Here is a 141,523-nt window from a genome sequence, read left to right as displayed (position 1 = left end):
TGAAGCCATGAGAGAGGAGCTTGAGGAGTATGACTGGCCATCTTATGTTTTTCTACTTCGTTGTTTTGGTAGGTCCAAACTGTGGAGTTGATAGGGCTTGTCTATTAGAGCACCTCATGTGATTTATTAGGTAAAATCTGTAACTCCACGACAAGCATTCTCATTCTGAAATGATTACTTAGACTCCACACACAGTACAGATTTGTGTGTTTCATGACAATGATAAATTGATCCATATAGTTGGTGTCATAAGCTAGGGTAATCTTGAATGCTAGGTATATAATTAACTATGAAGAACGAATGATTTCAATAGACTGTATAAGGAATTGTCTGTAGAGTTGCACTTTCGGATGTTATTTGTCTATACTTCCCTGACTTATGATAGAAACTTCATGGTTAGTTTCTTAACAATGATCAGCCATGTCATGTCATGCATTTGCATCTCTGGCTAAATTTTCAAACAGAAGCACGTTTTTCCCTTGGGCATGGAAAAATATTAGACCTAAAGCTCTAGAAATAGGAAAAGCTTTGTTAAGTTCTTTACATAGTTGGCCTGATTCTACTTTTGTCCACTCAACGTATCGACAACCGGCACAATACTTAGGATTTCCATTACAAGTGTGTAATATTCAAAATTAATGGAATCTGGTTGAAGAAGTGGGTGGCGAAAACGTGAAAGTACCGGAACTTTATGAGTTAAGGACATTTTATAGAATGCATAACTTGAAATTACTACAAAAGTGCAAGCTAAAGAGAACGAAATTCTGCAAATTGAACTATTGATTTGGAGGCCTGTATGTACTTGTGCAAGAATTTTCCAAAATCCAGATATGCAAAAGAACTTGTAAGTTGTCTAGGTAATTATCACTTGATAGCATGCGAGTGAACTAGAACTTGACCTCGATATTCAATTTTCTTGCTTTTGCTCCATACTACACAGTAGAATGGACTTACTAGATAAACATGTTTCTTGATCGAGTCATAATGCAATGCAGTTTCAAACATGTTCTCGAAACCTTGCTCCAGCAAATTCATCTAAAAGAAATGCCAGCCGCTTGAAGGATCTAAATAATTGCTTAGCTGCATCAAAAGGGCTCCTGAAAGCAGTACTCAAAATCTCGGCACGTGGAGAGATGCCTTCATCGGCTGTGTCCCTTGTGTCAGCTCTTTGTACTCAGCTGAATAAGGCTCTTGTGCATGTGGATCAGCTTATCCGAGAACAACAATCTGATATTAGTGAAGTTAGCTGCACTATGATGCAGCTTTCTGAAGAAAATGAAGCATGGAAAAGTAAAGAGAAGGAAAAGATCAGTAGTGTTGTTCACTCAATCCTGAAGGAGCTTAAAGCAGAAGAAAAGATGAGGAGAAAAGCAGAGAAGCTGAATAAAAAACTTGGCGCGGAGTTAGCCCAGACGACAGCCTCATTACTTGAGGCAACCGAAGAACTTCAGAGTGAGAGAAGATCGAGAGAAATAATTGAAGAGATTTGCAATGAACTCGTAAGAGGGGTTGCCGAGGACAAGGCTCACGTGGAAGAGCTGAGAATGGTGTCTGCTAATGTACAAGAACAACTGGAGGAGGAGAGGGAGATGCTTCAGCTTGCTAATGAGTGGCGTGAGGAAAGAGTTCAGATGAAGCTCTCTGAAGCCAAGGTCCAATTCGAGGAGAATCATGCAGCGATCGATCAACTGAGGAATGAACTTGAAACGTTTCTAACATCAAAAAGAAAAGTATTTCCTCTAAATGAATCAGAGGATGTTGCATGCAACTCCAACGTCAAGAATCAAAAGCAACTACATCCTTGCAAAACAACCAGTGCCTCTGACTTAATTGTTAGAGAATTTGAGAAAGATGAGGATCAGGGTCAAGTAGAGGATGATGAATTTGATTCAGAAGACAGTGACTTGCACTCAATCGAACTTAACATGGATAGCTCCAACAAAAGCTACAGCTGGAGTTATGCAACTGCAGTCGATGAATGCAAAGGTAAATCAATTATAAATGAGAAAAAGATTGTTCGTAGTAGCACAAACTGTGAAAGCATGTTAAGGTGTGAATGCTCTTCAGATGGAGGCACCATAGAAGGAATCGAACAAGATTTCAGCATAACTTCTCAAAAGTTGGGTGGTAAATTAGATGAAGAGAAACTCTACAACAAGAATAATCTCTTACACGATGAAGCAAAGAAGCTGGATCAAAATTTAGAAAGACATGAACAAGTAAAGGAACTCAGAGGCCATTTCTTAGCTGGTTCTAGACATGTTCTACCACAATGTTTGGCAAGTCCAACAAGGCAAAGCAGTAGACTACATGCTTTACAAGACAAGGGTGATTAGTGTTGTGAAGGGTCCAAGGTTTCCGAGATGGTGAAAGTAATTAGGAAGAATGAATCAAAGATGAGATTATGAGGAAGCAGCAATGAATGCAGAGTTAATATTTGTATCAAGTTGAACCATTAAGAGGCTATTTGGTTTCATCTACTTCAAGATGCAACATCTACAGTGTTAAACGATAAATCATTGTAAACAAAGTTTTATATCTCCCCTCTTTTCTTCCCTTTAAAACATTGAGAGAATGCCTTTTGACATTCACTTAATTAAAGTGAACATTAAAGTGAATGTCAAGATGTTGCATTTGAGCTTATTTTAGTTCGGAAATGACATTTCGTAGAATTTATAACATTTTATATATGTAGATACATTTATTTTAAATATATGATGCCAAATGACCCCTAACTATTCTTGTCTTTGAGGTCAAGAATGTATGTAGTCTTTTGGTAAAGTGAAAAGAGAGATATTAGGCTTTATTTGTTTTGAGTTCAGAAATCTCTAACTTGGTTTAGTAATTAAATTTTTTTTTAATTTTTTTAATATCTAACCAAGTTTATTTTTTAAAAAATTAAGACTAAAAACTATGACAAACTAATTAAGTTCGAAACACAGCCTTATTTTAGATATATCTAATACTATGGATAGGCAGAGTATATAGATCATTTATATATAGGGTACTATTATGTTCTTCACTATTTTCTCATGTAATTGATCTCTAAATAACTTTCTTTTACTAAGAATTCAATAAGACATTAGTATTCTTTTACTGCAATGGCGATGTCTAAGCATAAGCTTAGTATAATAATGAAATAGCAACTTATCTCAATAGTAGTTTACTAATACCTACTTCTCTCTTCTCTATTCTTTTATCTATATTTTATACTTGTGAATAAAATATAATAACTATTTTAATTAACTATTATTTCAATTATTCTGTAATCTCTCTCTCTCTCTCCTCTCCTCATCCATTCACCATAAACGAGTCTTTGCCCATTTGCAAAAATATCTCTTAAATTCATTATTTTTTATATCACATCAAATTATATTACAATATAAATTGTTATCTTGAAAAGTGAGTTATTTAGTATTTATTGACGTGGCACTTACGTGGCATTAATTATAATGTTTTAATTTTATTAAAAAACTTTAATAAAAAAAACATTCTTTTTTTTCTGGGAAACGAACCTACCGATCCTAGCTGGCATCCTACGTGGCAAAGGGTGTATTTAAAAAAACCCTACTATGTCCTTGTTTCAGAATTTTAGTTTTGTCCGACGTTTTAAGGGCCAAAGCGCCAATTTGACAATTTTAGTTCGGCCTTTGGATGCCTCGGTAGGTCCGCTGAGCAACTTATTTTAAAAAGGTCCTTCGTCCTTTCACAACCTCGACGAGTCCGCCAACTCGACCCAGTAATTTACAAAAACCACCTCGTCTTTCATATTATTTAGGAAGCTACTTGCTTTTTCTTGTTCTACTTAAGGGCCTGTAGAAGAATAAAGGGGAATTAGAGAGAGGGAAGTGGAAAAGATACCTATCTACTTCTTCCGTGCTCACTCTTCTGACCTACTTTGCCCTCCTCTTCTCCTCCTCCTCCTACTCCTCCTCCTCGACCTACCTCCTCCTCCCTCCTCTCCCCAAAACCCTAACCCTAATGGAGTCGGCGGTGCTATCTCGCATCGGCCTCGCGGGGCTCGCCGTGATGGGGCAGAACCTGGCCCTCAACATCGCGGAGAAGGGCTTCCCGATCTCCGTGTACAACCGCACGACTTCCAAGGTAGACGAGACGGTCTCCCGCGCCTCCGACGAGGGGAGCCTACCCGTATCGGGGCACCACTCTCCGCGCGAGTTCGTCCTCTCCATCCGTCGGCCCCGCTCCATCATCCTCCTCGTCAAGGCTGGCAACCCCGTCGACCAGACCATCTCCGCCCTCCTCCCGTTCCTAGACCCGGGCGATTCCATCATCGACGGCGGCAACGAGTGGTAAGAATATAGATTTGAGATGGCCTCTTCGAGGGGAATGATTTGTTACTGTTATAGAGCATCGATATGTTCATAACTTTATATAGAGTAGATTACGCCCCTTTGTGGAAGGAAATTGTAGTATATCTGTTCTCTGTTTTTTTTTTCTCCTTCTCTTATCTTTCATTTGTCTTGCCGTTGTAAGCTTTTTTGATGAATTTTGTAACACTCTGCTAGTATCGATAAGATCAGATTAGTGTTACATTAGGTATCCTTGCTAAAGAAGAATCACAGTTTTTTGTATATTGAATGAATTAATTATACTGATGAATTTGGATTGGCTTTTTTCCCCTGTTCTGGAATAAACAATACTCATGAGGAAATACCGGAAGTTCCAAACTGAATGTTCCTTATCTTTTGTGGTTTCATGATAGGTATGAGCTCACAGAGCGCCGCCAACGTGAGGCTGCCTCCCATGGCCTCCTCTACCTCGGCATGGGCGTCTCTGGTGGTGAAGATGGTGCCCGCCACGGCCCCTCCCTCATGCCTGGCGGCCACCTCCAGGCCTATAAGAATGTCGAGGAAATCCTTGTTCGTGCCGCTGCCCAGGTTGATGATGGCCCCTGTGTCACCTTTGTTGGTGAGGGTGGAGCTGGAAACTTTGTCAAGATGGTCCATAATGGCATCGAGTATGGTGACATGCAACTCATTGCTGAGGCCTACGACGTGTTGCGCTCGGCAGGGGGGCTCTCCAATTCTGAGATTGCGGCAGTGTTTGAGGAGTGGAATCGTGGTGAGCTTGAGAGCTTCCTTGTCGAGATCACTGCTGATATTTTCTGTGTGCCTGATGAGCACAGTGGGGGTGAACTTGTTGATAAGATTCTTGATAAGACTGGAATGAAAGGCACGGGGAAGTGGACGGTGCAACAGGCAGCTGAGTTATCTATAGCTGCTCCGACGATCGCCGCATCACTTGATAGCAGGTATCTTAGTGGCCTCAAGGATGAGCGGGTAGCTGCTGCAGAGGTGCTCAAACAAGCCGGAATGGAGTCAGGTCTCCTCTCTGGTCGTTCAATCGATAAGAAAAAGCTGATTGATGATGTCAGGCAGGCATTATATGCTTCCAAGATCTGTAGCTATGCACAAGGGATGAACTTGCTCCGTGCTAAGAGTGAGGAGAAGGGGTGGAACCTTAATCTTGGAGAGCTTGCTAGGATCTGGAAGGGTGGTTGCATTATTAGGGCAAGGTTCCTTGACAGGATTAAGAAAGCATACGAGCGCAACCGTGGGCTTGCAAACCTGATAGTTGACCCGGAGTTCGCGAGGGAGATGGTACAAAGGCAGGCGGCATGGAGGAGGGTGGTGGGGCTTGCTGTGGAGGTTGGGATTAGCACCCCTGGGATGTGTGCCAGCCTGGCATATTTTGATACATATCGCCGTGCCAGGCTGCCTGCAAATCTAGTACAGGCTCAGAGGGACTACTTCGGTGCTCACACTTATGAGCGGGTGGACCACCCTGGTTCATTTCACACTGAGTGGTCCAAGATCGCAAGGAAGACCAAGTCTGGTGCAGCTGGAGTCTTCAACTGAGGAAGCAAAACCCTTTGAATGTATTCGTGATTAACGTAGTGATCTTGGACAGGTTATCTTGAATTTCTTGCCATTTTTCAATTCTTGGTGGCGAATTTGTGCTTTTAATAATTGGTGCAACTCCTAAGATTGCATGCCCAGGACAAGTCTTTAGTTGCAATGATTTTATCTTTTCATTGTTACATGGGTTTAGTTTGTCCTCTTAAATTTCTTCTATGTTTTACATGAATTAGCTTTGGTATCTCTGAATGTTATATGTTGGATTCTGTGCTTGTTGCATTTCTTGGATACAGTGCCGTAAGTAGGATCCGGGAAAACAACATTGGTTGGTTGAGTCAGTGTTATGAGATTTCTTTTACTGCAATGCTAAAATATCAATATACATAGTGTTAATGCAGCTGTTTTGAAAAGGTATGATGATACATATTTCACTTATGCAATAACTTTTTTCTAGAAAAGTTTGCTAGTGATGTTCTATTATTTTTCCTTATTCTTCTTTTTTGGCAGTCAAATGCTGGTAGGACTGATTAGTTAGTACTTAGTAGGATGATTGTTATCATGGGTGTAGCATGATCACATAGCATATCAATTTGATTTTACCTTGAAATGTTGGCAAACTGGACTCTTGATTATGGATTTGGGTTATAATACTGAATTCCAAATTTAATTGGATTGTAGGTTAAGAAGTTACCCTATCCTTTATTACTTTAAAATGATCCATTTAGCCCTGTTATATTGAAAGGGTCCTGCATTTGTGTAGTTAGCTGCCACTATACTTATTGATCTTCATGATTGGATTACCTTGTGGTTTATAATTAATTAATCATCTTTGGTGGTGGTTTGATCTTCTAGGAACTCTAGGATCCCCATTTCCAATGCCATACTCGTAGTCATTTTCTTTGTTTTGCTCTCTTGGATGTGACTTTCTATTGAAGAAAGGTTATAAGCATGAATGAATATTCTTTATTTCTTCCTGATAAGAAGAAAAAACGTTGTCTTTCTTTTGTAACCTCTTCATATCTAAGATGCTAGATCTAATAAAGGTTTGATTTCACAGTTTTGTCATGATTTCTTCACTATCCTTTTCTTTCTCCATTTTTCTACGGGCTGAGGGTCAAAATAGTGAAGTGAGAAAATTATTCTCCTCATGCATGGATCTAATTCATATTCCGTCTTGTTTTTTGAAATATATCGTTTCTCGAGGTAACATACTTGCTGTTTGGTTTGAGTATACCTTTGATCTGGATATGGAAGCTAAAAATGAATTTTGTAGATATGAAGTGACACTTTGATGGGTTTCTGGATGAGTCTGATGCCAACATCTGTGTAAAGGAGAGTTATAGGTTTTTCCAAGAGCTTTTTTTTCCCCTCTTCACCATCTAAATAAACATCCAATTATGCATTGCTTGACATATTGTAGTAGGCTAGCAACTTGATAGAATGTATACATAGATCTTTAGCCCGATACACCTTATATTATGGAGTGCAGAGGTTGGTTTGCCCTGCAAGGGACTTTAATTGTTTAATTGACACATTATATTCTTATATTGATATAAGCTAAAGCTTAGATAATTTATCTTGTGATGTTTGATTTATCAGAATTTACATTTGTTGGCCAAATATATTTGGTTAAGGATGTATCTCTTTTTGTGATATGATATCTTCTAAGCCTTATAGAATAATTCTCGTACTAAACTTATTTGGTTTTCCTTTTCTTATAGGTTTACTCATCTGTAATACTCGTAAAGAAGACAAAGGTTGGTTCCTAATGCTTCATTTCATTGAAAGATGGTTGCTTAACTTCTAGATTTTTCTCATGTTATGATCCGACCACAAGAGTCGAGTTAGTTGAGTCAGTCGAGTCAAATTGAGTTAGTTAGCTTTATCTTATTGTTTTGAATTTTAAATAAATTGGATGATCCTTATATGAATTCGATCACCTAGTATTTTACGCCTATAAATAGGAGTGGTCATGTGTTGATTATTATCTTTCGTGGAATGATCATTGAATTAAATTATTTTTATTATTTCGTTTTTATCTTTTATCGTAGCCGTTAGATTGTCCTTATCTTTCTAGAAGTAGATCGTAATTGTAGAAACATTTTAATCTTTTAAACCCTAGCCACCATTTTCCTTCGGCAGCCACCCTACCTTGTGGCCATCCAGTACCATTCTTTGCCGTCCGTCACCTCTCGACGACCGCCGCAATGTCGGATATTTACTATTTTGTCTCGTTCTGACCTTTCTCCACTATTTTATTTATATCTTTTTATCTTGACGTCAGATTCTCGTAAAATCAGAACTATTAGAACCTTAATTCATGAGGCTACCACCATCATAATTTTTTTTACGTCTAGATCTGGTTTGTAACATCTCACCAGCAATACTAGTAATAGAAGATAGAAATTAATTCCTTATGCTTCATTTTACCAAAAGATAGTTCTATTGTTTAAGGATCTGTCATCTGTTATATCTAATACCCTAAAGCAATGGTTTTGATGAGATTCCCAAAGTTTTAATTTTGGGCCTGTCAATTTTTTTGTTCCTTGGAATTGACTGTCAAGTATGTTCAATACTTCAGTCATGTTTTCTGAAATTTTAATAGCAGAGTGGAACAACTTTTAGAGCTTTTAATCAATTCTAAGAATTAAACAGAAAAATATTTGATGCGTTACTATGTTCGGCTGACCTGAATGAGAACCAGTGTGTTTGGCTAGTCATCCTCATATATGCATATAAGAGTTCCAATAGTGCTGGTTGTTTTGTCAAAAAAATTGGTATTATGTTCTCCTGGACAATAGTTTTCTTATTTCACTCTATTGGTTGAAAACCGATAATGATGTATAGTGCAAGCATTGAGCATGGAGGTTTTGGAACCTAGTTTTAGATCTCGGCATCTTGATATAGTGTTTGCTTTTTAGGCGTTCCCTTAATCTATTCTGTTATATTCTGCTTTTCCTATCAGAGTCCACTAACTAAGAGGAAAATTGTCAATTTTAAGCCTGTACTTGACCTTTGAAGAGATCAGAAGGCCTGAAGTGTGTTGGGGGGGGGGGGGGGGGGGGGGGGGTGGCTTTGCCCTTGATACAGCAATGGTGAATAACACTTGACTCAGAGATTAAGAGGTGATACTTATTCTAATTCTTGCATTTATGACCAGCTCTTGTCCAGGTTTGACACATTTGAACATAATACTTTCCAAAACAAGCATTGGAAGTTGATGCCCGATAATCATAGACAAAAGATATCCCTTTTTTCCTTGTTTTTTATTCTCTTCCCTTCAACTTACGGCACCTTCAAATTTCAGTTGAGTTGATCATTCTTACTATGCACCATATGAGCTACATTGGACACCTTCACTGAGATTTTTCACATCCTTGTCTCAAGTGGGGCTACTTTAACTTGCTTATTTCTTGTTTATTCTACAGTAACATGATTGGGATCTTTCTGAACATTCTTTCTTCAAGAAGACCATTTCTGGACATCCATTTCCATTGCTCTCCAACATTTGCTGATGTATAAAGTACATCTTACATATTAATAACATTTCTTTTATTCTAATGGGTGCACAGCACTCATACAAGATGGCATTGGCACTCCTCTTTTTTGTTAAACTATAATGCTCTAATTCTACGTGTCATATCCTCTTCAATCTCCACTTTTTGAATAATCAAAGTGATATGCTGCTCTAGACCTTTTTAAATTTATTAAGTTTATCAAGTCACATTTTGTAAATACAATCTTCAACCTGCTGTAAAACCTTAGATTCTACCTTACCTGGATGTCATCTTTGAGCTTCATAAATTTTCTTCAGTAGAATCTGCCAGCCACAATTTAATTAAGCATTGTGATCCAAAATTAATTTGTTTATTTAAAGTTCGTGATCTAGCTGCATATTTGCATGACATGTTTATCCTGCTCCTTTGAATATACTACAAGTTAGTTAAGTGGTATGGCCAATACTAGTTTTTTAACATTCTTGTTTGGCTGTACTTTTGACACGGAACATTTGTGTGCTCCTTTGCATATATAATTTCTGCACTCTGTATTAGGTGAAAAGATGTAGCTTTGAAGTATACTAGTTGTGTGTATCATACTATCATCATTCTTTGACTAAGATATGCATGTTACAACTATGAAACGTCTGATGATCATACAGCTAACTGGTTCACCTAATGGGGGGCATTCTTATCACTTTCTTGGGCACAATTTCTTTTATCTTGGACAGATGGTGTGATCTTTGGCCTTCAATCTTGGTATTGCTTCTACCACCATAGCTAGCCTACTAAAAGAACCTAAGATATATATAGCCCTTAAGAGGAAAATGATAGCCATTTAAACCTTAGCTGCCTTTTTGTATGGTCCTGACTTTGGTGGAGCTTATTCTTTCCCTTTTCAGTATAACATGTGGAGCATTCGTGATTTAGAAAGCTCCAAATCATTAGTGATCTAAGGTCCCCACAGTTCGATTCTCTTCTGGGAAAATATTCTTCCACATCTTTTGTCAGACAACCCTTTCATTTGATGCAATGCTGGATAAATTTAGCTCTATACTTGGAAAGCACTCCTATGTGTTAACATCTTAAACTATGTTCTGCATATAGTTGTCATGAGAGGTTATCTACTTCTTAACATCATCTGAACCTTTTATTTTGTCGAAGCTCTTTCCTGCAATGATACATCTTTATGTCTATAAGATATCAGTGCATGCTGTTCTTTCTTTAATTAGCATGAGGTGGTGGAGGGATAGTAACCACAATCTTTTGTTTGAGACCTTGCTATTTGTGGTGCAAGTTGGTGTAAGCACATCACTACCTACTCTGAGAACCTTTCTTTCTTTCTTTCGACTGATAGGAAAGATTGTTTAATATATTAATCTGGTGCAAAGAGGAACCACTTTACGTCTTGATTAAGAGAGAGGTCCAATCGACTTCTCCTAATTTGCCCCTCAGTACAATGATGGTCCTGTAAGGGCCTCCTTTTTCTTTTGAAGCCATGATTTGTTGATTAAGCGTGTGTATTCCTATATATTCTTTCCATTAACTCTAATAATTATTTTGTCTATGAAGTGAGCATGTAATGTCCTTTCAGACAATGAAGTCCCACCTTCTGCTTTCTCCTAAAAATAATGATGCACTGCAGATATACTATAGGAGGTGTGTAGTATTAATGGTCCTTTATTTTGGCTTCAAATTGATCATTGGATTGATTCTTGAGTTGTCTATTGGGTTTAATTGGTTTGCATGATTGATGATGATGCTTATTGTTACTATTATTATTAAGATCCATGTGCAACAGGGACTTTGGTGGAGTTCTTGTGGGCTCCTTTTGTGGTGGTAGGGGGAAAGAATGTGTTTAAAAAGTAAGTAGCTGTGCAAATCTAACTCATACTCTTCTTTTAGCCTGGTGGTGGAGAGGAAAGTGGACAGAGAACAAGCTCCATGACCATTCAAAGTGAACAGTAGTGGTTGAGGTTGAAAGGATATTGATTTCTATAACAAATTTCTACTTATTCTTGAGAACAGTTGCTGCTTTGGTCTAGAATAAAGAACATTGGTGCTTATCCCTGATCCCAGTTGATCAGGTCAGTCCAAGAAGAACTCAAGTGTAGAAAAAAAAACATCAAATTTATTCTGTTCTACATTCAAGAGGGGATAATTTTAAACTGTTGGATACTTAATGTGAATATATCGTTTCTATTTGCTTCCAGTGCTTTATTCTGGTAATGATCAGGGTTACAGTTGACATAGAAGATCAATTGAGCTGCAGATTGGAAACAAGTCAGGCAGTCTAAGCTTGAGAGCGAAGTTAGATGATCAACAAGGCCTCTCACTCATCACTGTTAAGTCTCTATATCTGCATTCTTTTGTGGAGCTGGCTTTAATTGTCTCCTGTCGCATTTGTTCGGAAAGCTTCTGAACCTTCTTGTGATGCTTACATTACTTCTACCCAGCCATAGAATCTTTTCTGGAACATTAGATTTAGGAAGATTTTAGCATTTAGTTGTTTTTTCTTAGACTAGTGATGTTGTCAACGTCTAACAGGGATACTAGTGGGTGGGGCACCGAATTGTTGTTACCACACGTTGCAGTGCTGCCATTATGATGGTGATCGATGATGTTGATTACAGGGCATTACAACGGCTAATAACGGTTTAATGGTGTATTAGCTGTTAACACTTCAAAAACTTGTCTGTAATGGCCGACCGGACAAATAGGACGAAGATTAGCGATAATCCAAGATCAGATGCTGTCTGCGGTGGCTGTTAATTGCATGACTGTTGTAGTGGTGAATTGGTGGTAACTCAAGATTGTACAAAAGGTATGTAACATCTATAACTTCTGCTTGCCTTATTGCTTCTTAATAGCAGTACATAACCTATTGTATACCTTAGTATATTATATCAGTCACGAGCAATGTTTTCTAGCATAAATTGATGTAGAGTCCTATCAAATGAAGAAAGAGAATATTGTTATTCTACTTGGTTTCGTCACTTGTTTCGTTAATTAATATCTAACATTGGCATTTATTTTGATGTAGAGTCCTACTCAATGAAGAAAAAGAATATTATTATTCTACTTGGTTTCGTCACTTGTGTCATTAATTAATATCTAACAGTGACATTTATTTGATAGCATTAATTATATATTGATTTTTTTATAAAATTATTGCTCTGTATCACTTTCAGCCCCTAGGTGAAAAAAAAATATTGGACAGATACACCCCTTAAATTATTTAAATATATCACTAGTACTCTTTCATAAATACATTTTAAATTTTTGATTAATTTAATAGACGGATAATAATGGCTCTGTCTTTCTTCTTTACTTCCCTCTTCTTTAGTTGCATTTATGGTAACTTTTCTAAATTAATCAGGTTTTAATATATATATATATATATATATATATATATATATATATATATATATCATCATAGCATTGGAGGGGCGTCATTTATAAGCGTCATTATCTTGTTAAACAAAAGAGGAGCACGAGGAGCGTGACAGACAAAGTCACGTGCCTCACTACACGTGGCGAGATGTGGCACGTAGAGAAAAGTCTTCTCAACGGCTGCTTGAACGCTTACACGTGTCCGTTCCAATCTCCGTATCTATCTATCTATCCATCCATCCATCCATGTAATCTTTGTCAATGTCAAACCTCAACAACTCTCGTTACGAATTCTATTACGAATACTACTCGCAAATTATATACGTCACTCTCTTAGTATTAGATAATGATATCTTAGTATCAATATTTTATATATATATTTTTTATTGACATACTTTTTTTTAGAAGCCTCTGATGTCACACTCCCCTCTTACTGGCTTATAGTGTCCTACATTGCCCTATATATATATATGGACAGTGAGTTTAAATCTATTTCACTTGACTCAGTGGCATATCTTGGAGGACTAACAACTTATAATTAGCCTAAGGATCGTGATTAAAAGAAAAACCATCATTAATGAATTGAAGAATGTACTCTTCATGAGACTATCAACATGCATAGTAAATTAGATGCTCATCATTAAATTTTGGAACAAGGAATTCGTTCGGTTGGGGAGAATTAATAAATTTAGCTCTATGGGTCCAGAAGCTTATGTAAGCTAGTTGGTTCAGTTGTCCAATCTAAATATAAATATATGTTCAATAATTATAAAAAAAAAAAAAAGGACTGATAGTTTTTTCGTCCTCTCCAAGAAGATAGCAGAATAATCTATTATGAGTAAATTATAGAGGATGATGCCTATTATATGTGAGAGTACTACCTACATCCTAAAAAGAAAGGCTTGGTCCCATTAAAATTCTCTATTTGAAATTAATAGTGAATATGTGGCACAATTCCATTTGCTATGAAAAAGTTGGTAAATATATCCAACTCGCATGGGGTTGTTTGATACTGAAGTTTACAAATATCTTATGAGATATATAACAACCCAAGAGCCAAATTAGGTCATGCCACGCCATGTGCATAGGTTGTAGGGAGTTCACAAAACCTTAGATTGTAAAGGATCCGCCGCCTTAATAATAAGAGTTTCTACTTTTGGCTTCAAAGGCAGCCATTTATGCTGCCTTTCCCTCTATAAATATGAGTGAATCCTAAGCCATTAGTATGCAATCTTGTGCAACTTCCTACTAAACTAGAAACTTTGTACATCTCTCTCTTTCTCTCTCTCTCTCCCCTCTTCTTCTCCAATATGAAGACCCAATTGATGGCCACTATCTTCTCACTCCTCTTATGTTTTGCAACTAGTAGTCATGCTTCATCTCTCACTCCTTTTCTTCTCTTTGCTTTCTCTCTCCTACTTCCACTCTTCTTGACTACTTGGCTTGTACCTGGTGGCTTTGCATGGCACAAGTTCTCAGGTAAAAGAAGCCCAACACCCCCTGGCCCAATAGGGTGGCCCCTATTGGGCTGCCTCCCCATAATGGGCCCCCATGCACATCGCAAGCTAGCAGAACTCTCGAGGGCCCACCGGGCCACCCGTCTCATGGCTGTAAGCCTCGGGCCGACCCCGGTGATCGTCAGTAGCCACCCCGACACGGCCCGAGAGATCCTTTGTGGGCCGGCATTCTGCGACCGGCCCATTAAGGTCTCGGCTCGTGGGCTCATGTTCGATCGAGCCATGGGCTTCGCCCCCTCCGGTGAATACTGGCGCCGCCTCCGCCGCACCGCCGCGGTGAACATGTTCTCGCCACGCAGGGTTGCCGCCCTCGAGGGCCTTCGGCGCCAAGTGGCTGATGACATGGTAAGTAGGGTTCAAATAGAGATGGAAAAGGAAGGGAGGGTGGTATTAAGGGGAGTACTACAAAAGGGCTCTTTGGAGAGTGTTTTGGGGAGTGTGTTTGGGAATTCATTGGAAGAAGTGGACAAGCAAGACTTAGTTGAGATGGTTAAAGAAGGTTATGAACTAATAGGGAAGTTTAACCTGGAGGATTACTTTCCATTAGGTGGTCTTTTAGACTTCTATGGAGTAGAAAGGAGGTGCAAGAACTTAGCTTCTAGGGTTAAGGCTCTTGTTTGTAAAATAATACAAGAGAGGAGAAGAGTAGGAGACTACACCATGCAAGATGACTTCCTCAGCTTGATGCTTAGCTTACCAAAGGAAGAGAGCTTGTGTGATTCAGACATCATAGCAGTGCTTTGGGTAAGCCATCTCTCCTTCCCTCTCCCTCTCCCTCTCCCTCTCCCTCTCTCTCTCTCTCTATCTCTCTATCTATCTATAGTTGTTTCATATGGAATATTCTTATGTAACTATTCTAATGAGTACTAAGATTCGGAAGAGGACTAATGAGGAGAGGACAAGAACCCAGATGGATTACAACTTCTTGTAGTGTTGTAGTAGTAGTAGTAGTAGTAGTAGTAGTTGTAGTAGCAGAAGAAGATTGAAATGGCTAGTGTTCATGTTTCTGAGTCACCTAGACAGAGATGCTCCATCTACTGTTGCTAGAAAGAGATTATGTATATTTAGGAGATGTCTATTCTTGCAAAGTAGCTATCTTATGCATGATCTGTTATTAGTTGACCCTTATTGCTATCACTAGGGATGCACATGTGGCACCTAATTAATTATCATCAGGAAGGACCCATTGTTTAATTTATAATGTAGAAAGTGATGTGGTTACAAACTTATAACAGTGAGAGACACTTTCATTTATATATATATATAGGGTGCATATCCTAATCTTGTTGGGATCTCTAAGTGCCAAAAGGAAAATGTTAAGAGGATCAAAGATATTATAATTTAGTTATTCTTTTTCTTTCTCTACTTTTCCTTACACTTTCTTCTCAGCTAAAATTTATATTTAAACAGGAGGAAAAACTTTCTCCATCCAAACTGGGAGTAAGTCGACCCTGTTTTTCTTCTTCTTCTTCTTCTTCCAAATTAGTATATGAAAACACTGTGAATAATATTAAGTAAAGAACATTTCTTTGAGATAGGGTTGGAAATAACAAAATATAATAGATGGGTTGAAATAGAAATTTCTCTAAGTTTTATTGTCAAGCTAAGTCTGGCAAAATAAAAATGGTGATTAAATTTTGAGTAAAAGCGTTACGATCACACTAATTGATGCCTTCTAAAATCTAAAAGGTAACAAAATGAGGCTCAGATTGATTCATATCTAACCAGAGGATTAATCCAGTCGTTTCCTATATACCAAGATTTGATTCAAATGATTCTTTTTTATTTAATATCTATATTCTTCCCCTTGGCCAGGAAATGATAATCCGGGGAGCAGATGTAGTTGCCATACTCTTGGAATGGATCATGGCCAGAATGGCCCTCCACCCAGACATCCAAGCTAAGGCCCAACAAGAACTGGACACCTTCGTCGGCGCCCGACCTGCTCTCGATTCCGACATATCGAACCTTCGATACCTCCGGGCCGTCGTGAAGGAAACCCTACGGATGCACCCGCCCGGTCCACTCCTCTCCTGGGCTCGGCTTGCTGTTCGAGACACCTACATCGGTAAATACTTTGTCCCTGCGGGGACGACGGCGATGGTGAATATGTGGGCCATAGCCCATGATGGATCCATTTGGAAGGACCCGTGGGCCTTTCGGCCGGATAGGTTCCTCGTCGACAATGTGAGCATCCTTGGCTCCGACCTACGGCTAGCACCGTTCGGCTCAGGCCGGAGGGCGTGCCCCGGGAGGGTTTTGGGCTTGGCCACAACCCACCTTTGGCTTGCAAGGCTGCTCCAAGAATACAATTGGGCCCCGGCCCGGCCCGTGAACTTATCGGAGTGCTTGCGCCTTTCAATGGAGATGAAGAAGCCATTGGTTTGCAAAGTGGCTAGGAGAGAGAGAGAGCTAGTATTGAAGTAAAGCATGGTTGCAGAAGACAACGGACGTAGATCTGGATGTTTGATGTATTTTTCTCATCTTGTTCCAATTATTGTATTGAAATGGCTAGGCTACTACAAGTGTAGTATATGAGGAGAAAGATTAAATATGTACATTCTTGTATTAACCTTTCTATTTGAGACTATCGTGTGAGAAATAGCTTCTAATGGAATATGAAAGAAATGATATATACTATTAGCCCTAAATTAGGTTCAGAAAATAATCAAACCAAAGTGGCAAAGAGCCCTATTAGTTTTCAAACGAAATCTAATACAAGTTGATCCTCAGAAGACCCAAATTAACTTTTTGGTTAAAACTCAACATGATCTCAGAAAACTCTGTGCATGTTCCATTTTTTTGGAAGATTCCCAAGATTACTTTGTGTTTGAGGGGAAGAATTATTATGAACTAAAACCCAAGTTTCTTTATCTTATCTCCTGCATTGGGCTTCCATATTGGCCCACATGAGGCCCATACTTAGTTGCTAATTATTTATTATTGGGCCTTACTTGCAAGTGGATAAGAAACGGAGATAATAGTTCGAATTTTATTCGATCTGATCCGACTCCGTATCCGAAAAAGATAAAATCTTATTTAGAATCTTCTATCCCAACCTAGATTCAGATCGAAAACACACATAGAAATCCGAATCCAAATACTTATTCACATAAAGTATAAAAAAGTAAAAAATTCATGCTTGGCACCAAAGTCAGAAGAGAAGACCACCTTTATCCAAAACAATCATTCTACTCTACACACTTGCACTACTTATGATGATAAAACTTTATGCAAGCTTTGGTATCATGAGCCATGGAGTCATTGAGTCATGGGTAGGTCCTGGCCAACCTTCTTCCCATGCACGTAAAGGTGCATGCATGGGTCCCCAACCCTTCTTCAAAAGAAAAAAAGAAAAGGAAAAATACTCTCACATACCCCCATGCAGGAAACAACCAACCCAAATGCGTTAAGCAACATGCATCCTTCCCTTCACCATTCCCTAATGATCCAATTACTTAAAACTAAGTTAATTATCTTTTGATGATTAAGAAAGCTAAGTACGTTTACGTACCTTGCCTCTGAAACTTAGTTACAGGTCGAGATAGATGAATGAGAGAGAGCTTTCACAGTACTGTGGGAGGCTTTCGAGCATATGAGTTTGGCACTGTTAATGTAGTAATATCGCTAGAAAAGTAATCATCTTGGCCTAAGGCCATGGCCGAAAACCTAAGTATAAATGTCACAGGTGTAAAGGCTAATGAGATAGTGCTTTATTATTGCAAAATATTTGGATTTTAATTCTAATAGCATTGATTTAACTAGTGTATTTGCCATGGGATGCGTACAATGGGAATATATATATCTTAGGTAAATACTTCAATGCCCTTTGACAAATTATAATCTTAATCCGACAGTTATAATAGTCTGTTTTTATACCCGATATCGATTTCACATTATCTAAGAAAAAGAGTATATTAGTCAAGAAGATTTAATTGCGTGTGCCTAACTTCCTAATTTTTCCATTATTTCCTTAAAGATTTTAACCATTAGATCTTCTCCTTAAAGATCTTAACTGTTAGTTCTTCATCAAACTGATCGATAAATAATTAACTTTACGATACTAAAGAAGTGCTCCATACATTTTCAAGTCAATTGTAAAAAACATCAATTTCCTTATTTTGATATATATACATTACTCTTAGTTAAGAATATATATGTCTTTTACTTGATAAAATATTAAGATAATATAATTGTCAAAAAATAATGTGCAAGATTATATATCTAAAAAATAATAATTACCTACCGAACATGTAATATCTTTTATTCATATTATACCCTTAAAGATCTTAATCGTTAGATCTTCATCAAACTAATTGATAAAGAATTAACTCTATGGTACAAAAGAAATGCTCTATATCTTGACTTACTAAATAAAACTTAAGCTATATTTTTAAAGATTTAAATTTTAAATGAGTATATCGAATAACTAGTCTTGGGGGCATTGTAGATTTTGATACTACATGATCACCAGTCATTCTCATGGTGAGCTATTCCTTTCAATAATAATTTCCATTAAATTTCCAACAGATATAGATGCATGGAATTGAATCCCTAAATACGAAACCCAAACAAACCATCACAAGTCACCATTAATTCTATCACAGCTAACCTACTATTTGATACAACAGGGATTACAAGTGTCCAATATTGAAGCATTTAACCTCTTTATACGTTTCTAGGTTTCCACAGTATTAATTGACACCCATCGAGATAGGAAATCTTAAAGATAATTGTTATATATTTTCTCAAAAAAAATTATTAGAAAATAATTTCTGTGAATTTATTTGTTGGGATAGAGATAAAGCTTAATGATGTCTCATTAAAACCAATCTTGAGAATGCTCATATAATATAAATTTACATTAATTTTTATTTATTTATTTATTTTTTGTAAATTATTTTAGAATTTGTCGATTATAAGTTAGAGAGCTAGTGTTTCTTAATATACAAGATAATTATATAATACTTTCGATAAATAGATTGGACAATTAAGTTAATCATTCCAAATATAAAATTGGACCACAAAAACGTCAAATCAAGCCGACGATCTTATCTTCACAACTTTTTCGTCTAAAATCTTCTTATAATTCTTATATGTTTACGGGACCATCTAACGAAAATAGTATTTTAATTTTTTTTTAATAATTAAGAGTGTTTATTTAGAAATAAACTGATCGAAGAGAAAAGAAATTTAGTCATTTGCATGACAAATTATTCAATAAGAACTATTTATTCCTCTATCCTGATCGAACGTTTGAGATTAAATAATACTAAGTAAAATTGACCAAAAGTACCGATCACTTTTCTAAATTGTAAGGATAAATTAGTCATATTTTATCTCTCTTTTAGCTATCTATTTTTTTTATATAAGATAAAAATAATAATAAATTAATAGTAGTTGACACTCCTATTATTAAGGATAAGTAATAAGAAAATATTTAAATTCTAATTTTTTTTGTCGGTTAATCTAGTCACATATGTAAAATATCGTATATACCCTTTAATTTATTAATAGATAAAAGTTATTTTTATAATTAATTGGTTAGTAATTTGAAGCGAGTCATGTTAAAAATGGACCAAATTGATTTTAAGTAGAAATACGGAGGGTAAAATGCATAAAAATTGAAGCGATAAAAGGTTTGGTAGGTGGGATAAGACGTACGTCACGTGCGGTCGGTAGTACTCTGCCGACGTGGCGATGTTGGTTACTTTAGAGACAAGCGTGTACAACGGATCCATGCACGTGACGTCGGGGGAAGTGAGGGAAAAATAAGAAGAAAAGAAGAACATCCAACGGCCAGGATTGGTCGATCCAGAGAAGTACGGGGATCTTGTCCTACCGTGTCCCACATCCTTATCCCTACGAATTCGAGGAGTTAATGGGCCGCCGACACGTGGACCTTTGGTTGGATTTCCTTAGCCAGAGCCGTATCTTTCTCCGTCCGCAGTGCGTACGTGGCGCGCGCCCATTAAATGTTGGAGATGGTATGGTGGTCTTTGTCTCAGGTGTCTGTCTGTTTGTCTGTCTTTGTTACTGTGGCTGCAACGCAGGTAGCGTATGAGCTTCAAATGAGAGGGAGGAAAATGTTATATTTTAGTCTTCTTCTTCTTTTTTATTTTTTTATTTTTTTATTTTAAGCTTCATTGTTCTAAAGTTTTTTGGGCAAAAAATTTATTATCCCCATATGCATATTATGATGATAATTTTTTTTATTTTTAATTTTATTATTTATTTTGGTTTCTTGCGCATGATGGTAAAAGTTTAACGGACTAAATCCATTATTTTTTAAATCCATTATTTTTTAACGAAGAAGAAGAAAGAAGATTGGAAAGTATGTTCTATTTGATTTCACTAAATATGAGCTAATTTTTTGGATGATGAAAGAAAAAGAGGCTCGCCAATAATGTTGCAAGATTAGCACATTGGTATTAATGAGTCTCATATAAAAAACGTTATCTTTGTGATATATTGTGTATAATTGTGTTAGGTAGCTAGGCTCGGATAATGATTGAACGTTATGGAATTATTAAGAATTATTGTACTTTGCATCTTCTATACTGGATCTATTATTTCTTGATAATTCTTTTTTTTTATATAGTTGGAGAGTTTTTCATGTAAACATTTTGTATTTTGAGATTTTTTTTCTTTATTGTTTGATTCTCTTTAATTTACGATTTGACTAGGTTTGATCACGCATAGGGAGCAAACACTTTTTCGATAACTAACATTATGTCGTTCATTAATGATCGATCATTATAGGAGTATTGAGAATTATTATCTTTTGCATAAGCATGCTAGATCTATTATTTATAGACAGCTTTTGTTTTTATAGTTGAAGAGTTTTTCATGTAAATATTTTGTGTTCGAGTTTTCTATTATTACAGCAATCACTTTTCCGATGACTAAAATTTGGTCGTACAAAAACAATTGGTGTCGAAGCTAAGGGCTCAAGGATCTAATGATTTACTTCAAAATTATGCACTCAATCTACTACATTTTAGGCTAATCTAGGATAATCCATCAATGGACCCCCAATCCTAATCTAATTGGATATAGGACTAGATTAGGAGCAACATGCCTAACTCAATATAGCACCTACTAATTATGAGGGTTTGTATTTGAATAGGGACCCCACTAATTAATAACATCTGGTAATTATTATATTAATCTCTTTTCCTTTTTCTTCTGGTGCTCTTGGATCCAACCTTTTACCAACCTTATCTACAGGAATGTGAACAAAGATAAGGGAGAGCTCAAAAGCCCTCCACTTGCAAGGTGCAAATGGAGGATAAGAAAGCAAGAGAGAGAGAGATACAACCTTTGGGCTTTGGGGAGCTGTGAAAGAACCACATCCCTCCATCTCTTTTTTTCATTTTTTTTAATCACAATTCCATTCAACCTTTTTGACCACATATTGCTATCAGAAAAAAGGCTATGAATTTTTTTTTTAAAAAAAGGCTATGAAGCAAAGCAAAGATATGGAGTGATCACTCATATATTGTGGAAGATATCATATAGTAAGTAAATGAATATACATACATACATATCTTATATACATCTACCCTAAGTTAATCACAACTAACAAAAAGTATTGATAAAAGAATAGAGCTAATTTAACTTAAACCTCCCTAACTATCGCTCATTTCTACGTATATATTTCTTAAACTTTTTATTTTACATACAACATCTGAACTATTAAAAATATGTTAAGTTTTTCTTCCTTTACACACTCTTATTCTAACATTCCAAAATGCCACTATAAGTAGAGGAAGGTATTTCTATCATTATCATCCTTGAGAATAAAATCTAAGACATAGGGCTTGAATTATAAAATTCTTAGTGAAATATAATACTTTGAAATGTAGAAAAGATCACAAGAAAAAAGAAGTGATGTTAGGAATAATAGGTTGGATTCCTTGTACGCTTGCCCACTACCTTCTGTCTCCTTCACTCATTCACACTACTTTTCCTCTCTCTCTCTCTCTCTCTCTCTCTCTCTCTCTCTCTCACATGCTTAGAGTTTGAATTTAAAAAACAAAATAAATAAATTTAAAACTTGGAGAAAGAGAAAGATAGGAATGGATACTTAACAAGGAGTAGTGCTCTTTATTCCGGCCACGGTTGCAAGCTTAACCCCAACGCAAAGGTGTTTTTAACTTGGTCCACCTCCTGAGTAAAAATTTAATCAAACTAGTTGAATATTTATATCGGTATATATCAATGTGAAAAGGAGTGAAAGAGTTAATATTCACAAGTTCTCTATCCTTCCTTATCCACCTCAGTGGCAAAACTTTTATCCTTCCACACCACTTTTGTGGATATAATTTACTATCAGTTGGATGCTCAACTTATCTTGCAAACTTAGTTATTATTCTTCATTTGTCTTTTTAAAAAAAAATTGGAAGAATTTCTCAAACTCAAATCTATGCTGTATTTATATATGTTAGTGGTGAGCTTTATTAATAAAACTATGTTATGAAAATAGATAATGTAGTATACATAGTTTATTATTATAAAGTTTTGGATAGTTTGATTAAGATACTTATATATTTGTGCATATTAATAGTAAAATGAGCATTTTTCGACCATCATATTTATTCTTTTGAAGATTATATTTACATTCAAATGAAATATTTTAGTTCTTATTCATTTCATGATGAAAACTTAAAAAATAGAGCTCCCAAATTTGAATATCAACATCAGTTTAAAATTAGTTTCACCATTTTTTAGGGTTAACACCGTGAGTTTACTATATTTATATTTAGCCCAATTTTTTTCTCCACATTTTTGCCAAATAGTTATAGAAAAACATATTAAAGATTCAACATAAACAAACTCACTGTTACTAAATACAAATGAGAAAAAGAACCACAAAAAAAAAAAAAAAAAAAACCCAGAAATCCAACCTTGGATTTGCTATCTATCTATCTATCTATCTCTATGTCTATCTCTAACTCCACATCCGAGTCCACAACGCATCTCAATTCATCTCATTATCATTACCATTACCATCACCCATCTCACCTCCTCCCCCATCAATCCACCTCTCCATTGGCGAGCACTCCTCCTTATGAACCATCTTCCAATGTAAAGCTTGGCAAGCACGTGAGCAGTAGTTGACGGCGCCGCAAACGGAGCACCTCCTGAACTCGTGGCGCCGCGTTTCCGGCCTACCGCAACCCACGTGCGAGCAGAGCCTCAGGCCACCCTCTCCGCCACCCATGCTCCCCCACCTCGACTTGAACCACTCCACCATGAACCGGTTCGCAGCGTCCCCCTCCGCCGCCACATGGCACCCGAAGTCGCTGAGGAGGGAGCAGCACGGGGGCCGCGCCGCGTGGGACGGGGAGGCGGCGGCGAGCTCGCGGGCGTTGGCGTGGACGAGGAGGCGGCGGCCCTCGGCGATGTTGCGCCGGACGCCGTAGCCGTCCTGGAGGCAGTGGCCGAGCTCGCGGAGGGCGTCCACGTGCCCTACCGCGGCGGCGCGGACGCAGAGGGCGGCGCCGGCGCGGAGGTCCTTGTCGTCCTTCGAACCGCCGCTGCCGTTGAACTGGATCACCGCCAGCGAGTACAGCGCCGCCCCGTGGCACCCGATCGCCGCGCGAGCCATGAGCGAAGCTCCACTCCCTCTGTTCTCCAAGCAGTAGAATCGAATCTAGAGTCCCCAAAAAATCCCACCTTTAGCCTCAATAATCCCCTAAAAATCGCACCTTTGGAGTGAAAAAGAAAAAGTAAAATAGCAGAGAACGAAGAAGAAGACAGTACCATGCCGAGAAAGTAACAAGCTTCCAGATTCCCAGCATCGGCGCAGCGCTTCAAGAATCTATGAGCGGATTCCGACCACTTGTTCGCCTTCACCGCAATCGATCTCGCCGAGGCCCTCGCCAGCACCAGGGGATTCACGCCCAGCTCGTTAAATCTCTTACACCTGTTCCAAAGAGCAAAAATACCAAAAAAATAAGTCCAATTTTTACACCGAAATCGAATGAAAAAAACGCTCTTCGAGATCGAAATCGAGCAATGGGGCGAGCGATTACGTTAACAGGATGCTGACGAGGTCGGAGGGGGAGGAGGCGGAGGAGCTCAGCTTGCAGAGGATGGAGATGACGAGATCATCCGGAAGTCCATCGAAGAAATCGACCCTCGCCTTCTTTGACTCGGATACTTCCTCTTCTCCAAGCTCGCATCTTGCCCTCTTGTTCTTCTTCATCCTCCCCCTCGGATTGCTATCCCACGCCATGGCTGGGTTCGGATAACGTAGCCCAGTTCTCGTCCTCATGGTGATCTATCTATCTATCTATCTATCTACCTTTCTATCCTTCTCATGTAGTAGTAGCCTCTTCTCATGGAAGACAGAGGAGATAGATAAGGCTTGGGAGATGTTTATATATATATATATATGGAGTGGAGAAGGGGGTCACTTGGTTGGGTCTGAGTTGACGATTTTGCCCTTCGTTCCATTCGAGAATTACGCCGTCACGAATGGTCAAACAAAGTTGACCGGTCGCTTCGGTTGCTTCAAACGGGAGCAGGCTTTGAGAGCCAAAAATAAAAAAATAAAATTAAGTAAATCCTACTTCAAATTCTTTTGGGGATTAGGTCTCTTTTTTAATTAATATTTTCCAGAGGGATTTGCCATAATAGGTGCCTATATGTTTGGCGCTCGAATAAATGCTATTATTAAAAGTTATTCAATCTCAGCTTCCAAATTCTTCCGTTCCGTTAGATTCAAATTTAAAATTCGTTTGATATTCTATACATACCCTCCTAAGAAACTTTCCATTAAAATTTGAATCTAGTATAAGTGCATAATAGTCTTCTATTGACGTCTGATTAGAAACTCTCCATTAGAATTTTCTCCACATCCTTATCATCTATTATTATATTTATTGTGCCAGTTTCCCAACCAGACCAATTGACAAATTCTATAAGCGTAAGCAAAAATGAATTCCACCACATAATGTTGTTCATTATGTTCAATTGTTCATAGTTGGATGATACTAACAGTTTTTTAATCATTTTAAACAAGGAGAAAATTATCTTTTATTATAATTATTAGAGTTTAAATATTTTTTGTGATAATAATGATATTTTGTAGAATATGATGTTATTAAAAAACTAAAATATCTTTTTTTTTTAGTTTTTAAAGTGTTAAAAAAATACTCATGAAATTAGAATTTTTGTTCCCTTGTATTATGACAATGGGTGGTATTTGTACAGTTTTTTTGGAGCCATTTTAAATAGTTTATATAAGGGGGGGAATGTCTTTTATTAATCTAAGTTTAAGTCTAACCCATTTAAGTGATAATGATATTTTTGAAGAAAATTAGTGACAATTATGTAATAATCTTTACTTTGGGGGGATGTTAATGAACTTTTTTGCCACTTATGGTAAGGGAATTTAAAAGAATTCTATAATGATCACATCATGCTAATTAGAGTAATCTAATTGTTGTCAAATCATGAGAAAAATTAATTTTATAATCTTACTCTTCCAACATACATAAAAATATTAAGCAAGTCTTTAATGAAATCAAATTTACCTCCAATTAATCAACTCTATTTTTTTTTTAAAAAAAAATGAATTTAACCCAACACTACTTAATTCAAATTTAAACAATTTGCTCTTATGACACCTAATTAACAAGATTTGGTATTTAGTGTGGAGACATCAAGTACATATAGTTGCTTGAAACTTTGTTAGGCTACTCTATTACGTTAGCTAATGCTAATAAATGAATCATATGTTCATAACAATGACCTTTGACATGACTTAATAAACAGTAGAGGAGATAATACCATCATCTTCTATGAGAAAGAAATTAAGGAAAATCTTATTTTAAAAAAATTGCCAATTAATTAGATTTCAAATTTCATATCATAGAAGTAGTTGTCTTGTTCTACTACTAGTGATTTAGGACAATAATTGCGTGTTCAAATATAACTCTATATAAATGATAGTATGTGATGATAAATATTCAGCACCCACAAATATCAAAATATCATAGTTTGACCTGCCACCTAACTAGCAATTTGATTGGATTAATGTTGATGAGAAGGACTTAATCATTGGTGATTAGCTTCTTATATAAGTTACTTAAATTTATTATCTTTTACTAGTTTGAGTTTTCTATGAACAAATATTGCAAAATATATCTTAGTGATATTTTTGAGTTAAACCTTAATTTGTTTCTAATAACTAAAGAGGAGTACAAACAATAATTGTTAATTAATCCAATTTCAATGTTAATAATGTGTACATGAAGATAGAGAAAGATTAGTTTGAAGTCAAAATGTGACACCTCTATCATTTATAAGTAGTTGAAAAGATTGAGTGAATACAAAACAATAGACTTTGGCTCTCCAGTGATAATTGTAATTTGACCTTCTAAACTATTATCTATTTACACATCAATAATTATCTTTAGTAGGCAAAAACTTTCAAATATTTATTAAAAAATTCATATGACTATCATTATGATCATAATTTTAAATTGTGTAGAAGAAAAACCGTCGAGAGTGAGATGTATAATATAGCATAAATAAAAATTAGACATAATTTTACTTTAGACACTATAAATAAACTATTGCTTATTTTCCCGTACATATATATATATCATTTTTATCTTCTTTTTTTTTCGACGGCATTAGAGGGTGAGAGGTTTAGGAGTTTATGTATACTAAAAACTCTTAGAAAATATATATGGAAATGAATAATAGTTTATAATAAAGAGATTTTAGGTATAGTTAAGGTTAAACCCTAATATTAGTATTTATTTATAATTTAATTATCCATGCTCTAATTTTGTGTTACTGAGAAATATACAGAGAGAAGTGTACATAATCAAGTGCAATGTAAGTGGATAAGATGGGTGACGTGGCGCTCTAGGTGGAAGGTCAGCCACTCCTTACCTGCCACATGGGACCATGTGAATAGACTATTCATAAGCACAAAAGAAAAATGATAAAAAAGATTAATCTTCTCCTAATCTTGAGGCTTATATCATCCATTATCCACTCTCCAAGTGTTGCTAATAATTAATATTGCAAACAAAATTAGAGACATAAACTTATGACCACCTGTGACATATTCAACTATGAATAGTTGGCAAAATGTGCACTTAATCTCAACAATATGAACTTTTGAGTCATTGTTATTGGATAAGTATATTTAGTTGTAGCTATTCTTAATACAAACACCCTATTAGGTAAGAAAATTTTGGAAGTATATCTTTAGAAGTAGGTAAAATATATATATCTTGTAGCATTGGACAAGTTAACATGTTTGAGTGTTAAATGAGATGAGTGAGGAGAATTGTCACCTTTACAAAAGGATTAGAAAAAATACATATATATATATATATACATGGTTTGGACTAAATTCTTAATGAAAAAAAAGAAGATAGATATACTAAGGAGTATAAGTGGTGCTATTCAGAAGGTCCCAGGAAAAATATTATAACCAAATCACCAATGACTAAGGTGACAAAAATCATAAATAACATATTTCATACATACATAGCCCTCAGAATGAGAATATCTTGGTCAAGGTTATTTCCAAGTATGAACTAATGGTTGACCAAGCTACTAATCAAATTAAAAATGTAATTGGAGTAGTTGGTTTTGTTTAGTTGGCCTCCACTCTCATGTAAAATTATATCATTATTCTAGTCAAAGACATGAAGCAATTGTCTATATTGTACTCCCCCATTCATCTTGATTAAGATCTTTCTAAGATTTTGTTCCCCTTCTTTATCTCTTGATTAAGACGTCGCTTAAGTCTAATCAAGTCCATTAATTAATATATATGAATATTTTAGAAGAATTTATCGAAAACACTCTACATTCTTATCATATTGATAATCATCATTGAATCGTTATAAAACCCCCGCGTTAACTATAAATACAAACAAATGAGATTTTGATTTTAAAGTCAAACTAGGAGTATTTTAAATTTTAAATATTTTTATTTTCAAATTTCATCTGAGATATTAGAAGTAAAAAAACAAACTCTAGATCCAAATTCAAATCTCCACCAAACCCTAAATGCTATATATATATTCTTATATCACCTATAGATCTCTTCCTTGTGCTTCAGTAGCCCACTTGGGGATAGCTAATTAGATGTGGAATAATGTAATTGGGTATAAGGTTTTTTTGGAAAAGGCTACTGCCGAATAACAAGGTGACAAGTAAGATGGAGTTCCAGCTCAGCAGGGTTATCTGAATGTACACGTGTCGTTTACAAGGTGATAAGGTTTGATTTAAGATACGTGCGTGTTCTTATTGGTTGAATTTTCCACTTGATCTTTCCCATTAGAACACCAATTTAGCTAATGAGAAAAGGCTCATCTAGCTTTGAGCTCTATTCTAATTCTTGTGTCAAGGAGGGGCCACCAAGGGTTTATACATACTACACTTATATATTAAAAACAAAAATGCTAGTAGTAATTTATTAATCATCAGGGTCTTCATTTGTAGAATAAGACTAATTTTTTATGTAAAAGAAGTGAGATAATACTAGTATAAATTATTCTATTATTTAGTTGAATATTAGCGTAAGAAGTAATAATTATATTTAATGCGATGTATGTATGAATAGAAATTAGCGACATTTTAAATCAAATGATGTGAATAGAATATAAAGTAGTAGTAATAAAATTATATATCTAGATTATTATTAAATTATGTTTAAAATTTGTATAGAATGAATAAGAGAGATAATGATGAATTAATATAGGAAGAAGCTAATTTGTTGTTTAGTTACTATACCCGAATAAGAAGGGTTATTCTAAAAGAAGGCTATTCTTGTTTCATAAGTAAACGAAGTTTATCTGATTAATATTAGGGATTTAACTTACATTTGTTCGGCATATAATTTAATCATTAAATTAGATAAAAAATGTATATTAAATTTACTAAATATTAAAAGCATTTTTACTCTTATCAATATCCATCAACTCTCTATGTGAAATTACATACTTATCCTTATAACCTATAAATCATGACAAGCATTACAAAGACCTATAGATAGTAGAGCCGAACCTAGCTTTCATCTCTATCCAACTACAAATCCAAAGAAGCAACCACAATATAATTCTTTATTAAGAGTTAAGACTGAAGGCTAATCTTGTCATTAACAAGAGACAGGTGGTGAGAGTGGCAGTTAAGGAAAGCTAAGTGTGCGTTGGGATTCTACCACACCGAGTGCTAATTCCTTATTCCTTGATACTAATAGTTATTGGGATAGTCAATTAGTAAGTTTAGATGCTAATCTAATGTGTTAATCTAGGGATTAGTGAAAGTGGTGGAGAGTCTTGCAGTGGGGATAAGATTGGAGGGACGTTGCTTAACGCATTTGCCTCCTCCTCCTCCTCCTTCTTCTTCTTCTTCTTCTTCTTATTACTACTTCCATGCACGTGTTCTCGTACTCTCATTTCGTAAGTTTCAAGCCAAAGATAACTCATAATAATTCCAAATTATAACTATAAATTGCTAATCTTGGCCTGTAAAAATTAATTAATGTTGAAGAAAGTTTTATAAATACGTATTATATAGTTCGACTATCCTGTATTTTGCTGACTAGTTTGTTTGATGTGTAGTTATTTTTAACTTTTATCTATGGTCAACCTATAGTTTAGCAAACTAATAGAGGGATATTTTTGACAATAAAATGAAATTTTAATGTTATGGATTTGGATTAATTACATATATTGCTCATTTTTATTATATAAAACCTTTCACTTTTTTTATGAGACATTTTGGCTCTCCTTATAAGAAAAACTAAATGGAAATGGATAATAATTTAAGAGAGTCTTAATGTAATTATCCCATTAGACAAGCTGGACTTGGGCTATTGGGCCTGCAATTTTTCAGGATAGCTGGTATTAATGTTTGAATGCTTAATCTACTAATTAAAGATGATCAATTAATCATTTAGCTAATCGATTAGTTTAACATGCCATTTCGCCAATTATAAAGATATTTGGTGTGAGGCATCTTATCCGTGATTAACAAAAAGTTTAGTGACAAGTTGGGAGTAGGAGAGAACTATTTTGTTTATATATTCTCTTTTCCTTTTCAAGCCTTTTGATGGTGGAAAATAATTAGAGGATAAGGATGAGGATTTTGAACCATGGGCTTTAATTAAGTAGAAAATTCTTGAACAATTTGTAGTAGTGGCTAGAGTGGAAGCACCAACCAACCAAATTAACCCACATCATTATGGAATTAATTAATCACAGTTGGTTATTAGTTAGTAAGGATAAATATGCAATTGTTGGTAGTTGGGAATTTCATATCCATAGTCACCCATTGATAGTTTAGATAAGCTCTAATCTCATTAGTTCTAATATAAGGAAGACAAATACTACTAGTGTGTGACAAAAATTTTCCTTAGTTTGGTAGAAGAACACAAATTTGTTATCCAAAAAATAGCGTAAAAGTTTCGTATCTGAATAGATACTCGCAGAATCCCTATACAAACACTAAAAGAGCTCAAAATATGAAGATATAAACCAAACAAACTCAAATCTCATGACATATAAAGATAAAATTGTTAAGGTATTTCGCATATAGGGTTACCATTCGAATCTCCGATAATCATCTCTATTCCACCTTGTTGGGCTCGAGTCAAATTATTTGTCGGTATTGAGCCTGGCCCAACCCAATAGAGACATTCATTTTATAGATGGCCATTCTTCAATATATTAAAAAAAGATTTAATTTACGTCACACATTTTATTTTTATTATCGTTAACATAATACCTCATATATTTATTTATCATTAATGTGAATTAAAATTTAACTTGATAATTATAGACCAAAGAAAGAATATTTATTACTTAAAAAGTTAAAAATAAAAGAAATAAAAATATTCCTTGGCAAAATTGGCTAATACAGAGATAGAGATAAGTGGCTATGTTAACTTTATACAAATATAATTAACATAATTAATTTATATGATACCCTGTCAGTTAATGGACACCACGAGTTCCAACGATAAATAACCATATAGGATGCTAGTGATAATAAAAGCAAAAAATATGTAAGGGATATTTTTTTTCTCTAAATTAAAAATTAAATAATCTAATTGATCACGTAATTTTTTTTTTAAAAAGAAAAAGAAAAAATTGCTTCCCTTTGAAGAGGCAATGATAGATTCCTCAAATCCTCCTCAGATTTTTTTTTTCTCTCTCAGCACGACCACAGCCACAAGTTTCTATGACATCCATGTCACCCAGAATCTAGAGGTGGAGGATCCAGGGACTGGATTCTGTCCGCCACGTGTCAAGACGTGAGAGCCAGATGGGCATCTTCCTATCTCTCTAAGATAAGCCCACTCTGAAACTCAAATACGTCTCCCATTATCCTACTCTCCTCACAACCACACAAGAGAGAAGACTGTCTATGGCTTCAGTGTCTGCCTCCTCTCTCGCTGTTGCTCCCATAGCCAGGCAAGTTCATCTCTCTCGCAGTTTCTTGAAGAAGAAAAGATATCACCATTCCTTTTCGTTCTCTTTAATCGATTTTAATCGTGCTCACTCAGATCATATTTTCTTTTTAACAAAAAGAAGTGTTGGAAAATACTGGAGAATTAAGAAACTACATCAAATATAAGCTATTAGATGACTGTTGTTCTATCCTTTATAATTTAAACTGATGGTAATTTTATGCCATTCAGCTCTCAGAAGAGCAGGAATGGTGTAACTGCAACAACAAAGGCATCCTTCCTCAATGGAAGGAAGCTGAGACAAGGGAAGTGGGCGGCGCCGGTGGCACGGCGAGCCTTCTCGGTATCCGCGGCGGCGGCTTCGGAGAGGCCTCTCTGGTTCCCAGGAAGCACTCCTCCTCCATGGCTTGATGGCAGGTAGATTCTCTTCATTCTCTCTGCACTCTTTAACATTCATACTAAGTCTTTTTAATTCCATTGGAATATAACTGCGAATTGGTGTTGTTTGAATCCTTTGAATGCAGCCTTCCTGGAGATTTCGGTTTTGATCCATTGGGTCTGGGTAAGTACGAATCTCCTTATTATTAACTTTTATATCCTTCTAATATTTATGTTTGCTTAAGTACCCTCTCATATTATTTTTACATGAATACCCTTCTAGTTATTTTGTGATAACTATAATTTAAGATCTGAATTATTTCTTTCATGCCTTTAATTGATAGTTTTACCCTCGTAATTTTATTTGTGACATTTTTATCCTTCTTACTGTTATAGTTTAGAATGAAACAATTATTTTTTACATAATATTTAATTAATTTATCGATCGAATTTGAATATACTTATTAAAATAAAGTTATAAAAAATTGAATAAATTTCTTAATCTAGCTAAAATAATATCAATCAAATTTCATATGATAAATAGAAGTATTTTGTCTTGAGTAATGATTCGATACTAACTAATTAGTTATTAAAAATAATTTTTCATCTGACCATAAGTTAAAGGGTATATAAGACATTTTACATATGTGACTAGATTAGTCGATAAAAAAATTAGAATTTAAGTATTTTTTTATTACTTATCTTTATGACAGTTTCCTTAATAATAGGAGTGTCAATTTCTACCAATTTATTATTATTTTTATTTTTTTATAAAGAAATTAATAGCTAAGAGAGAAATAAAATATGACTAATTTACCTTTACAATTTAAAAAAGTGACATGTATTTCCTGTTAATTTTAGCTAGTATTATTTAATCTCAATAGTTGAATTATGAAAGAGAAATTAATAATTATTGTTGAATAATTTGCCTTTTATCTTTTAACTATTAAATGGATCATAAAAAAGTAGAGAAATAGAGAATTGAAATGAGATGTAATTGAATGGTCCACAGGATCCGACCCGGAGAGCCTACGGTGGAACCAGCAAGCGGAGCTGGTCCACTGCCGGTGGGCCATGCTCGGCGCCGCCGGCATCTTCATCCCGGAGCTCCTCACCAAGATCGGCATCCTCAACACCCCGTCGTGGTACACCGCCGGCGAGCAGGAGTACTTCACCGACACCACCACCCTCTTCGTCATCGAGCTCATCCTCATCGGCTGGGCCGAGGGCCGGCGGTGGGCCGACATCATCAAACCGGGCAGCGTCAACACCGACCCCATCTTCCCTGAGAACAAGCTCACCGGGACCGACGTCGGCTACCCGGGCGGTCTCTGGTTCGACCCGCTCGGGTGGGGGAGCGGCTCGCCGGAGAAGGTGAGGGAGCTGAGGACGAAGGAGATCAAGAATGGGAGGCTAGCGATGTTGGCCGTGATGGGGGCTTGGTTTCAGGCTATCTACACCGGCACTGGACCCATTGACAACCTCTTTGCGCACCTCGCCGATCCCGGCCATGCAACCATTTTTGCTGTAAGTGTTTGGAATAGTATATTTTACATAAATTCATCAAACCTAACACAAAAAAATTATTACTCTTCTCAACCTTATACATAAATTTTCTGAAGTGCATTTTCATCAAAAAGAAATTATAGATTATTCTAACTATATAATAAAGTATGATGTTTTTCAATGCAATTGTGTAATGATATATGTTTGGTTTTTTTTTTTGGTGACGTTTAGTGCTGATTATTAATTCTTTATGTTTAGGCTTTCACACCGAAATGAAGAAGAAAGCCTTCAGATTGATTGATTGAGAGAGAGAGAGAAAGAGAGGTGCAAATCCGACTGCAACCTTTGTGAATGCTTCTATGTATCTAGAGATTATTTTTATGTAACAAGTATTAATTAAATGTACAAATACTTCACGATGCTTCAAATCTTGTGAATTGGTAGTCTGAGAAATTAACAGCTACTATCTAATTACTTACTATGATTAATTAATAATTCATTGATACTTACTATTAGCAACTCTTCACAAGCCAAAAGAAAAAAAAAAGAATTCTCACATTCTTCGTTAGGTATTATTGTAAGGAACTATACGAATAACATGATGAAATAATATGATAATATCAACTTTGCAAAGTAAACGAAGCTGATAATAGCTTTGATAGGGTTTTAGTTGCTCATTTTTCTTTCTCTTGTCTAGAAGTATTTTTCTTGTCATTGTCAACATTTTCCTCTCTCCCCTTTCTTTGCTCTTTACCTTAGCAATGTCTCGTGTCGCTAGTGTGTCGATCTCCACCGCTTATGTCGTTAACGATCTTTCCAATGTTGCCTTCTTCTCTCTTTCCTCCGCCCACTACCACCTTCTCAGCCCACCTCCACTATTGTTGTCGTCTCTCTCCTCTCTTACCTAGCTAATGCAGTTGTTGCCACCACCCTCAACCTCCTTCCGTATTGCAATAATCACAATGACAGACAGATGTTATTGTATTCGCTTTAATGTTGATTCGAATTTGCTAGGGTTGTGATGGAGTCGATGGAAGCCTATTTCATTAATAGCGTGCTTGTGATTGCTAGATTTTCTTCTGCCTATAGGATTTGATATAATATGTAAACCGATGAATTGACGATGTTTTGTCAAAATTGTTGGGCATGTCCAAACTATTTCATTATGTTTTTCGTGTGTATCACATTGCGAATAGTAACCCAAAGAGACTTTCTTTAAATAAAAACAAGAGAGGAAATGCTCCCACGTATATAGACTAATAAATAATTGCCTCAATTAAGTTGACAAATTTAAATATAAAAATTAATATTTTCTAACCAGTGTTGCATAAATAATGAGAAATCATTATATTTCTTCGTCATCTTTCTCAATAAATACTGAAATATACACAAAAATAATAAGAATTAAATAATCATCCCTCTAATTAAATTCGACATATATATCTACCAAAAGAGTTCACAAATGTCGACAAGATAGTTTCCAAAGGGAAGAGCCCCTCAAGTGAGACTGCCATAAAATAAAAAATAATAATAATAAAATCTAGTTCATTGCACCCATCCTTTGGCCATGCAAAAAAGTCTTTCACACGACTTCTCTAAAAGGTAAAAGACAAGATCCAACCGTTAATTCTCATCCTTCACATGGATGCGTAGAAATTTCCCAGTCCACGACCAAACACATGGAGAAAAAAAAGGAAAGAAAAAAATCTCGTTAAAAACACCAAACCGAACTCTGACCACCAAAACAACGACACGAATCCAACACCCCCACGCCTCCCCCAAATCCCCACAACCTTCCAATCCCAAAATCCCCTTCAACCAAACCCAATCACCCACTCAACCCTTCACCTTAACGTAGGCTCCTTTCCTACCACCCAAAACCATTACGCTATTTAACATCTCAATGTGATCCTCATACTCTTTTATAAAGGGATAATAAAACTCGTCGGCGATTTCCTTCTATCTCTCTAGTTCCCCGCCGACATGGGTCCGATCGTGTTGGCCTCGCAGCTCGCGACGGGGCTCGGCGTGGTGGCGGGTGCGATGCTGGTGAAGTCGGCGATGGACGCGCTGGACGCGGGGCCCATGGCCGGGGGGTTGCCGCGGTGCGCCACGTGTAACGGGACGGGGCGGGTGGCCTGCCTCTGCTCGCGGTGGTCCGACGGGGACGTGGGTTGCCGCTCGTGCGCCGGCTCGGGTCGGATGGCGTGCAGGAACTGCGGCGGGTCCGGATCCGGCCGGCCGCTCCCTATCCAAGTCCGCGTGCCATCCTCCTCCAATCGACCTCCTCCTCCTCGATAAGAAGAACAAGCAATTAGAAAGAGAGAGAGAGAGAGATGAGATTAGTTACTAATTATGTATATACGAGTCTTAACCAAGTGATTTGGATGTTTGTTGGAGTTGTTATCTAAATACTCATTTCAATTTCCATCATATGTTTTCTCGTTCACTTTTCAGTCGATTTTAATTGGTTTGAAGAAATTTCGTTGTGTTGTATATTGAGCTTAATGTGTTTAAAAGGAAGGGGAAAAGGAAACCCCTCACAATTAATTAACAGCTTCTTCCTGTTAGTCTAGAGAATAATAAGGCCAAAATATAGGTGCCTATTTGAAAAAAAAGAGAGAAATTTCTCTTTTACACTTTGGATTTCTATAGATGAGTTAACTTAATTATGGATCTAAATAATATTAATATTTTATTTTTAAAGATACGAATAATAATAAATACAAAATAAAGGGTGTTTTTGATAAATTTTATTTAAAGGAAAAAAGAAAATTTATAAAAATTATTTTTATTTACGTCCTACTTTTTGAACCAATCGGTTTTAATGCTCGAATATCCAGACTCTTCCTAATCCTCTCGGTCGAGTCCTCGTCCTCATCCGCCGCCATGTCCGCCGCTTCGCCTTCGCTGCCGGCGATGCTCTCAAGGGATCAACTCCTCCACCTCTTCTCCCGCTTCTCCTTTCTCACCTCCCAACCCGGTCTGCTCACCAAGCCCCACTCCCTTCCTCCATCCCTATTTCCATTTCACCCCCTCTTTTTTTTTTACTCATTATAATCATTATCGCCACATCATTGATTCGTGCTTTCTTACCTTCTTCAGATGTCAAGAAGCGCATCGCCGACGCCGTGAAGGACAAGCAGGTCGCGCCTCATTCCCGCCCACCCAAAAGTGGTATTTTCTTTTTCTACTTTTTTCTGACAAATTCTAATATTTTGCTCGAATTGTTGTTGTATGAAGGAGGCGGTAGCTGTAACGACGGCCATTCAAGAGGAAATACTTATCGAGATGGGAATTGGTGAGTTAGTAACTCTCTACTGTTTTCGCACACAACCTGTTTGATGTAATGCCGTCGGCAGTCTGAAGTAGAGAGCAGAAATGTTTTCTACAGTGATGAATTGAATCTACGATGTGTGGGCAAGAATATAAACTTTTATAAGAAATATCGGGATATATCTATGCTGTTTTAGTAGGAGGTACAATATGAAGATCATAGGGTGTGTTCAATTTTTTCTCATCCTGTTTTTTTTCTAGTTGAATGGGAGAATGGTTTGTATATAAATTAAATTAAGTGATGAATTTGGGTCTATGATGTTTTAATCATAGTTGAACCTGGATATCTGTAGGAGCATAAAGTTTTGCAAGAAATATCTGGATAACATAAAACAGTTCATTTCAACATGTGTCAAAAGAACCTTGAGAAAACCATTTGAGACTTCTGTAAGGTTAATCCTTCTTGGAATCTATTGGTCTTATATCATTTGGTTATTGCTTGCTGTTATAGTTTTATCGATCAAAGCTTCAACTGACTTGGAATTATATTTGAGTTTCATTACTGAAATTTTGTTATAAACTACCTTTGGTTGAGGACTTCCAAATCGTATTAGGATTAAGGCGAATTACCCATATGCTTGTCTAGGATATATACCAGCACCCTAATTTGTGTGAAAACAGTGTTATCATCCTTTTTCTCTATACATACTAGATAGAAATAAATTACAATGATATTTTTCTGTTGAATTTTATCTTTAAAAGTGTTGTCTCTCCATTTCATCTATCCAGATTCCAGTGCAAGATATAATAAACTTTTATATTATTCTTAATTTTAATTATACTAGTTTCTGACAAGCTCTTCATTTTAGAACAGAAAAAGGTGAAATTTAATTAATATCCTAAGGCAATCTTTGGCTTACCAATCTTTTGTGGGTAACCTATAATCTCCTACATCAACATTTTTTTTAATTAATTGCTTTATTTGCTAAGGCTATCACCTTTATACACCATCAAGTAAGCTCATTGATTGGCAACTGCAGAATTCGCTATGCGTAGTTTATCCTTTACTTTTGTTAACTATTGTTTGCAGTCAAGTGAACATATCGGTATCTGGTATTACTTATATTTAGGTGAGATGTTGCTTTCATGCTTTGTATGGTTCTCTACCAGATTGTCTCCAATACCTCTACCTCATATATTGGAAGAGGGACTAAGGAAATGTATGAAAAGTGATAACATATTTTGTTATTCAGAAATTAGATATGCGACTTCTTTTATGTTCAATGTTCTAAAAAGTACGCCACGGGTATGTCGCAGCTAAGGGCTTTCATGGCGTGAGGCGGATGGCAGGAGGCCAAGAGCTTATAGTGGGTGACATGATTCCAATGCGGGTCTCACAGAAAAACTTTACAAATATCTTTTTCCTAAGCTATCTGGCCTATATATAGTCAAGTAAAAAGAACAAAATTTGTCAAATTATCAACATTCAACACATGATAGATATAATCAATCTATTGTTAAAATTTGGAACATTTGCAAATACCATTTGGAAGATGTTTCTACATTTTCGATAAAACTATGAATGTACTATTTTTCATCTTTTATATCTCAGTCAATAGAAGGAAAAATTAAGGATTATCGATCGATACTTGGTCGGCACGGGGCATGTCAACTCGGCATGCCCCTATGTGCCAGGGGCACGCACTAACACACTTATAATATATTTTTTAGGGCCTTTTATCTCAAGAAACTTTTCGATATATATTTTTAGTTTGAATATATCTAATAAAACCAAGGTTTTGAAACTCGGTATAAGAATTGAGATCAACTGTTAAAAAAAACAATATGTATCTATTATATTAGTCATATTGCTAGCCCGTATCAGATCAGACTATTTTTAATTATGTAAAATTTTATATATTATTTAAAAATACATGAAATTTTTTTATTTTTTTTGAAAAATAATATAAAAATAAGAAAATAAAAATTAGCCACATAGAAAGCTTAAAAGAAAAAAACTCACTTAAAACCATGATGAATTCCGAATTGAATTTGTCAATTTTTTTAGTGTATTGTAAAGCAATTCTGGCTGCCACCTTAGGGCATGCAGGCCGCCCCACCAACACACTAAGCACCCAAATTATGTGATCGAATTGCATAATCGAGCCTTGGTAAGCCGAGTTGGAGCTTGGTGGGCCTAGATAGCCAACATTGTGGCTAGTAGGCCAGGCGAAATTATTTGCTTGCAAAAGAGTTGTGTTAGTTAAAGGAAAAAAAAACTCATCATGCTCTAAATCTTCTTATCTCTCGATCCCTCCCTCTCAAGCTTTCTCCTATCCCAATAGTTGGCGGCGAGCAAAGATCTCAAGCATGTGCTGTCGTCGAGGCCAAGCTTTGCAACTGTTTTGGAGCTCGGACTCGAGCGTCGTCGTGGAGGTTGGGTTTGTGTAGCCGGTGGCATGAAGGTTGGTACGTGCAGTGGCGATGGTGTGGAGGTTGAGCCTGTGGTACGACGTGGAGTGGAGATCCCCTTCAATGTTTCTCGTTGCCTTCTCCTGCTACTATAATGGAAGTGATAGAGTTGGTGCTGGACACGTGCGGACCATCACTTATCTCTAAAAATCTCGCATGCTAGTTGGACATCACCACTTATCTCCAAAATTCTCACATATTGGACACGTGGGATGTAGTAGAAGTGAAGGAGGTGCATCTAATTTTCATCTCACCAACAAAGACAAATTTCCCACTATGTAATTTTTTTTATTTTTTCTAAAACATATCAGTACTTGTGTCTTAATTATTTTGGTGCCCTGGACTATTGAAAACTTTATATATAATGCTATACTATAATAGTATATATTATATGTTATATGTGGTATTTTTATTTGTATATATTAAAAAATGCTAGACTATTTTGGTCCCTATCTTCTGCCTAGGCACTAGGTGGTGGGATGACCACTCACAGCCCACGATCACCTTTCAATACACTGAATATTTTATACTCGTAAATAATTATTATAGAATAACACTATAACAGTGAAGAACAAGATCTCTCTCTTCACTATTGTTCTGTAGTAGTAAAAAAAGATGAGTTAAAATATGGGTGAAAAAGAGAAGAGAATGAGAAAAAAACACTCATTTGAGTTCACCAAAGTGAGGAGTAGTTAGGGCTCACTGAATTGGCCGTCAAATAAGTTCAATGAAAAATAAGGGTAGGAGAGAGTGCGTAAGGTTGTCAAAAAAGCTTGTGGGCTCAACTCGTTTAGCGCTCGACTCAAGCTCTAAATGAGCCGAGTTGAGCTGATATTTTGGACTCGAATGTATTATCGAGCCGAGTCGAGCTGGCGCTAGCTTGCTCGAGCTTAGCTTGACATTGTAGCAATATATACAGTTTGTGACCCACCACCACATAAAGACAAAAATATTCATGTTACCTTTCCATTGATGACCCAAAATGCCTCCCCAAAAACCGATGCTTTCTTGGACCTCTCCTTCCAATTTGTTCTCCTCCTCTTCTTCTTCTTCTTCCTCCCATGTGAGATGGGATCTCCACGAATGGCAGCTCATGTGGCTAAATAGAGATTTCCATAGAGGATCCCTTTTCACACTCTACATAGCTTGTCACGCCTCTTATTGTAGTTGTCAAAATCTGACAACCTCGAAGTCTTTTTTGGGTTCTCCCTCAATCCATAACTAGCTCTCTGCATTTTTTGCCCCAGTTTGGATGAGGGACTCATGGACGACAAGTGAGATCTCATATACTTGCCCAAAGATCTCCCATATGGGAAGCTCTTCCCACACACCTTGCAGTCATGTGTCAACTCCTGACATTCTCCACTATCCTCGTGCCTAAATCGTAGCAAAGCTCCTTTCTCCACTTCGTCTATTAGTTCCACTCTTTCGATTGCAAACCCAAGTAAACCTTCTCCTCCCTCATCCCCAATTGCGATGCGATTAGCCGCACCACCTACCTAGAGAAGAACCTCTCCAACGGCATCTTCCTTTCCTATTTGCCTCTTCTGCTCTCCTATCGAGCTATCGAGTTGAGAAGAGCCAATCTGAGTTAAGCTTTTCCAGCTCGAATCGAGTTGGAAAAATTCAGTAATCTAGCCAAGCCGAGATGGGTCCAGCTCGCTCGTTTACACCCCTAAGAGTGTGTGAGATAGAGGGTAAAAATCGAAAACTTAAAAAAAAAAAAAGGACAGCTGAGGACATTAATTGTTAATGTCTCTTAGGTTAGATATATTTTAGATTCTACTTAAATCTTAAAAATGGTAGTTACGACAGAGGTGTATAGGTTGATTCGGTTGATATGACCAAAATTGGCCGATTTTAGACCGAAACCAGTTATTAGATTGGTTTCAGGGATTAGTTATGGCCAATCTTGATTTGGATCAGTTGATTTTGAGAACCATGAGTAAAACCTACATTAGTCTTTTATTTTCTTCGATAATATTGTAAATGACATATTTTGTTAAAGATATAACAATAATTAAGTAGAAACATGATTCGACACATGATATGATTGAATATATTTATTAATTAAAAGTTGTAAATTTTGAATTTGAATTAACTCATAGGAAGTTAATCTAACATGTTTTTATACAAATTTTGGCTCAACTTGAATGAAGTTGATATATTCATTTTTGTTTTTTACTAAATTTGGGGAACTTAAAATTTTTGTTTGATTACTACAAAGAGTAATTTTTAAGATTTAGCACCAAAATGATATATTTATATAGATAGACCATTATAACTGATAGATCTAACAAAATCGGGCTAGATATATCATTTGTACACCCAAAGTTTTACATTATAAAGAAAATACTTAAGAGAATGAAAGAACATTTTTTACCTTTTGATGAAATTTGAGAAAAAAAAACCTTAATTTCCTCTCTTTCTCCTTCTCTCACTTCAACCTTTTTTAGTAAAGTGGTTGCAATTGACTCACCCTTAATGAGTTAGTGGGTTTGGGACGCACCCGACGCGTGCCAAGTGGCATGAGTCAGCAGCACAAAGCTGTGCCGACCAACATGGCATTTTGATTAGCAAACACAATTGAAATTTTTTACTAAGATTCAAGAGAGCTAATTGAGAGAAGGGGAAACATAATTCAATTTCTATTGGTTAAGCTTAAAGTAGTAAAATGGCCACCATTTTCACCATGGTGGCCACTACCCTCTATGGTGGCCGCCACAGTCTTAAAACGCTGTTCCAACCCGCTACAACTGTAGTGTAGCTCTTAGAGGGCTAATCCGCCATGGTGGCCACCACAATCTTTTTTTTTTTTTAATAACACTGCTTATGTTTACTGGGCCCATGCGCTAATAAATGATCATATGAATTTATATTTATCATGCTTACCGAATGCTACCATTTGAACATATACTGGTTACTGCACTTCAGATCCAAGACTTGGGATTGCTTGCTTGGGAAAAGTCAATGCAGTTTATGAGAATGACATGGACTTGATGATTCAATTTTACCGATTCATTGCGAAGTAGGTGTCTCTCGAACTCTCGTAATTCTTGTTGTATAGATCTTTTTGTCTTTCATTGGTCAAATTATTTTGTTTAAAATAATTGAAACAACCGTTAGATCATTTCTCTCTTTCCCTGTACTGCATAAAATTGGCAATGTTTTATTTCTAAAAGGAATTAAATGTTGACAATGACAATATTGAAGTAAAATTTTCTTCATGGTGGGAATGTCTCTATAGAGTTCTAAAAATCTTGCTACCTCCAGAATATGTATTAAGTTTTTGAAATCAACAAGGATTAAGTTCTTATATAGATGTCCAATTATTATTTATTGAATCATGCTTGTTTGATCGCCTTACCCTGGAATGGCTGATTGTAGTTTTTTCTTAGGAGTTGACCCAATATTTTAACATACTGAAGTCACCTAGAGGACTAGAACATAAAGAATTTAATAGCAACATGCCCAATTTTCCTTTAGCATTTTTTTGACCAGTCAATGATTTTTCTGCACCAGTTCTTTCTCAGTACTGATCATGATAAACATAATCCTGTCTGTCAATGGTGAATGAGAAAAAGAAAAGAAGATGATTCTTTTCTTATTTTTTGTACTCGTCTCTCAAGAGTGACTTTGAATCAAGCACATAGTGTTGGCCTTTGACGGTACTAGTATGACAGAGAAGAGATGGCCATTGATGAGGCTGAGCTTGAGCCAGATGAGTTTGAGGATAAAATGCATGCTCAACATGAGCTGCAAGATCAGGTAAAACTATTTCTATTCCTCTAATCTTTGAATAATTGTTAAACTCAATTTGAAAATGAGTTCTTTGCAGCAAATGGAGATGCTAAAACAACTTCGGAATTATCAGCCAGATGACCAATGTTTAATTTTGGAGAGTGTATGTTCGCTCTCTTTCTATGTATTTTGTTATCTATATTATTTGTCTAGTGTTTGATAAGATTATTTCATTTCACTGCTGCTTTATAAGTTGGTAGATCTTTTCCTTCCATTTAGTCCACTTGCTTATCTTCATTGAAATCTGGTGTATTTGTGTAGTTATATATATATATATATATATGAGCAGCAACGTGAGTCCTTCTTCTCCTATTAAGATGGATATTAGTGATTGAATTCTTTCCTCTAATTCTTATTCAGCTGCACAAGCAGTTGGAAGGTACTAATTTTGACAGCAGCAGTGCAATCCTGACCCCACAAAAAATCCAAGAGATTGTTAGAGGATCGGGAACCCTGGCCAAATCATCCAGGTAATGATTTTTCCAGCCTTTTTCTATGCCCGTCTAGTTGCAAGCTGCAATTGCTTCTGTGAAGTATGGATGACTCAGTTGTATGTCCATATTTGGATGTATTTCAGCAATTACTACTCTGATCACATCTGCAAATTATGTATACATTTTAATGACTGATTGTAAGTGACAAAATTACAGGCACTTCAATACATTAATAGTTTTAAACGTATAGACATACAGTATAATGTATTTCAGTGGAGTGATCAAATTCATGGGGGAATCTATTATTTTGGCCTTTAAGAGAATGGAGAAGTACGACTCCAGGCTCTTGTTTTGTTCACGACACAAGTCAATGCCTGACTCAGTTGAATACAAATATTTAGGATTTGAGTCCTCAAGTTTGGGTCTACACAAAATTGTTGGAGAAAAAGGATTTGGGTCCTCAAGTTTTCAGATTCATTGAAAATAATTTGTCCTTTACAGATGAATTAGATGGGTGCTTCTTAGGTTTAGTATGGTCCGTGCTTCATCTCATCATTTTGGTAACATTTTTTATGCATGAAACTCCAATTACAGCTGTATCTGGAGTGTATGTATACATCCTTACCTGCAAAATTAAATGATTGTTTCCAATGACTCAAACCTGTGCCATTTGGGCCCAAGGGATAAGCACCTACCGTGGCATCTTTACTGCCAACATATCTATTTGTCTCAAAGCATCACAACGAAGGGCTGTTTCCATCATTTGAGCCCAACCTTGTTCTTAGTGCTTCTTTCTAGTAGGCCTTTAAACCCACTTTTGGACCACTGTAAGAGAACCTTGCTCCCATTTGCATCGATGAACATATCTAGCAATCTTCATGATGACCCCAAATCTGATAGATGTAGACAGCTGATCAGCAGGCCATTGTAGTGTCGTTGTCGAACGGTGGTCAGTCGCGGTCTCTGATCGGGCTCTTCCTGTTGCATGTACACCGTGTCTGCGTGTACTGCAGTGAAGGGAAAGGGGACCTTGCAGGACCACAAGGATCCCTAATGGGCTGGTTCATGGAGTGAGGAGTTTCCCCTCCTTACTCTTATCATGGCCACTTTCCTGTAAAGTTTTAAGGTGATGGGGACCAAGATTTCCCTTGAGTACTGACTAATAGTAGTGGGAGACCATGATGCATAAATCATTGAGAGAGAGAGAGAGAGCTCTTCGAACCCACATACCCTTGTGGTCTGGTGGAGAGCATCAGCCAAAAGCAAGCCCAAGTGGTGGGTTACTTCTTCCCACACATGCTTCATGTCTCCTTTGCTCCCACAGCTTTTTCTTACAAAAAGCAACTTACCAACAACCCTTGATAGATTGGCTGCAGTATGGGAAATGGGAATGCCTGAGTGAGGAGTAAGGTATGTGGGGGTGTTGAGGCAGCTTTTCTTATCTTATCTTCTATGTATGTGATGTGATGATTTCATGCTGAAGTTGGCTTACCAGTGCAGTTGTCATTAGATTCACCTTCACCTTTTCTTTTCCACCATGCATTGTTCTGTACAAAACAACTAGAATTCACAAATCTTTGGGCTGTAGGCCTGTGGTTAGGCGTGAGGTTTGGATTAGATTTTGTTCCTAGTTTTCAATTATATAAGCTGGAGTTACTCGTCAATTATACAACACCACAGACAATGATCTTTCATTCACATCCACTGAGAAGTTTAAAAGAAAAGTAGAATTTATTTATCTCATCCATCTCTTGTTTAACTCTGGGGTTGCTGCTTTTTGTGTACAACAATATTATTTGGTCTGAACTTTCTCCTTTGTAAACTTACTAATGTTAAGTGACTAGCTTATCTTCTCTTAGATATTTTTCATTTTGTCTATTAGCATTGGAAATACTTGCACAAGTAGCTGCAGTAAGTAAGTAAGTAATCATCATACTCCCATCTCACTCAATTCCTGTAGAACTACAGCAAATCAACTAACTGGTTTGCTTCTATGAACAGCAAACTATCTTGTAAATGCATATGCCCAGCTCTTGCAAACGGGTCATTATCATTTAGGCCGTTATAAGCTTCACCAATTTGACTAGCAGATTAAAAGTATCATCACAATTATTGGTTGCAAACTTAGTGCCAACAATGAGATGATCTTATCTCAATAACAGGGTTTTGAGTTACTTATCTCTTATACTATTCCCTTTTATTGATTTAGAATATTCTAATTCTCTTTTTTTTTATTATATATATTTGACAAGTGCAGTTACTTTTAAGCCAGGATTGTGAAGGATCCGAAACGCTCAGTGTGCAAGGTGTTGTTTATCATTCTGTTTCACCAAAAGAGAAAAAGAGAAGGTATGGAATTGTAGGTGGGGAAGAAGAAAAGAGTGAGATAGAAGTCTTTTTTTAAAAGAAAAAAAGAGAAGTGAGATGGAAGGAGATATGATCCTGATGATTTGTATAGCAAATTTAGTTCATGTGTACGTTGGCCGACAACCTTAGGCCTACCAATAAAAGCTATTCCTCTTGTAGTACTTTGTCTCTCTTTAACATGTGCTACCCAATTATTGCAACCTTACCATTAATATTACCATGGCCTGATGCCTGATGGCCATCTCATCTCATAAAGCCTTTTTTTCTTTAACATGTGCAATCTTTTTCATCTCTCTTCCTAACATTATTTCTATAGCTAATGCACGCCATGATGCCAACCATCAATCTACTACTAAGTTCCAATTCATTTCAGGAATATATCTTTTTAATTCTAAAACATAATTTTATATATTATAATAATTCTATTCTAGAATATATATTATTTAGCAAAATTATATCTTAGACTATACTAACTCAGTTACTAATTTACTCTTACTATCTATCCTATCAACTCAATATCTATTTTTTTTAATAATTATTACACTATTCTTTTATAATGCAAGTGGACATAAAAACTACTTATTTTTAGAATATAGATATAATTGATCTTATTCCTAAAGTAAATGAGACCAAAATGATCAAAAAGAATACCTAAGATGAAAATATAGCACAATTTAGAACCGTTTTAATTTTTAATTTGTTAGGCTCTCCCTGATAGAAAATTTCAACTAGATTGATCAAGATGGAGTCGTGTCGTGAAGCCTATATTGTATATGTATTATCAAATTCAAACCCTAACGGTGTTGAATTTTTTAATTCTCTTAGTCATCTCAGAGAGGGTTTGATTCTCTCATAGTAGTTATTCAATCTATATATCAAGAAGGGTCAGCCCTTTTATCTAGTTTATGATTAGCCTTCGAGCTCATAATCTGTCATAATTATTTTTTGCTTCCCTCTCTATTGAAAATCAAATAAAAATAGATAAACCAATAGAAAGTAAAATTAAGAAGTGAATTTTCCAATTCCTTAGATCATCATAACTTCTCTTCTTTTTCTTTTTTTCTTTTCATCTTTGATTTCATGCTCATAACTATCCATCATGATACAAATCGGCTTCTCACCAATAGTTGGCAAGTGGTAACTGTTTTTTTCCCCCCCCTCTAGAAAGCGACTTCCTGCGGTAACTTCCACTTTTAAGTTTCACTTTTCTTGCACTTTCTATATCCGAAGGAACCGAGAAGCCTCTTGGTCCCTTCCACTCCCTGCTTCCTATAGCCAAGGTTGCAGGAGATCTGTAGCCCTACCCGATAGCATCGGCATGATGCTGCTAAATTTACAAATTCACCCCCCAAATATATATATATATATGAAGGACACAACCACAATTCACAACATATATCTATGCAACTTCCCTCGCACTCTTCTGCTACTACTACTACTACTACTAGTACTACTTTTATGGAAGAAGAGGAGGGGGAGAGAGAACTGCAACTACTCTTCTCGAATCCCTTAGCCAAGCGCCTCGACGGAGAAAGGAAGCCCATGGTGACGTCGGTCCCTCCGGCCGACCACCCGGCGCTGGATCTAACCTTAAAAATGAGCGTCGGGCCAGCTTTGCCAGAGGGGAAGTCGAAGATGTGCGTGAGGAGTATGCAAGTTTTAAAGCAACAGACGGCGGAGCAGATTCGGCTTGCGGCGGTGGAGAAGGCGTACGCGGAGAGGGTGCGGGAGCTGGCGAGGAGGGAGGTGGAGATGGCGGAGAAGGAGTTCGCCAAGGCGAGGGCGGTGTGGGAGAGAGCGAGGGAGGAGGTGGAGAAGGTGGAGAGGATGAAGGAGATGGCCTCCAGGAGGATCGGCTCTGCTTGCTTGGAGATCACTTGCCAAGCTTGTAGGCAGAGGTTCTGCCCTTAGCGTTAATGCTCATCTTCCATCCATCCATCCATCCATCTTTCAGTGTAAGTTTCTCTTTTTTTTAAAAAGAAGATCTCGCCATTAATGCTGATCATCAGCATTCTTCATGCATCTTGCAATCTAATCTCTCTCTCTCTCTCTCTCTCTCTCTCTCTCTCTCTCAATTTGCAATCCATATCCACTCCATTAGGATTTGATACTATTCAACTTTAAGAATGATAATAGATTATATATATGTTTATGAGAGTTTTATAGGATGTGGCCATTTACTTTTGTAGGTTAACGTATGTCAAATAGAATCGGATCCATATATATATATATATATATATTGAAGAAATGGAGATATTTTAGTTTTACATCCATATTATTTCCAACTTAATCCGATTTCGACCGGATAATCCAAATCCAGTTAATTACATCACTATATTTACCCTTTCAAGCTTTGGAATATCAGACTTAAATGCCTCAGTGAAAAAAGAGAGTTAATTATCACATTTTTTTTCCCCTCTCTAATGTCTATAATCTTGAATCGTCCCGTTAATATTAGGTGATATATTGAAAAATTTTGCAAAGTATCCCGACTGTAGGAAATTCTCGCATCGAGGTCGTAAAGAATCACATCCCTTTGCTTGTAACCGAGGTTACAGTTGGCTTGGAGCTTGCATCGACTATTTGATTTTGCTCGATTCGATGACTTAACAGTGAAAAGGTTTGAGAGGCAGCTTAGTAGCACAGTAGCTTAAAACCTATAGTGAGCGGCTTAGTATATTAGGTACAAATTTGACGGGCCTAATTATACTACATCAGAGGAATGTTAGCTCTTTGTTCAACATATATCTTAGCATTCAGAATCTTGAATGATAAAAAAAATAAAACTAAAAAGTGGCTGAGGTTTGTTATCTATAACCATTATTATTTTTTTCTTTAGAGGTATAACATCCTGGATACTATCATGTTTAGGCTAAACCATATTGGTTTCTGGTAGTATAAGCTGTAGAGTAAACTATTAGTCCTAAGTTAGCCAACTAAACTCCCATCATAGTTGATCTTATGATAATTCGGATCAAACACAAACCCTCTCCGGTTTTCTGGCTAACCTAAAATATATAATAGAAACAAATTAAGAATAAATTATTGTAGCTCAACGATTGAATCCTACCAGCTCAGGTAGAGATCATGGGCTTGATTAGTCTAATAAATTTTTAATAAACATTTCACTTAAGCATCTGAATAGGATAACAAGATGGGCCAAATCGGATCTAAAGATGAGAAGCCCATTATGCTTAATTATGGGCCAGGCTGAACCAGATTGGATCCAAGTGGAGGCCCATGAGGTTTTGACTATTTTTTGGATCCCAAAGTGGATTCAATGATGTATGTAGTATATATGTATGTATGCATGCATGCTTGCTTCTCCAAAGAAAGAACTCTCTCTTATCACTCTAACTCAAAACGGAAAGATTTTAAAAATCCAAGTTGGATTAGGTCACATTTTAATGAGGTGGATCAAATTATTAAAATATCCTCGCTATTATTAAGTAATTTAGGTATTTATAAATTAATTTATATCTTACAACAGAATATTTTTTATTGATACCGTTTAAATTAACGAAGTATGTTAAAAAAATATTATAAAAAAAAATTAAAAGTCATACTATAAAAACCTCAAACACACAGAGTATCAATCACAACATCGATAAAATATAAGATATAATTTATAATATATATATATATATTGCTTGGGACCATCAAAATGAACGTGAAGACCATACGATATATTTTCTAAAATATTACTTTCGGAAATGCTGCCCAACACGTCAAAGAACATATATAATATATATATATATATATATAGAGAGAGAGAGAGAGAGAGAGAGAGAGGCATATAAAATGATTGTTGCATGTGGTGTTAGTTTAATTAGTCGACATTACTCTAATGTTTATATAAATATTAGATAACGTAGATGTCACTGGCCACAAGCTTCTGACAGTTTCTGACTTTATGCATATAATTCTATGTATCAAACTTCAATAAACAAAATTTAAGGGAAATAAAATTCTCTATAATTTTCATATAATAACCCTATTGTTACTCTGACCAAGTGACATTAACTTTATTGTATAATTCATATAACTATACTTGTTGGATTATTAAAATACTCTTGAAGAAATTCTGATCTAGATCCATACTGATGAAAACTTTTCTGAACTTATAATAAAGCATTTATACTACAATCTCTAACCCTAATAGTTATTAATTCTACTTCTTATGCTTAATATTTAGTTCTCTCGTAGACTAAGATCTTATTAAATCTAATCAAAATTTACAAGGAGATATTTTGAAAAGCCTTACTATTAATATAACAAGGAAAAGTAAATATCAAGCCCGAGCAGCGAATAAAATCTCAACGAGGAAGCACCCGAAGCATACATATTTATGGCCCGCTAATTATAATTTTCATATCGAAGATCATGAACTAGAGAAAATACTAGTGCTAATAGAGAATAAGATCGAAAATAAAACAGTAAATTTAGGTCAAACATATACCGATAAGTGGCGATGTAATGCTCAAAAGTTATTAATCGAGTCGAAGAAATTTTTATTTATTTTTTTTGTAAAAAAGGCAAGACTTTACTATATTTTTAAGATATTAAAAATAAATTGTAGGGTTTAAATAAGAAATATACATATAATATAAATAAAATAATAATAATAATTAAATATACAAAATTTTGATAAATTTCACTTCTTTTTATCAACTTCTCCAATGAGTTTGCAAGTCACAGCAAATGGCTTAGCTGCTCTCCTTTGGACACAAGATCCATAAATTGTTTGACAACCAAAGCTGCCAACTTTGTCTATGTATGAAATAATTACCTTAACTTATTTGCTTTAATACAACTGCCAACTTTGTCTGTAAAACAATAACTTAACTTAAATGCTTTAATACAACAGCTCTAGGGTTTGGTGTTCTTCGCCCTAGTTTAGAGGTCTCCCTCGGAGTGCATCTCCGGGAGTCTATACTCTTATTATTCTAGGGTTTCATTTAGTCTGTCCGTCAGCCAAGTATTAAAAGTATGCTTTTTATTTAATTTTTTGTATTAAGTTGTATATTTAATTGTTGAAGCTAATGGAATGATTTAATCTAATAGCAGAGGCATAATTAGGTTCCTTTTAGCAACCAAAGGTATTAACGATAGGGATTAGTTTACCAACTACACTTCATAGTAGATGATAAAGCTAACGACATTAAGCATAGTAAACGTCAATTAAATCTACCAATTTTATAATCATTTACGTGCCCAACTTCTTCGAAATTCCCGTCAGAAAATCGTACTCGTAGATTATTAAATTATTCTTTCATTAAACACCCTCAAATCTCTACTATTTCGATCTTGCACCCTAATCCAGCGTGAGAATTCAAGACTGGTTTTAGTTTAAAATAATTTTATATTATTTAAAAATTATAGATTTTATTGTAAATATTCTAAAAATTTATATGCATCTAACAGAATTAAACTAAAATCGAATGTAAACTTCTTGAGATATAAAATTAATTTAAATCAACTAGAATGAAGAGGGATCTCAAAAATTAATTATTTCAATAACTGATGTGAGGATAAAGAAACCAGAATGCTCAAAATTAAAATTTGAAAACAAAACAAGGTTGCACTGTTCGTCTATAATAATCATACTTTGGTCCCTAAAATTTTCAAAATTTCAACCTGCACCATCGCACGTAATAGCGCCAGGGACTTATACGGAATTATGCGAGTAGTCTAATCCACGGCCCATCGGTCGGAAGAGGGTTTTTTTTTCCGAAAAGAACCCTCGTAGATTTTAAAATTCAGCAGAAGCCCCCGGCGGCCTCTGTGCCGTTCGCCGCCGGGGGGATTCGGAAATGCCACAACCTCCCCACCCCTCCCACCCGATACTTGGCGCACAAGAACTCCATGGCGAAGACCTTCTCGACGTTCCGGTTGACGTCGTGCAGGAAGACGTCGGTGTCGCCGGCGCCGCGCCGGTTCCTCGCCATCACGGCAGCAGAGTAGATCGCCGCCATCCTCCCCGGCGCGGACGCGAAGTAGCCCTTGGGGGCGTCGATCATGATCGCGTCCCATTCCCTCTCGTACACCTCCGCCGGGAGATTCGCGAGGGCGAGGCGGCACCGTTGGTTTCCTTTAAGATAGGCGCGCGGGGGGAGGCAGTCGGGCTCGGATTTGTAGGTCTTGAGGAGACGATCGGCCTCGTCGAGGCGGGTGCGGTAGCGGACGATGGCGGCGTTTAGGGTTGGGGTTTTGGCCATGACGGATTTGAACCACTCGGGGTCTTCCTCGAGGAAGAGGGTGGCGCCGCCGGGGTTGAGGGCGGACCAGAGGCGGGAGTCGTGGCCGAGGCCGAAGACGAGGAAGTTGCACGGCGATCGGCGGCGGAGAACGGCGTGGGAGATGGAGATCTCGCCGAAGGATTGCTGGGGGACGACGGAGGAGGTCGCATAATGCATGGCCGCGGCGGCGAGCTCCGAGACGGCCGAGGAGGAGTAGCCCTCGCCAGCAGTGGAGAATGAGGAAGGGAGGCAGAGGAGGGAAGGGCGGTCGACGAGGCGAAGGAAGGAGGAAATGAGGAGGGCGCCGGCGACCAGAGCCGCCGCCGCAGCGGCGGCGATGAAGAGGGGCTTCGCTGGGAGGGAGCGGAACATCGCGGCGAGGAGATCAGGTGAGTCGCCGATCGTTTCTTCTGCTCTCGCCTTTTAATTTCTCGGCTTCGGTTATCGCTTTCTCTCTTTCTCTCCCTCTCTCTCTCTCTCTCTCTCTCTCTCTCTCTCTCTCGCGAGATTTTTTGCGACGAGACGAGGAAAGACGAGAGACGAAGAGATAAAATGGGGCAGGGTAAATAGTGGGGAGTCCAGTCCGTACGAGGGCAAACGTTTCGCGCTTAGTTTCCAAAGATACCCCTCGCCAATTGCTTAACAAAAATCATCCACCTCTACAAACCTAGGGTTAGGGTTGATCACTACTTTTCAAATTGCGACTCGACACATATGCGCACCAATCGTATCGATCACCACATTATCTTCGATCAAGAAATCTTCGCTCATTTATTTACATTATAAATATAATTAAAATTTTTGAATATTCGTGATTAATACTTTGAATTTACGCTCCTACTATTTCATTAGTTTATAAAATATTTAAATTTTTTTTTAAAGAATTCCAAGCATTACACTACCGAGAGAGTTGTTTGGATTACTTTTACGGTCACTAATTTATTAAAATTAATTTATTAAAATTGCACAAGAGGACAGACCTGACCGGCACATAATATGATAATAGAAAGAGTTTTAGATAATATAAAAAATATCGGATTTCCTACGGGGTAAAAGGGTAAATTTAAGAAGCGGAGTGGCAGGATATTTTTGAAAAGGACGGTATACGTGGGGGGATAGCATAGGAAAGAAGGATGATGGCGCCGATGACTCTGACGAAATCCTGAGAAGCCACGTGTTATAATTACCATGACCCCACACGATTAACTGGGGACATGAATTGTGTTGCACCCACTAGTTTACCCCACTCATTGGGCCATAATTGGCCCTTAATTAGTCGCTGGGTGTTCAAATTAGTAACCTCATTTGTGGGTCGATTTGGTCTTTTAAATTCCCGCCTGTGATTACTTGTTTTAATTTGATTGCGTCCTTTATTCAAGTTGTAATCAGAGCCGTCCAATGCATGCGAATTTGTGCAATTTATACGTTAAACTCTGATCAAAAACGTTGTTTTTGTTGCAATGAGACGGGGGATTTTTTTTTTCTTATTATTATAATTTAAATTCTTGGGACTCTAGATCTTTAATGCTGTATGGTTAGGATTGATGATAAAGTTTGTACGAGGAAAAAAAAAATGAATCCTCTTTTTTTTAATCATTCATGAGTATAAACGTTAGATATAGGTTAGACAAAGGGCTAACCCTTCCTAGATATAGAGACACTTAAGCTCCACTGAGTTTTTAGTTGTCTAGTCTATAATTCAAGCTATATACGTCGTCAAACAATTGCTTCGAATCAAATGCCGCCAAGACCTACTTTAAATCATTGCGTTGTAAAATTGTTCCTCAAAGCTAACCGTACTGTCTAGCCATCAACCAAATTAAGCCAAACCACTAAATTATCAATCACCAAATAATTTCACTATAATATTATTTGGGGTTGGAGTTTAATCCATGACCTCCTTAGTTATGGAAAAGATACCTACCAATTTTATTAGAATTAATTGGTGAGAAACCTCTTGACTAACTTATTCAAGAAAACAAAATATTGGCGAGTTATATAAAAATACTTTGATCATTTATAACTTACTAATCTATAGCATTTATAATAAATTAATGATTCATATTGATATTTTTATTTAGATCAAAGACTTTCAAGTATAGAAAGATAGTGCTTAACTTGATGTACAGCATTACTTTTGTTACTTGACTGAATAAAACTGGAAGGAATACAATGCTAGATTGGAATATTGCCATCACATGACACATTGGATGGGTAGAAAATAAAAAAATATTCTTTTTCCCCCATCATAATTAGTTTTTGACTTGTTCTTAATGTAGATGGTATAAGAAGAGATTTACAACAGGATAATATTATATCATAATTAATTAATTTACATGGTGTTTGGATAATAGCCTGTGAGTTGACTTTATGAAGTCTAATTTTTATTTAAATAAGAAGTATACATCAAGGCAAGTTGGAGTTCAAGTGGAAGGAATCTCATAGTAGAAGAGATTTGATTAGTTCTACTACCTGATTAAATTTATTTTTTTTATAAAAAAATGTGCATCTCACAAACCAATAGATTCAATTAACTAATAGGGGAATATATTTCAACAATATGTTTGATTTTTATAAATTCAACTTGGATTAAATTTTGGTCAACTACAATCAAAATTAACTCTTTAGTTACATATCTGCCCCTCTAACTGTAGAACCGAGGGTATAACATGTAAATAGGGACTTGAAGAATCTTTTAGAACTTCAATTATATATATATATTGATTAAAAGAATGCTGGAAGACTCGGCTTAATTAGACTATGATAATCTATTTTAGATAGACATGAAAATAGTTTGGAAGAATTTACTTAGAAAGTTGTAATACTCTGCAATTTATCCTAATAATACTTAGTATATTTAGACTTCTTTCTAACTTGTTCTCTATGACAGGAATAATAATGTTATAATAACGTTAAGATTTATAAATTTTGCTTTCAAGGAGATGTGGACAAGGTTGGAAGCTAATTATTGTTTACTTCCCCTTAAACAAAACTAAATCTTATGGACAAATTCTTTTGGGGGCCCAAATAGCGCCAGAAGCCCAGTACAGTTCTGGGCCCCACTAGAGTACAAGGCCCGCTTTCGGGTTCGGATTAGGCTAAGGATTATGAACCCAGATCTTAACTGTTGGATGTGTGTCAACGAATCGATCAATAATAACTCCGTCACATCTAAAAGGAAATACTTTTCTAAGCTAGATATACGTATGATTGATGCATTTGGTATGTATTTGACTGCACGACTAGAATGGCTTGCTTGAGTCCTTCGGCATCGAATTCCAGTTCGGAGATGAGGAGCCCACCTCGCTTTGGGCAGAGGAAGAGGAGGAGGAGGAGGAGGGTGCGATCGTGTGAGTTGTGTTGGGTGGGCTGTTCAACCAAATAACCTAGTTTTTACCATCAAATTTTGAGAGACTAGGATCAATAAGGGACTTGAATTTATTTTGACTCCAAACAAATTAGCCATTGTTTGGTTTGACTCGAAACAGTATTTTATCTTTAACTAGGTTCACTTTCAAACAAAGGAGAGGGAAAATAAAATGAGTCTAAATTTTAATTCAAATAACATTACAAAATTACCCCCTCAAATGACTTGTGTTTATATTTTACAAATTTAATATTATTATTATTATTATTATATTATTTATATTGCATATCTTTAATTTTCATAAAAGATAAATAGTTTTTACCTTTTCAAATCAAAACAATAATGACACCCATGTTACAAATTTTATCTCATATATCCTTAAGTTCTTTTCAAAATAAATATTTTTTTTAAAAAAATAATAAAACTTATTAATTGACAATAACTTATAAGATTCTATGCCGGCAAGTGATTGTAAACCCACCATAAATTATTTTCAATTTTCCTTTTAATAAAGTTTACATTATTGAAAACTTCTTTAAAAAAAATTAACCTTACATGCTGTCTTATAAGCCCACAAGAGCTTTTTTTCTTCCAAAAAAATTATAATCTTAGTGGTTGTGGACTTAATAAACCTTTAAAACTTGAACTAAAAATAAATGTGGGCTTACAAGCCTTAACCCAAAATTATTTTAGCACTAACATATTTCAAAATCAAATGGCTAAATCTTTGATCTATTAATATGATATATTATTAGTTTTCTGCCAAAACTAATATTATTTTTCTACTTTATATGTCACATTAAAGATTATAGTTACACTTGTAATCTAGTTCATAGCCGAACACCATTATTATTATTTTTTTTCTTTTAAGCCCAGTTCAAACTATCTATTAATTAGAACTAAAGATATTAATTAGTTCTTACTCCTTCAGGATTTTAACACCACTGAAGCAAATCAATTCGAGATGCATTAATAAATTTGGGTCCACGAGGTTGGTGGATATGAGCAGACAATTATAAGCCAAAGGACCGGAATTTAATCGTTCAGAACATTTGTCTTTTTATTTTTCTCTCTCTCTTTTTTTTTTCTTTTTAAGGGAGAAGTACCAAAATCCAAGAGTAGTACAATGATTATAGCTTAATGATATTTTTGACACAAGTTCTATACTTAATTTTAATTGACAGTACCACAAAGGAAGCAAAGAAAAAAAAAAGAGAAATAGAGCACATAAATTGCTATTGTTTGTTTCATATTAATATTTCAAAAAAATAAATAATAATTTTATCGAATATGTATAAATTGAAGTACTTAATTTACACATAAAAGTTATGCTTAAAATTCTTTAACAACCAAACAAATAAACTTAATTTTTAGGATTAAATTAGAAATATCGTATCATAAATGGGTTGACAGTCAGATTATAAACGGATTAAATGGATGGAGATAAGGTTATAGATTAACTTGTTTATAAGTTAAATTTAATTAGTTAAATTATCAAATTGAGTGAATTTAAAGACTCCTGGAAATTTCCAGGAGCATTCAAGAAGTAATTCAAGCAGATGACGACGAGGCAAAGGAAACAGAGTAGCTACTAGTCTTGGCATTGATAGGTTCTGATATAAAGTTATCTGCATAAATGGAGATCCAAGCCTCCATTTATTTGAATTTTATATTATTATTATTATTATTATTATTATTATTATAGTCCAAGCAAGAGATCATTAGATCCATTTGAATAGTTTTGAGGTCACCAGTGATGTCGATCCCAAAAGGCATGAATATTCACTTAGATTAAAAATATCCTATATTTTATTTTTATTATCATTTTACACATTACCTAAAGAAATATTTATTATTTAACCACTGTTTTTTATTTTTAAATTGTAAGCCTAATAAACCCTTATGTGAGATTCTATATAAATGAGTTAGATTAAGTATAGATAATAACCTCAATACCTTTTCTTTTTAGGAAGCCTTGTGTAAGTTCTTTAAAGATTTAAAGTAAATGTAAAAGAAAAACAACATCCTAAGAACAAATAAAAGATATTTTAGATTTTTTTTTAATTTTAAAAGTAATTTAATATTCCCTTGAGTAGAGAGATGGAATGTGAATGGTAATAAAGGCAAAAAAGTAGGATGTTTTCTTATAAAATTCCCTCTTCTTTTTGTTAATTAATTTAGGAATCTAATCTTCCTACTGTTTATTATATTATTATCACTACCACTTACAAAATAAAGCTAAGGAGATTCCAAAAGCCAAATTTATTGGCAAGCCCTTATTATTGTCTATGGAAAGGGCCTTTATTTCTTATTTTCCACTTTTTTTATCATCAAAATCCTGCCCTAATTTGCTGTATTAGAGCACAATCTTCTCTTTAGGCCTAGTTTTTGGAAAAATATGTTTTATTTTTTTTTTAATTTTATGAATATTATTTGATTTGATATAAAGTAGATTGGTGTGATAGATATAAAAAATAAACTAGTAATTAAATTAGTGTGTGATATAAGATTTTAATGGATAATATTTATATTTTATAATAATGTTATTATAAGTTTTAACTATTATTCTAAAACAGAGAGTTATATTTGAGAATAAAAAGAATTATTCATGAAAGCTAAAAGCCATTACAAGGCTCACACACAGCCCCGGCCAATGCTTAATATCAAAATTGCGAAATAATTTCACTAGGCAATGCCAAACAAACTAGGTTGGAAATTGAGAAAATGATTCTTAATTTGAGTTTGTGCAGAAAAATCAAAAGTAAAAGAATAAGTCCTAATTGATTTAGGAAACCGAATTTTATTATATTTATAAAAAAGAATAAAAATCAAGCTTAAAAAATCCAAACAGAGATGAAAATCGAACTAGAATTAGTAGTAGATGAAAATCACTATGCTATGAGTTACTCATCAAAGCACTTTATGGGTTGGTGATGGTCGTCAATGTAGAAGACTTATTTCATCTCCTATGAGTCTTCAGTAATTAGTAGTAGAACTGCAATCAACAGTTAAGCTCTTCTTAACTCGATATAAAATAAACTCTTTGAGAAGACTTTCTATTTTTTGATTAGACTGTTAGGCTAGTCACATGATTAACTAACAGAATGAGCACCCAGCTCGAAATTATATACAAATTTGTACGTAAATTTCGTGTCAGGAAAGACATTACACTCTCCTTGTTCGATCTTAGGATGTAACAATAAACCTAGATTATACATTCTATTTAAAATGCCCCTATGTCCACTAATTTAACATTACAATAATTATAATGGTATGCACTTACCGGAACCAAAGAGACACCACTATGGCCTATGGGTATGAAAACTTTCACTAGAAGTAATGTAGCTAATTTATAGATGAATCTCCCTAACTTTGACGTTTTCCTTATTTTATGTATACTATATGTACTACAAACTTTACATGTTTGTACTTATGCTCAACAAACATTGACCCTTGTCTTTAATTATCCAAGTGCTTCATTATTATTATCAATCCTCTCGATAGAGACATAGCTGTCCCTCTCCCAACATTAGAAGATAGAAATATAGTGAATAAAAGAATAATGTCAATGTGAGGAGGCAAAATTAACCTAATAAGAATAAGAAATATTTATATGAAAATGGATAATAGTTTCAGAGATAGGACTGAAATTAACCTAATGAAATTTATTTGCCTGATAAATTTTTTTTAATTTTTGGGCATAAGTGATTGTCTAACGTAGGATCACTGTATCAGATCTGACTTAAAACACTGTGAACGAGCCAAATCTCATGTGCCCATGTTGGTCGTGTATTGTGCAACGAGCCTTATCTACGGGCCCACGACGTGGACGGCTCTGATTCCTCCTCAAATCACCAACTGAATTGCGACACGTAAGGATGTGCATCAGATGTTTTGGACCACCGTCCTACCTTTTGTACCACAGCACGACACAACACAAACGGCCATCCACATCGTCCACCACAATCCAACGGCCGTGACACGTCCACTTCACATTTACGGAAAGCGAACCTATAAAGCTGGACGAGGTGAGCTCACCGAAGGTGACCGGATTCCACTTTTACGGAAATCATCTACTTATCCCCTATTCAAACATACTAAACCCTTCTAAATACCGAAACAGCCCCTAAATTTAATTCCCAGTACGATGATATTAGTAGGGGTATATCCGTCGTATCAATTTGGTTTAAAATAATTCCATTGGACCGCCTCTGAACCCAGACCGCTCGCGGCGAACCCTAAATGGTCCCAGTTCCCGGTTAAAACCCTGCATAGATTCCTCCATCCGATCATAAGATGCATAATTTTCAAATGCGGGTAAATCCTCTACCGTCGGTAGAAGATCGAGAGGAGATCACTATCGTTAGTTGATTCTCGCATAGGGATTTTCTATGCGGAAGAGCCATAAATGTTCTGTTAAATCGTACGAATGTACCGGCTAAAGGGAGTTGCCAAGCGCGGGCACCGAGGCTTCTCAGCTCACCCCCCCTCTCTCTCTCTACCGTGCTTTCCAAGATAAAGCGATAAACCCTAATCTCTCTCTTCTCCTATCTCGCCTCTCTCTCTCTCTCACTCTATCTCCAACTCTAAGACAAACATGAAGAACCTTTACCCTAAGGGGAAGGGTAAGATCCACCCCTCGCCGTCGTCCCCTTCTGCCGCCGCAACCACTGGAGGCGGCGCCACTTCTTACTGCGATGCGCTCGCCGTTCTCCGGCTCCTGCCGGCGGCGATACTAGCGCTGACGGCGGCGCTCGGGAACGAGGACAAGGAGGTGCTGGCGTACCTGATGACGAGGTCGATGAAGCCTCCAGTGGCGAGGTCGGACGGCGAGGAGCGGCGCCGGATTCTGGCAGGGGCGCACCGGCCGCTCTTCGACTGCGGGTGCTTCGACTGCTACACGAGCTTCTGGTCGCGGTGGGATTGCTCCCCCGATCGCGAGCTGATCCACCACGCGATCGAGGCCTTCGAGGAGCACCTCGCGAGCGCGGAGCAGAAGGGGAGGGGAAAACAACGGCGAAGGGAAAAGGGGAAGAAGAAGAGCAAGGGCAAAGAGGTCACCAACCCTCCGGAGATCGAGGCGGAGGAGAAGGTTCTAGAAGACGCGAAGCCGGAGGAGCATGTTCTAGAAGCCCCCGAGCCGGAAATCGAGAAGATTCCAGTACCCGTCGAACCCGAAGAGAATAAAGACGATGACGACGAGGTAGAGGAGAAGGCAGTGGCTGAGGTGAGCGGAGGAGAGAGGAGACGGGGCTGGGTGGACGTGATGGGAATCCTTAACCCGCGTTTATGGAGCCTGTGGAGTCCGGGTGAGTAGACCACTTTTCGCATTTCCCCCCCTGAAAAAGCTAAAAATTAGAGCAAGAAAGAAGAAAATAGTGGACCGAAAAAAGAACCCCCCCCCAAAAAAAAAGTGTTCTGCTGGTATGTTCCTCTCGCCTTTGCCGCCGGAAAGTTCCATGTGTTTTTCTCTACTCCTTTTTGTTTATTTTTTCATTTCTGTATATTTTTGCTTCCCTATCTATATCCGGTGGTTTTTGTAGTCATGCTTGGAAAATATTTAAATCCTATTATGTTAGATAATACCACTCAGTAATTATGTTAATTTCTAGGTACCGATTTGATTAAGTGGTTCAACAATCTCAGGTTAGACGACGAGTTAACACCATTAGGTAGTAGGACTACTTTGCTTCGATCTGCAGCTATGATCTTATCTTGTTATTGTGCTGCCTCTTTCAAACAGACAGAAACGTCCCTTTCTCTTTGTATATTTACTTCCATCTCACCGCCGGTGAAAAGGTTTTTGTAGGGCATTTTTGGAAATAGCGTGCTATTTCGTCGTTAAGCAAGTGAGATATTAACAAGGTGAAGTGGATTTGGACAGCATAGATTAGTGGATTAGGGCTAAATCTCAGTTGAAATATATATATATAATGACTGAGAAGGGCTTTACTAGGCTTTGTTGAATGGAGTAGTTGAATAACTTATCAAGGAAAGAGAAGTACTGTGGGGCCAGGGGTGTATTTTTGTTTTTTGGAGGAATAATTTCACTTTGACCCTGAACCTTTCGGCTCTCCTCATCCATGGAAATGATTCTCTTAATCCATAGTTATGTGATAGTTTATGTTTATGAATGAAAAATGTAGCAGAATATTAATGAAAGAAATATATTTGAGTGGGTTTTAATAGTTTATGGATCTAGGTGGAGATGAAAGGTAGTCCAGGATCAATGTCAAATTATCGGTTTTCTTTTTTATTAAATGCTTTGTTTTATGGTGATGCGTGCTTTGTTGGTTCCCTAAGAATGTGATCATTATTACTAATTTATTTGGTGGATAAAGCGGTCTTATGCTTCAATTCATGCGTAAATAATCAATTTTGAAATATACTCTTCAAAATTATTTTTATTTATCATTCAGTCAAAATTATTTTTAAATCAGCTAAAATACAATTATCTGAAATGCTAGATATTTAATGTTGATAATAAAAGCAAAAGAAAGGGTTGTTTATTATAAATATTTCAAATAATACCTCCTCGATATCGATATGAATGTATTCTAAACATTATCCTATCCCCCTTATCCGGCTTTGGCACTTATCGAGACTAATCCCAGGCTCTATTGCCACCAATCCATCCTATCCAGCATTGGGAAGAGAAGGTAAGCCTGTGGCTAATGCTTGGAACTCACAACCAAGGCGGAGCCAAAGGCATCCATGTGGTGGCCCGGGGAGGGTGTTATTCTTATTGCCTTTGGGCTATCGGGCTGAGATCAATGAGACGACCAGCCAGCCCGGATAAGGTCCCACGAGGTCACGGGGGGAGTGGATAAGGGCGAGTGGCAGTGGGATAACATGGGTCCATTGATTCATTGTTGTGGGTGGGGTTGTCGGATAAATTTATTTGCGCACAAAATCCCAACAATATTGCAGATAGATTGATGCCTATCATCATGCAATAATTCCTGAGCACTTAAGTGAGGAACTGAAAGTCTCGAACTCTTGTGACCAGTTCGTTCGTGTGATCTTTCAATTTGGACCTCTCTCTCTCTCTCTCTCTCTCTCTCTCTCTCTCTCTCTCTCTCTTTCGGTTGAATTATATAGAAGTTGTTGGCGGTTTGTAGCATGGATTTTGTCGTACTTCTGACTGCATCGTTTAGTAGACGTTAGGTTATATTTCAATGCCCATATAAATTCAATACTAACTATTAATTTCTTTCTCCTAATTTAACGATTGATATTAAATAAAATTAACGGAAAGTATACGATCATATTTGAAACCGCAAGGATAAAATAGTCATATTTTATTTCTCTTCCCTAGCTATCTATTTTTTTAAAAAATAAAATAATATTTAATCGGTAGAAATCTACACTTTTATTATAATAAAATACTTAAATTCTAATTTTGTATCGATTAATCTAGTCATATTCCAATCATTGCTCTTATATTTTAAGTTTGTCAAATTCTTTTTATCAAGTGTTTCATTTATTTTTAATATAAATTATTAATCGGGTCAAAGAATTATATAAAAATTTAAAAATTGCTGCAACTTCAAAAATAAATTGCTAAATTGGAAAGCGACTTCTACTAACACCCAGTAACTTTCCTAGCAGTTTTCAAATTTCACTTATTTTTTTTAAATTTGCACGTCTATAAAAAGTTTGAAAAACTCTACTAAAAAAAAGTAAACAAAATTTTGCAATTCATTTCATGGGTTATCTCTTTACTACTTATAAGTCGATCTTTTTATTTAGTAAATAATAGAGAACAAGAAAATGCAATGCCGAATATAATGCAGGGTGTGATGTCTACTCAAAAGCTCCTTATTTGTTTGGATCTCCTCTTATATTTTATATTTGCTTACATACCCCTCCACAACTTTTTGTTTATTTTTCGTATATGCCTTCTATCACTAGAGTTGGTAAATAACTTCTTATATCTAAAGAGGTCATGGGTTCAACTCCAACTCTAAATAGTATTTCTTTAATAGCTTGGCAGTACGGTTGACTTGGAGAAGCAGCTCGACAGTGCGACAGCTTAGAATAGATCTTGACGTTTTGTTTGGAGCAGTTGTTCGGCGACGCACATGGTTTAAGGTTTAGACTAGATAACTTACTATATTGACTAAAAAAGCTTGATAGAGCCTTAAATGTCTTTATATTGAGAGATTGTTGACCCTTTATCTAGCTCATATTTAGTCTTCGAGCTCATGAATGATAAAAAATATGAGATTTAAAGATGATAAACAAATAAATAAGAAAATTTAGAAATGCAAAATTCTTTTAAAAAAAAAAAGAAATTCGGTCTTTTGCGTATTGGAAAAGAAACCTCCTCCATACAATTCAATTCCTCTTATTTTAAACCACTTGTGCCTCTTCAAATACAAAAAGGCCCATCTAGCTAAAAGTAAAGTATTAATTTGAACATTCTTTACGAATTACAACCTAGTGGATGCGAAAGGGAGATGGTCTTTTGCAAATATAGTTCAAAATAGAGGAGTCCAATTGCAAACGGTTGGAAAATGAGACTAAGATAGAATATTCAATTTATATACCGATGTTTCTTAAAATCAAGTATAATTTGAATATTCTTTACAAATTACAGGCAAATGGTTCTTTGCAAAGTAGTCCAATTTGCAAACAGTTGGAAAATGAGATCTTTTGCAGGTCGCTAAAAATCAAGGTCCCAGTTCGCCATCTGTATTGAATCAGACTATTTTAATTAAATAAAATTATAAATATTATTTAAAAATATTAAAAATTTCTAAATTTTTTTTAAAAAATTATAAGAGAATAAGAAAATAATAATTACTTATATATAAAGCCTAAAAATCTCTTTTCCTTTTTATCCCCCCTCTCTCTGCTTGCTGTAGTAGGCTTACAGTGTCGAAACTAGTTTCGGCCCAGATCGAGATTGACTGAAACTAAAATCTATGCTAAAAACTAAATGTTTGAAGAGGTATATCTATAAATATCAACAGTTTATAAACTTCTAATAATAATTAAAAGAAAATATGGGGCAATAGAGAAAAATTCACTAAGCAAGAAAATCAACTAAGATGTCTTAAATAGATTAATTCGTATAAAAATTTCACCACAATAAATTCACAAAAGAATCTCTAAAAAATGTCATTAGAGAAGATAATTGATCGAGAAGGCCTACCTGTCACTGTTAGTAAACTTGAAGCCCAAGCCTAGCCTCTTATTAGATCATTCATTGACCTAAAAAGATATGAAGTAAAATATCTCCGCATTCTCTCACTGATGTAGGAAGGCTAATCTTATCGCACATGAATTAGCTAACTTAGGGAAAACCGAGTTGTTTTCTTCTTCTTGGGTCAACATAACCCCGGCCGCTTTGGCTGGTTTTTTCGCTAGGGATGCTCTAGGTATTACCTTAGATATCTAAATCTTTTTGTACCCTATTTGAAGTAACGAAGGTGCCTTTTTTTTTAACCAAAATAAAATGTAATGAATCAACAATGTATGTCATGTCTTTGACGCTCAACATACTATTATAATGAGGAATCGAGTTCAGCAAGAGGCTTCATAGCTTGCTATCTATTTTCCCTACTACCTCAAACGTCTTGACTATCAATTGAATAAGCCTAGAAGTGAGCTAAAACCTTCACCTGTTTAATAAAAGGCCTCATTCAAGCAGTGAGAAACAATCTTATACTCTTAACCTTGATCTCATGTTTATCTACTACTTTAATCAAGGCCTCGGCCCGAAAAATATTGGGCTGGGCTTCCTCAGCACGAATATGGGAAAATAACTTGCTTATTTACCTTCATATTTCTTTGCATAATTGCGTCGAAAAAAATATATTTCAATCATTATTAAAATCATGGTGGTTGTCAAATTTAACAAATATATCTTAAATAGTAAGCCACCATTCTTTCTTAAAGTTTGGAATGTTAAATATGTGGCAAATACTTTAATGCACCTTTAAAAATTATAATCTTAATCCAACAGCTATAATAGCCAGTTTTCATACTCTGTACCTGTTCCAAAACGACATTTCTTAAGAAAATTTAATTACATGTGCCTAACTTTCCAATTCTATTATTATACCCTTGAAGATCTTAACAATTATACCTTCATCAAACTAATTGATAAACAATTAACTTTACTGTATGGAAGAAGCTCTCTACACGTTTTTTTTTTCGTTAAGATTTCTCTCTTAATATAATTATGCCTTAATTATAAGGGATATCATTTAATATTAAATAATTTAAATTTGATTATTTGGAGATAAACTTCAATTTAAATATAATTCTCTATCTCTATCTTTTAAAATTTAATTTAAATCAATCTTAAACAAATGGGAGATATATGTAACTAATAAAAAATAATCAAAAAGATAAAATATAATTAAATTTTCATCAAGTTAACTATAAAAGACTTCAATACCCTTATTTTGATATATATACATTACTCTCAGTTAATAATATATATGTGTTTTACTTGATAAAATATTAAGATAATATAATTGTCAAAAGATAATGTGCAAAATTATATATCTAAAAAAAAATTACCTACTGAACCAGTAATATCTTTCATTCTTAATATATCCTTAAAGATCTTAATCGTTAGATCTTTATCAAACTGATTGATAAATGATTAACTTTATGGCATGGAAGAAACGCTCTAAATATGTATATTGATTATAGGGACAAAAAATTATGAGAATAATCTCAACATACTTATATATTTGGTAGCATTTTATAATTCCCAATTATAAAGCCTAAATGGAGTATTGATGAGAGAAAAAGGGAAAAGGAAAAATTTCTAGTTAGATGGCATGGTCCCCATTTTGAAATTAGGAGTTTGTGATCTTCTAAAGTACACAATGGAGAGATCCAATGATACTCTTATGGCCCTCTATTATGATTCATTCCTGTGGGGGAGACTGATGACATGCACTTGAACTTAGTTAGACTATCACTTCTCCTCCCCAATGCAATGAAGAGAATTTCTCTAAACCCTAACTCCAAATTCTAAGCATCATCAAAGATTCTTCCCTACATCACAAATCAGTAACCATCATGGTTCATGACAACAAGTTTAGGAATCTTGATTAGGTCAGTGCGGCAGAACTGGACATCTATATAAGTTTTTGTGATTGTGGGAAAGAAGAAGAAGAAGAAGAAGATACAAACATTATTAACTTCTCCATCAGAAAGGTACTCCATACTTGATGGTTTATAAGTCAATGGTTTCCTCCTATAAGAGTATATTTAACTCTTTAAATTATTCTAAATCTATTTAATTGATAAGATAGGTCTAGCGATATTCGAAAACATAATTGTTTATGTGTATAGGACTTTCGAGAACTATATATATTTATATATATATATATGGTCCCTCTATGTAAGTGTATGTAACTGTTGATCTTTATATCCATCTCAATCTCATCCAAATCATAGGAGGACCATATCCTACAAGAGATTACTCATATATATATGGCTTTAGTAGTGTCATTAAGATGATTAGAAGAGAAACATTATCAAGCACAATGACCTGCCTCTTGGCATCAAAGTAAAATAGCACCTTCCAAGTATGCATTGCCAACCATTTGCTTGAGGCCAGTACTTATCTTCTCACTTGGTTTGTGCTTGTCTCATAGTTGTTATTGTGCTTTCCACTCCTTGTCTTGCCCTCAGTGACATCCCTTTCCTTTCTTTGCTTTTGCTTGTGGGAAAGATATGCTTGTTTGGTATTTTGTTCATTAGCACATGCATGCTTTCTAGTAGTATGTTGGTTACTCTGAATAGTTGCTGTACTAGGTTTACTAGGGCAAAGATAAGAGTCTCAAGTATGTCTTTTTATTCAAGAATAATAAGGAACTGATCATGTCCATTCATTAGGAATTTCTTATTCATTATTTGTATCCAAACACCGCGAAAACCTACCTAGTTATTTATTAAAAGCCCCTCACATGAGCCTTTTTATTTGTTTTACTATTTCAACTTGGAGTTAATAAAGGAGAATAGATTTATCAGAATTTCATCTCAATAAAGACAATCACTAAGATACCCCTAAAATATGAAGAATAGATTGATGTCATTTTCAGTATGAAATAAAATATAAACCCTAGGATATCAGATCTACCATAAACTATAGATATAATTATGCGAAAAAATAGAACGTGAAAAGACAATCACAAACACAAAGAATTTTACGTGAAAAAAATTTACTAAACCCCGGGTAAAAAAAGGAGAGTACTATCTAGGATTGAAATGATCATCAATTCAACTGTAGCAGTTGCATGATGAACTGTCAGACAGCCTATCAATCCCTTTGATTATATATATAATATCTTGCTCACTCAAACTTACAGTATAATACTTTTCATGATCATTCCGACCTCAATAATCTTTTTAAGGTTGATGCTATCTTCTCAATAACCCTCCAGATGAATTCTTTCAAAATCTAAAGAGGATGAGATATGTAGAAAAGTTATTCAGCATGTCTATCATGTATAGCCTTCCAAAGCAGTGATGTGATTGATCTCTCAAACAATGACAAAAGAAATGCCTTCAAGATGAGGTTAAAACCCTTTCATATATCTCTGCCAAAATAAAATCCAACTACCCTTGCAAAACTACTCTCAAAAGAAGCCAAATTTTGAAAATCTACATATGCATTCCAATAAGGTTTTTTTTTTAATCAATTTTTGTTCGTTCTTTGAGTGGTTAGAAGCAATCTTCTAATATCTATGCATCAGAAAAATCTTCAACTATATAGTTTGAGTAACTTTCTAAGTAGCTAGAACCACTTTCAAACCTATACATATGCACATATAAATAAGCTAGACATCCTTTTATATTTATAATGTTTTGAGACACATTGCTGATTACATAAAACTTTTACACAGTATGTGCTCTCAATAAATACACCCTCTCTATTCCTATTTCAACAATCAAACACGGATTCAATATTCATTGTTATGATTATATTCTCTATTCTAGTTTTGCAATCCAGCACAAAAACTACTAGATGTCTAAAATGAGAATAAGGAAACAAAGATAGTACTAATCTTGAATCACCTTAATTCTTCACAAAGAAGTAGGATCTTCCATGTTGCCATGCATACTCATTTGGGTGGGGATTCTTAGCAGTTTGGACATCAGCTATTTTAATCCTGATGCAATTATCCACAGGTTTGCATCCAACTATGGAATACACTTTATATAGACAATTTTATGTACCTAATTGATCTATCCAACAACAGCACTGCCATTGTCTTTCAAGTAATCTTCGACCACCATTAACATAAACTTAGGATCTTGTGTCACCTTAATAAGGGACTAGTCTTCACTGCTCCTTGATCTATACTTAAATAACATTTTACATTGTGAGAGAAGAAGAAAAAAACTTATGACCTCCTGTTCTGATACTGGCAAAAGCATCATACTTGTTTAGATATTTAAGCAAGTAACTGACAATAGATTTATAATTTTATATTCTAACCCTATTCACTTTGATGTTATATATGTGTCCAAATCCCAAAGGCAAGATATGCAATCTATTAGTGAGAAGGAGAGCATAGTGTAGGTTAACCACAAAAGGATGTAAGGGACTAAGTAACCACTATGCATGAACACCAGTTTTCTTGCAACCTACACAAACTTCTAACCAAATAAGAACAAGACATATTGGATAACTTTTGATTGGAGAACCATCTCCTCTCCTTCCCTCACTCTAGGATTCAATGTATGTCCATAATTGCCTCCAAAGTCTTTGAGAGGAACATGCATAAGAATTCATGGACATAAATACCTCAAACTGTTCGACGAAATACCGCTGCAGTGCCTCGGTTTTTTTTTTTTTTTTTTCGACAGCCGAAAAGGAGAAGATTTATCCTGGTTCTATAGATTTTTTTTCTTTTTTTTAATTATTATCTTTTGGGAGGGGGCTAAAATGAGATAGAATCTTTTTGTAGCCTTGCACATAATAAATTCTTCAATGAGTTAAGAAGGGAGCCACATGCATGCCTGGATGGGAGCATATATATAGTCCATTAGTCCTTGTCTACAAGCTTTAAAAGTGATCTCCTCTGAAGTGGCTTCACTTTGTTTGGGCCCTTTGCTTGCTTTAATTTCCAAATGTCAAGTCTACATACTAATCTATGCAGATGGAATATAATTATATATATATATATGTGTGTGTGTGTGTGTTTGGCTAATTAATGCATTCTTCCTATCAAACCAAGATGACATTATCTCAAAAGAGGTTTTCTTCTCCTCCTTCTCTTTTCTATCCTACCATGTTGATATTAGAGAACCTCTCTCCACTAAAACATATAAGAACCTTACATAACATAGCAAACATAGATAAGATCACTCTTTTTTTAATAAAATTGTTATCAAACACCACTGTGTGAATCACAAAAGGATCTCTCATTACTTATCAACTATCTATGTGTGATTTTCTTATACAAGTTTATTCGATGTATTCGAAGGAAAGAGGATTAGTTGTGTGTTTCCTAATTTTATTTAGAGTGGTGATCATGTCAATCCCTTCGTTGATAATTATTCTTAAGTTTTTCTTAATCTCAAAGCAAACAAGGCCTTGAAGCTGTGATTATGTATTCTATTGCTATGCCGACAACAATCCTTTTTTTTTAATAATAAAAATTCAAGTTTGATTACGACAGAATATTATATTTTTAAAACAATCAAAATTATTTACAGAGGAGTTGTTTGAGTGAAATCCAAAAGCTCAATATATATATATATACTAAAAAAGTTAGTGTGTGACTTATAAATTCATTAAATGAAAGATACAATGTGTGAAATGTAACCCTCCATTATTTCATGTAGATTGTAGATGGTAATTAAATCAACCAATTCTGAAGTTGACATATCCTCTCCAAAGTCCAAACCTATCTTATGAGCTAATTACTAATCAATCCTAATCTTTAATACCAGTTACAGAAGATGATAAAATCACAGCTAAATTATTCTCTATGTTCCAATATAACTAGCAACATAGAAACTAACCTCTTCAATAATTTAAAATTAATTACAGTTTGACTCCCTTAATTATCATTTCATATCACTTTCACCCTCTACAAAAAGACATACACACCTCCTTAATTATTTAATTATATCACTAAGATCATTCCATTAGAAATTCTATTAGAAAATATATTAAAAATTGGCCAACTAATTGGATGAATAAAAATGTTCTTGCCTTTTCTTTCCCTCTTTTATTATAAGTGGATTTTGAAAAAATTAAAAAAAAATCAATTGAGAGTTTGATGTTTCAAAAAATTATCATAGCAGCTATTAAAAGAGAAGATAAAAGGATATAAAAGGAAGACACGAATATATTTTTTTTCCACCTACTAAGTTACTCAGAATTTTAAGATTATTTCTATAAAAATTTTAAGATATTTTACAATTCATGCCCTATATTTTATCTATTTTGTGATTCACAATCCATTTTTGACAATTTTATAATCCGACCCTTTCTTTTTTTTCTATAATTTTTCATTTAACACCCGACGTTATTTTGACTAACTGATATCGACTAAATTACTAAAATACCATCACCATTATTTTTCGTCTCTCTATCCATTCTTTAAAGAAGGCATGAGTAGTTTAGGTATTTAAAAATTATTTCATATATTATAACCGAATATTTCTTTGCCGGTACCAGATTGAAAGGGAAGAAGGAACTTAGATCTTTTGATCTTCAAGCTGCTACCGACTCTTTGCCGGTGGACTTAAACGGATCAATGCTTGCAATTTGGCGATCGATTGGCTCAGTCGTGCTTCCTTTCGTTTTCCAGAACCTTACGAGTCACCAACCAAAGCTGTTTAAATTAACCGAATGTGTTAAATGAGAAAAGTAGGGATCAGGTTACAAAACCTCATAAACAGAATGGGAGTTACAAAATAAATAAAATGTAGGGTTTAATTTATAAAATTCCTAAATTTTTAATTGGACCTCTTCTTCCCTATGCTTCCTACCTATCTATCAATCTATCTTTGGACTTTGGTGGAAGAAAGATCTATAGATAAAACTATTCTAATGTTTTATTTGGCCATCTTCTTAGTCTTAAAATAAGGAAAAGAAAAAGAAAGAAGATATTATTCTCGAAATTGAATAGGAGCAAGTGAAGAGGGGCTTCAGCAATGGACAAAAACTTGCACTTGTGCATTGGGCCATGTTCACGTGGACCAGCAGTATGTGAAGACAGTGGAGTTTGCTTTATGGCATGCTGTGTTGTGTTCTTCTTCACCAGCTACTATGATCATATCTTAAGTACGTTATTTTCATGTCTTCATGCAATCGACTCCATTGCTAACATTACTTTGAAACAAAATATTAATAAGAATAGGCAGGGTCTTCTTCTTCTTCTTCTTCTTCTTCTTCTTCCTTTCCTTTTTCTTTTCTTAATAAAATGGTGGACCATGCATGCATGGTGTATATATTGTACCCAATACCAATTGATAGGATTTATCTCCACACTGTTAGCTGAGTTGTTCTCCCGGATACTATCAACCCAAAAGAAATGCACAAGTAGTTGTCTATTGAAAACACCACCCAAAAATAAAATAAAACTCTTGAGTTGACTCTAACTTGGCAATAGATAATGAAAATAAAGAATATACTTTTACTTTTGAATTTGAAAACGATTAAAATAACCCCCCATTGATCTTAAATTTTATTCCCTTTTTCATTTTACCTTCGTCAGTGTTAAGATTATTTTGCATTTAACTTTAGGATATTTTTGAGGCATTAGAAGCAAAATCTAAGGATTCGTAGGGTGTTTTGATAAAGTTTTCTGGAAAAATTAAAGGAAGAGATAGTTACATAGAGCTTCTTGAACTATTAATCATTTTCATATGCACCCCATCCCAATCCCAATCATCTCATTTTGGTATATATTGTGGTGAAGAAATTTGTGAAGTAAAGTGGAGTCAAATCAAAGTTTGGGTTGAAAAGATAGCTTCTTTGAAAATAATAATTTCACAACAAGGTATAGATAAGTTTTTGGAAATTCATTCCCAAGTAATATGGGACTATACTAAAATAATTCATAATTTTCCTTCAAGAGAGGGAAACTTGAATTTCATTGATTGCCTTTTAAACATTTACTTTTCCCCATACTTTATTTTATATTATTGAAAAAATATTACATATATTTACCAAGTAAATTTTGAAAAAACTCTCATCTCTATGGGTGTAAAATTGATCTTTATTATTATATTTAATGAAAATATCTATCGGATAACTAACGAACTAAAGATGCATCTCCAAAGTTTCCATAATTAACAAGGTCAATGTGCCACAGAAAATAAATAAGAATGTCTAAAAAGAAGGGTGGAATAATTCAACGGTGTGGAGTCTAAGTGTAATTATTTCATGAAAGAACACCACGATCTACTGGGGTTTAGCTCTATGCAACTGCCATTTAAACACTTCCTTTTCCCCATACTTTATTTTATATTATTAAAAAAATATTACATATATTTACCAAGTAAATGTTGAAAAATCTGTCATCTCTATGGGGTGTAAAATTGATCTTATATATTATTTTTAACGAAAATATCTATTGGATAACTAACGAACTAAAGACGCATCTCTAAAGTTTCCATAATTAACAAGGTCAATGTGCTATAGAAAATAAATAAGAATGTCTAAAGAGAAAGGTGGAATAATTCAATGGTGGGGGAGTTTAAGTGTAATTATCTTATGAAAGAATACCATGATCTATTGAGGTTCAACTCTATGCAACTTCCAATTAAACACTTCCTTTTCCTCATACTTTATTTTATATTATTATACATATATTTACCAAGTAAATTTTGAAAAATATGTCAATGTGCCACAGAAAATAAATAAGAATGTCTAAAAAGAAAGGTGGAATAATTCAATGGTGGGGAAGTCTAAGTGTAATTATCCCATGAAAGAACACCACGATCTACTAAGGTTTAGCTCTATGCAACTTCCATTTAAACTCTTCATTTACCAAGTAAATTTTGAAAAAATCTCTCATTTCTATGAGGTCTATAATTGATCTTATATATTATATTTGACAAAAATATCTATCGGATAACCATCGAACTAAATTCGCATCTCCAAAGTTTCCATAATTAATAAGGTCAATGTGCTACAGAAAATAAATAAGAATGTTTAAAAAGAAAAGTGGAATAAACTAACGGTGAGAGAGTCTAAGTGTAATTATCCCATGAAAGAACACCACTATCTACTAAGGTTTAGCTCTATGCAACTTCCATTTAAACACTTCCTTTTCCCCATACTTTATTTTATATTATTAAAAAAATATACATATATATATTTACCAAGTTAATTTTGAAAAATTTCTCATCTCTATGAGGTCTAGAATTGATCTTATATATTATATTTGACGAAAATATCTATCGAATAACTAGCGAACTAAAGACGCAACTCCAAAGTTTCCATAATTAACAAGGTCAATGTGCTACAGAAAATAAATAAGAATGTCTAAAAAGAAAGGTGGAATAATTCAACGGTGGGGGAGTCTAAGTGTAATTATCCCATAAAAAAAACACCATGATCTACTGAGGTTCAGCCCTATGCTTATGTACGTCCATCCGTCCACCTGACGTGCAATTGCTTGCTTTTTTAAAAGAAAATTTTCACTATGCATTGCTCTCCATCTGATAGTTCTCAGGTTATATGTTCCACATATATAAGCCACTTTTGTTTACAACCTTGGCAGTGCCTAGCTACAAAGACTACCAAGGATGAGTTAGATCACATAATAATGACTATAAAAAGAAGCACAATAGCAAATCTAGTACATGCTAGAAGATATATGCAGTATATATAGATCTGCGGTTAGAGAGAATCACACGTGCATGCTACATGCATGCAGGCATAAGATTAAATAGTTTATCTTCATGACTTGTGCACAATATTATTAATTCTCCAGACATAGCTAGGTAGATGAAGGATATATATCTATATATATCTATATATATATATATATATATATATAGATGTACACATGCAATCACGCGTGCATGGGCCATACGTCCATGCATGGAACCCACTGCATCCCCCATTTGCCCACATGATGTGATCTTTGGGACACTGTGCCTAACCCTAGTTTTTTTCTTTCTTTTCTCCTCTCTCTTTGTATCCTTCTCTATGTTTTTCTCTCTACCCACCTCCTTCTCCTTCTCCTTCTCCTTCTCCTCCTTCACATGACTCCTTCACTAGTAGTATGTTGATCTTCTCACCCTTATCATTCGTCTATTTAAGCTCTACTTCTCTCCTCCCCAACCTTTCTTCTCTCAGATAGAAAGACCTCAGCAAACATGAAGGTCAGATAGATCAGTGGAGATTATATATATATATATATATATATATATTTAAACTTCATTGTTGCATTTATTGCTGGAGTAGTACTTGCATGTACTTTTCCATATTTCCATTATATTATTATTATTATTATTATTATTATTAATATTATTAATGTTTTGTTGCTTTGATTTCAGTTACTTGGCTGGATGCATCGCAAGTTTCGCCAGAATAATGGCGACGTGTTCAAGGACTTGGCAAGCGGTACGATTCTGTTCTCCCTTGTGATTCTGTGCAGCCTCAGTCGTAGGAATTTCCTGCAGGCGGAGAATTCAACACGGTGGCCAATCACTGGCCGTCAGGTGCCACCGACTGTAGGGAATTCCTGTAGCTGGGGGGTGCGGACGATCTGCACCTGAGGTACCAATTTGCAGACGCGTGCGAATGGGCGCACTTTAGCGGGATGCATGGCCTTCTGCTAAAATGCGCCCCGCGTTTTATTGCGAGCAACGTCGGCTTAAATTAGTTTGAGATATAATTTCAGAGTATTTTTAATTTTTAATTTTTAAATTTTAAAAAAAAATTAAAAAGGGGGAACAAAGAGAGGTGGAGAAAGGTATGCATATTTAATTTGTTTTTTTTTTAATAATATATTTTATTTTTATCTTTCTTTTGCCTCGTAGGAGGTTCCTGCAATTGCCTCCCCGGGAGGGCATCTCTGGAGTTCGACGATGTGGAGCACCACCGCCACCGTCGCCGCCAATCCGATCCATTTGTCTCCAGATGCCTCCGCCTCTCGTCGGAGGACTTGTTGGACGTCGCCTGCGCCGGCGCCGGGGGCTCGGAGGCGGTGGACAAGATCTTCGGCGGCCTCCTCGCCATTGGAACCCTAGGGGTCGATTCGTGTCCGATGGACGAGGAGTACTTGGAGGAGGAGAAGGAAGAGATTTATATGGATCGGGACGAAGCGGTTACCCCGCGCTTCGGGCCGATAGCCGAGAAGGCGGCGGCGGCGGCGGCGGCGGCAGCGGCGGAGAACGATCTATTCGGGACGAGCGCGGATGTTGAGAAGGTTCTGGCGGCCGAGGCGACGACGGAGGAGGATCTGGTGGTGGTGAGCGTGGAGCTGGAGAAGGTCCTGGCGGCGGAGGCGGAGAAGGTCACCGGTGGTGACCGCATCTCGTCGGCGAGGCCGAGCGCCGGTGACAGGATCTCGTGCCCGCTCCAGGGGTTCTTGTTCGGTTCGCCGATTGAGATGGCGGAGACGATGGGGAAGAGGGAGAAGAGGGTGTCGCTCGGAGAGCTGTTCATGAGGAGTAAGATCGCGGAGGAGGAGGAGGAGGGGGTCGATACCGGTGAAGGAGGTGGTGCTGGACGAGGAGGGGAGGGGAAATCGACGGCTCGGATGCTAAAGAAGATGCTGAAGCGACGGGGTTTTGGTGGATCCGGTGGTGGGAATGGGAACAATTGGACGGCGGAGAGTAAGTTCCAAAAGGTTAGTATCCTGATCAAAATCTCATCTTTTCTTTGAATTTAATGCCTTTCCCTTTTATTTTTAGCTTTTCTTTGATCTATTGCTAGTTGTGATTGACAAATTGGTTGTGTGACAACACTCATGATGCTCTAACAAATGTTTTGGTCATTGTCATGGTTGCATCTTTAGTTGGAAGCTATGAGTGTTTCCTGATAGTTTATGTAGTTCTAGTTATATTATTACATGATTGGTTGAATGAGAGAATCTTGGTAGCTTGGAGAGGAAGAAACATATTGTTGTAGTTCTGAGTCTTCTGACAACATTTTAGTGCAAATTTCTGGCCATGCCATGGACAGTTGGATATACAGAAGTTATTGGGTAAAGCCACTTATGAAGAGAGATTTCTATCTTTGGATACCATAATAAGACTAGTTTGAAGACTTTTCGTTAGTATATGATCATGGACTCTGATATTTATGTAACTAGGCAGTGAATAAGAAACTCTTATTAGGATCCTCTGTAAAGTAATACATCATAACAACCAACCTCTATATTGTTAAATTAGAAACTAATGTACATAAAAATCTTGCATTTTCCCTCTTTTTATTCCTAGAAAATTTTGAGAGAATTTGTTTTGGCATCTGCTTAAGTATCAAGATGATGCGTGTAACTCTATTTTGGTCATTGAAAAGCATGTTTCATAAGATTTATAAACTAAAAATTGATTATTGTGATTATTTTATATATGCAAATGTAATTTTTTTCAGATCTATGAAGCTAAACGGACCTTATAATTTTTTTTTTTTCATTCCTTATACAGTCTTTGCTTCTATTTTTAGATAATTGCTAGTGAAAAGTCTAGTGTTATAACATACGTGTCACTCCAAGTATGAAGTCTTTTAGACACAGAACTAGAAACTGCGCAGCTAAGGTAGCTGCATCTTAGTTCACTGTGAAATATCAATCTTGGCATCTTATTTTATTATTGAATACTTATTCTATATCTATTAATTACTAAATTTGAGATTTTGTAAAATTCTGTTGCAATACTATGATGAGATATAATGAGATTTGCATGAAAAGCCATAATGATTTTTACCCTCTTTTTTTTTTGGCAAGATAACCTAATTAATTATTTTTGAATCCAAAAATGCCTTTACATTTGGGTGTATAAAGAAACTCATGCTTTATATCTAATGTGGAAACAATATTTTTCTTCAAAAAGACAATATTTTCTTGAAATAAGTATAAAATACTCTTATATTTCCTCTTTTTCCTATCGACATTTAATCTAAACAAGCTTGTCATTATTGTCTTCGCATATACTACCATTTATTAATCTCATTGGCGTCCATCTAAATTGTGGAATTACTATATATAGTGAGGATTAAGTATATATCAAATGAAATTGCATCACATTGATCTTAATATGTTTTACCTTATATCTAGCACTTTCCAAGGGTAGAAAATAAGAAAAAACCACCACATTTGTGCCTATATAGTTAATTTGTATATTGTATATTTAATCCACACTTACCATATAGTAAGTGCGGATTTGAGTCTTAGGTAAATATTTTAATGCCAAAAGGCACCAAAGAAAAAAAATAACACACAATATTAGTGAGCATATGAACTCGTATATAATTTTTGCAAGTTTAGAACATGTTTTTGTGGATTTATAATATGTTCTTCGTATTGAATAATAATTTTTTGTGGATTGAATAGTAATAAGTGAGAATTAAGTATATACTATGCAATTTAGTATATACTATGTAAAATTGCATAGTATTGATTAGGGGTGGCAATCGAGTCAAGTTCAGACTGGGTCAGGGTAATACAAATATGAATACGACCCATTTATTAAACAGATTAACATGGGTCATATATGAGTTATTATGTGACACATATTATTCAAATTTGTATAAGTTATGTAGGTTATAAATAGATCTTTTCATGTTATAAAATGATTATTCATATCATAATCTGATTATCATGTCATAAAAAGGTTTGCGGTTGGGTTATAAACATGCTAAACAGGTTGAGGTGATAAGCACGGACGCAGTTCGTTTAATAATTAGGTTTGGGTCATAATTGTTATGGTTCAAATCCAATTATATCAAACCAAACCCATTTAAGCCTTCATGGTTTAAAAATTGTCACCCCTTGAGTGGGTATATGTTTGTGGGTGGCGTGAGGAACTAACCAAAGCATGATCCAGAAGGAACCCACAAATTTGGGATTTCAAGCAGAGTTCTTGGGGATGTCATGAAGTTTAACAATCTCTTGGAAATGATGTTCGGCTATTTGAGAGGCATCCAAAGTTTGTTGCAAGGTACAAAATTAGCTATTTTTAGGAAATTGATCCACGATCACCATAAGAGTCTTTGTTTCATTGAATCCGTGGTAAGCCTAAGACAAAGTCTAAGCTCACATTCTCCCAAGATGCATTTGGAATTGGTAAAGGAGTTTATAGAGCGATATTAGAGCATGACTTTTGGCAAGATGGCAAGTCCAGTATCTTCAAATATGGTTAGTAAAATCTTAGTGCATATGAGGCCAATAAAAATTTGCTTGTAGAAGCGCTATCGTCTTATCTCTTCGAGAATGTCCTCTTTCATGTGCTTCTTTAATAATAGCATGATGTAGGGAACATTAAAGAATGTATAGAAGATTGTCCTTGAATAGTTCTTTGATTACTTCAAAGCCTAAGACCTTCACCTACACAGTAAGAAGCAAGGAATTTCTACAGCTCAATGCCTGATTTGTGTTTGATGTGAAAATTATAGGCTTGAAGAAATTTAACCAACTTTGCATGCTTATTATTGAGCTTGCATTGACTATTTAGATACTTTAATGCCTCATTATCCAAAAGAGAACAAATTCGTTGGGTATTAGATGCTGGCGTCAATGTTCCAAAGCTCGAATAATAGAATAAAATTATTTATCATAGGTAGATTAATTTTTTGTGAAAATGGTTAAACTTTTCACTAAAAAAAGCGACTATTAGAACAACGAGAGCCTCACTTTCATTGCTGTTGGTGATCACCTCATCTTTCTCTTCTTCATCATATATTGCTGGATATTCGTCTTCTTCAATCACCTTATCCAAGAGCGTAACAACTCTCCTATTTAGATATTCAGAGGCGATATGCTTGATCCTTGTCATTTGAAGCGTCGCCAAGGGTTGGTGTTGGATGAACTTAGACGTGTCAAAAACCAAAGACATTGAAACTTAGGAGATGAGCTTTAGAAGGTTGAGAAGCACTCCCCCAGTTAGAAGTATTCTCAGAGCCTAGGGTTCGAGAAATGCTTGTACCTGTTGGCTGACATCCCTCTTTGCTTTTAGTTGTCGCTCCACCTTGACCGTAACTTTGTACACATCATTGTAGGTCTAATATGGTTGGATATCTACAATATCAAAGATGTCTTGTTGCAACTTGCCAAGACAGAGGTTGATCGTTTGTTTCCCAATTCGGGGAAATCACACCGTATCACGATATTATCAAATCCTCAGTATACTCCACCACAAAGCGACTCTTTTGGGTGAACTGATAGTTTTCTGGTAAGAACTTCTTGAGCTCTCTTTTCATCTTTTCCCTAGTAACAATCTTAGATTTGCCATCACGATCTCATTGGAGTTTGAGTTGCTTCCATCAAATGGAAGCACGCTTCTTTAATTTGATAACAACAATCTTCACCTTGGTCTTTCGACAAGTCTTTGTATTTAAAGACTTGCTCCACAACATGAAGTCAATCAATGAATTTATCTGGTTGTATTCTTCTTACAAATTTAGAAATTTCCACCTTGATGTTAAGGTCTTCTTGGAACTCGAGATTCCTTCAAGGATGGCGATGTAGAGAAGCCTCTTCACTAGATGCTCGTCTTCGAGCATGATAGAAGAGGTTAATCTCCGGTTTGTCATAGCTTGAAATCTCATGCTCCGAATTATGATGAGAATCATTATGTTCCGAAGCCTCTTTCCTAGTACGAGCAAGTTGCTCTTCAAATTCTCGCACTTGTCTCCTGAAGTCATCCATTTCAATATCTTGCAATTCGCGGTCACAATCACATGCCGAAGGGAGGGTGTTTGGACCATGTCTCGTCATCTATATCTAGGCTTGATATTAATTGACATTAGGTAAGGAGACTAGTGAAGAAAATACAAATATGGGGATATAAAGGCCGGAGGGTCTCTCTCTCTTGTAATAGCTATGAGAGGGGGGAGAGAGGAGAAAGTAGTGCACTCGTCTGTGTGTGCCCAACTTTTTCTGGTTATTACACTTATTTCAAAAAATGGTACTATTTCTTTTTGTGATAAAATAGCTTTAAATGTAAAGTATGCTTTTCTTTCTATAGACAAAAATAAGAGCACTTTGGTCTTAAAAAGAAGTCAAATGAATTATCTTACAAAGGAAAACGAAAATTGGGTAAAGTGATAAAATGCGAAACTATATTGGTTTGAATTGCTCCAATGTAAGTCAAGAATGAAAAGTACTAAAGCAGAAACAGAAGTGATTTTCTTATCTAAAGATGTATTAGATGGAGTTGCTTTTCACCCATAGGTAAGGGTGAAAACGGATCCGATACGGATCGGATAGTGCTCAACCCATATCCGGATCCGTATTTTTAGTTCGGATATGAATTCAAATATGGATATTGGACGGATAGCAAAATTTAAAACCATATCCTAACTAAACGGATATGGATAATTTTTGGATAAAGGATCGGATTTTATACAGATATTGATTGAATTTAAAATAATTATAATATTTTATTTAAATATAATTAATACAAAATTATTAAGAGTTTTATAATAAATAATTTTTTTATATGTCAAATATATAAAATTAGAGAAATTAATCTCTATAAATAATATATAACGTATTATTAGTAATAATATTAATATTTACTATTTAAATAAGCAAACTAAAAACTGTAAATCATTTAAAAAAATATGCGGGTAAACGGATATCCGATATCCGTTTCCGAATCCGAAAAATATATATTCAACCCGTATCCGAATCCATATCCGAATTTTTTTCAAAAATTCTATCCGTATCCTAATTCAAATCGGATAGAAATTTTTTTATCCAAATCCAATCCGAGTCGGGTCGGAGTTAATCCGATCTGTTTTCACCCCTTCCTATAGGTGTCTAGTATTTTTCTGAAAAGGAAAGTTTGGTATCTTTTGAAGGTTCATCAGATTGGATAACAAGCGGGCAATCTTGCCTTATTCAAATTGTCAACCATGTTTTACAAAATTAAAAAAAAAAAGGTTCTTTATACAGAGATGAATCAATTCTGATATAGCTACTTTTGTTAAGAGTATGTCTTGCATAGCAACCACAATGCTCCTCGATGTAAGTAGGCCTTAGATGAGTTTCTTTTACGATACTTTCCTTTATGAAATAATCATATTTTCAAGAAATGGAAAAATCATCTACCCCACTTAACTTGTCCCCTCCAATGTTGCAATTATAGTCCATGTTCATGATTGTAAATTGTGCATAATCCATGGCCCATCAGCCTTTCACTTATTAGATGATCCAAATGCATACGGTGTTAAAAAAAATGCATATGGTGTGATTGATGGTCTCTTTCACTTATAGAACTCTGTTCCAAGTTTTTGTGAGCTGTTACTGATGTGATGTCAATAGTCTAACAATAATAGGACCTCAATTTTGTTAATCGTTAATGTGTACATCATCTAGTACAGAAACTGTGACAACAGTTATGATTTTGACATGCACTAGGTTGGGTAGTGAAATATCAATATCGACATCGATGATCTCTTTCACTTTATATAACTCTGTTCTAAGTGACTTGTGACTGATACGATCATAGTCTAACAGCGATAGGACCTTACCGTGTTACTGTTTACATCAAACTATGACAACAGCCTTCAATAACTGCTGGATCTATAGTTAATCTTGAAAGTTCCTTTAAATAGTTGCACATTGTGGAAAAATAGAAGCGGGAACGTCATTGAACCTCAAAGAACTCTTAAATGTATTTACCCAAAAAAAAAAAGGAAAAAAGAAAAAGAAAAAGAAAAAGAAGAGGAACTCTTAATGATGTTTTTTACTAGCACCAACTAAGTAGTACATTTCATTTGCACATCTGGCCATTCTCAAGCTTTTAACACCTCGTTAAGGACAAGTGCCTAATCGTTGCATGTGTAGTTTGGCAAGGCCATCTGCCAGACTCTACATATATAGGATTTATGAATTATATTGTTTCTGAAGTAGATCCCTTTTATCAATTATTCAATTTTAATTATAGAACCATGTTGGGTAGCATTTCATCTTTGGTAATGATAAGTTATTTGACACCCCTTCCAAAGGCTGGAACTTGTAGATATGAAAATTGATATGTTATAAATATAAATTGTAATTCCTGCTGCTCCTTTAGTGAACATAATTGGGTTCTGAGCCTTTTTGCCTTTGGTCCTACATCTTAGTTATTTGAGACTAATGGATCAAATTGTTATTGTGTCACTTCAGTCATCTAATATGATAAGTTAACTGGATGTAGTTCAATCAAATATGTCGACTAGAGAGACAGGGAGGAGGAGGAGAGTTGATTATTATAATTTAATATCATGATAATGAATGATATAATCTATTTGTATGCTGATGCAGCAACTTTATGATTTGCTAATTGTATCTCAATATGTGGTAACCTTTTTTCCTGCTAAAAGTATGTATAATCTGATTAGATACGACTGACACCCATTAGGAGCTTATTTGTTATTCTAGTACTTATTAGACTTTGCTTTGTTTCTCAGAAATGATTATTAGCCTCATGACATAAGCATTTCACATGCAGATCCTTAAAATATTCCACCGAAAAGTTCATCCTGAAAATACTACAGCAACCAAGAAAGCTTCAAAGTACAAGAAACATGAGAATGAAGATTATGGTCCTCATCGAGGCGATAATGGACCACTAATGACCACTTCCAAACTCAGTTATAGAAGGGAGTGCATGCCAAGCTTCAAATGTTGCTCAGACCCCGCATCACTTGCACTTGGTCGGAGTGACTCAAGCGACAATCGTGAGCATTGGATCAAGACTGATGCAGACTGTGAGTACTCCCCGACATGTATTAGATGCATCTCCATCATCATTTCTCCTTATAATCGTATAATATTATGGAACACAAAATGACTTCTAACCATATATATTTACCTCAATCTAAGCATTTCATGTCCCCTCACTTTGCACTGAAGATACCATATTCTCACATTTTATGGTAACTCAGAAGTATTTGTTTTCTTATTTCATTCATTTCAGACACAATAAAGCACAATATGGATAAATAGGAAAGCTGCACCTCTAATCATGACCACTTGTGCTTGTAAAAAATCTCATTGATATGTAATTTATACTTGAGAGATAGAGATTTAAATATGTTAATTGTTTGTTGAAACAGAAAAGGTGCAACTTTAACATCTCATGTATTATCATCATCATCTATCTTAAGCTATGAGATAAGTATGGAATTCTTTGTTTTGGGTTATTAGTTGGATAAGACCCTTAACAAACTATTGTGTTTCATTTTGCAGGTATTCTTTAAACCAATAAGTAATTTATATAACATTTTTAATCTTTATGATAAGATGACCAAATATTTGGCAATTACCATTTAAGTTCTTTTGAGATTTAATCACACACTTGATTTTCTTTCAATGGGAAATAATTATCTTACATAACAAGCTTTGTCAGCAATGCGAGCTTAGGATTGCTGCAAAAAGATTTGCATTTATATAACACTGCTTTTTTTTAGATCAGTAGTTTCACTTAAGAGAAAGCTGATGTTTCTTCTCTCTCTCTCCTTACAATTCTCTGTAGATCTGGTGTTGGAGCTTTAAAAGAAGAGGAGACAGAACTGTTGGTTTTCTAAGCAAAAACGTTCCAACTGTTTCAATGTGAGATTGCAAGCGAAGATCTTATCCTTCATGTAGCTAAAGCTGTATGTGTGAATAAATGTGTGTTATATTGATTGAGATGGTTTGGCTCAAATAAATTTACAGGTATGTCAGGATGTGACTGAAGTAAGAACAAAGTTGATAGCCTGTGTCATTTGCTTATGTATGTATTATATGATGTATTCTTGACATAAATAAGAACTATACTACAAAATTCTCTGCATAACAATCCCCTTTCTTACCAGCATTGCATGCTTCTACCAATAGATTCTACCCTCCTTTTTTCATTATAACTGTGTAGCTTGCACTGCCTACATCAACTGTCTCTCTAATAGGAGCAATAATACTACGTTCCAATTTGTCCTCTGTTTCCTTTTCTTCTTTCTTATAAGTATTATCTTTGGTGCCTAGTCTGATGAATCTGTAAGAATATGTTACTTTGTGGAAAGTGGAATTTCCTTTACTTCCTGGATGATTGGATCCTTGCATTTAATCAGAAAAAGAATTTATACTTCACGTCTTGTTCTGCAGATGGTCCAAAACAGATCAGAGGATATTTTATTTTCATCTTAGTCACTGGTTTTTTTTTTTATAATGTATCCTCTTAAAATATATGTTTTATATAAATACTCACTCAGTTATTTTTTAAAATTAAATCTCAAAAACTTAATATAAAAAAATACTCATAACTAGGAGAAATTTATGAAATTAAATATATTTCCATTATTTTATGTTTAAATTTTAACAGTTGGTTAAACTACACAATAGAGGGAAACAGAGATAATCTTCAATGCAGTAGGATACAGTTTGTATTGAAGAGAGGATAGAATCATATAATAATGCTTATTGTTGTATTTTATTCGTTTTACCTTATTATGGCTTTACAGAGCACATATGGATATATCTAAATTGTTTGAATTCAGGCTCAAAATTAATTTCTAATCGAGCTTGATTAGAGCAACTCGGCCTAGCGCTACTCAGATTACATCCATAGTTATATCTAGCTATTCAGATGGTATCGCTTGATTGTTACCTTTTAGTGCTTCGATTGCTACAGGAATATTTTTATTGTCACTTCGTGAGATATGCAGATAGGGCCTTTTGTGCCTGCCTTGCAAAGAGCAGTATTCGTCGAGGCATTTAAACACTCCAACATGAGAGCAGTTTTTTTCAAAGCGTTCGAACACATGTCCAACAATGTTTAAATACTCAAACACCGATTTCACTACAATTAGGTTATTTTGATTGTTATTTGGAGTTAGGGCTTAATTAATTTTGAGTAATTAAGATAAGTCTCTAAATAAATATGTGGAGAAGCCACATTCAGGGTATTACAAAATATTAATATTTTCTACCTTCTACTATCTCTCATCTCTTTCAATCTTCTTCTTCTATCCAAGGCCAACGCTGTTAAACCGATGCTATTCCTTCCTCCTCAACTATTATTGGGCCGGTCATTTTCTCCCCACTCTCTCAAACCCTAATCACTAGCTAGCTCCTCCCTCGTTATCTGTCGATCCCCCTTCTTCTCTTTTTCTGCATTACAAATCTATCCCATGCTATCATTATTTTCATTATCCATTCTACTTTCATCATTCAGAACTCATTATCTCACTGATTTTACTACCGAACCATCCGTCACCGCAAATAAACACATTGGGCTGGTCCATATCCACTGGCTTGTTGACTTTTCTTTTTTTCTAAGCTTGAGCCAAGTTTAGCTTTCTTTTCGCTGGTGGGTTGTTCCTTACTGTGATTTACCCTCAGTGCTTTGCAAGGCTATCAATGTTTGGGTTTGCAATAGTCAAGAGGGAGCTACAGAACACTACTGAGCTATATATGTCTCTTATAATGATGTTTTACATCCCATTTGGGTTTGAATTTGATACAATATATTTCTTTATGATGCTATAATTATTTACAAAGTTGTGATGCTGTTGCTGTGTATCGTAATAATTTAAGTGCATTAATAAATTTCTTCGCCTACTTAATTTTCCTTTATTAAAAGAACAAAAAAAGATCTAAGCAAAACACGAATCCGATCAGATTGGATAGAGGCAAGGTTGCAAGATTGGGCTTTATGGGTCATCAGAGAACCAAATCGGCCCAGTCCATTACTAACTTTAAACTCATTGGATTTTGGTTAATTTTTAGTTGGTTTCGATTCACGGAGCCATGGAAGCGTCCTCCCTCTTCTTCTCACTATCGCTTCCCAAAGACTCATCCTCCAGGCAAATTGTTCACTAAGTTTCCGTTTCTTAGTTCGATTTTCCCATTAATTGCTCGGGATTTGTCTCTCATTTCTACCCCTTGTCTCGTTCTATTTCAGGAGGCTTCTTCGGAAATCTCGAGCGCTGCAAGTTTCGTCCGATTTCACCCAATTTGAAGTATGATTACCTCTTCCTTCTTACTTCCGATTTAGTTTCTGTATTTAAAGGACTGCCTTTTGTTGGTGGAAAATTCTCAGGTTCGTTAGTTTTATTCTTGTTTATTTATTTATCATTTTCATCTTCTATTTTTGAACCCTTTTCATGGTAGTAGTTGGTTGACATTTTTATATGTCACAAACTAGACTCAATGCTTCTAGTTTCTTTTGATGTTTAGACTTGTATTCAAAATTGTAAAAGGAACAACTATTATCCAGTGGGGTTTCTTTTTTTTTTTTTTTGGTCTAGCTAGTTTCTTTAGTCAGAGATTTGGCACCCAATTGCGCAGAGTTGACCTTAGGGTGGCAGCCCATTGTAAAATTAATCTTCTTTTTTGGATCCTTCTCAAATTTGAGTTATGCATCTGTAGACTCCACAGTGTTGGGGAAAAGATGATGATGGTTTAATTGTTAACTCCATATTAAAGTTTAGAAATAGGTGTGTTTATAGTTATCGCCGACCGGCAGTCATTTGTCACATACCTGGTGGACATCAAATGTGCCTATGTTTTCATGATATATCCTATTTTACTTTATGTTTATATTCATTTTAAACATCAGGAGTTTTGAAACTATGCAGTTGGTTTCTTTAAGGTGAGAAAGGTCGGTTACCGACCTCCGGGGACGCAGCACAACCTATTGAATGAAGTTAGTCTTTCCCTTCCAGAGAAAAAGTAAGAATTTACATTATTACCTTGAATTCGTCTTGCAAGCTTTTTTTAGAAAATTGTATCTGAAATCTGAAGGAGGCTCCTTATTGATGAGTGGATTCATCTGCCTGGTTCCTGCAGATTTGGCTTAATATTTGGACGCAGTGGAAGTGGGAAAACCACTCTCTTACAGGTCTGCGTTGAACATTTCTTATTCATCTGCCTTGCATGTTATTATTCTTTATACAAGTTTTCTATTCTTTATTTGTTGAAGCTTTTGGCTGGATTGGCGGAACCTACATCAGGATCGATTTGTGTCCAGAAATATGGATTTGACAGACATCCGACTCAACCGCCTGAAATCTTGTCGCGAGAACGAGTTGGTATTGTTTTTCAGTTTCCCGAAAGGTATGAAATCTTTCTTTATTAGATGTTTTTAATGTAAGAGGCAATAATTATGACATATTAGAATATTTTGAGACATTTACTCCAATCTGTAATCTTTCTGATATTTATCTTGTTACTAGTGATTCAAGGCTGACAAAATGTCGGCATCTATTAGTTTCTTCATGAGATGATTTGTTTTCTTTACTTGCATAACTAATCATTTTGTAACATCAAGATAATAGAAAGGAGTTTACCACTATAGCTTAATGACCAGAAAACTTCTGGCATTGACTGATGCAGCACTATATAAACATCTTGAGTGACAGAAGATTGCAAAGTATGGTTTATTTTGCCATCATCTTCAGCTTTCAAGATTTCGTCAGCAATTTGGTGACAGCTAGACATAACTCCAAGTTGGGAGGCATTATGAAGTCCTAGTAATGATTTATGAGCACTTGCCATCTCAGTGAACCTCTAGATATTAATGGTGAATTATTTTATTTTTATTGAAGCAAAAGAAAGTAAAAGAGTGCTTCTCACAAAACTTTAAAGACCAGTAGGTGGAGCAGTATCTCTTCCCTTAGCTTTTGTAGTTCGGCCTTGTGCAAGCTAGGAGTAATGCTCTGAAATATCAAACTCGACTTTAGAAGAGTCTAAATGAACATGAAAATTTGATTTAAGAAAAAAAAATCTTTGTCTCTGAAGAACAAGCAAGCCTGATAGCAATGAAACACAATCCACCTTGTCGTTATAAGTTATAACTTATATGCTAATACAATTGATGGGGAAAATCCGTTGGCTTCGTATTTAGTCAAATGTGATCATAAAAGACAGCTATTCTTCCAACAGATTGTGTAGAATCTCAGTACAAGTAAATATATGGCAATCAACACATATTCTAAGGGTGAGAATGATGCAGGACAGTGTCTCGATTGTAGATTTGAGAAGGAGAAGAAGTAGCGAAAATAATCAAACTCAGAGAATTCACCAACCGGAGTGTCGGAATCCACCGACATTGAAATCCATCAACAAATACTTAATATATGAAAACTCTCAAAATATTCATTAATTAATAAAAGAGGATTACAAGTCTTTATATAGGCAAAATAAAGTAAATGATAAAAAGACGAGAATAGCCCAGAAGATGGCTAGTCACAACCCTCATTAAGCCAAAGAATTATGGGTGCAGTCCTTTTGTACCTACAAGAATAAACGTTACGAATAGTAGTGTCCCCACTAGAGAGCAATCCCATCTTTCATTCACTAAAACATAATTCTAGTCGTAGTTTTGTTTCATTAGAATGTTATGGCACAGTTTTCATAATTTAATAGGTTTATTGATCATGTGGCCTAACCTGGATCATGACCAAAAAAAAAAAAAAACACACTAAATTAGAGCATCCTTTAGAACTTTATTGTAACTTTCTTTATATATTCTGGGTGATATTTTAAGCTACCAGATCTTGTTTATCCTTCCACTAAGTTTTCCAAAGAGATTTCCTGTAGCATTATGGACTTGTGTTCTGCAAGTGTAAGTACAGTTTTTTAGTATTTTATGAAGAAACAAACATGTATTTGATAAAAGTATGAAACATGTTAGTTCTTCTCGCCACTCAGTATGATTTGTCCATCATCAGTTAAGCTTTGTGACTTTTAAATTCCTTTTATGTTAGGTACTTTTTGGCTGATACTGTGCTTGAGGAAGTTACCTTTGGGTGGCCAAGGCAAAAGGCAGACCATTTATTAAGAGAACAGCTTGCTTTGAAACTTCAATATGCCATTAATTCGGTATATTAAGAACATTTCCTCTGAAGGATGTTTGCATTTAGAGTACTTTCTTTCCCCAGTTGATCCATCTTTGAATATCTTCTAGCCATATAGTTGCAAAGGTTGACATGTACCAGTCATTTTATTTCTGCATTGAAATATTGAGATTACTTAGAAACCTACCAAATTAAAAGTCACCATTTGATGGAGAGTTATATCTGCTTTGCAGGTTGGTTTGAATACTATACCCTTGGATGAAGACCCACATTCTCTAAGTGGTGGCTTCAAGCGACGCCTTGCCTTAGCAATTCAGCTGGTAAAGAGAATTATCATATTGTTAGTACTCTAGCACAATGGCAAGAATTAAAGACCTGAGATTTTGATAATCATGCTTTTCCAGGTTCAAACACCAGATCTTTTGCTACTAGATGAGCCACTGGCAGGTCTAGGTAAGTTCTTGATTGTACTTGGCCAACATGTTGGACTAGCTTTATGGCTTCAATATCAAATATACTTGGAACTTACTTTTAGCTGGTCCATTAGTGATCTTATAACTGATGCAAACTTTGTTGCATACATTTATTTGCTTTCAGAAGGAACTGCTGATATTTGGCTTTCTTTTTATAATTGTCATGGTATATCTTCATGTTTTACTTATCTCATTAAACTGATAGCTTGCTTCTGTTTTACTTGATTCAATTTTTACTTCTGAGACTAGATTGGAAAGCTCGGGCTGATGTTGTGAAGTTGCTAAAGCACCTAAAGAAGCAACTTACTATTCTGGTCGTTAGCCATGACCTAAAGTAAGTTTCACTTGAAAATGAACTTTTGCTTCCTCTTCTTGTACTTCCACCCTTGATAACTTATGGTTTTCTTTTTCTTTTTTGACAAAGAGGTTTTCACCCTATTTCATTCAGAAATTAATTATCCCCAGGTTGCTAAACACAACCTGAGAGCAAAACAATTGAAGTTCCACCCTTACAGCAACCCTACTATCAACCAAATCTAACTAGTACACCAGCCAGCATCTTATAAACACACTACATCAATAGTAACAATACCAAAACCAAAAACCACACCACCTGGTCCAGGTTCCAAAAGATAAAAAAACAACTATATCCCAATAGAAAACTAAACAACCAACTATAGACCACCCAAAATTAGCAGTAATAAACATAGTTATCAGAACTAGACTAGATCGGGTGGTTAGACCGGTGAACCGATGAATCAACCACCAAAGGCCTCTGAGAGCCATCTAGTCATCTAGAATCGCTGGTTCAATTAATCTCTGCTCTGACAGCTGCTTTCTTGCTTTGGCATTTTTCTCTTCTCCTTGCATACACCTGCCAAGCAAAGGAATAAGCCTAAGTAACAAAGAATACAGATTTCCATTCTTTTTTTTTTGTTCTGAAATTTTTTTTCTATTTTGCTCCATCCAAATGTTCCATATCATGGCAGACATCATTATCTTCCACCACACTCTACCTTCTTCCTTAATATTTTTAATGTCATAGAACAGATCTCTCACTTTCTTTGAACTCCCTTTATACAGAAAAAACTGTGTAATCCTCTCAAAAATATATTTTGAGTAATTGCATCTGACAAACAAATAGGAAACTGATTTCTCTTTACCACAGAAAACATAGTTCACACTGCTCGTCCAACCCCTTTTTATTAGATTATCCTCGATAAGTATTCTATTATTGCATACCAGCCAAAGAAAGCTTTAATTTTCACAAGAATCCTCAACTTCTAATTTTTTTTCTGACTGCTGAGTGATCTGTCTACCATTATTTAGAAACTTGTACAAAGATCTCACAGAATAAATATCACTGCTATTAAATCTCCAAGTGCCACTATCTTTATGGCCATTCATCATAGCAATCCTATCCTGCCCCCAGTTAATAAGTTTTTGTTCCTTAGCTAACTGATTCAAATCCAGACCTCTATGGTACTGTAATTTTCAGTCCCTTCCATTCCAAACCTGGTTCACATACACCTCTTCATCCCACAACAACTTGTGGTATTAAAATGACCTTTATTGCATGATTAGAGAAGAGCGAAGCTGAATAATTCAATTAATTAGTTCATTAGATTAGGAGAAATAAGAACCTACTGGTTAACCTGTACCTAGCTCCTTTTTACTCCAAGATTCTGATGAAACCAATATATAAAACGGCAGGCCTCTCAGAGAATTTACCATTATGGCAGTTTCTGATATGCTTTTACTATATAGATTTGAAATAGGTCAGTTGTTTGCATACTGTACACACACACACACACTGAACCCATAATTTTTATGCGAGTATGTTCTCTAAATTTCTAGGGCATGGGCAGTTGTTGCTTGCTTAAGTTGTAACATTTTACAGGGAATTGTCTTCTTTGGTGGATATCTCATGGAAGATGGAGATGGGAGGAATGCTGAAAAAAGAACCATTGCCTGTTTAATAGAAAGACTTCCTTGTGCTGTTTGAAGCTCCATACTGTTGCCAAAACCAAGGAAAGCAAAATCGCCATGGCTGATGATGGTTTGATGGTCCAATTTGCAGCAGTACATCTGATATCTCACAAATGTCGCCGATCTTTCCTGGTTTTCTTCTAAGGCACACATTATTTTTCGGAAAGCGGCCCGCCTGTTATTTTACGACCATTGAGATATTTCTGGTAATTTACATTATTCTAAACACTGACAACTAGATGAACAAAGATGGTAAAGAGATCTAACTGCTGAAAGTAATGATGCAAACAAGTGGAGATTTGTGTCACAACTAGTTTTCTACTTATCGAGCTTTTGATTATGACTTTCTAGAATGAAGGAAAACTTCATGCTTCCTTCTGATGTGTGGACATGGAATTCTACACTACATTGATTTAAAACAACAGGTCCCACCTACAGAAAGTTCATATGGATTTTCTCAACCTTGTCCTTATCTTGCATCTGTCAGCTTTGATATTATTGAGGTTGAATCATTCATTTGCCATCTAATTCAAAACTCGTGTACCAAAATAGGAAGAAGATTAGGTCCTGCCCAAGAAGGTTGCCTATATATGTTTGGTCTCTCATATCCTACAAGGCCCAGAATCTAGCTTCAGCTCAAGAATGTCAATTTCTGCAATCCAAACTAGTTGCAATTTATTCAACCCCAAAACTAGAACACCTCTTTACAGGATTATTATTCTTGTAATCTTTACAAAGAAGAACAGTATTTGAGCTTTTTACATAATTCTCATGAAAAAAATTTCAAAATGTTTTCAGTGTCAAGATATTCTAAATATAAGCCTGCTAACTATTAACATTATTCTCCAAAAATATAGACAAACTTCTGGCTATGTAGAGTTTACATCTCCCAACTAATGGTCAAAAGATTTCCATATCTAGGTTGCTAATAATGTGACAAGCAGCAACTTTCATTTATTTATTTATTTATTTGTTTGTTTTCCCTCAAATTTCAAAGTTTCAATGACACTGACTTCCTCCAAATGACAAATCCATTTAGAACTCTTACTACCACCACGTGTCATCACCTATCTCTCTCAGTATTAAAAGGAATTTACTGGACCTAAATGCAAAAGTGGCACCAATAACATGAAGTGTCATTGTATCACACCTAAACTTCTATGAAGTAATCCAACAATCCTAGAAATTTCTAACAACTTGATAAGGTTTGGAAGAAATAAAGTTAGCAATACCGATTAAATTTTAAATAATAAAGATATGATAAAATCATAAATTTATTCATTTAAATTGGATTATTATTATTATTATTATTTTAGAATTCTATATAGCTTTGTCCGTAAAGAGTATTTATCAAATATGATGGAAAAAGTAACGACGGCTGCAGTGATATAAATAAAATATTAAGATGGTTAAACTCAAATTTAAACTAAGATAAAATATAATTTTTCTATTTTATTTTGTCATATTTCTAGAGAGCAAATAGCCATGATTGATGGAATCTTTGGCATGCACCAGAGAATGTGGAATCTTCCAATATTCCTTGAAAAGTATCTAAGACTAGGAATAAGGTTCCCAATCACAGTTTATTACTTGCAAAAAAGAAAAATCTAATATTAAAAATACTATTAGGTTACTCATAGTTTTCTTGTCAAGAACTCTTATCATAAAAAACTAAATATATGTTTAATAGGGGATAAGAACTCCAGGCTAGTGATTAGGGTTCTCTATAAAGAATTTTCAATCCCTAATAGAAAACACATTTTGACTTTTCTCTTAAAAAAACAAAATTAATCTTTTGGAGGAATTTTTTTTCCCAGCAAAGTTAAATCCACCATGCATGTATCTAGAATCTAAGTAACTTTCAAAAGCTTAAGGAGAATAAATATCATGTCAGTCCTCTCTCTCTCTCTCTTTTATTTTTACCCACAAATGTCTTTAAAGAATTAATAAATAATAAGAATACATAATTAATCTATTTTTTTTAATTATAAACTGGCAATGAGTTTAACCGTCTTTGACCATCAGATGAGCTCAGACTAATAGCATATAGCATTCTGGTGAAAAATTTATTAAATATCACCGCTGTATAATGAGCTGATACCGTGCGCCGACCCTGTTGAAGAATTCATCAAATATCAGCATCAACATGCAACTCAACTCCTCGACGAATAGGCTGAAGGGGTGGACCTCTAATTTATCCATGTATATAGAATTGCTCTCGCAAAAAAAAGGAAAAAAAAATCCATATCTACCGTTCAAAGTCCTAGGATTGAATTCCATTACCATATTCCTTGTGAGAGAGATAGAGAGATAAGAGAGATTAGTAAAACCATGTGGATTTATAATTCTTTGCATCTTAACTTGATGTTAACTAGACATAGAATTATAGGACAAGGTTACGTAGTCATTGCTTCTTAATTTGGTTAATCTGATTGCTAATTTATTTTTGTTAATTAATAACGATATTCTACATTCCAACCATGATCAATGATGACCCAATATAAGAAAATTAATTCCAAGATTACAATTAGTATACTTTGGATTAAGTGGCAAAGTAAAGTGGATTTGCGAATTAATCTAATAACCATTATCAAATCTAAAGGAAAATGACTTCTATAACCTAACCTTGGCATTTACAATCAAATTAAATCAATTGGTGTTATCAAACTAACTTTTCTAACCCTAATGGAGAAAATCTGTGGAATTTTTCTCGCTCATCTCTGTAGAAAATTATTCTTTATTTTATAAAATTAACTCTTTCTTATTCATAAACACTACTAAAACACTATTTATCTTTCTAAAAATATGCACATATTTCTTTTTCTTTTTTTTGAAAAAAGGCAAACATATTAATCAACTTTCCCGGTTTACAGTATGCACCACTTACATCGACAGCCAACATAGATATGCGTGAGGGGAGAAAGGAATCCTCCATAGTATAATTAAGGATCATATTCCTATCATAATTTGCGAGTGATATGGTATAAAAATAAGAAAGGAAAACCAGATGCATGCATTTCTATCTCAAATGAGGTGGTCTGATAGAATTATTAAGGTTTTATTTTTTTAACTACACTCCAGTCAAACTTAGCTAATTGATTGATTTCTAGAAGTAATGTAACTCTCAAGGGCATCACTGGCAAGTAGTCAATGTTGCAGTTGAAATGTCTATTTGGGTAGTTTTGTTAATAGAACAAGCAAAAAATTCACAGGTATTTCCTTCTTAAATGCTAGTTTTTATTTACTTAATTCTTGTTTTAAGAGCAATTAAAAACTTAATATTATTTTTAATTCAAATAGGAGAAGACTACTGTGACACTAACTATTTGAGCACAATCTCATTATATTTGTGAGAAAAATAATGTTTGTGTGGAGAATATAGCAATTAAGTCAAGATTTCCGAAGGAGAAGTCAAAATTTTCATAAATATTTCAATTTCAAACTTCATTTGACATCATCATTGTGTTGGAAGTTTGAATTGTCCTCCAAGCGTGGAAGACTATCACTAGTGTTCTATGTTCAAACAAACCAAGAACGATCAAAATTAATTTTATTCCTAGGTGTCTCATTCGAAATTACCGGAGTGGTCGTTTTCGCATAACGAACGTGGATATCTAGATGTGATGGATTAAAAACTTTGAAGGGAAGAAGAAAAATAGTTAAGAATAAGAAAGAAAGATTAGAGATGGTCATCATGATTTGCTAATGCTTGGGAGATTCGCCAAAGGTCCACAATTTAAATTTTATAAAGAGCAGTCAGAGTGAGTTGAATTCATGAACTCATGCCATTTGAATTCAAATTACGAAGATTGATATTAATTTGTTTGCTAGTGTAGAAGATTATATATGGAGGTGAAAAATGATCAAAATATTGGGAGCTAAGTTAATAATATATGAGATTCAAACTTTAGAAGATTATCCTCTGAATATTTGTTATTTGTTATTATTGTGTTATAGTTATGTGTTTAAAACCACTGATATTGTGACCGAACAGTTTTCACCGAAAGCGGTTTAATCTATTTCTCCAAAACCAAGCTCAGGTTGACTCGCTTATTAGTTATTAAAAGTTTTTATCTTTTGTTGAAGCAACTTTTGTCGGCCCTAGCAGAGCAGTCTGCTAGGGTTTGGTTTTTTATTTCTCTTCTTCACCGAGGGTTTTCCTCATCGGTAGCCGTTGTCATTGTGCTTTTCCCTCTTCCCTCCTAGCCTCGCCTAGGAGGAGGGGATGTGTTTTTCCCTTCATGGCAAGTTATTTTTTTCTCTTTTTCTTCTTTCTATCTCCCCTCCTTATTTTGCTCTACCAAGGTTGCTCCTATCACGGCCGCCGCAACCATAGCCGTTGAGGTCATAGTTGCTACAGACGATGCCGCTGCAACCATGGCCATCTAGGTCAGAGTCCCTTTTCTCCCTCTTTCCACTCCTCTTCCCTCTCTTTCTTTTATTTTCTTTCCCCATTCTCCACTTTTGTATCCACCTCCCTGTATGTGCCTTTTGGCAATGGCTCCCCTCCGTCGACAACACCTCCTCCTAGAAGCTTACTGGGCTAAATCTTCTCAATCTGTCAACCCCGCCGCCCACTGCCTACCTCTCTCTTTCCTTTTTAGCAAGATTGATAGCCATGAGTTTTGGTGGCCGCCAAGTCATATTGTTTCTTTGGTGATGGTTTATTTTTATCTTTTGTAGGGTACAGCTACATCGCTTCAGGATACTCTCAAGATCAAAAAGAAATTTAAATTAATTTATCTACTACGATGATTGAATATGTTGAGTGTTTCTTATGCAGATCTTGTATGCCCTTTAGGGCTTGATGCTTACTTATAGTGCCGGTAGAGAGACTCCTCAAAATATCTCCGGTTTCCTTTATGTATCAAGCTTATAAAAGATAATTAAATTTAGTTCATACTGGCTTCAAATATTGAGAAAGCTAGAACAAGATCAAGCTACATATAATTCACTTTTTTCTTGCACAAGAAAATAAGGTAATATTGATAATGTTGTAACCATTTTAAATATTCTTTTTATAATCTAAGGTTACTCTTAATTATAATTAATTATATTTAACTGAAGGAATGACAATTACAAAAGAATAATTAAAGACAATTAAGTAAAAAAAAAATGCCCTTTAATTATATTATCGATTAAGGACAAAATCCCCAAAGGAGATGGTAGTTGCCCACCCTAATTATCTTAGACATTATCTATCACTACTTTAGTACGTGCACAGTTTATTTAATCTATAGGCACAAAAACGTGTCATTTCTTAAGGACTACTAATCATACTCTTTAAATTAAATTAATAAGCATGTGGACAGTGATAAGATTAATTACTAAACTAATTTGCTGCCCAATTAACAATCTTATTACTCTCCTATAAACAATGAACTGATCCAAAATTAATGAGTCTGCCATTTCTAAAACCACTGCATGAATTCTCTACAGTTGGGCACTTAGTATAAGGGAGGGTTATCCAAGAAGTGGCTATTCCTTATCCAATTTTTTTACAAATAGCTTAAGAAATATAGTTTTATATCTAATCATGAGAGGCTTAAATGATGGAAATAAAAATCTCATGGGATCATATGGATATATGAATAATATTACTATTTCTCCACATGTTATATGTTTATAATTTGTATAGTTAGATAAGTTTGGAATCTAGTACTTTAAATCGATCCATGTTAGTGGTTCCCACACCACAATGGTCAAAGAATAACATAATAACATAATAACTCTCTTTCTCTCTTTCTCTCTTTCTCTCTGTCTCTATCTAGATGAAAGAGAGATGTGGCAGGCACTGGATCGATCCTTCCATGTTGTTTCCAAAGGAAGGGAGTAAGAAGTAAGAAGAAAGAAGAGTAAATCCAAAAGAGAGATTAGTGTTCTCGCTTTCTGACCCATTTTATTTACGTGCCGTTTACGACACTATCCTCCCTTTATCTCCATTTACATGATGATATTAATCCTAAATTACACTTTCACCCCCTCCCACTTTTACTCTTTTTTAACCCTAATTTATGTATATTACTTATTATAATCTCGTAAAGTTATTATAGTGTTTGGTTGTATGTCGGTACCTACGCTTGATAAGTTATTGTTTAGTTACTATATTAGTATAAAGTTGTTGATGGATTAATTAGGAGGCGAATTTGCTGCCGGATGGCGGGATATAGTTTAGAAGGGGTGAAAATGTCATTTAGGCTGAGATTAACCAGCATCATTAGATTCTTAGACCATTCTTATCCCAAACACATAGCCGCCTTCCACAATCCACTACTCTTCCTATGACCCCACATTATATCATGATCTCTTCGTTGCTTTGTTGCTCTTTCTCTTTACTCCTATCACCTTCCTTCCTCCCCTCTCTCTCCTCTCTCCTCTCTCCTCTCTCCTCTCTCTCTCTCTCTGTGGATATCTCAACCATGGAGAACTACTCCATACTATTTCCACCACAACCATCGTCGTCCTATCACTCTCCCCACTTCTCTAGCTTCCCAACCAGCATAGTAAACGACACCCAACTCTTAGTTAGTAGTACTCCTACCCATGGCAATAACTCAGGTGGATTCTTGGGTCTAAAGGAGGGAAAACTTCCAAGCTCACAAGGCCATGAAGCTCCTCACATGGTGGAATCCTTTCCTGGGCCCGAGAGCGTCGACGCGAAGATGACGAAGAAGAAGGGGGAGAAGAAGGTGAGGAGGCCTCGCTACGCCTTCCAAACGCGAAGCCAAGTCGATATCCTCGACGACGGCTACCGGTGGAGGAAGTACGGCCAGAAGGCTGTGAAGAATAACAAATTTCCAAGGTTTCTTCTTCTTCTTCTTCTTCGTCTCTCTTTCTTATTACTCCTCTCCAATTGCACCATAGAATTAGTATTGTGTTCTTGCACTGCTAGAGTTATCATCTAATCTTTCCAAAGGTAGTAGGTGAGATCTTTAATGGTTTCTTCTAGAGATTGCTAGTATTAATATTGATTTACTAATTATGCTCTATGATGTCCCTATGACAAGGACTAATTGTCACATGATTTGGTGGCTATCAAATTAATAGTAACTAGGTGGTCATATTTGACCAAGAATAGTTTGGCTCTATATCTCTTCTCTGCTCGATCTCTTCCGGCATTTAAGTACATCAAGAAGATTGCAAGTGAGCACTGAGAATACCTGCATTTGAGCTCTCCAATATTGGAACAAATTAGTCATCAAAATAGCTTTAATTGTTAAAAGACACTTGAAATTAAGTAGCTTTTTCGACCCAAAATTTTGGTGGATTCAGCAATCAGAAAGATTTAACTCCAATTAATAATCATTTATTATCTTCTTTAAAATGATTAACTAGGTCCTTCATATAGATCTTGATACGCAAGCTTGTTATTTGATTAGCAAAAAGTATCTTGAACATTTAATCAGTCTCCATACTTCTTAAATTGCAACATTCTTGTTGATTACTTATATGCATGCTTCAGTTTAACAACAATAGAAACTGAATGCTTCAATCTGAAAGACAATTAAGGAGAAATACATCGATATGGCAAGAGAGATTATCATTTTTCATGGCAAAGATTGCATTTACATGAACAAAGACATTAAAATAGTTGGTTAGACTCCTTTTTTTTTTCCTTACAACAAAATTCTCATCTCTCTAATATGATCATTATGTTGATTCAGAAGCTACTACAGATGCACACACCAAGGTTGCAATGTGAAGAAGCAAGTGCAACGGCTATCGAAGGATGAAGGGGTTGTCGTAACCACTTACGAGGGCATGCACACTCACCCCATAGAGAAATCCAATGACAACTTTGAACATATACTGAATCAAATGCAAATCTACTCCAACTATTAACCTCTCCATGAGTAAAAGGAGTTCAGAGTTACTTGTAAAGTTATGAGTCTAATGTGCTTGTCATACATACATACATGATAGAAACTTCCTTCTCTGAAGTCCTAATTTTCCTTCTTATGTAGGCAATAAGAAAATTACATTATACATCCCTTCTTTCACATTGTTCATCAAGTTGCTTGAGTGGAATTTACATAGATTATTTACTCAGAGAGCATGCAGCTCAATTTTAGTTGATAGATACTTGTAAAGCAACATATCTGAGTACAAGAACAAGTGCAGATCATGGCACTTTCTTTTTTCTATTGCTGTTTTAATTAAGATTATAGATAATAATACTAGATAGCATACATTCGGAATATAAGAAACCTATAGACATTAGTTTTAAAAAAGAAAAAATTATTCCTTTTTCCCCAGAAATCTTTATCAACATGAGGGTGCATTCGATCACAAGATGGAACATGTATATAATTTATACGTTAATTCTTCTTCAACATAATTATGCTCTAATAAAATATCACTTCTTTTTTTCTTTTTTATTGAAGCAATATGATCCTTCAAGAAAATAAGAAATTTCTTCTTTTTTGTTTTCGGGTGGGGTTTATTTGAATATTAAAATCAAAACGATAGTGTCATTTTTTATGCTAGCATAACAACAGGATATTGTTATGAACCGACTTAATCCGATCCGTAATGTTTCTGGACAAATTTGAGGACGTAACTTTCGAAGGCTATTCCGGAGGATTTAGCTATTAGATTATTGTGAAATTTTGGTACGAGGTAGCCCTGGGAGAGAACTTTTCGATGAATCTAGTTTCACATAAACGGATATGTAGATCAGAAGATATCTTTGAAAAGATAGACAAATATCGGAGACTTAAACTTATGAGATTTAAGTCTGCACGGGGTTTGAGATCTGTAAGTGGAGGCACAGATTCCTAGGTATAAGATGGAGGTCATAATAGATTGGAGACCGAGTAGTTGATGGAGGTTGCTCGGCAATTGATGATGGAGGTGGTGGGTTATGGATGTAGATGCGATATATAATTGAAAGCTATAATTAGCCTACAACTATGGTAGCGGGTAAGAATAAAAATCGTATGGGAGATAGACGAAAGGGGAGAAGTAGGCCTGTCCTAAGAAACTAAGATGATCGATGGAAGAGAGAGATCGGAAGTTAGACAAGACCTTGCCGACGACCTAGTTGAGAAAGATGCTAGGGCAAAAAGTCGATTAATCTTTCATTCCAAGCATGTTTAAGATACAAGCCATAAGACTCTATTTATAGAAATTATCCTAAACAACTTAACTAAACTAGTCTTCCTTATCTATCTCAGATTAATTTTTTATTTTGCCATCCATATATTTGAATTTGGAGAATTCATGAATAGTAAAATTATAGATCTTGAGGTTAAAAATATTATACAACTAGTTTGATATTATTTGGACGTCTGAAAAATATTCTACAAATATTTTCTCAAAACCGCGTAAAGTTAGATTTAACTAATTAAATAAGATCCTAACCTACTAAGACTCTAATTAAACCAAATAAGTAAATAAGATAACTAAACCCAATCCATTGAGCCCAATATCCCTGTGACGTGATCCGATCTGGCCCAGCTCACATCAGATATGAAATATAATAAGACTAAATTATAGGGTGTTAAACACAAATTTCCTGTTATATATTGAAAAAAATACGTGATGTTGAGATACGCTGGCTGAGATATAACCGAAGGATGTTCTTCTCTCCCACTAAAGGCTGTGAGTGAGCTCTAGTAAAAGGACAAGATCACCACCACATCCCCACATAATTTACAGAGACACCATAAGGCATAAGCCAAGAAGAGCTTTACATGGGGAGAAGAAGGAAAAAATATATATTTGCATTTAGATCCTTCTTCTTTATGATATTTGACACTTCAACTATATAAAACTTTTGAGAAATTTATCAAAAACAATATAATGGCTTTAAATTTTATTATCATTTACACCTTACTATATAAATATTTATCATTCACCCACTTCATTACTTTTCAAAATTAAAAAAAAATAAAAATATTTAAAATGTCCCTTATTTAAATTTGAAATCTAGTTTTTAATTCTCTTAGTCACAAAAACTTATTCAAGGTATTACAATCATTTTGTATATTGATTCATCTATATTAGTAATCGACACTTAACAAAATTAACAGCAAGGTATTTTTAAAAGATTTTTCAAAAAAAATAATTTTGTTAGTTATTAGATGGCTATAACATGATTAATATTGAAAGTCGTTACACTCTTATCTAGAGAAAAAGAAAATAGAGAAATTAAGCATAATTTTTTTTTCCATGTCGTTAGGTTGGAAAGTATTAGACCGCTCTCGAGAGACTAACCAGGCTGCTAATCGGTTTACCAATTTGTATAGAAAATTAAAATTTTTAGCATTTCGGGCTAACCCCATCCCCGATTCGTTAAATAGATTTTGGTACAGGATACTGAGGATATCCTCCGGAATACCTAATATATTTTTAGGCCCTCTTTTGTGGTAATACTATTATTGTTTTCTTTTCTTTTTTTAATTATTAGATAGTTGAAGTGTAATTAACTAAATATAAAAGGAGGAAAAAGGGAAGAACTGAATTAAATTAACAAAATGTAAGGGTGTTATATGCAAATTTTGCTTAAGCAAGGTAACGCCATCGGATCTCACCGTTAATGTTAGATCATACATAATGCCACTGTTATGTAAATTCTAGCCAGATCATGGGCAAGTTTATGTTCAACGACATTTTTGGATCTTTTACGGCGTAGGTCGAGAGAAGAGAAGCTCCAAGTTCGAGCTAGAGAGAAGAGGAGAACGAATACAAAACCCTAGCTAGTCCATCGATCGTGGAGCGGAAGCTATCGATGGTGAAGTAGTAACCTATGTAATCGCCTAGAGTTTTGATTGGCCATGGCACTTGGGAAACTCACCATCGTCATCGGTGCAGGTGATTCCTTCCTTCCTCTCTCTCTCTCTCTCTCTCTCTCTCTCTCTCTCTCTCTCTCTCTCTCTCTCAATATTCGATGGGTATATTCCATAATTGCTGCTTCTTAGTTTTCTTAGAGTATTAGGGTACGATCTGATTTTAATCCGCTGCGAACCATTGTTTGTGTTATGATTTGATTCGGTGGATTGGATAATGGAGAAGAATATAGTAGGTGTCGAAGTTTGTGAATTTAGGACAGAAAATTAGAAATTTTAGGTGTTGTCACTGAATTTTTGGTGCTTCCTATGTTTCAATCGAGTGGGATCGGGTGCATGGAACCATTTCCTTGTTCTACCATTCTCTTCTCTTTTTGGTGTTTGGTTTTTTATCTCCTCAGTGTGGTGCCGTTCATTTGAATTCCACGTAGAGAGAAATGTAGAGGAGGATTACCAACGGTGAGATGGATTGTGTGGAAGGTAGGTTGAGGCTGGAGTATGAATGTTCCAATTTCTTGGACCGTTTTTGGGGACAATTGGAGTTTCTGAGAGTTGCATAATACCCATATGTAATGAGAATCATGAGCACTTTATCTTTAGCTATGCTAGGAGCTTTATCAAGGGACTTTCTAATAATTACCTCTGCCCTCTTACTTCGGGAGGTTCTGTTATTGATTTACTTATGATGTAAAAATTTAAAAAGGAAGCACCCTAGACTCCTACTGTAATGGACTTTTATTGTTAATGCCTTTTTACACACTGATCACTCTACGACAGCATGATGTGGTGTGATGGCAAAAGGGCTCTAAGCCCCTATATATGCAGGGTACAATTTATTCAAAGAACCAATTGACACCATCCATATATTTTTAATGTGTCAAATTTTTTGTTTATTTGGTTGCAGGAATTGTTGGATCCATCCTCACGAAAGAAGGGCACTTGTCTGATATTACAAGCATATTTTCTGGTGCTTTCAGGGTATTCTATTTCTACCTAAAAAGTTGTTAAGATAGTACTTATTTCCTGATGTTCTCGTACTTAAAATTTGTGCACCTGTTGACACTCCTTCACCCATTATATATTGCAGATAGTTACAAAGCACCTTCAGCAGGAGAAAGATAGCCCTAAATCTTCTGGTAAACAACATACAGATTCTCTGTTAGCACAGGTTAGAGTACATGTGGTTTAAATTCTTTTGCATAACAGTCTTATTCATCTTCTTAAAGCGTTTTCATATTCATCCCTATCACTGCATGTTGGGGTTATCCTTTTGTAGTTTGATTTATGGCGGTGACAGTTCATTTGGACTTTCTGCAAATTCTCTTTTGTTATATGGGTGTTATTAAATTTATAAAATTGGATGACAATGATGTAGCTATGTTGTATGCACCAAGAATTCATCATAGGATCCGAAAAAATCATGGTTCCAAATTTCGGCTAATCCCAAGTGGAATCGACCATTGCCCAATTCATCTCGGGTTAGGATCTGCCGTATAGGCTGAAACCAACTGAAATCGGGAGAGAGAAAAGGAGAAAGAGAGAGAGGAGAGTAAGAAAAAAAAAGAGGGAAAGAGAGGAGAAAGTGATAGAGATAAAGAGAGCTCATTGGAGAGAATGAGAGAGAAAAAGAGAGAATACCTCGTTGGAGCTTGTCAGAGAAGCATCGACAGAAAAGAATCGGAGAAGGAGAGACCGAGAGATAAGGGAGTCAATGAGGGGGAGAGAGAGAGAGAGAGAGAGAGAGAGAGAGAGAGAGAGAGAGAGAGGGAGAGTTAGTGGGGGAGAGAGAGAGAGAGAGAGAGAGAGAGAAGGGGGGGAGTCGGTGAGAGAGCGGGAATGGTAGTGGGAGAGTTAATAAGAGAGAGAGTGGGAGGGAGGGAAAGTTAGTGATAGAGAAAATTAATAAGAGAGAGTTTGATAAAAGAGTTAACGAGGGAGAGTAAGATTTTTTTTAATTTGTATGAGAGGGAGAGAGTATGAATGGTAGAAAGAGAGCGATACAAATTAAAAAAATAATAATATTTTTTTTATTTATAGATTTTTATATGAATATTTTATATTTATATCTTATTATTTTTTTTAATTTAATTTTTTTTGTATTTTAAAAATTATTTTTAACTATGAACCGACGAGGACAGCCGATACGTATCATTTTTTTGGACGACCAATCCGATCCCTATTTCGATACTTAGAATCTTAAAAATAACTCATCCCAAGGTGAAAAAATGTAATTAATCTCTTTATGTTTGGGGTAAGTGTTTTGCAAGCCCAAGGCATAACCAAGGACTAGAAAACTGTTACAACTTTTCTCAAAATTTTAAAGTCTGCAATCTCTCTCTCTCCATATATATATGAAGTTTAATTGCATCTTTCTTGAACTATTTAACTTCCAAAGGGATCTTGGAAACATATCTCCAAATGGATATCGGCAGTACAGGATGAAGTTTACCGAATTTGACAAAGTTATAGATAGTGTCCCTTTCTTTTGTAAAATCTAATTGACAAAGGTTAAAACTGTCATGTTGAAAATTAATTTGGCAAAACATAATTTAGTATGCTCTCACGAATCAAGTGTGAACTTTGCTGATTTATTTTCTTATATGTACCTTCTGTTGGAGATGCTTCACTGGTGGACAAGTTTCTGCGTATACCTTTTGAGTTGTGCATCATGAACTTCTGCAGGTCAATAATCTACGACAGGAGCTGCAACTTTTGGCCTCATCAAGATCAGTTACTATTGTAACTGGTACTAGTTCAGGTGAAGGATTTCCCACTGTTTCTCGATGTAGGTCTTACGGTATGCTCTATTTAGTTTAGATTTCATGTAGGATATTTAGATGAATGAATGCAATCTCTCTCGCATCATCTTGCATGAAGCATGTTTTCTTTCTCTTATTGGTTTTCTTGTTATTTGTTGCTGAAATAATAATCTCATTCATTAAATTGTAATTGTTCTTTGGTATTTCATATTTCCAATTTTCAGCAGAAAAGAATGATCGAAGTTACATATTTGTCTGATCAGTAAAATAGTAATCTCAAAGTAATTGACTTGTGTTTTTCCTCACTTTCAGGCATCTTTATATTCTGTCAAAATGATTTTGGCTTCTTTCCATTTCTGTCCAAACAATTTTGGTTTTCTATAGAAACCAAGGAACCAAAGTTTTGAATGGTTAATGTATGAAATTGATGCAGGAAAGAGCATAAAGCCTTGTTCTGTTTAGTGCTTCTTGGTTAAAAAATTGTTGTTCCTACTCCCAACTTTTGTTTTTATTACAATTCCATATTGATACTCTTATAAGTTGTGTATGCACATGTCAATGCTCATGAGACTTCTCCATACTTGGTTGTTGCCATATGAAATAACTAGTGAATATTTCTAGGTTGAGTCAATAGCTGATGAAGTGATGAGATTTTTAAATCCGATAGTCTTTGCTCTTTTAAGAGGTTACAGACTAACTTCTTTTATCAGAGATACAAGTTCTAGTTTATCCTAATAGTATGGATTTTGGACATGGCAAGTAAGTTGTAATTTTGCCATATCTTTGCTAGTTAGATTGTCTCTTTCTCCTCTACTCTAGTGTATTGTACTTGCGAGTGCCATTGATTTCTTATTTTCCTTATATTCTGTTTCCAGGTTCTCGTACATATGGTGTAACAACTGTTATTGTTGTTGGAGCAGTTGGTTATGTGTATATAAGATGGAAGGTGATGATTGACTGCCTGTCATTCTCCCATTATTTACAGTATCAAAGAGAAGAAGATGCAAACAAGAATTTTATGTTAAAAGTTTGTAGACTCATGTTGTTTTTCCCTTTCAGTCGTTGTGACATTGTTGCATTCAATTGCATTATGCCCATATGCCAACTTTAAGTTTTGCAGTTACTTATGTGCCCAATCCAACGTCCTTGTGTAAGGCAGCTTTAAGTGTTATAAACTGTTTCGCCATCTAAGTAGAGCATTTGGATCCAGTCCTGGTGCTTTTTTTCTGATCTTCTCTGGAAGTACCAGGTTCTAAATTCTTCATGGATTTTCTGATGATTTTTCCTTTAATTTGAATTGCAATTTTGTATGTTCCATCAACTTTTTAAGTACTTAGCCTATCATCTCTTTATTTATAAACTTCATTTGGTCTTCCAATCAGCATGTTATCAGGAAATCTTATTCATGTATCTATTTCTTCTTGCCACATCAAAGAACTTCCTTCACTATCTGTAAACATACCCTTTTCTGACAATTATTGGGAGACTAAAGGCACAACCATTGAAACATAAACAATTGAGAGAATCTAATTGTCTAACATTTTGTTCTTTTTTAGCATAGTGATGTCACACTTTTCTTATCTTTAATACAACTTTTCTTGTTTGCTCCATTGTAGCTGTCTAGCACTTTTTAACCTTACCAGTTCTTTTGTGGAGCATTTAATTGTCTGCTTTGGCTGATCCAACTGGATCAGCCAATTCATGCACCAGCTAATGCATGTAACTGGTGGTGGTGTATCTTCTGTTCCTAGTGCATCGTTAATTTGCATACAGTGATGTTGGTCAGCTGAAAATTGAATTAATACATAAAATTTCAAATTAGATTCATACTGAGTTATGGAGGCTTGTGATTATATGTATAAATAATTCAGATTGTCTACGAATGTATATGTTATATTGTTTAATATCACAAATAATTATTTATCTAATAAATAATAGATACTTATCAATCATATATGTCATATTCTATATTAATTAGTTTTATTATATTTAAAAAGATATCACGTTATGATGGTAAGGCTTATCACTTCCTTTTCTGAATCATGGGTCAATAGAATAAGGATACATTCATCTTGCCTTCCTCAAAATCCCATTGCAAGAGCCTTAAGCAGTGGGATGCACTTTACATGTAATCTAATAGTCCCCTTTAAGCATAGCCTACCTTGTAAGATAAAAGTTAAAACATAACTATTAACATTATTAGTCCTTAAACATGTTAACATTATTGGTTGTCCCTGTGGTGACTACAAATACTGGCTTGTTATTTGCTTGACAGGGTTGGAAGCTTTCTGATATGATGTTTGCGACTCGGCGTGGCTTATCTGATGCTTGCACAACAGTAGGCAAACAACTTGAGCAAGTTTCATCTGCTATTGCTGTAAGTTTCTAATTCTTCTGCCACTTCTGCTTTGATTTTCAGAACTCTTCCTTTTATTCCTTGCATCCTGGTTTAAGCTGGTCCGTCCCTTAAAAAATGATGTCATTCCTGTTGTTGTCCACTAGAAAGGTATATCCTCGTCCCTTTAGGAATCATCAAAATCTTATTATTTTGATTTCATATTCTCTTTGCTAATGCATGCAAAAACAATATACATGTAGGGGTGTAATCGAGCTGAGCTCTATCAAGCCTAGCTCTGATCAAACTTGAATTGAAAATAATTTCAAACCTAGATTTGTGATCAAGCTTGAACTGAAATTATTTTAATTTAAGCTAATTTCAATCTAATTTTGAGCTTGAGTTGAGCTTGAGCCAAAACAAGCTAATCCATAAACAATTTTAAGCCTTAATAAATTCAAAATTTATTTCGAGCCTGATCGAGCTTGAATTAAACCAATCTTGATTTAGGCTTGAATGAAGCTTAAAATAAAGCTTAATTCAACTATAATAATAGAAAAATTGTAAAAATATAAACTAATAGAAATCTCTAATATTTTTGAAAAAGATATGATATGATTAGAATTCAGAACTAAACTCTACAAGATTAAAGTACATAACAATCCACTTAGTCAAATTTTAGAATATAACAAAAGTATTGTATAATATATAAAATATTACTCATTATATATATAATTATTTCTAGTCTTATCGAGCCATTTGATCAAGCTTGGCTCGAAATTATTTTGAGTCTATTTTGAAGGTCAAGATTGGCTCAGCTCATTTTGAGCCGCTCCAGTTGAGCTCAAGCCTGCTCGATTATTTTGACAACCCTATATACATGTTTAAGTGTATAACTATTCTGCCCTATTAATTGCAAGATACTAATATGGGGAACTAGCTCTTGTTACCTTAACAAGATTGAGTAGAATTAAAAGATGATCATTAGGCCCGAAAATCGCCCTGTTTAAATCAGGCTAAGTCCGGCCCGAGCTCGAGATAGTAATGGGTTGCATGGGCTAAGCTTTTGCCTGCCCAGCCCGAAAGCCTGACTCACTATGCCTACTTGTGGCCCGACCAATTATGCATGCATATTCTCATGATATTTTAGTCTTACATTGAATATTTAGTAAACTAGATATATATATATATAAGTATGTTTTTATAAAAAATAACTAAAATATTTCATGGAAACCCACGACGCTCGACCCAATAAGATATAATATTTTTAAAATTTAGCTTGTTATGTTCGGCCCATTATATGCGGCCCAAGCCTGACATCCCATGGGCTAGTGGACGGTAATGGGTTATAGTATTCTAGGCCATCTCAAACCCGGCTCAACCCGAGTGATTGATTGGGTCTGGCCGGTTGGCTCGAAAAGCCTAGCCCAAACCCGGCTTGGCCTGCCCGATGATCACCTTAAGTAGAATTCATTCATTTGGCCTGAATTATTTTTCTTTTTGTTCTTTTTATGTGTGTATCTCCGGCATATATTAGTAATAGAACTAAATATAATAGTCAATTGCTAAAAAAGGTAATTTTATATTTTCTTAATTAGTTAATAATTAATTTGATGATAGAACTAAATATATTTTGATTTTTTTTATTAATTAGTAATAAAACTAAATATAATAATCAGCTGACATTAACAATAATATATTCATATCATTATTTTGTGCCAATTGTATTCAATTGAATAACCAAGGATTCTCATCTGTCCAATTGTCACACTTCAACCTACAGTAATTTTGATCAGAGCTAGAAATTCATGGTTGGAATCGGCTACTAATACTAATGCAGCTAGAAATAGGTCAAGTAGAATAGTTTAAACTGTAGGCGCTCCAATTATTTGCAACCAAGTAAAATACTCTGGATTTTAAGTGTTTTCTGTCATGAAATTTTTATTTAAGCTATTTTGAGTCTTTGACATGCAGGCTGTAAAACGACATTTATCTTCAAGAATTGATCGTGTTGATTGTAGTTTAGATGAATACAAGGAAATAGGTGTTGCAACCAAGGAAGAGGTCTGTACAAACTCTTTTATTAATTATTGTTTGAGGTATTGAATTATTTGAATGGTATTAATTTAATCAATTTTATATATGTAGGTCACACTACTACATGGAGAAGTAACTGGTCTCGACGAGGAAATGCATACTGTTCATCTTGCAGTTCAGAGCCTGGTGAATTTCGTCGCGCCGGACCTTCTTGAACTCACACTATGGTAGAAATTCAGTTTGATTATTTAGAAAGGTAGTGCTGATTCCAGCTTTTTGTCTCAGGGGACAAGGATTGATCAAATTCAGTTGAGTCAGGTATTTTACTAGAAGTTCTTAATAAGTTAATCTTTTATCTTGCTTTTATTTCATTAAATTGTTTATTGATGGGTAGCTTTCACATATAACCTCTTAGGATCTTTCAACACAAGGAATATATGAGTTATGCAGGTTTGCTCATAAATTGGAACAGGGCCAAAATATTGAGGCTATTCAGGCAAGTCAGCGTCGTTTGCTCTCTTGCTTACCTTTTGTTTGACCTTTATTATTTAAGCATTACACCATTTCTGAACTTACTAGTTTTAACTTACTAGCTTTGCATTCTTATTATTAGATAGCCTGTTTATGTTTGCTCGCTGTTATTGTCCTCCATTACATCTGCACATTATATGTAACTTTCAATATATATATATTTTAAAAAGTAGCAGAAGCTGTTATTGTCCTCCATTACATCTGCACATTATATGTAACTTTCAATATATATATATATATATATATATTTTAAAAAGTAGCAGAAGACAAAAAGGTTTCTCTTAAAATTACCTGACCACTATAACATAGCTTGTGTGGCATACTGTAAAAGTCCCTTTCCGTATTCCTTTTTTAACTACTGATAATGCAGTAGCAGTGCACCAGCCAACAGAATTACTATGTGTGCATTTTATTGTTCAAGTATTCCTTTCTTTATAGTTATATATCTTAATCTATTATATGAAATTCCAGGCCTCACCATCCAGCTCCTCCCCTCGTACAATTGAATTTTCGAAGAGCATGCCAGTTACGAGGGTAAGACAGGATCCAATTGCTTGATCACATGATTTAACCATATTTTTTTGTTTCATTTCTGCTGAAGCTGACTACCTGATATCGTCATGTCAATTATCCCACCACAACAGGCAGGATCTTTGCCGCCACTAGCACTAGAACCACTTTCACCATCTATATCTCCATCAACAGCAGCTGGAACGCCTAAGGTTTGGATTTTTGAATACTTGATATCTGGTCCGGATTTCAGTCATCTGATGTACTTACAATTGTAGGTATTGCGTTCATCAACGACTATATCAGCTTCAGGCCTAAAGGTTAGCTTAGCCTAAAACTTCCTTTCTGTTTTCCTTCCACCTGATTGGACATGTTGTCAAGAAAGAATTAGCTGATCTCACATTTGAGCTTGATTATTAGGCCATGCTGTCAATACGATATATATTTCAGGACCACTTCATAATTATCTCATGTTGATTGCTTCAATTAGATAAATTACTAGTCTTACTGATTTCCAGCATTGTTGGTTTTCTAATAATCATGTAAATATATTTTGCCAAGTTTGCTATGAGGTGTTGCTTCAACTTATTCTACTTGAAGACTTTGTCAGCCAAATGCATCCATCTGAATTCATCCGTCTGGATATGAATATTAGGAGGCAGTAAGATGAAGCCTTCCATGTTGGTTTTTATGGTTTAAGGGACAGACACTTCTCATGATGTTGCCTGTCTCCCTATTCAAAAATACATCAGGAGCCTTGCCATATTATATCCATTTGTTTTTATGAAAGCTAGCTAGTGGGATGGAAGTCTAAGATAAGTGGAGGCATATACGACATTATAACTTTTTCTTCAGTCTTCATAGATGTTATGTCCATTTGGCAATTTATATTATTTGGTTTTGTGGTGAAAATCATGTTCCTTACAAGTGATTTTAAGATCGTGTACATTCAATGATCACTGAAATCTCCACAAGGAATTTCCATATAATACCTCGAATATGTAAATTTGGATGCTTTTTATACTTTACAAATATAACAATTAGATGTTAACTCCCTTCGTGCAGTTCATTAAGAATCTGTTAACTCTCTTCTTGCAGTTCATTAAGAATTGTTATGATTTAATCTACGTTGTTTCAGGATCTGCAGGAGATCTCAAGTGCATTAAGAGAAAGCTACTCCAGATCAAATGCAATGAGGGCAGGTGCTTCTGAAAATTCAAATGGAACACCGTCCTCTAATGAACAAAGCAATGGCACATCGAATTCCAGCAGTTCTGGATGGAAGCTTCCCAGCCTCAATATCCTTACGAGAACTCGGAGTGCTGCAAGCTGATGAACATTTGAGAGATTAGGTTTCTATCATTAAGGATATGGTGCTCCATCTATCATTCCCTACCACCTTTATGATTCTCAACATTTGAGAGATTAGGTTTCTTCTCGTTTACATTCATATAGGTTCTAAAAGTATAGTGCTCCATATATTCAGACAGAGCACTGAATTTTTGTAGAAACCTTGATCTTACAGAGGAAATTGTTTGTATAATTTTATTAATGAACTCAAGTTTATAGTTGGAGAAAGCTTTTTGATCCGGACTGTGAGAAGTTTTATACTCAGAAGATGAAATTTGGTGAGTAAATTATTTTTGTGGTTGGTCGTTGAAAATATGTTAATGAATTTGAACATTAATATTATATAAACTTTGAACTTAAGTGGAGTACACATGTTTAATAATAAAATTTAAGTGGAGTACACATGTTATTAATAATAAAATTAAAAAAGAACTTAAACTAGTATTTTAATATTATATATTTACTTATTTTAATTTATAATGAAAAATGAATAAAAATTAACTTTAAAATAGTTGTTAGGGTTAATTACACCGACACCGTTTGTACTATACATGATTTTTAAACTTTTTTAAATTATAATGTCCCTTTTAAAACTTTGGATCCAAGTGAAATGGCAAACGGCAATGATGTAATACAATAAATGACTATTATACGCCTAATAAATATATCATATTATTAATTAAATATATTTAAAAGTAAATTATATAATTGCCCTCAACTTAACCTCTCTCCTCTCCCACTATTATTCTCTCGAGATTTTGCATCCCGGGTGAAAGTTATATTTAAATCTAATTTAGTTATTAATTAATTATTTTAATTTAGTTATCCTAATTTAATTAAAGAGATTAGAATAAAACTATGACTGCTACTTAAGTTGACTCACCTAATTTTTTTTCACAGCACGCTAATAGAAGAAAAACTAGTATAGTACAGAGAGAGTCAAAGTAATTAACTCTAGTTATTAAGATAATAAAAAAAAAGAGTTTAGCATGTATTTTTTCGAACAGAAGTAAAATAATTTTAAACATAATATAGAGTAAAATATATTTAAACATTATTATTACATTATACGTCCAGTGTTACTACCCAAAAACGTCCTCTCTTGTATTCGGAATCCACCGTTACACAAAATATAAATATCCATGAACCAATATAAATTAATAAAAAAAAAAGAAAAATAAATCCGCGGAGCACCCGATCCCATTTCACACCGCCATCTCCATCATCGCAACGCCGACGCACAAAACTAACCCCCAAAACTCTAACCCTCCTCCTCCCGTTCCCTTCCGCGATCCGCCATTGTAGAAGCTCTGCCCCTGGTTCGTCGTCGACGTGTCCGGCGCCGATGGCGGTGGATTCCCAGCGTATGGAGGAGGCGGTGGCTGGTTGAGCTCCGGCGGAAGGCCGCGGCCGTGCGCCACCGTGATCTGGAACCGCATCCCGTGGAAGCACTGGTTCCCGTCGTTGGTGTCGGAGAACAAGTAGTTCACCCCCTCCATGGTGAGCGGCACCTGGAGCTCCGCCGCTTCCGCGCCGCCGTTCCCGCCGCCTCCGTAGATGAAGGTCCTTTGGCCGTCGTCGCCGCTCGTGTCGCAGACCCGGTAAGTCGTCTCGTTGCTCGTTAGCACCACCGTGGAATTCGTATTCGTCTTGAAAACTGCGAGAATGTTTACCAAACGAGGAAATCAGATCTAGGGTTTCTAGATCTCGTTAGTAAAAATAAGGAATAGAGTAGCTATACTTAGGTAGTCGCCGAGGTAGAAGGATTGGTTGGAAGCCCAAGCGGAGTAGTTAGCGGAGGAGGAGTTGGTGGCGGAGTCGAAGAACCACCCGGCGGCGCCGCCGACAGTGTGGTTCGCGTACGGCGGCGCGGGAGAGGATTGGGCCATTGATGTGGTTACGATCACCGCCAGAGAGAGGGCGGTTATTGTCACCGCTAGCATTCGCTTGTGATGGTCCATAGCTCGCTCTAAAGCCGATGCTACCTCTGCTCTCTTCAAGAGTAGACTCAATGTATTTTTGTAGTTACTAGCTTTATTATTTTATTATTAGTATGATGGATACTTTAATGAGATAAAATAATCTATATTATGATTAAAGAATTCATAAGAAGCAGTACAGCTAGATGAAACGCAAATATCATGATTTTGACTAAATGTTTACAATGAATCTTGATTCATAAAACCATCCGCAAATTTAAATCTTTTATTTTTTTAATAGATAATTTGTACTAAAGACAAAGTTGCTTTTTGATTTTGTGGGGGCATATTTTTGGTTTTCTTTTTAAGTTTGTTCTTTGTTATTTTGTACTTATTAAATACTGATGGAACAATGTAAGAGTAAAAGGAAATGATACGTGTTTCTTGTTCTATATTTTAATCCTTCTATTTCTTTCTTTTTGTTCTATATAAGTCTTTCTAATTATTCTTTAGTTAATACATTAAGAACTAATTACATATATAGTGGTGAGATAATTAAAATTAGTTTAATAAATAAAAAATTTTCAATTAATATTTTAAAAATAGAACTTAATCTATATTGTAAACAAATCATAACATTTACTTTAAAAAAATCATGAATTACACTCAAAATTTCATACTTAAACTATGAATTCTTGTCATTCTTTTTTTTTTTACCATATTTTATAGTTAATTTATAAATTTTATAAATTAATGATGAATTTTGTATTAAAAAAGTTATGAATTATGGTCAGAACTTCATTAATACTGAAATAGACTAATTGAAGATAGTGCTGAGATAATTAGAATTAGTTATATAACTAACAGCTCTATAATCAATGTTTTAAAAAGAAAGAATTGCTTAATTTAAATTATTTGCAATAAATTTTGGTTCATAAAACCATATGCAAACTAAAGTTTGACTATTTTAAATCTGCAAAGTTTTTTTAATTTACCTTAAAACTTTAATATAAGACTAAATGACTTTAAAAAATTGCTGATTTGACAGTAATTTCTAAATAATAATTACTTAAAAAAGTGTTAAATATAAAAAGTTAAATTAAATTGTTGACCCTAATAAGTGATTTATATTTATAAGCGTTCAACCGAAAAGTGACTTATGTGGAATTGTTCTCTCTCAAACTTAGCAATATTTTATAAAGTGTACTAGATGTGTAAAAAAAAGTTCGGGAAACTATTTTGTTAAAAATTCAACTAATAATTATGTTTGTCCAATTATATTGTGGACTATCATCGTAGTTCAGTAGTCCGATCATATAAGTTTATGGCATAGGTTTAATTTCCCTTTGATATTTAGTAAATTTCTGATTGAAGCTCATCTGTTTAACTGACCAATGTTAGGGCTGAAAATCTGATATGAATACGATCTAAAAACCAAGCAAATTGCGAAAAAGGGAATCACAAGTCTAAAAGGAGGATATATAAAAGAAGAGAATAACCTTAGTGGGACACTTTCTTTTCAGAACATTAGTTCAGACACTCTTTTCAAATACTTTTGAATACTTCCACAAGCCATGAGAGGAATTTGTCAACTATGGAAATCATGCATCTCAATACTCCATATATTTTAAACCTTAGATTATTGTTATATTCATCTTTAATGATTATTTTGGGATCAATTGGAGAATGGATGCATGTGGCCGGCACTACTTTATGTCTATTAGGTATATAGAAGACAAGAGAGAAGGTCGTGTTTGAAAACTTGGTGTTGTCTTCTAACTTACAAGGGAAAGCAGAATCGGTTCCCTCTACCTTTGTCAGGGCCTCCCTTCCATTTATTTCCTGGCATATCATGTGAGATTGGGTGGTTGGAAGTGATGCTTCATTTCTCTACCCTTCTTCTTGACTCTCAATGTATTGAGTCTTGTGATCACATGTTAAAGTTTTCCTAAAGGTACGCCTGCCTAAATAGGTTTTTTGGAAATTAAAGGTACCTATATTACATTTATGCACATAAAAATATGTATGTATTCATTTTTCTTTTTCCCCATACACACACAAGTAAATGGATAGCAAACTGTAGTAAAGAGATAGTAGTACTGATAGATTTTGTGGTATATCTTTGCATCAATTTTGATTAATATATGGTATTTTTTTATTTTTTTAGTAAAGTTCAAATATAGGGCTCGAAATGTAAATATTGTAGAAGTAAATTTGTCTTATAAATGGATGAGGGCTCTTAGCCCAATCATACTCAATTGGAGGCTCAAATAATGTGCAAATGGGCCTCCAATGGATTCAAGAGTTGCTAATTTAGTATATTAAATGGAAAGCTTGCTATACTAAATAATATATTACTCAATTTATACGAGTATTAATTTAATATATTTGAATTCTCATATTTTAGTGTGTACCCCACATTTGCATGGAACAGTTAGTAACTAATAATATGATAACAAATTAGTTGAGATCTGATTATTGCAAAGATAAAACTCCTATTTATCCCCAATAACTGGATGGTTTTGTTCTTAAGACTAATAGATATAGTGATACATAGATCCATCATGACAAATGTTTTAAGATTAGTACCATGGTTCACCGCATCAACCGATCTCGATACGGATCGGCCGATCCAAATCGGGATCAACCGAACCCGATCCTAATCTAAGCTCGATTCGAACACTTTCTCTCTCACTCTTTCTTTGCATTCTCTCTTACTTTTTTTCTTTCTTTTACTCTTTTTTTTCCTTTTTTTCTCTCCTTACATATAATTATTGTTTCTTTTACGGAGGATTTAGCTCCGGTGAACTATGATGAATTCCGGTGAACTTCAATAAACTTCGGTATATAATTTTTTAATTTTATTTTTATTTTTTTTATTTTTTTATTTCTTCCACTCTCTTCCTTTTTCTTTTTTTTTCTTTTTTTTTTTCTTCTTCCTTACTGCATTATGATTTTTTTTTTTGTTTGATTTTCTTTCACTCACGCTCTTTCTAATGTCTTCTTTTTTTTAACTTTTATTGCACCGTAGTTTTTCTTTTCTTATTTTTGGTAAGCTTTTTTCTAAATTTTTAAAAGTTTTTCTATATTTTTAAATAATATTTAAAATTTTATGTTATTAAAAAATCTGATATTGATATAGCCGATATGACCGATCTGACTGATATGTATTATTTTTTTCAAAAGACCAATCTCAATTTCGATCCCAATTTTTCAAACTTAATAATACCTTCGGAGCATCTTGGTGTGTGACATTTTGGCATAATATTGTGCAGAAGTTAAAAGGCTTATGTATGACTATTTTTTTAATTTGAATTCTCACAACATGCTTAATTCGGACACTATTAAAAGTTCACTTCTCTAGGAAAAGAAAAACACACACACACACACACACACACCCTTCTGGGAAGTAAGAAAGCTGCTAACGATGCCTCTTACTAATTTTCTGTCTTTCCTTCGGGATTGCACGGCTCTGGCCGCACTCCTCTGGATGCTAGTTGTTGACTTATCTTGTTGCCTTTTCTGGTGTCAGTAATCTGATGGATGGACGATGTCTCTTCATTTTTGTGAGAGAAAATGAGAATTTAAATGACGTATCTTCACTATTTGTGAGATGTGAGAGAACTATTAAGAATTTAATGATACACTAATTAAATTTGACTTTTTTGTTTTCCGGTACCCTCTTCTCCGTGTCCCTTTTAATGCTAGTTTCTTTTAATAATAAGAAGATTGTACTTAGTAGTCTACAGGAGACCATGAGCTGATTCAAATACTTATAGCACTGCAGGTCATTTTATTAGTCTTAGGAACATGACAGTCCCATGATATTCGTGACTCCCATTAACAAGGTCACAAGGAACAGCAGTGTCTTCTGCCTCGTAAGTTAAACCTACACAATGCATGACAAATAATTATGTATCATTAAGAACAAGGACAGATGAGAGAGAGATAGAATATTACATTTGTTCATTTAAAAAGTTGAAGGGTTTTTCAATTTTGAGTCAGTTAAATAAATATTGCTAAGAGTTCAAACTTCATAATGCTCATAACCATTTCTAGTTGAATTGTTTATTCTTATTATCTTGCTAATTATATCATATACCTTTTTTTCCTCATTAACATCATCATCCCTTTTACATTCTCCTGCGCAAATTCCTGTCTTGAATTAATTAGTGTTCTCTCATTAGAACCCAAATAAATTTGATGAATAAGACTGGGTTCTTAGTTTCTGTTTCTCTATCACATCAAGCATTTACTCCCTACCTATGATTGATGTGATGTTTGATCAATAGCTAGAGTGCTTTGAAATCTATGTATAGTCTATAGATAGATGTATGCATCCAATAAAAAATAAATAAAAATTTAAAATAAAAAAGAAAGGAACACCTTCAAGGACACAAATCCCACATGGCTTCCTAAGACCGAGCCCAGTCTTTGAGAGATCGTTTGTTTGATTGGATGGTTGCATCTCAGTGGAATGCACATGGAGGAGGTTGGCCCTCTCGACTTTTTGACTATTTTTAAATCTTTCGACTGGATGCTGTGGCCGTGTATATGGCTTTCAAATTTATTTCACACCATATTTGAATCTTTAAATTTCCCATCATATATGAATCTATTTTCTGATTCACGTTCTATTTCTAATAATTTTATAACTCAACTCTTTTCTTTTATAATTTATATTTAACACTTTCGATTAATTTATACGGTATTAAATGTATATATATTCTATTATAATATATAAAATATTTTATAGATACATAAATTGTCCTTATTTTTTTTATCCTCTTTTTCTCTTCCAAACGAAGAAAAATGAGGAGGAAGAGGTGGGGGAGAGGAAAAGAGGAGAAAAAATGATGGCAGCGACGACAATGGTGACATTTACGATCACGGTGGAGGAGGTAAGTGAAGAAGATCATGAAAGGATATATAAAACGAAAGAGAATGGTGGAGGTATTTTAATAATTTAATCGCTATTAGTTAGTCAAAATAACGTTAGGGTGTTAAATGAGAATTATATAAGGAAAAAAAAAGAGTCAAATTATAAAATCCTTAAAACGAAATGTGAATAAGAAAATTAGTAGTGTGAATTATAAAAATTTCTTATTTATAAAACTAGATAACTCCTAGAATAATTGAATGCCGTACGAGCACACTCAGTAAATTTGTTTTCGAAGAAGTAATTTTCTGCACCAACATTAGGTTTCTCTGTGATCATTTTCAGATACTTATAGATAGCAAAGAGATGCATATATTCATCAAGTTAGTGATTACTGTGAATTAGAACTCACTTAGTTCTTCTGTAAATAAATTTAAATTGCAATTACTCAGGTGCAATATTTGGTGATCATTTTGAATAACCTAGGTTTTTACTTGAAGAAAAACTCTGTTCCAATGGCAGGCAGGAACATGTGGGTACTTTCTGCAATGCCTGCAAGAACCTAGGTCTAATTTACACTGTGTTCGAAATCAATTCTACATTATTTCCACTATTTGAGAAATAATACCATGCCAAAGAAATCATTCTCATACTATTGTTTCGATGGAGAGAAGGAATTTCTTCTTGTTATGTTATGTTCTTCTACTTCACTTCCGGTTGCTAATAAGAATAATGTACATGAAAAAAAAAAATTTAAAAATTTCTTTTAAAATTTTTTTAAACTCTCTTAGTCTCGGAATTTAAATTTTCAAACACTCTCTTTATCCCTGTGCTGCAAGCAAGACTGTGAGCATAGAAAGGTACGCCATTTGTCGATGTAAAACATCATGATGGTGTTACCTCAACAACATCTAATCCTTCAATAGCAAACTTTAGTCCTCAATTTCTCATCATAGCAGTTCCTTCTCTCTCTTTTTTTTCTTCTTCTTTTTACTTTTGTTTGCTGATGCATGCCTCTGTCGGGTTGTACTTATGGAAAAAACTTAAATCATTTTTTTTTGCTATAATATTTATATGATATTATACTCTAGTTTGACTAACTAGCATTAACATTGTTATATAGTTAGTTAAAAAAATTTAATCTAGACCCATATTGGTATCCGTACTCTACCTTAACATACCCAATCAAATTAAAAACATCTTCTAGATTTAATTACTCTACCCCCAACTTGATAGTTTGAAAATAGTTAGGTGAACTCAAAATATTATATAAAAATTATAAGGAAAAAAAAAATGATTGGGGCTATAAAATCCTCGGACGGAATGTTAATTAAAAATTAGTAAAAATTTAGAGTGTTATTTTATAATTTCTTATACTTTTTAATATATGGTTTCTTTTTGGTAATTACTACACGATATGCAGTGTTTCCATTTTTGGCTTTACCGAGCAATAACTTGTGAAGAAGGCAAAGGATTTACTAGCATTAGAAAATACCCAGACAATGACTGAGAAATTCCAAGAATGTTGGTAACTTCTCTCCTCTTGCTAGAAAAAATTATAATTAGACTTATGCATAGAATAATTTGAATAGCATTAGAAAATAAGACAAAAGAATACTTGGGAAACCAAGCGTTTAACTATTAAAATTGAGATGAGTTCCTGATGTGATGGTGAAGCAAAGTATAGAGAGAGAGAGAGAGAGTTTAAAAATATGCAATACCACTGCTGGTGGTGTGCTACACTAAACACCATCTGCATCGTTATTAACATGTAATCTTATAAATTAGAGACAGAAGTAGGACGATTACTATAAGAGTGGTTAATTAGTAATTACAAGACACATCCCCCCAAAAGAAACCAAGCAAAAATATTTACAAACATTGCTGAAGTTGGATTGCATTGCATTGCATATTTGCATCATCAATACACCTTCTTGGAGAAGAAACCCCTAAAATTAAACAAGCTCCCATTTCCACCACTGCCTTCCTCGCCCTTGGTCCGGGCACCGCGACAGCTCACCTGGTTCCGATAACCGATGCACGAGTTCAGCACCCTCACCCCGCCCCCGCCCCCGCCCCTCTTACCGGCGGTGTCCTTCTCCACCACCGACACCGGCTCGGCCGGTGGCCCCTTCCCGCCCCTCCTCAGCTGCCACACTGGCCCGCTCCGACCGAGATGGACCCCGCCGCTCAGCCCCGCCCGCCCCGGGCTCGCCGCCCATCGCCTCCCCGATCCGGATCCGGATCCGCCCCCGCCGCCGCGCGAGTTACTCCGCGAGCACGGCGCGCTGCACGACTTCCGAGGCGGAGCCGACGAGGAGGACTTCGGCCGCCTTGCGGCTGCGCCGTCTCCGGCGGACCGGCTCCTCGCGAATGGCCAGATGTTGATGTTGATCTCGGCGGCGCCACCGCCGCCGCCGCCGGCTTTGCGCTCCTTGCTGGATCTCCTCTCCTTCTCGTCCCCCTTCTTCTCCCCGACCACCTTAAAGATATCCCTCCACCGCTTCGAGCTGGAAGTCACCGAGGCGGTGATGGAGGCGCCGAGAGCGGAGGCATCTCGCTCGGGCTCGCGCTCGCGCTCCGGTTCGGGTTCGGGTTGGGGAATCGGGTCGGGTTCAGCGCTGGAGGTTGCGGTGGGTAGGGATAAAAGATGGAGGGGGAGGAGGACGCCGTCGACAAAGAGCTCGTCGGCGGTTACGAGAGGGGATTGGGGGAAAGTATTAGGGTTTCCGACCATCCAGAACTCGAAGTCCGGGGACGACGAGGCGCTGCTCCGCCTCTTGGGCGTCTCCGTCGAGTGATCCATGGAAGGAGAAAATAGAGAAAGAGAGACTTTGGTTTTGGTTTTGGTTTTGTGTAGGTGAATGAAGGTGAGAAGCAGTGGTTGAAGGTTGCAGCACAACTAGTAGTAGTAGTAGTAGTACTAAATATCTCTCTCTCTCTCTCTCTCTCTCTCTCTCTCTCTCTCTCTAGCTACTAGCTATCTCTAAATTCTACTATGTCATAAGAGGGCACATGGGAAAGGAGGCCCACTCAACGATAAAGATTAAAGAGGAGGCAATTAAATGTAGGGATGGAGGAAGCCCAAATTTGTGTGTGTGTGTGTGTGTGTGAGAGAGAGAGAGAGAGAGAGAGAGAGAGAGAGAGAGACTGCAAAGAGAAAAAATCACCTATAATTATATTTATATATATATAAATATAAATAATTTAAGGCCGCATTGGCGTGGCGACTGGCGCGACTGGCGACCACCTTATTATTTGTTGGGATAAGAGCCAGCCAATAAATAGGTGCCGAGTATTTAGATATGTGAAGTTGCCGCAGACTGCACTGCAAATGATCCCCTCGATAGCAAAAGCTAAAGAGAAGCTTTCCTTCGGGTTCCCGCGGCCTATAACTACCGAAGATCCCGAACCTCTCATGGTGGGGGATAGAAATTATATGCGGAGAGAAAGAAAAAAAAGTCCTCCACGTGGCGTTGACACACCTACCCTTCCTCTAATCTCTTCACCCCCAACTTATTTATTATTATAATCACAACCCCACCCATACTTTAGCAGTTCATAATACTTTTCCTTTAACCCCCTTTTAGGTAGGCGGTGTGTTATAATAACTTATAAAAACATTCATGTGGATATTTACCATTCAATCCTTATATTTTCATTTTTCTTCTTCTTAAATTAAGATAACGTTACGGACCATATCTGAAACGATCCGTCCGTTGGATGATTATGACAATTTAGGTGGAGATACCCTCGTGAGTTAGGGTTCTAATGGCTCTAGTTTCACATAAGAGGTCTAGATGAAAAGATAAAAATAAAATAGTAAAGATACATTAGGGAGGGCACAACGGTAATATCCGATGTTGTGGCGGTCGTCAGGATGCTTGAAGGGAATCTACGGATCTACTCCTACGAAGATAAATACAGTCTAAACTCAGATTTTTCTCAATTCAATTCCATCTAATTATCAATACATGTCTTTATTTATAGGAGTAAAAATTCATAGCGGATCTGATCCACATACGGATTATCCGATTTATTTGAAATTCAAATAATAAGATAAAACTAGCTAACTAACTAAATCAGCATTATTATCTTTCTTAAATTAATCCTTCGTTTTGTTATAGATAGATTCTGAATCTGAAGAAGTCGTGAATATCAAAGTTGTAGATCTAGAGAGGTTGTTGATCTTATCCCGCTCGTTTGATATTATTCAGAGCAGAATATTCTACTAATATTTTTCTGAAACTGCGCAAAGCTGGATTTAGCTAATTAAATAAGATCATAACCTTACAAAACCAAATAAGCAAATAAGATAACTAGACTCAATCCATTGAACACAATCTCTCATTGATGTGATCTGATCTGATACAGTTCACATGAGATAAAATTAAAATTTAAAAATATATATATTTTTGAGAAGTGAACAATGATAAAAACAAAATATAGAGTGGCTTTTCATCTACTATTATTCCCTTGGCCCTATGTGAGGATTATTCCACTAGCTTATCTGGTGTGATCTGGAACTAGGATAGATGAATTAATTATTATCATACAGATGTTGGTATTAGCACTCTTTGGGTCCCCTTTGGCTTAGCATTTCTTATTTTATTTGGTCAGGGTTTAGGCTTGGTGGGCTAGATAAGATATGTCTTATTCTTACTACAATCCTTAGCTTCTAATAATTTTAATTCCATGATGCTTGACACCTACTAATAAACAACTCTAATAATGTATACAAGTTATTATATTTGATTCCAATTCATAACCTTCTACTGATAATTTTTCATCTTTTGTATCCTAATATCTTCTGAATCAAATCATGAAAACAACCTCTTGGGTTGGAGCTTGGTACTTTGTTTGGAATATAATGCAAACCTTGGTCCACTATGATTTTTGAGGGCATCTTTAGCCAATCATCTTGACTTTATTCCCAATGATTAATGATTAGAGCCACATATAATGATCCATGCTCACCCAAATTGCTATTATTTCATTTCTTTGTTATATAATGTTTTTTATTCATCTTCTAGCCTCTACTTCTTTCAAATCTACATTAATCTTCTCCCATTTGTGTCATTAGAAAGAACCAAAGCCAAGAAAAGGAGAGCTTTGCTCTCTTTAAAGCTCTATCATTAAGCTTTAATAGGAAGGCTGGAGTTGTACTATAAGAAGGATATTGTAATCTAAAGAGAAGATTATATATCTAATGATGAAGCTCCATATTCTCTGTACCATTAACAGTGGATGCACATGATCTCAAGGGCTACCCTCAATACTATTGTCTAAAATAAACACCCTAATACAAGATAATTAATTAGTCGAGCGAAGCTTCCTAAGAACTTTGCAGGTATATATGCATGGAAGGCAATTAATTCATTTAACTTCATATGTTCGTAGCGATAAAAATATAGAAGTTATTCTCTATTTAACGAGTGTACTATAATTTTTGCTCAGGCGATATTAACCGGTGCATCGGTTATTATTAGATGTGTTCTATTGATATAATGTAAAGAAAGAAAATGATAACTTTCTAAAAGTCCACTTAGATAAAAGAAATATAGTCATAAATAAGTTCTCCAGAACGGCACTTCTTATATTTTTATATACCGAACGCAAATATTAATTATAATAATTACTCACTTTCAACAAACATGAACGAGTTATAATTAGACTTCACTAGAAACTTTCATTACTTCTATTATCTTTTTTTTTAAAATACTTTAAACATAGATCTTGCATCCCCCCACCACCACCTCATAAACTTTTTGTTCTTGGCTCCACCTCTAAAAAAATAATTAAATTTGTAAACATATCAAAATGAGGTTAAAAGACAAAGAGTTTCTTACATGAACATGCCTCCAAAACTTCTTATTTAATAATAATACCCTTGAAAACCTCTGATTTTTTTGTGTGGATACTCTTCAAATTACTTTTTGATAATTATAAGTAAAAAAATCTTAGTAATTTAGTAGATGAAAAGGACAGATACTCTGATATGAAAGGAGTATATAGAATAAGAACAAATTGTCTATTTATACTTAACTTGATAAAATCTTCATTGATTAGTTATGTTTTTGGGTTATCCATGTAAAAAATATTTGAGGAATATATATATATATATATATATAATGAAGAGATGTAGAAATTATAGCAATAATGGGACATGAAGCAATCAGCCACGCCCACGTGAACTGCCACTTGTGGGAATATTGTGCCCTTGGAAGGAGCGGACCCCACAGCAGAGTTCCATTGTGAGAGGGCACTTCTAATATCCTATTAATCCACATGGGTGCTTGCCCGGCTAGTGCCAAATGGATAGAGTCATCGTCCGGCGGGCCGAGTCGAGTTTGAGCTGAACAGAGTTGTCTTATCTTGTTCATGAGTGAGTCAGGTTGAATTAGGTTAGAATAGTCTAGTCCGTTACTGCCGATCGGGGCTCGTGAGAGAGTGAGCTCATGCTGAATGAACTGCACTTAATGAGACAACATTAAAAGATGTAATAATAACTAAGACAACAATGGCAATTAGAAACCATGAGATGGTAACCAGATTAAGAATGGGAGAAGACCAATAGACATTGATCATCTCCTCACGGATCATGACATGGTAATAGTGTTACTATTAGATGCTGCTAGATAAGAGCAAACCCTAAATGATCTGTCTCCTCTGCCATTGTAGTCTCTCGCCGTTCTTGAGCATTGCCTTGGCCTCCAATGCCCACGAGAAGAGTAGCCGCCATTGGTGTAGGCCGAGAGCTTCCTGAGAACATCAAGAACCAGACAAACGAGAAGAAAGAGATGGGGAAGAAGAACATGAGAGAAGTATTGAGGAAGCTAATTGCCTTACTTGCAGTGGTGGCGCTGACGAAGAATGCAGGAGCGGAGCTGGGGCGGTTAAAGATCCGGGTGAACTATGTGGGTCTAGCCAGGGAGAAGTTCGAGGCAGCAATGGAAGTGGTGGCTTTCAAAGAAACGGAGCAAGAAGAAGACTTCTCTGCTGTGTTTTGTACTGCATCAGCCTCATGTTTTCGTGTAACGGCGAGCTTCGGGCGCCGACGTGCAAGTTTCCGAGGTTGGGGCATATGATCACCTCTACAAATGGGTCATAGTGAAGGTCCAAATGGCTGACTCTTTAGGCTTTTGCTTAAGGAGGATGTTGGTAATAATATTTTTAATCCTTTTTATTCCATGAATTATTTCTTAATAAGTTGTTCTTTAAGGATAATAAATATATGTGGTTTTGTTTTGGGTGGAACTATTTTATAGGAATTGATATTTTATAAGAATTATCCATAATCTTCTTCTTCTTTTTAACCCCACAACACCATTAAATCATAAGATGTGATAATATTTTTGCTTATTTTATCCCTCTATTTATCAGATATTATTATTACTATTATTAATTTTTAACAGTGGCCAAAGAAGAGTGCCATGTTCCTCTCTAAATTCCATATATATATATATTATTTTTGCTATTTGGTACATGTAGAATATATACATCTCTATATTCACAGCATAATTAGTACAACAATAAGATTCAACATTGAAGCAAATTAACCAAAACCTTAACAAAATAATGCACAAATGCATGAAATAAAAAGTCTTCAAGATTCATGTAGGGATCATATACTCATCATGCTCCTCCATGCCAAACTCTAGGTAAGAGATGAGAACGAAAGCTAAGATCGCAAGAGCAATGGCACAGCATCCCATCCCCATCGCCCACTTCCCTCCATGAGAGTGACCACTCTCTCTTCTCTCACCAGCTTTTACCTCTTCCTTCTTCACGCTCTTGAGTGAAAGTTTTGAAGAAGAAGAAGAGGAGGAGGAGGAGGAAGAAGAAGAAATGTATCCTATGTTGTAATTTTCGCCATAGCCGTCGACCGATGACGAACAACACGAGCAAGGGGAGTCGATTCCAGCTCCTTGGATCAGCACAGAGGAGCAAAGACTACAAATCTCTTCGTCTCTTACACCCTCCAAGTCCTCCAGGAGCCTCCTTCCCTTAAACTTGCCGCTCTTCATTGCGGCTTTCCTCGCCGTTATGATGTCGTCGACCGAGCTATCACCGGTAAGAATTGCGGTACTCGATCGCGTTGAGGGGGTTTGTTTTTTTTCTTGGAGGGAAGAGATGAGCTTCTTTGGTGAGTTGTGAAGGAGTTTTAGGAAATCCGGGGTGCTGGCGGTGGTTGAAGAGCTGCGGCGGTGGCTGCGGCGGCGTGGTATGGACTTCTTGTAGGAGATCCAGTCTTGATGCAGGTGGTGGAATTGGTTGTGGAGTTGGTCTTCTTCATCTCCTTTGGATCTTCTCATGGTGTGTGTTCACAGTACGTAGTTGGGAGGAGAGGGAAAGGAAGGAGGATCTTGGAACGTTAATGGGAGAGTAATTAGTTGGGAAGCTTTTGGAGTTTATGAACGACCGAACTATTTTAACCCACGTTTGAAGTTTTGAACGTGTGCGAAATCTTTGCTTTGAGTTGGTTTTTGGTTGTTACGCGCTTGGAGGATTTGCTCCTTGGATTTCGGATACGTGAAGCGAGTTCGTGCATGCATGGGAGTGCACTTAGACTCACTAACTGTCAAAATAAATAAATAAATTAATTAATTAATTAACGTCTCTGTGACTAAGTTATTGCGTTCTTATATAGTATGTGACACAAGTAATTAGCTCTAAAAAAAAGAATATATTTCAAGGATATTTTGCCAAAGAGTTGTATCTGCAAACATAATCTATGGTGGCTCTTGAATGTAGTTTTAACTGTTTAACTCCTAGCGAGGATGCAATATCTTAAATTTGTATAAAAAAAGGTTTATACTAATTTCTACTAATATGATGTTTAATAGTATAATAATTACACTTAATGTGACATAAAATTTTATAATATCAAATGGGGCCGGTAATCTATTCATCCAATGCAAACTATTCCACAAAAAAGCAGTTACTCGCAAAGATTTCAATGTACAGAATTTATGAAAAGCACATTGTGCAAATGGTTAACAGTGGCAATAGCTTAACAGGGTATTTGTATTTTGAATATATAATTAGACAATGGAATAGACAATATGAAGCTTAGAGTGGGTGGCTGAACAAAAAGTAGATTAGCAGAGTTAGACAAAGATGATTATTCCTCCGCAGCACCGGCATCACAGTTGCAGAATATCAGCTTTCAGAAGGCTTTGAAATGTCCTCTATCACACCTTTCCCGTCAGCAGTATCGAAGTAGAAGAAGTTTTTGAGAGGAGCTCCTTTACCAGAAATTCCTTTAATCACTTCCTATGAAAACAAATAATCAGAGGAAGATTAGTAAACCACTCAGCAGAGAAGACTCTAAGCATAGTTTCATCGAAATATGTAACTGTTTGATAGTAAGTAATGGAGAAAGAAGGAGAATTAGGCACTGATTCTCCATGCCCTTGCTAACGTTAAAAAGAAGGGCAGGATAAACTTCCTTTTTTTTATAACCAACCAACAGCAGCCAGTGCTGTTTCTTGAAGATAGCATCCTCATTTTATTTTTCTCGGGATCATATGTGCCAATATCTTTAGAGAAAGTAAAAAGATGGTATTCCAGATGCATCATCATTTTTGTTTTTCTGATCACTTACCAAAATGAGGTGTCTCGAACTACATTAAATTATAAACTGTTGGCAATTGACTTCTGGGGTCTAGATTTGGTTCAACTATATTCTATAAACCTCTAGTAATAGATGGCTGCTAGATAGCTAGGATTTACAGAAAACAATATGATAAAATAAAATTAAGCAAGCTACTTATCTTAATGACAAGACATCCGCAACATCATCATATCAGTTTGGGATATTCAACAACGAATAACACGACCCTTAGTTCCATGAGACACAGCTGTTAGGAATTTGAGATCCAAAAGGCAGAATTGACACTGCTTGGAAATGTTTAATAGCATTACATCAACAAGGGCAATTTTCCTATATTGTCATGTGAGGCATATGACCGACATCCTTCTCACACTCTCATTTAATCACTGCCATCCAACAGCGCATGATAGTGACTAAATAATATTTGTTTTAAGGTGTTTTTCTATCACTGCTATTGCACAAGCTAGCAATGGTTAAATACATTATGCAATACGGCAGTCTATATTTGTATACTGTTGTTGATTGTGAATTTCCATTAGTCACGTGCATTTTAGCTAGATGAGTTTTAATAAAAAACAAAGCCCTTGTGCAGGAGGCTCCAGCCGATGCCGGGAAGGGCATGACAAACAAAGCTTTATGTAGAGTCACTGTTTTCATGACTTAACTCACACTTAGTTGTAGTGAGGCAAGCCTTCTTCAGATCAAGTTGACCATCTAACTAGGTAAGCAAAATTCGTGCTGAAATTCCTCACAAAAAAAGCATTATTCAGCTTTCCCAACTACTGTAAAGATGTAATAACTGATAAGCCAATCTCCAGCAGTAACTCAAGGAGCTCGAACACACCTGACCAAGTATGCCCCCTAGGATTGCACATACGGATGGATGTTCTTTTCTTCCAGCCGCTAGTAGCCGCTCCAAGAGACCGGTTGGAACATGAGACTCATTCAACAACTGCAATCAGCAGTTCAATGTTAATATCATATGTAACTCGACAGTATCACCTAAAGAAAATACAATTGAATACCTGAGCATCACACATTCCCTTCCTTAGCTTCAAAATTACAGGAAGATCAGAAATAGATGTTTCACCAGGATTACGCCCCTCGGCCAATTCAAACTTTTCCAACACTGTACGAGAAACAAATCATCATGATTAGGATCAACTAATGCAACCCAGACACCCAGTATATAGAATGACTGGTGGCCAAACAGTTGGACAAAAAGATGGCTAGTTAATCAACTTCATAAACTGTATTTACTAGCAAAATGAAGCTTCTAATAAAAAGTACTGTCTATGCACAACCCAGTGGCACATCTCATCATTGATCTTGTAACGGACAATAATGTATATCGTACAATGAAAACTCACCAACTATTCTAAAAGCTCAAAAACACTTTTATCTAGCATCATATTGATACAATGGATAAGCTTGAAACTCTAGAAACTTTTGTACACACTATTTTCATGTATCTACTTATTTGGGGGTTGCCTCTTATATCTCCAGTCTTTTCATATATCAGCAAATTTTCAAAGAGATCCTAGAATTTGCACAACTCTCACTCCAAAATAAGATTTAAGGAGAGATGTTGCGATGTTATGCAAATGTAATCAGATCAACCAGTTTCAGACCACCATAGAGATTCAGAAAGCTTGGATGTATTTCAATAAACCATAAAAGTGAATGAGTATAGTGGTATAGGCCAAACAATTGCACTATCTCCTAAAGTAAGCTAACCATGAAAATTAATTGGTACTATAACACAAGTAATAGATCAAGTCAGTTTGTGAGAAACTAATCTGCAGGAGTCAAAGTAGCTCAGAATACAATGACATCATAAAAAACAATTGTAGCAGAACGATTCTATATCTGAGACAACCTAGAATTAGAATACATGTAAGGAGAAAATTTCAATTTTCATCTAATTATTTGACCAATTTAATTAAGAAATTAACAAGAGCAACTAAGATTTCTGCAGATTAGAACTAGAACATAGATAAATTTTATGGTTACATGTTAACATAGATATTACAGTGTAGGAAAGAAATTGTGGCTTCATGCTCAATGCCCTCACTAACCTCTCATAGCAAAATACAGTTTGCTCACTTTCCTTGGAAGATCCCTCCAAGGTGTCAAAATTGCTTCCTGCAGTACCAGAAGACTATGATAAACAATATAAAGGAAATAAGATTTGAGATAAAAGACGATGTTTATACTTGTCCTGAGTTTGTAATTTGTATACACAATTTCACTGAATTTGTATGTTCAAATTATAAACAATATCAAGCCTGCACCCTCATGGTGACACTGCACGGAAATAAGCCAGAAGTTAAACTAAATGATGCTCTCAACATTCTGCATTTCAGATAAATTAAGATTTGGGAATGCTACATGAATACAAGTTTGGTTTAGAAACCCTATTTTGGGTTAGGTCAAGGCCTCAAGTTGAGCAGCCACCTGCCAGCCAATCAGAACCATCTTGACTCGCTCAACCCATAGTTTCTACAAACATTAAAGGGCAATACTTACCTTTCAATATACTATTTCAACGGTATGGTTAACTCAAAATCCTTGCAAAGTGAATTTCATTGAATTCGCATATACAAATATGCTGTATATACTGCTTATTAAAATCAGCAAATGAGAAAAAACAGAAAAAGTTGCTAGCAGTTAACACCAGTACCTCCGGTATCAACTATGCATACAAAAGGATCCCTACTAACACTGAGAAGAAAGAACCTAACATGATAAAAATCAAGCGTCACCAATAAAATAATGTACCTCAAGGCTTGGGTAATTCACTTGACCTTCGGCAGTGCCATCAGGTTTTTTCTGCCAAAATAAATAAGGCAATTAATCATTTTATGTAACTTCTATATTTTTATATTCTGACATTTCCCATAAATAAAGCAGATATCTAAAGAGCAAATGAGGCACAAACTACACGGAGAAACAGGAATATATATAGGAAGTAGACAACAGAGCCACCAAGTTAGTACGCATAAAGTATAGACCTGTAAGTTAGAAATGGGGAACATGTCAATGAGTGCAGCATGTATGGTAACATATCAGATGCATTCATTCATCTCTTTAGGAGTCACGAAAGTCCAAATACAAGAGTTGGCAGCGTCTATATGTACTAACGGAAAGTTGGCACCTACAATATTCATATCAAGCAGGAAAGTACCATTGAGCACCTCAGTGCAGAACAAGACATGCTATTGGCGTATGGAAATCAAAAGGCCAATCTGGATCTCGTTATGCTCCCAGTTCAGTGAAGTGGAAGCTCTTATTGGTACTCTCTTGGAAATTACACTTTACCCCCATATAATTTAGCCAATAACATGAAATCGCTATGCACTTTCAACATAAGCACTTAATCCCTATGTAATCTGGACCAAAATGCAACTGTTAATTTGCTGTTAACGGGAAGGTAAAATGATAAAAAATTTGCCCTATATATTAAGTCACGAGTAAACAATATTTCCCTCTTTTTATTTTCTTTTCTCTTTTCCCCATTTAATGATAAAAAATTGTTCTCTCATGAGCTCTCATCATCTAATCAAGCTAGGTCCCATCTCCATCTTCTCTCACCTCCCTACCAAAATCCACCGTACAAACCCAATCATTTCTCTTCATCGCTACTCAAAGATCTCATTCTTCCTCTTCTCCAAACAAATCTCAAATCTTTGTCAAATGTACATCAAAATCCCATCATTCTTCCTAATACAAACCCTCCACTCCAATCCTTCCAAGACCTATATCCCAAATTCTTGCTATGGCAATTTCAATCTCAAAATCTTTTTTAGGCTCAACAAATCCCCAACCCAACTCCCACTCACCTCCAATCCCTTATCACGGACCCCCAGCCCCCAACCCCAGCTCCAAGCACCTGCTGCTCATCATCTGTCGTAAAGAGGCCCTCTGCCTCCTCGCTGCTTTGTGCTCTCCACCTCGATGTCATTGTGAACCTCCTCCCAAAAATCGTCGCTCACCTCATCTGCGGCTCAAAGATTAGGAGGCGTCCAACTCCTCCGTGTATAATGCCTGTCGAGGCGTTGCAAATTTGCTCTCTAGGTTGTCTCCGCCCGATGGCTGCTGCAACTGCTTGCTGGGACGGCAGCAGTGGATCTTCACCGTCGGTGACACTGTTTGTGAAGCCATTGTTCAAGGCAATAAGGGAAGTAGACATGCTTGATGAATGTCAGTTGTCCTCACATTGTTTGATGCATGTGGTTGTCCTCCAATGTGTGATGAAAGGAAAGTAGGCATGCTTGTTAGTGGAGAAGATTTGAGAAAGAAATGTGAGAAAGTTGTTGGTGGAGATATTTGAGGGAGAAAGGTGAAGAGATTTGGATTTGGTTTGCTTGAGAGAAATATAAAGTAGCAAGTACAAGTTATGTTAAAAATTGTGGAGGAATAGTTTTGGTTATATAAATATGATATTATAGTGGGAGAAGTTGGTCATTGGTACCCATCAAATATGGTGGATAAGATAGTAGTTGTACTTTGGTCCTAGTCACAAAAGAGTTAAGTGCTTAAATTGAAAGTCTAGAAAAATTTATACAATTGAGCCAAACCACATGAGAGTAAAGTATAATTTCCCCTTTGTTTATTCTTTACACATTCCCTGCTAACCTTTATATGGCTTCTCTTAAGTTTCACACAGTCCAAAATTTTTCCGAAGTATTTAAAATGCAGGTATGTGAATTTTCAGAAAGAAACTATACGTTCAGCTTATCCCGGTGTATTTGGTATTTTCCCGTGTCCCAAAGATCTCCTTGTGTATTTTTCAATCAAGTGGTTATCATCCTTGATAAAAATCAAGGAAGCTAACTGAGAAGCACCAACTATATAAAGAAATCTAATTGGTAATATATAAAAGAAAAGGGAACTTAGACATAAGATGTAAATTAGATTATCCATAAGAAAGTTTTATTGCTCATAATCTCACACTAGTTTCCTTACAAGAGTCAAGGAGCAGTGGAGAACCATGAATTCTCAAAATTGGAACAAAGAAAACAGATACTTTAATTTCAAGAGTAATCATGATAAGCAACAATATATATATAAGCATAAAATTTCTTGTTCATCTCATAAATATCGTTGATCCTTTAAATTCCCAATGCAAATATTTCTTTATCAAGTGGAAGGATACAAACTGAGTAAAGAAGAGCACTACTCTAGTGTTCAAACTTCAAACCAATGTTTTAAGAGCACCAGTGGTATGCGGGCGACCACCCCACCACATAACGCCTAGGCGGGCACCTTGGTAGTCTAGCATTTTTACTATATAAAAAATAAAAATTAATTATGTATGATATGTAATAATATACTACTATGGTTAATTTGTTAATAGTGTACACCAAAATATAAAATAACATGATCACAAGTCACACCCATAACAGCAAGCTCTCACTTTCTTACTCTTATTGCTACCTCTTACTCTTATTGCTACCTCAAATACTACAATTATACAATTGAAAGGAACGTAGGAATGGATAAATGATTTAAATCAGATAAGGAACATACTATTATGTGCTTAGGATGAGACTAACATGACAATTATCCAAAGAGAAACATTGAGAGACAAAGCGATTAGATAACTTATATTTCCTCAGGAAGCCCTTGCAATGATCACGCAAGATATAATAAATCATAATATTTAATGATCATCCTTGTGTGACTAAAAGCTATATTTAATATTAAAAACATACTAATATACTATTTGCAGGAAAAATAGAAAAAAGGAATTTCCTATGAAGTCGAGCTGCCAAGCACAAGGTGGCCCACCTGCATATCAGGTGTCGCCTCTACTATATGCAGGGCGGCGAATGCACCGCTCCGCCAATGGGTCACCTTTTCAAAACATTGCTTCAAACTATAGTGAAGCATCATACTCCACATAGGCTCTGATTTGTGAAGAAATCAAAACTCTAAGCCTTGTTTGCCTTACTAAGGAAAATCTAAAATAGCTATTATAGATTCTTATTTCTAAATTGTACCTCCAATCTAGAGTAAGGTATTCTAATGTTTGTTTGTAATCTAAAATATTAATGTAATAAGTAATTTTGATGTGACATAAAGTTGAGGTAAAATACATATAAAAAATAAAAATTGACTCAAATGCCCTTGATTTGACATATAAATTTAAATTAAAATGTTCTCATTATTTGCAGGTATGCAATGAGATAAATGAGTAGTAGGAGAGAGAAGATAGGTGGAAAAATTAGACAGGAACTTTTGATATGTAGAATGAGATAAGTGGATAGTAGGAAAGAGAATAGAAGATTTTTAAAATAACTTTAGTTAAATCAAGGATAAAATTATAATTAGGCTTATGTGTGGAATAAGTTAAATAGTGTTTCTAATTTAGAGTAGAGATTTTCAATATTTCTAATCGAGAGTAGTGCTCCCTAATCTAGAATAGGAAAAAAGATAATCACAAAGCAATCAAGGACCACGAGACTCTCACTCAACTTCCTGGATTAGAGAGCATCTCCAGCTATTAATTTTGGGTGGACTGAATATGGACTTCTGCATATCAAGTTCCCAAGAAACCAGGAGTACCAAAACTGCATCACCTTTTGGATGGAAATTGAATTTTATAATTATATTCAATAAGAAGTACTATAAGACATCAATATCCTTTTACCTCATCTAGATGTTCATATTTGCTAGCAAATATTCTGAACAAACCAAATCCAATCCCAAATCAACTTGATGTGATCCTTACCCAACCAGATCTGAGTTGACTATGAATCACAAGGACCTATGTGACTACTGATCCAACCCTGACACATTGACAAGTAGGCAATCTGACCCCAAAGGCCAAAACTAACTAGAATTGGATTAATCTAGAAACCACTAAACTGTTCTGACCATTACAATTTAAATACAAGACACCATTTCCATCAAAAGAACCACCAAAATATACAAGAATTTGAACCTAGCTCTGGATAAGCAAATGATGTTTGGCACAACAGTTCACCCTATTGTTTGGTGAATCTCAGTTCTGACATTTCCGTGAGTTCCTTGAAACAAAGGGACCATTAATAGTAACATTTAAATAATGTAACATTATATATTAGGTATAGCAGGATTGTTCTCTATGCATCAAGAAAAGGAAAAACATGTATATTCCAATGGTGGAATATCAATAATCAACTTCTGAGATCAAAAACAACAGAAATATTATGACAAGAATCATATGCATACCTGTGCATATGTGTAGTTCTGCAGATCAACAAAAATTTCACCACACGAATCCCTGCATTCTATTGTATAAAATGCAATGCGCTTTGATCTCTTGCGACATTTCTCATTTATGGATTTCTGAGACATAATAAGATATAAGTGAAAGTACTACAATATAAGTGATTACCAATATCTAATGAGGAAGTTGACATAAGTTTCATGCAGTTATTTAAATGGAGAGTATGATTACTGTTTTAGAACCTTTGCTTCAAGAGAGACACGGCTAATAACTACAACATCAAACTTTTCAAAGAACTCTCCAGCAAAATTTGACAAGTCACCTTAAGAAGCAAAGCAAATTGGTTAGTATGGCATCAAAGTGGTAACAGCCAAACAATCAGTTATCATAGATACAATGCTATATCACAACATCTAATTGCTACATCTTGCACTAAGGATATTTGATTGAATGTCACTCTCAAAAACTTCTTTCACTAATGCTGTCACTCCTTTTGTTACAAATCAAGGAATGCATCTCTACATGAATGATTTGGAAATTCTTTTGGAGCCTTCTCGCCATTTAGTTGTGCTCTGGCCAGCTCCATATTGTTGAGTTTTGTTGCTAATAAAGAAATGAATGATTGGGAAATTCTTTTCGAGCCTTCTCATCTTTGAGTGGTGTTCTGCCCAACCCCATATTGTTGAGGAAGTGCTTTGATGATTCTGGCTATACATTATATTCAATCATTTCACATTGCAAGCTGAGCTTTCCTCATCACATATAGTAACCCCTATGATAAGCATCTAACATACAATATGTCATCCTCTCCAAATTCACAAATCAACTGGCATAAAATAAACTATATATGAATAAGGATAATCAGCAGATAAACAAACTTTGATATGATAACACATAGATAATATAAATACATAGCAAAAAGGAAAGCAACTATTGCAAAAGTAAGAGTGATTTAGAAATAAAAAATAGCATCTTAGATTGCCGATCAAGAAAAATATTACCATCATAAGAGTTCAAAGATAACTTCTCATGAAAATACTCCAAAAAAGATGAATGAAGTGAAATAGGTATTTTACTACTTTGTAAAAGTCAATTTTCCCTTATGCTTTCAATATTTCAAGTCCTAGATAAACAGCAACACTACCTACATAGAGAAACAATTAGCCAAAACACTAGCAAATAGCCAAAATATCTTCAGCAGATGCGAAATGTCAATGGCGGGCATCAATTATGCATCAAAACCTAAGAAATGAGAAATCATCAAATACTGCTCACCTTTTTCTGCTGAAACACGGACCATGGGATTGAAATCTCGTAAAGAGTTGCAGCAAAGTTCTGCTATAGTTTTGCCACTGTATATAGACTCGTCAGGAGGAATCAAGAAGTTTGCATTAAGATCCTCCTGTCTAACTAAATTATCATCCATTAATGTCAAGCTCCCAACTCCAGCTAGAACAATATTCTTGCAAAACTACAGAAAGACGAGAAGAACCTCAGTTACCCACTGAATATGAGCGCAAAGTAGAAGCTTTCCAACAAAATCTTTCTCTAGAACAATAGAAAAGAGGAAAACATAACAAATAGCTGAAAAAATCAAGTAAAAAAAATCAAACTTGCCTCAACCGTTGTACCATTCAATCCACTGACCAGTATGTGAGCCTTGCTTAATCTAAACAAACCAAAGAAAGCAACAGAAGGGAATCAAAACTCACCCAGAATACCTCAAATCGAGAGAAAATGAGAAAAAAAAATTCGCCACACGACATAGTGAAGGCGTGGAGACGATGAAACCACTACCTCTTCTGCGCGTCGACGCCCCAAACTCGAATCTGGCGATCGTAGAGAGCCGTTTCTTGCGCTGTGAGCTCCTCCCCGTCCATCTCGATTCGTAGTCTGCTAAGAAAAAAACTAGAGAGTTGAGGAGCAAGAAAGGCCGAGAGACGAAGAAACCCTCGAGAAGAAGCGACGGCAAAGGAGGCAGGGAGAGCGACAAGTAGAAAAACTGGGAGTCCACGTACCTCCGGTGAGGTAACCGTCAGATTTTGACTGAAACAAATATATCTCTATTTTTTAAAGAATAATTTAATTTTTAATAGATAAATACTACTGTATGACCTCATAAAATATTGTTCATTTATATTTGACCTCCTTATTTTATTTTATTTTTCTATATAATCCTTAGAAAGCATTATATTTATATTATGACACTCACGTATTATATTTTTAATAAAATATATCTAACAGATATAAAAATAATTATTTTGAAAGCTTTTCATAGTTAACAGAGTTAATATGTCAAAAATTCTAAGTAGTCTAATTATCTCATTTTTAAACTCAAAACCTTCGGTTTGAAACCAATTTTAGTTTGCGAAATTTTTTATTTGTTTTCTAATATCGAAATATAAATATGTATGATCTAAATACTACGTAGGATTAATTAATGAGCTCGAAGGTTATTAAAGTTGATGAACGTGTGACAATACTTAGGTATACGGTTATACAGTTATAAACCCGTTATTAACGGCACCCTAATCATTGGTCAAGGCATTTACTTATTATTTAGGAGTTGTTTTTGGCTTGCATGTACTCATATTTCATTTAATTCTTTATTATAAGATAAAAAATATAAATATATACATATGACATTTGCTTGAGTGGTTGACATTTTCTATATTGAAGTAGGAATTATCATTACCAATGGGCTTTAATCTAAATAGTTGTGCCATTTCAAAATATCTAATGTCAAACTATTATTATATATTTATGTATGTATGTATGTACAAGAAAAGAACCGGAAAACAGATGGTAAAACATTAGAGATATAATTAATTAAGAAGAAGTCAGTAGTTCAATGGCTGGACCTTATCTATCCATGCTCACTAATCATCTGTAGCACAGATGATAGTTACAAATTGATCGGTGCCATCCCACAACAGAAAGTTGTGAGGTTGGTCGTAACTTAGGTGATTTGAAAATTGTTGTTTATTTACATGTGAATTTAATAGCTTGGCTTAGTTTGACTCAAGTTCAACCGTGTAGCTTAAAAGATTTCATCAATTTGGAACATTAACTTAGTTGTGCTTAGCTTGAAAATCTGATTCAACAATGTAGCACAATTTAGTGCAATTGTTCAATAAGATGAATGGCCTATGTGTGTCTCATTTAATATAAATATCGATCTATTTATACGACTCATTATCTTATATGTTTCGAGGTCTAGGTGTCTTTGTACTAAATAATAATTGACCTTGTGTTTAGCTTACACGCTCTTAAATAAAAAATAAAAAAAAATAAAAAATCCATGCTCATATACATTGAGATTGATATTTAATAGATCTTCCATTGAAACATTATATATATATATATATATATAATTTTAGTTCATTGTAGTTAATTTCTTAGAAATTGATTTAATTATCTAATTTATATATCAAAAAGTGCTAAATGAAAGCCAATTGTTTTTATAATTCGTTCCTATGAAAATAAAAGAAACCATAATACACAAAATTTATTTTATTTTGTAATTATATTTTTTTCCTAAATAGAACAAAACTAATGGAGCCATAGACACTAAATAATGAATCCTTATATAAAGTATAATTGGAAAAACTTATAATTACATCTCCTATTGTATTTCAGATTGTGATGCCTTTATTTGTAAAACTAGTTGTTAATACAACTCTTAACCTGTGGTATATGAGACTCATTTAATGTTTCTTTTTGAGAGATAAAAAAAAATAAATGGTGTTTAAATTAAATTTGCTGAGAATCTTGTATTATATTCTCTTTTGATACTTGTTCTTTTATTATTGGCAAAACATATATTTTTAGAATAAGTCTTCTTATTCTGAAGTAGTAATTAAATAACAACTTAATCTTTTCTGGTATACTAACTCATCGTTCTCTTTACTTTTATTCCATACAACTTTTAAAATCAATTAAATAATAATAAGGAATTACTATTTTGCCGGCATATTAGACTAATCTTATTACTACTACTTTACGTTGATTAAAGATATTTTCATTATTTAATTAAACCATATTATTAATTCTAAATACAAATTTATTACTATTTATTACTTTAATATTAATTTTATATCACATCAAAAATAATTATTACTCTTTATATTAATTTAAGTAAATAATAGAATAGTAATACGATTCGATCCATATTGGCTCCACTCGTCGTATTGAGTTTATTGGGATGAGCCTATTTATCTAGTTGAATTTTGTTAGAAACAATAAAAACATTTTTACCGGAGTGCGTTCGAAAGCAGAGATCGTGTTCAAACGAGGATTCGAACGCCTGCACACATTCGAACAGAATCGGGTTGTTTGAATATGGTTGTTTGAAGGCATACGTTTGCATCGATAGAGAACAAAAATTTCACATTCGAACGCGATCAAGCGCGCTCGAACGCATCTAGGGGTGGCAAATCTTGACCCGACACGATAACCCGACTTTTAATCGGGTTTGGGTTTAGTATAATCGAGTTCGAGTCATAAACAGGTTAACCCACCTAACCCGTTTAATAATCAGGTCGTGTTCAGGTTTATATAGCTAACCCGTTTTGACCCGTTTAAGTATACGGGTTGGGTTGGGTCGAGTTAACCCACCAACCCGCCAACCCATATATATATATAAGTTAATTAAACTCTAAAACCTAAATGATTCACCCACTCTCTCCACTCTCCATCACAGCCACAACCCGCAGCCACCTTATCTCACTGCAAAAAGATTTCGCCGCGCCTCCTCTCTCTCTCCAATCTCTTTGGCCGCCATCTACCGCCTGCCACGGTGTCTCCCCCTTAGTCTCCATCTGCCATCTACCCCGAGAGTTCGTTGGCGTCTGTCCGCAGTGCCTCCGCGCCTCCTCTGTCTCCGAATCTCTCCAATTGCCTCCATCTGCGATACCTCTCAACTCCCACCTCCGTCTCTGCCTCCGTTCGGGTGCCTCTCACCTCCTTTCTCTCCGAATCTCTCGAACCCCCTCACCCTCGTCGGATCTCTTCCCCCATTTGCCCTAACCTTTACCGTCGCTGCCTGCCGCCTTCGCCCCCGCTGCTATCCTTCACCGTAACCAACAACTGAACCAATCGTCGTTGGTGGCGCTTGCTACGTCGGCGGTCTAGTTGAGATGTGTTGCTTCATGTTTTCCAAATGCGTCTCCTCTTTTGTGCTTAACAATTTGGCATTTTGGCTTGAGATTACTACAGCGAGGTAGCAGCATTTGTTCATGTATTCCTAATAGTTCCTCACTTCCTTGGTTAGACATTATAATGGGATGCCATATTGCTTTAACATGTATTTACGATTTGTTTATTGTTATTACTTTGCTATTGTATTACGCTATGCAGGCTATGTAGCTTATACAATAACATTTGGTTCTAACATTTTTATGTTCTGCTTTCTAAATCTCATCATTTTATTTTTGGCAGGGAGACATCCTTGATCAAGGTTGACAATATTTCCTCTAAAATAGCTAAACATGTTGGAGCTGCTGATGAAGCCATCAATACATTACCAGCTGGAAGCAAAAACTTTGCATTTCGATACAATAGAAAGAACTCAAAGCGTAGGCGGTCCTTGGAACATACATC

The 141,523-nt window shown here is 35.4% G+C and overlaps 17 protein-coding genes across 24 annotated transcripts in view; 12 read left to right on the top strand and 5 right to left on the bottom strand.

Annotated features, from left to right (window-relative positions):
* The window catches only part of LOC140758244 (uncharacterized), a 4,363-nt gene extending 1,703 nt beyond the window's left edge, over nt 1-2,660 (top strand). Inside the window, exon 4 of the mRNA XM_073094340.1 lies at nt 996-2,660. Within this exon, the coding sequence (XP_072950441.1) occupies nt 996-2,336 (1,341 nt within the window). The 3' untranslated portion in view covers nt 2,337-2,660. The remainder of the gene's footprint in view (nt 1-995) is intronic.
* A 1,174-nt stretch (nt 2,661-3,834) lies between these two features.
* Nucleotides 3,835-12,359, top strand: LOC140780257 (6-phosphogluconate dehydrogenase, decarboxylating 3, chloroplastic-like). Of its 2 annotated transcripts, XR_012107475.1 has the most exons (6): nt 3,835-4,310; nt 4,724-5,931; nt 7,601-7,636; nt 11,282-11,463; nt 11,590-11,720; nt 11,924-12,359. XR_012107475.1 is itself a non-coding variant. In XM_073125676.1 (2 exons), exons 1-2 carry the CDS (start codon nt 3,982-3,984, stop codon nt 5,877-5,879), a joined length of 1,485 nt encoding a protein of 494 aa, XP_072981777.1. In that variant the 5' UTR covers nt 3,835-3,981; the 3' UTR covers nt 5,880-6,120. The 2 variants fall into 2 exon arrangements, 1 of the variants encoding a protein (XP_072981777.1); XM_073125676.1 differs by lacking the exons at nt 7,601-7,636; nt 11,282-11,463; nt 11,590-11,720; nt 11,924-12,359 and having other exon boundaries at nt 4,724-6,120.
* Nucleotides 12,360-12,924: 565 nt separating this feature from the next.
* On the top strand, nt 12,925-16,905 carry LOC140780256 (cytochrome P450 78A5-like). The gene is made up of 2 exons (XM_073125675.1): nt 12,925-15,030; nt 16,102-16,905. The coding sequence occupies exons 1-2, from the start codon at nt 14,080-14,082 to the stop codon at nt 16,711-16,713; spliced, it is 1,563 nt and encodes a 520-aa protein (XP_072981776.1). The 5' UTR covers nt 12,925-14,079; the 3' UTR covers nt 16,714-16,905.
* Nucleotides 16,906-23,116: 6,211 nt separating this feature from the next.
* LOC140780170 (F-box protein At1g67340-like) lies at nt 23,117-24,646 on the bottom strand. The gene is made up of 3 exons (XM_073125569.1): nt 24,327-24,646; nt 24,055-24,217; nt 23,117-23,944 (listed from the first exon to the last, which is right to left on the bottom strand). The coding sequence occupies exons 1-3, from the start codon at nt 24,566-24,568 to the stop codon at nt 23,270-23,272; spliced, it is 1,080 nt and encodes a 359-aa protein (XP_072981670.1). The 5' UTR covers nt 24,569-24,646; the 3' UTR covers nt 23,117-23,269.
* Nucleotides 24,647-31,607: 6,961 nt separating this feature from the next.
* LOC140758446 (chlorophyll a-b binding protein 7, chloroplastic-like) lies at nt 31,608-34,053 on the top strand. Its single transcript, XM_073094617.1, has 5 exons — nt 31,608-31,745; nt 31,973-32,158; nt 32,266-32,303; nt 33,132-33,646; nt 33,884-34,053. The coding sequence occupies exons 1-5, from the start codon at nt 31,699-31,701 to the stop codon at nt 33,899-33,901; spliced, it is 804 nt and encodes a 267-aa protein (XP_072950718.1). The 5' UTR covers nt 31,608-31,698; the 3' UTR covers nt 33,902-34,053.
* Nucleotides 34,054-35,451: 1,398 nt separating this feature from the next.
* On the top strand, nt 35,452-36,081 carry LOC140779638 (uncharacterized). The gene has a single exon (XM_073124814.1). It carries the CDS (start codon nt 35,609-35,611, stop codon nt 35,924-35,926), a length of 318 nt encoding a protein of 105 aa, XP_072980915.1. The 5' UTR covers nt 35,452-35,608; the 3' UTR covers nt 35,927-36,081.
* A 363-nt stretch (nt 36,082-36,444) lies between these two features.
* On the top strand, nt 36,445-46,192 carry LOC140779616 (uncharacterized). 5 transcript variants are annotated; one of them, XM_073124788.1, is made up of 9 exons: nt 36,445-36,608; nt 36,731-36,771; nt 36,869-36,926; nt 42,308-42,401; nt 43,057-43,141; nt 43,212-43,277; nt 43,535-43,644; nt 45,491-45,519; nt 45,866-46,192. In XM_073124788.1, exons 1-9 carry the CDS (start codon nt 36,515-36,517, stop codon nt 45,886-45,888), a joined length of 600 nt encoding a protein of 199 aa, XP_072980889.1. In that variant the 5' UTR covers nt 36,445-36,514; the 3' UTR covers nt 45,889-46,192. The 5 variants fall into 5 exon arrangements, 3 of the variants coding, with proteins under 3 accessions (XP_072980889.1, XP_072980882.1, XP_072980897.1); XM_073124781.1 differs by lacking the exon at nt 45,491-45,519 and having other exon boundaries at nt 45,881-46,192; XM_073124796.1 differs by lacking the exon at nt 45,491-45,519 and having other exon boundaries at nt 36,446-36,608.
* Nucleotides 46,193-47,377: 1,185 nt separating this feature from the next.
* Nucleotides 47,378-47,993, top strand: LOC140758296 (uncharacterized). Its single transcript, XM_073094396.1, has one exon. The coding sequence runs from the start codon at nt 47,434-47,436 to the stop codon at nt 47,884-47,886; it is 453 nt and encodes a 150-aa protein (XP_072950497.1). The 5' UTR covers nt 47,378-47,433; the 3' UTR covers nt 47,887-47,993.
* A 3,479-nt stretch (nt 47,994-51,472) lies between these two features.
* LOC140780228 (arabinogalactan O-methyltransferase 2) lies at nt 51,473-52,739 on the bottom strand. Its single transcript, XM_073125641.1, has one exon. It carries the CDS (start codon nt 52,584-52,586, stop codon nt 51,735-51,737), a length of 852 nt encoding a protein of 283 aa, XP_072981742.1. The 5' UTR covers nt 52,587-52,739; the 3' UTR covers nt 51,473-51,734.
* A 5,691-nt stretch (nt 52,740-58,430) lies between these two features.
* LOC140758379 (uncharacterized) lies at nt 58,431-60,979 on the top strand. Its single transcript, XM_073094510.1, has one exon. It carries the CDS (start codon nt 60,179-60,181, stop codon nt 60,896-60,898), a length of 720 nt encoding a protein of 239 aa, XP_072950611.1. The 5' UTR covers nt 58,431-60,178; the 3' UTR covers nt 60,899-60,979.
* Nucleotides 60,980-74,761: 13,782 nt separating this feature from the next.
* On the top strand, nt 74,762-84,430 carry LOC140758076 (protein LAZY 1-like). Its single transcript, XM_073094094.1, has 5 exons — nt 74,762-74,910; nt 75,085-75,151; nt 75,571-76,382; nt 83,191-83,449; nt 84,217-84,430. Exons 1-5 carry the CDS (start codon nt 74,905-74,907, stop codon nt 84,234-84,236), a joined length of 1,164 nt encoding a protein of 387 aa, XP_072950195.1. The 5' UTR covers nt 74,762-74,904; the 3' UTR covers nt 84,237-84,430.
* A 2,000-nt stretch (nt 84,431-86,430) lies between these two features.
* LOC140758077 (ABC transporter I family member 11, chloroplastic) lies at nt 86,431-92,303 on the top strand. 2 transcript variants are annotated; one of them, XM_073094095.1, is made up of 11 exons: nt 86,431-86,524; nt 86,623-86,680; nt 87,313-87,392; nt 87,510-87,561; nt 87,643-87,776; nt 89,429-89,543; nt 89,752-89,838; nt 89,923-89,971; nt 90,116-90,157; nt 90,241-90,325; nt 91,892-92,303. In XM_073094095.1, exons 1-11 carry the CDS (start codon nt 86,469-86,471, stop codon nt 91,968-91,970), a joined length of 837 nt encoding a protein of 278 aa, XP_072950196.1. In that variant the 5' UTR covers nt 86,431-86,468; the 3' UTR covers nt 91,971-92,303. The 2 variants fall into 2 exon arrangements, with proteins under 2 accessions (XP_072950196.1, XP_072950197.1); XM_073094096.1 differs by lacking the exon at nt 90,116-90,157 and having other exon boundaries at nt 86,438-86,524.
* A 5,982-nt stretch (nt 92,304-98,285) lies between these two features.
* LOC140780180 (probable WRKY transcription factor 75) lies at nt 98,286-99,980 on the top strand. The gene is made up of 2 exons (XM_073125580.1): nt 98,286-98,782; nt 99,645-99,980. The coding sequence occupies exons 1-2, from the start codon at nt 98,400-98,402 to the stop codon at nt 99,820-99,822; spliced, it is 561 nt and encodes a 186-aa protein (XP_072981681.1). The 5' UTR covers nt 98,286-98,399; the 3' UTR covers nt 99,823-99,980.
* Nucleotides 99,981-102,578: 2,598 nt separating this feature from the next.
* Nucleotides 102,579-112,579, top strand: LOC140758078 (uncharacterized). Of its 2 annotated transcripts, none has more exons than XM_073094099.1 (14): nt 102,579-102,795; nt 103,675-103,748; nt 103,858-103,938; nt 105,453-105,528; nt 106,405-106,475; nt 107,805-107,906; nt 109,839-109,928; nt 110,013-110,087; nt 110,187-110,219; nt 110,317-110,397; nt 110,904-110,966; nt 111,077-111,154; nt 111,221-111,262; nt 112,090-112,579. In XM_073094099.1, exons 1-14 carry the CDS (start codon nt 102,759-102,761, stop codon nt 112,273-112,275), a joined length of 1,089 nt encoding a protein of 362 aa, XP_072950200.1. In that variant the 5' UTR covers nt 102,579-102,758; the 3' UTR covers nt 112,276-112,579. The 2 variants fall into 2 exon arrangements, with proteins under 2 accessions (XP_072950200.1, XP_072950199.1); XM_073094098.1 differs by having other exon boundaries at nt 112,081-112,579.
* A 775-nt stretch (nt 112,580-113,354) lies between these two features.
* On the bottom strand, nt 113,355-114,675 carry LOC140758478 (early nodulin-like protein 18). The gene is made up of 2 exons (XM_073094664.1): nt 114,034-114,675; nt 113,355-113,949 (listed from the first exon to the last, which is right to left on the bottom strand). Exons 1-2 carry the CDS (start codon nt 114,251-114,253, stop codon nt 113,498-113,500), a joined length of 672 nt encoding a protein of 223 aa, XP_072950765.1. The 5' UTR covers nt 114,254-114,675; the 3' UTR covers nt 113,355-113,497.
* A 6,176-nt stretch (nt 114,676-120,851) lies between these two features.
* On the bottom strand, nt 120,852-122,141 carry LOC140780216 (uncharacterized). The gene has a single exon (XM_073125626.1). It carries the CDS (start codon nt 121,894-121,896, stop codon nt 121,012-121,014), a length of 885 nt encoding a protein of 294 aa, XP_072981727.1. The 5' UTR covers nt 121,897-122,141; the 3' UTR covers nt 120,852-121,011.
* Nucleotides 122,142-128,031: 5,890 nt separating this feature from the next.
* Nucleotides 128,032-137,899, bottom strand: LOC140780140 (SUMO-activating enzyme subunit 1A-like). Its single transcript, XM_073125502.1, has 10 exons — nt 137,720-137,899; nt 137,540-137,591; nt 137,198-137,393; nt 136,165-136,244; nt 135,925-136,041; nt 131,488-131,538; nt 130,785-130,851; nt 129,732-129,835; nt 129,551-129,658; nt 128,032-128,366 (listed from the first exon to the last, which is right to left on the bottom strand). The coding sequence occupies exons 1-10, from the start codon at nt 137,800-137,802 to the stop codon at nt 128,253-128,255; spliced, it is 972 nt and encodes a 323-aa protein (XP_072981603.1). The 5' UTR covers nt 137,803-137,899; the 3' UTR covers nt 128,032-128,252.
* Between the last annotated feature and the right edge of the window lie 3,624 nt (nt 137,900-141,523).

This window comes from Typha angustifolia, chromosome 3 (assembly GCF_048772165.1).
Source record: "Typha angustifolia cultivar Huaian chromosome 3, ASM4877216v1, whole genome shotgun sequence".
NCBI lineage: Eukaryota > Viridiplantae > Streptophyta > Magnoliopsida > Poales > Typhaceae > Typha > Typha angustifolia.
This window is presented reverse-complemented; position numbering and strand designations above follow the sequence as displayed.

Bases quoted from the DNA above. Each gene is read 5' to 3' on its own strand.
- LOC140780257 (XM_073125676.1), top strand. From the start codon at position 3,982: ATGGAGTCGGCGGTGCTATCTCGCATCGGCCTCGCGGGGCTCGCCGTG. The intron at 4,311-4,723 runs GTAAGAATATAG...GTTTCATGATAG, and splicing joins ATCGACGGCGGCAACGAGTG to GTATGAGCTCACAGAGCGCC.
- LOC140780256 (XM_073125675.1), top strand. From the start codon at position 14,080: ATGAAGACCCAATTGATGGCCACTATCTTCTCACTCCTCTTATGTTTT. The intron at 15,031-16,101 runs GTAAGCCATCTC...CCCCTTGGCCAG, and splicing joins ACATCATAGCAGTGCTTTGG to GAAATGATAATCCGGGGAGC.
- LOC140780170 (XM_073125569.1), bottom strand. From the start codon at position 24,568: ATGAGGACGAGAACTGGGCTACGTTATCCGAACCCAGCCATGGCGTGG. The intron at 24,218-24,326 runs GTAATCGCTCGC...TCTTTGGAACAG, and splicing joins CTCGTCAGCATCCTGTTAAC to GTGTAAGAGATTTAACGAGC. The intron at 23,945-24,054 runs GTACTGTCTTCT...TGGGGACTCTAG, and splicing joins CTTGTTACTTTCTCGGCATG to ATTCGATTCTACTGCTTGGA.
- LOC140758446 (XM_073094617.1), top strand. From the start codon at position 31,699: ATGGCTTCAGTGTCTGCCTCCTCTCTCGCTGTTGCTCCCATAGCCAG. The intron at 32,159-32,265 runs GTAGATTCTCTT...CTTTGAATGCAG, and splicing joins CCTCCATGGCTTGATGGCAG to CCTTCCTGGAGATTTCGGTT. The intron at 32,304-33,131 runs GTAAGTACGAAT...AATGGTCCACAG, and splicing joins TTTTGATCCATTGGGTCTGG to GATCCGACCCGGAGAGCCTA.
- LOC140779638 (XM_073124814.1), top strand. From the start codon at position 35,609: ATGGGTCCGATCGTGTTGGCCTCGCAGCTCGCGACGGGGCTCGGCGTG.
- LOC140779616 (XM_073124781.1), top strand. From the start codon at position 36,515: ATGTCCGCCGCTTCGCCTTCGCTGCCGGCGATGCTCTCAAGGGATCAA. The intron at 36,609-36,730 runs GTCTGCTCACCA...TACCTTCTTCAG, and splicing joins CTTTCTCACCTCCCAACCCG to ATGTCAAGAAGCGCATCGCC. The intron at 43,278-43,534 runs GTATGTTCGCTC...ATTCTTATTCAG, and splicing joins AATGTTTAATTTTGGAGAGT to CTGCACAAGCAGTTGGAAGG.
- LOC140758296 (XM_073094396.1), top strand. From the start codon at position 47,434: ATGGAAGAAGAGGAGGGGGAGAGAGAACTGCAACTACTCTTCTCGAAT.
- LOC140780228 (XM_073125641.1), bottom strand. From the start codon at position 52,586: ATGTTCCGCTCCCTCCCAGCGAAGCCCCTCTTCATCGCCGCCGCTGCG.
- LOC140758379 (XM_073094510.1), top strand. From the start codon at position 60,179: ATGAAGAACCTTTACCCTAAGGGGAAGGGTAAGATCCACCCCTCGCCG.
- LOC140758076 (XM_073094094.1), top strand. The intron at 75,152-75,570 runs GTACGATTCTGT...TTTGCCTCGTAG, and splicing joins GTTCAAGGACTTGGCAAGCG to GAGGTTCCTGCAATTGCCTC. The intron at 76,383-83,190 runs GTTAGTATCCTG...TTTCACATGCAG, and splicing joins CGGAGAGTAAGTTCCAAAAG to ATCCTTAAAATATTCCACCG.
- LOC140758077 (XM_073094095.1), top strand. From the start codon at position 86,469: ATGGAAGCGTCCTCCCTCTTCTTCTCACTATCGCTTCCCAAAGACTCA. The intron at 87,562-87,642 runs GTCTGCGTTGAA...TATTTGTTGAAG, and splicing joins GGAAAACCACTCTCTTACAG to CTTTTGGCTGGATTGGCGGA. The intron at 89,972-90,115 runs GTAAGTTCTTGA...ATTTGCTTTCAG, and splicing joins TGAGCCACTGGCAGGTCTAG to AAGGAACTGCTGATATTTGG.
- LOC140780180 (XM_073125580.1), top strand. From the start codon at position 98,400: ATGGAGAACTACTCCATACTATTTCCACCACAACCATCGTCGTCCTAT. The intron at 98,783-99,644 runs GTTTCTTCTTCT...ATGTTGATTCAG, and splicing joins AAGAATAACAAATTTCCAAG to AAGCTACTACAGATGCACAC.
- LOC140758078 (XM_073094098.1), top strand. From the start codon at position 102,759: ATGGCACTTGGGAAACTCACCATCGTCATCGGTGCAG. The intron at 107,907-109,838 runs GTAAGTTTCTAA...TTTGACATGCAG, and splicing joins AAGTTTCATCTGCTATTGCT to GCTGTAAAACGACATTTATC. The intron at 110,088-110,186 runs GTGAATTTCGTC...TTTTTGTCTCAG, and splicing joins ATCTTGCAGTTCAGAGCCTG to GGGACAAGGATTGATCAAAT.
- LOC140758478 (XM_073094664.1), bottom strand. From the start codon at position 114,253: ATGGACCATCACAAGCGAATGCTAGCGGTGACAATAACCGCCCTCTCT. The intron at 113,950-114,033 runs GTATAGCTACTC...ACATTCTCGCAG, and splicing joins CTACCTCGGCGACTACCTAA to TTTTCAAGACGAATACGAAT.
- LOC140780216 (XM_073125626.1), bottom strand. From the start codon at position 121,896: ATGGATCACTCGACGGAGACGCCCAAGAGGCGGAGCAGCGCCTCGTCG.
- LOC140780140 (XM_073125502.1), bottom strand. From the start codon at position 137,802: ATGGACGGGGAGGAGCTCACAGCGCAAGAAACGGCTCTCTACGATCGC. The intron at 137,394-137,539 runs GCAAGTTTGATT...GTCTTTCTGTAG, and splicing joins TGAATGGTACAACGGTTGAG to TTTTGCAAGAATATTGTTCT. The intron at 129,836-130,784 runs GTTAGTGAGGGC...TTTCTCGTACAG, and splicing joins ACTGTATTTTGCTATGAGAG to TGTTGGAAAAGTTTGAATTG.